A 131,120-nucleotide genomic window follows, 5' to 3' on the forward strand; every position below is an offset into this window, starting at 1 on the left:
GTGTTATTCCCAGGTCGTGAAATCCCGATGCTTTGGATTGGTAGTCAAACTGAACCACCAACCTAAAGCGTATTTGACGACCTGGAAAGTGGGCTTAACAATCTACTGTCTTTTTCCAGAGTGATGCTCAGCACTTTAATGGCAATCAAACTGCTGAAACACTTACACATTTCCTTAATGTTTTGCCAAGTTTTAACAAGAGAACTTTCAAAGCCCATCCACTACAAATTGTGTTTTGCTTGGATGTTTGTGCAGAGTTTGATAGAAGAAAAGTAGAAGTTTTCACATTAATTTGCTGAAAGGGTAATTCTTTGTCCTCATTTTCAAGCAGAAATTTAGTTTCTTTAAATAAGCGTGATTTTGTGACATTACAAGAAGTCAGTCGTTATCCATCATTCAACAAACAAATTGTGATGTGGAAACTTGAGTCAATTAAGTTGGAACTACAAAGTTAGGTTTAGTTGGGCTTACCTACTGTTTAATTTACATTTATACAAGTAAGTTAAGTCAGCATAATGAAATGTCCTTGTTGGCATTAATCAACACAGTTCAGTAAGATGAAAAAGACTGAATTCTGCTGTGTTAATGATGTTCAGTTTAGTCAGCTGAGCACTGGCCAATTAATTCAATCCAGGTCGACCAGGTGATGTTGGAATTGCTTAACAAAAGTCATTTTAGTTGCGTGTAAGTCAGTTATTGTCATCTATATAATAAAATTATTAAGTCAAATCCAACACAACTTGGTGGTTATTGTTGTTGTATCTGGATTAAGTAAATACAACGTTTTATGGTTGTTTTTTTTTGGGGGGGGGGGGGGTGCGCATTCATTGATAGTGCACTTTTTGTTAAGTACCACACATATTGTGTCCAGAAGTTAAACTTTTTAAACAAATTATGTTTGCACATCTGTATTGTCCGGATTTTCCTATAAGGTAGAAAGAATATATGTTATTCCAGGAACTTATAACAATGTAATATCAATATTGTTATGGGAAAAAAATGATCACACATATTATTACTCACCAAAGAGCGTTTTTATATCTAAAACATATCTGGGAGAGATCGTTAATCAGTCTTATCAAATGTATGTGAAAGTTGGTTTCATATTTAGGTCACTTGATGACAAATCTGCTAAGGAAGCCCATGAGTGGCAGATACAGCTTCAGAAAAAGTTAGTAAGACGACGTGGCCTTATGATTTTTTTTCTTTTTTTGTCATATTAAGTTGTTTCATGCCTAAATTTCACCTTCAGTCAATTATTTCCTGTTGTGTCAAATCTTTTTTTTAAGTGTTAGCAGATCTACTTGTGCTGATCAGACTGCACTTCACTGCAACATGTGTGAATAAAAAAAAAACACACACCATGAAACCAAAACCTGGCCCTCTTAATTCTTAATATCAGCGCTGCCTTCTCATGCTTCTCCATATTTCTTCTTTTGACGGGGGCCGGGGGGGGGGGGGGAGGTGGGTTGGCGGGGCTGCCTCAGCTCTAGACCCTGGCCGTGGTTGGAGCTGTATGCTAAAGCCATGGTCAGGCCCCAGAGATTTCCAGCCTCTTAGATGCCTATAACTCATCCCTAGCCCTGCTTCTGAAGGGAGATTTTCCCCCCCTCAATCCCAGGCCTGAAATATCCTTTCAAAGGCCGCAGACTGGAGACAGATATGTAGGTGTTTTAGATAAGGTAGGAATTGCATTAAAGGATTTTTCCGTTTTAAAGCTGTTGCCATCTTTTTTTGCCCTTTCCCATAGACTTGAGAAGAGTAGTTGAGAAAGGATGGGAAGAGGGGTAAGGGATGTACTTTGGGACGGACTAGTCCGTGCATTTGTGGTCAGTTCACAGCTCATAAAAGACTAGCGCTAACCTCAGTAAAAATTGAATAATGTAGAGTGGCTAGAGGCAGCACAGAACCTTCTCAAGAATACTAAAGTTATTGACCCGAGTTTGGAGGAAAATCCTCCCAGCTCATTGATCTCTTCACCAGCATAATTACAGGGCAGCGAGATGAATCTTCATGCGGAAGAAAATAGAAAATACGGAGTGATGAATTTTCAGAGTGTTAAGGATTCTTGCCAAATGCAACCGTTAAATTAAAAGCTCTTTCCCCGAAACCTCAGCACGGGATAATTTTGTTTTGCAGCGTAGAGTGTGGCCAAAAAGAGACTCTGTAAAAGTCAACAAAGTCTCACCCGAGCGGCGTGTGAAAGTGAAAAGTCGGTTTAAACAGCAGGTCTGCTAAGGCCCTCGTATGCATGTAGGTATGTGCACGGCATTCCCAACTTCTCCTCTGTTTTATAAGAGCTTACGCGTCGCCTTGGCATTTACTTTAAAACTTTATAATTATGTGGCCTCCTTTTTCGCCCCAGCCGACTGTGTTTACATTTGCCAGCTTAACATGCACACGGTCCAGTCCACACACAGTCCACATGTCGTTCTGCGGCAGTGTTTGTTGGACCGGGCTACACAGAGATTAGTCGCCTCGTTCCCTCTGGTGCCTCGGCATAATGCTCCTCACCCAAAGGGCCTGGCTGCTCACTTTCCAATAGGACCTCGAAGCTGGAAATTGTCCCTTATTTTGAAATTAGCATATATTTTCCCTTTGCAAAGCATTTTTTAAAAATTCTCTTATAATGCTGTTATCAGTCACTGCCATCATTTATTTTAATTAACTGTAAAAACCTGATGATGTTTTACATTCAAATTTTAAGATTTTTTTTAACTTTTAATTGAGAGAAAACAACTGTATGAACAATTACAGTAAAAAAAAAGTGAAATAGGACAGGCAAAGCTGGCTCTTTTTATCAATACAACATTAAAGTAAGTTACCTGTTAAGATAAATTCATGAAAAGAAAGCATCCCTGAGTATTTAAAGTTTGTTTGTTTGTTTTTTTTTACTTTTTATAAACAGGAAAAAAAACCTGTATGAAGAATTACAGTAAAAAAGTGTGAGAAAGGACAGCTCAAACTGCTTTATTTTGGTATCACAAGATTAAATTAAGTTACCTGGTAAATGTACCTCATGACAAGATAAAGTGATCCAGAGTATTTTAGGAGAACCTTTTACTTTTAATGAACAGGAAAAAAACTGAATAAAAAATTACAGTAAAAAGGTGTGAAAAGGGACAGGTAAAATTGCCTTCTTTTGGTACCACAAAATTAAATTAAACTATTGTAATTACCTAACTTGGAAACAACAGTGGAAAATAGGGGTGGTAATTTTTGTTTGGCAGATTAAAATAAAACAGGGATTAAAGTTTTCACCTGCTAAGTTTACCTTAAGACAAAGTGTCCCTGAGTATTTTCAGACATATTTTTACTTGTATGTACTGTAAATATACCAGTGGTTATGATACAAAAACATCCAGTCATAAATCAAAGTATGCCGCTGAACGGAGCCTAGATATTTGCTGAAATAATATATCACATATCTCATATTGAGAAAATTACAGACAAGCACACGCAGTCTAGGGAAGGGCGCTAGACAAGACAGGGACTAGGACCCACATGGTCAAAACCCACACATGAGTGGATTCGAAACGGCATGGGAGAGAAAAATAAGAGAGACGGGGTGTAGGGAAACTTGCTGAAATGCTTGTGGCGATGGCACAAATCGAGGACTAAAATTCGCAGACAGCAAAGATGAAGATGTTTTGATTATGAGGCAAAAAGTGTCGCTACATCTTCCTTCACTTAGAGTCTGTAAACCAGGACGGCTGTTTTAAAGATCTCCAAGGTAAGACTCATTTCTATTCTTTGCCACTCAGCTGTTTTTTTCTTTCTACTCCAGCCCAGCTCATTGGCTCATTTGTTGTTTGGTGGTGTACATTTTACTTATTGAGCAGTGGAGTTTTGTACAGCCTAGGCAGAGATTAAGACAAATTCTGATAAGGACTGGAAGTTGACTCTCAGCATTAAGGAGGATTAATGTTTAGCTCTGTGTGGCAGGGGCCTTCTCAGTGGCTGTGTTTACGCAGTGTTGCAGACCCCGCATTAATCCGAAATTAGTATAAAAGATCAGCTGTGGCCACTGAGGCGAACCTTCACAGGGCTTAGGCCAGTAATCAAGTCTCACTTTGGGACAATGAGCGCCTGGAAGGTCAATGAGAGGCCTGGGGTTGAAGGGACGAGGAGATTGAGGCGGGGGGGGTGGGAAGAGTGGTGGTGAGGGACTTTTGAGTGACCACATGGTTTAATTTAGGTGAGATCCACACACACACACACACACACACACACACATGGTTTGCCCCCACAGTATGTGCCGTCTCCTGTTGGGCGTTCATGATTTGTTTTTGCTGCAGAGGCAGAGGACATATATAATTTAACACTTAAAAGACATTTCTTCCTTTTTCTTGCAGCCCGTCTGAAATCGTATACATGTATTTGATGTCATACGAGTTTACATTTCGGCGCACTAAGTATTAGCTCTGTCACATAATTATAATGTGTGCTGAGGGATTATAACAATAAATAGTATAAGACTATCTGTAGCGTAAAACAACATCTCCTGTTCCAATGCAAACCAACACTGAGCAGAGCTGGTAGGAGAGTCACGGGAGATGTCTCGGCTCCAGGATTGTCTCTTATGCAAGACAGTTGAACTGTGTCAAATTGAAAACAAGCAGTATAAAAATCTGAAGTAAATTTTCCACTGCCAAACTGGCTGGTGCGATACAAGAGGCAGCACCACTGAATTCAGTTAGGAAAATAAAATAAAGGAAATATAGCTCAGCATAAACCGCAGCCCTCGGATGGTGCAAAACTGTTGATATCTGCATTATTTTGTACTTTTAAACCGCTCAAACTGTGAGCGGCCGCATTCAAACCTGCTTCCAAAAGGAGACAATTTTATTGGCATTTTAAATAAGCCTCACCATAGAGTACATGCAGCATTATAATGTGGCTACATTCATGTCTCTGCTGTTGCAAAAAGGGTCCGAGGAACTTGCCCTTGGAAATACTTTCCAAACGACATCCATAAAGTTCTTAAATTATTCATTTATAGGGATTTTATAGCGCCTGGGCAAATTACAGTGCCCTTGAAAAAGAAACAGAAAATCATCTCCTCAATCAACTATTCTTGGCACGTGCTACACTTCATCCTGCACTAACTTTTCCACAGTAGTCCCCACCATGTCTGTCTTTTGTGCACACATGTTAACAACAGACAAACTACAAATGAAAGGGTAAGGGCACAAAAAAACAACAGCAACACAGCCAAGCGGTAATTTGGGGCATTTGCACCACATTGTGGTGGAAGCAGCTCTCTTCAAGTGCCAGCAGGGTACCAGCGAACCCCCCACCCCCAGCCACCCACTGCTCCTGCTAAGATTAGACAAATTAAACACTATTATTCACGTCACTCCCGCAGCTGGCCTTTAAAGTGGTTCTACGTTAACTATCATAATGGTTTGCTTTGAAAGCCACAGTCTTCTCCTTAATTTACAATATGAAAAAGCACTTTTGGCCGAGTCTCGGAGGGTTTTTTTCTTCTCTTCTGCCTCATGTTGCAGAGGAAAAATGGGTTTTCTTTACACTGCAAATTCTAGTAGTATGCATGAATTTATATTGTAAAACATTTTATACTCATATCCACAACTTAGTCTAAAAAAGAATATTGATAGGACTTTAACTGAATTTAAAACGTGAATGTTTTCCATTTTTTTATCATCAAACATTTATTTCCAAAAGTCCTGTATATTATGTTTGGTTAAAAGTCAGCCTGGAGTCTTGTATGCAGCTTCAATTACTCATCCCTATACACTATTTGAAAATTTACAAGCAGACATTCCTGACTTTGTGTCCTTTCAGTGTCGACTATAGTGGTTCTGCCAGACTCTCACATCTGTCCATACGTTTTTAATGTAGCCTCCTGTTGGGAAAAAGCCCTTTTATTTTCCCTGTTGTATCCCCATAACCTGATAATGGATGTGGTATTGGCCAGGGGCCCGTGGACTGAGGACGGCCGGTGATGGATAACCTAGTTTCAGACCCATCATCACCATACAGCATGTGCCTTGTATCTGTAGTGAAATGCCCCCCACCCACACTGAGCGCGCTCCAGATGCCGATTGAGGGAAGTGACAAAATAAGTGACGTCCTGTTAGCTGCCTCATGATTCCAACTTCTATCACTGACACAAACTCATAACAGAAAACTCAGTTATCAAACCACATTAGTATAGGATGGACAACATAATGGAAACAACACATAAACACCAACTTTATAATGCAGAAGCAGGTAAAAGGGCCAAAACTTTTGCCTGCTGGTAATGTATGAGCTTTGAAATAGGTAAGCAGGTTACCACATTATTATGGATATTTATGCAAACAGCAAAAGACTACTGAAACAGGAGCAAAAAATGTCAAGAAGTTAAAAAAAAGCAGAATAATTAACTGTGGTAGTCATGACAAGACAGACACATTCAGACTTCAGAAAGGATCAGTGGTCAAATGTCACAGCTCAACAACAGAGACAGTGGACTTGGCTGCAAAATGTCACTAAACTACAGCTACAAAAAGTTTGATTTAAAATTAAATCAAAGTTAAAAGTTAACTTAAATTAAAAATAAACACATTTAAAAATAGTCAGCAAAAATTGTATTGTGAGTTATAGTAGGCTTTGAAACCCATTAATATGCAATATCTATACTTCTACCATTCAGTAATCAGCCATCCAGCCTGTCTTCTTTATTATATTTCAACTTTATAACTGCTTACTTATTACATTGCTGTGCTTTTTTTTTACCGCTTTCTTATTATTATATTGCTTTGTGTTTTTGCGGTTTATGTATTATGTCTGTGTAGACATGTACACTTACTTTTATATTGCCTTGTGTGTTTTTTACTGGTGTCTCCTGTTTGCACTGTTGTTGTAATGTTGGAAATTTCCCCTCTGTGGCACAAGTAAAGGATTTTCTAATACTTAAATGGGCACTCCACTGTTTGTACACATTAAAGGTGGAGCATGCTCAATTTCAAGATTCATACATGTTATTCCTATGGTCTAAAACAGTCCAAAAAATCTTTAAATGTGAAGAACTCTGTTAAAAATCCAAAACTATAGTGGTAAAACTCAAATTTGTGATGTCAACAGGTATAAGTCTGGCGCTGCTTCATTGACAATGAATAGTGAAAGATATTGCACTGAGAGCACCCGTGCGGATGTTCTTAGTATATGGGCACATTTTCAGAAATGAAAATTGAAGAAATCCATTACAATTGAATAAAGCTCACTTAAGTATGAAAGTTGAAAAAAATTCTGTTGGTCCTCAAATTCAGGCTCCCACTTGGGGGGCTTTGTATGAAATTTCTTGTTAACATGCTATTTAGAAGACTAAAATAGTATGTGAGATTTTTTACTGTGTCCGAAACTTTAGTATGAAACCAATAGTACATGGATTGCATGCTTTTTCTGGTGAAAAATTACATTGTGTAAACTCTTGACACTATTTCAGCACAAATATCCCACAATGCAAGGCGGCAGTGACAATAAAGTTTATATCAGACAGTGACCACCAAGGCAGCTCTGTAATGTCAAGCAACTCTAGTGAATGACTTTGGCCATGCAACACACAAATATTGATTGAACTTTCCTTGGCTATAGAAATAACATACTCGAATTCTTAATTTCAGTTGTGTTCCCCTTTAATGTCAGTTCACTTGCCATTGGGAGTCCTACTCTGCCTGTTATATCAGTCCTTTACGTCATCTAATGCAGCTCTGGAGGGAGTTTTCCAAAGTCTCAGAGGATAACCCAGAAGATGTCATGAGGGTTATCTTGGCTTGGCTTCAGACTTGAGGTCGCCACACCACAAACTTGAGGTGTGGGGTTAGAATAAGTGGCCATTTAGGAGGCAGGGATGGTCTAATGAAAGACACTATTAAGTTGTGTAATGGGACATGTAGAATCCCCTTACTGTCGGGACTAAAGAGTCTTCTGCTGCTTAACCATTTCACCCAGTTTTATGAAAGTGCAATCAATAATTACTTGAGTTGCCCTGTAGGGTATATTGTACCAAACTGAGCAAGGATTTTTTTAAAAAAAAGCACTGACCTGATCTATGAGCAACATAAAATGCTGTGATGAGTCGGTCATTACTCATCCCATTTCTCCAAATAAATTGGTGTACAAACAGGCAGTCAGAGGGCGGGTGACCATTCACCCTCAAATTTGTAAGGAATAAAAACAAAATGTAACATGGAACAATGTAGCCCCAAATCAAAAATACACAGCCTAGGTTTCTTCTTATCTGTGTAGCTATTTATCAAACTAGATTGTTTTGGTGCTAGTTTTCGAGTGTTGGAGATACCAGCAGTAGATTGCATTGACTTCACTCTCTTTTGTATGGTTGGACAACAGCAATGTCTCTTTTTAAAAAATCATGACCTGGTTACTCAAGTAAATGTTTTACAGTTTTAATGTAGGAACAATTTTCTTTGTACTGAATTTCACCCGCCAACTCCGGCAACATCTTGGGCTGAGATATAACGTACTAGCTCCATCGTGCTAGGTGAGCTAGCAGAAGTTGCAGCTTCTTTCAGTGCAATGGTGCGTTCGGCAGGTGTAGTTCGGTAAAAAGAAAATAGTTCCTTCATGAAACTTCTCAAAACAAGGTCTATGGATTTTCAGATGTGTTTTTTTTTTTTTTTTTTTGCGCTTTGAGCACCACAAGCCAAGTGCTATTTAGTTCCATAACACTGGAGAGAAGGTGGACATCTCTACAGCCGATATCTCCGACACTCAGCGAGTCACACCAAAACAATCTACACTGATAAACAGCACTACAGGTAAGAGGAAAAATATGTCGTTTTGATTTTGGTGTGAACTGTGCCTTTAAAGTGTCTTGACATACAGAATAGAGTAAAAAATGCACAATATGTCAAAGTTTGATGAGCCAGTTATGGAGTAAAAGTACAGACATTACCACCAAACAAAGTCAGCAGTGATTTCATGGTAATAAAGTCAGTCCAAATTCCTTTCCCTTCCAAGACATCAAAGTTAGTTGCATATCTTAAACTTTCATGCAGGAGCATGAATGACATTTATATTCAGGTCATACCTCTGAAGAGGTCTTATAGAAGAAGGTCTAATATCCCACTGCACATCGAGCAGGACTTGAATGACATCACAGCCCTAATCGTAGTAGTAGTCAGATATTGTTATGTGTCTATTATTTCGGGCCACATCTGGAAAGGTTTTCTCACAAATGTTGGTCATAAACGAAATACTACTAATAACAAATACAACTAAATATAGTGTACACTGGTGTTCTTTCTGAAATATGAGTTGCATCAGTGAGACCACAGAACACAGTTTTTTGTTACATGATCACGCTGTTATGACTTGAGTCTGCGTGTTCTCCCTGAAACCGACTCTTTGGAAAACGTATCCACAGTTGGAGCCAGTTTCTGGTGTCATAACCAACACCATCGCTGCGGGAGCCAGGGGAGCACAGAAACGCAGCCTTCTCCCACTCGTCTGCTGCCCACATTATTACCTACGATGACTCTTGCATATCAACTTCAACGCCAGCAGAACTGGGGAGCTGCACTTCACCAGCAGGTTGAGATTGGTTGAGATTGCACGTCTATAAAAATAGTGACAGAATCGCTCATGCCTCGGTGAAACACGATCACTTTGTCTACAAGCTGCACACTTAAGCTGCAGCTCACTAAAACACCCTTTAGTTTGAGTTTCAGATTTACTGGTGGATTATTACTCTAATGCAAGCAGAGAACTAATGATTTTTGCACTTGCAGATCTTGTATTCACTCTAGAATGAGAAAATTTTACTTTTTTTATGCAGTTTTTACTACTACTATAATAAGCAGTTAAGAACATAAAAAATAATTCTATTAAATTGTTTAGATGGGCATTTCTGGGGACATACTTTTCACACTAAACAGTATTTTTTTTCCCATAAACATGGATGAATTGTGGTTTGCGTTAATCATTTCTAAATTATGAATCAGTCCTTTTTTGTTGGTGGGAGCCGCAGCGCTGCAGGAGGTAATTAGTCCAAGCAGGGTTAAAGCTGTGACACACAATTTGAAAACAGCTGTACGACTCACCATACAGCATGTTTGTCCCCGAGTGTCTCGAGGAGCTGCGGGCGGCTGGTTCTCATCCTCGCTGTGATGATTTATGCCTGACACATCTTAGTACAGTAAAAAGAGAAGGGGAGGGAAAAAAAAGAGATGCTCTTCACATTCACATGTTTTGCATTTCTGCCTGCATGGGCGAGGATGACATTTCATTTCTTACCCCAAGTCATCTCAAAAGGGCTAATTCAATTTGCACTCAAAGCTGTTTCTAATCCTCTCCCCCTTCTCAATTTTTCACTCCGTCGTCTGAATACCAGAACATTTGCCGTTTGATTGCCTTTTAATGGTAAATGTGGGGCATTTTGACACAGTTGTTGGTAAAGAGGGAGAAGAAAAGTTTGCCAAATGTGTCCCAATACCCCTGTAGTGGGGTGATTGAGTTATTCAATGATATTTACTGTATACTGTGCAGTTTAGCAGGTTTATCAGTTCACATTTCTTTGGTTAGTTGGGACAGTTTGCTAAGCGCTTTGAATACTCTTTAGAAGGCTGTTTGTCTGGTGGAAATACCAGAAGGTTTTACTAGAAAGATGTACACTTTACTGAAGAGTACACGACCCAATTTAATATGCAGTTGGTGTATGATACTAACACTGTCTGAACTGGGTTTATTAGTTTGCCAATTACAAGATAGATAAACTAGTCAGCTGTATTTAAGCAAAACATTAACATCCATTTCTTGTTATGGTACCACAAGGGGTTAAAGGTGGCCTGAATGATTCAGAACAGGGCTCCAGACCCTTCAGTTAATAATTAAATGAATCTTATTGGACAGCTTTATACATGATAATGTCAGGCAAGTAATTTACTCGTGTGCATCAGCCCATTGTTTTTTACAGCTGATGCCAGTAAGACACTCACTAAACAAATAAGCTAATAATGTCACCCCACTGTCCCGCCTCCACACACATCGCACATCCTTTTTCCATTCTCAACACTTCCCATCAGCGGGTTCATGCGTACAAATGTCTATAAATTTGCAGTTGCTGCACTGTCAGGCCATCTGCCAATTAGTCAATCAGGAGCGAGAATGTGTTGCAATTAGCATCTACAGAAGGAGAACAAGCGTAAACAGAGTTGCGTTTTTCTGAAGTGGTAAAGTGGTGAGTAATTATTATTTCTTTAAGATTATATTTTTGGCTTTTGCCTTTATGGTATAGGAAAGCTTACGCTTGAAAAGTAAAGAGGGAGGGGGCGACACGCAGCAAACAGCCACAAGCTGGAGTTGAACCCGCAGCCGCTGTGGTGAGAACACAGCCTCTGTCAAAGTGAGCTCAAGAACTATCACCAAAAACAGACTTTTTTATGTGCAACCTTGCTATCAGTTTTGTTAACTTATGGTACGATTGTGTGTCAAGTAGCCAATGGATCTGCCATTAAGAGGTGATATGCTTAGCATAGAGACTGCAAGCAAGTCTCTGGTCCACAAATACATATTAACAGCGTGTAAGTAATAACTGGAGGCCGACATTACTGTCTTCAAGAGGCTCCGGATCCACATTTAATCTAGTGCAAAGACAGAGGTATCTTTTGAAACTACTAGGTTGTGAAACCTAAGGCATCTGTTGGTACCAACAATGCCATGAAATCACTGCTGAAAATGGTTCTCTGGGTACCCACAAGTCCATGAAATCACTGCTGACAACTTGAGGAGGTTTGTTCCCAGAAAATGTTTTGTTTCTTACAATAAATATACTACTTCAAATTAAAGCTGTATATTTATCTTTTTAAGGAAAAAAACAACCAGCCTATTTTCAAGAACAATAAAATGCCTAACACACATTTAAACAGGATTATTTGCAGAACTCAAAATGTTAACTGTGCTAAAATTAGTCTATGTGCATCAGGTGATAAGTAACATTAGATATAAAATAAACTAAAGTACATCAGAATGTGCCGCCTTAATTCTCTATATGACATGGTTTTTTACTCATCTGTAAACTTCATCATAATCGAATCGCTGAAATTCAGTTATGGCTTTTGGTTTTCTTGTGCCACCACAAGATTTTCAGTTGCCCAATCTGGCAAACCCTTTGAAAAAACTCTGGGGGCGCCACTAGTGACTTCCAAAAAAATTACAAACGTAACATTTATGCTTGTGTACAGATTAAATAAGTGAAGTATGTCTGAGCTTTGAAGGGGGGTATTTTCGTAAACTTTAGCCAGCCGCGCTAGCTGTGCCCCCTGCTTTTAGTTTTAACGCTGAGCTACTGACTCTGGCTTGAAACTGATTCTGATGTGTATAATCCATGGAGAGCCTTTCAACATGCTGCTGAATTGAATGATTGCTCTTTTTTAATGAATGTGTACATAAAACATGTTATTATTTAGGCCTTCTTGTAATCACAAAAATACTTTTGCAACAAGACGCACCATCAGCTAGTGCCAGAATAGTTGCAGTTTTGCTGCATGTGCTTCTATATTTAAGTGATGTGGTCATGCATGATCCATTGTGGGCTCAGAAAGGCACTCATGCCAGGCTTCAGTATCAAACAACTGGCGCTGACTGTTGCCATGAGCTCCACACTGGCCTTTCTGCACTGCACCCGCCGCTAACAGCTCTGGCAAGGTAATCCTCACCCACGTATGTGCAGCGTGTGAAACTAATTTTCTCATCTGCTCATCAAATTAGTCAGTGTATTTCAAAAATGTGATTTTTTTAGAAACAGCAAAAATGGGTTGTTTAAAATAGTCGTACAAGATAAAAATTAACGGCCATTTCTGCATTTTTCTTGTGGAGAGTGTTAATTTCTAACATTTCTCCAGTAATCAGGTGACTTTTGAGGGTTGTGGTGATTATGTTCAGTAAAGACCCGCTTTGTGACGCTGTAAAGGTGGTATCTGAAATCAACATTAGTTTTTGGCATGTAACACTAAGTCACATCAACAGGCCACAAAAGTGAAAGTAAGAAGGGAAATACTGTACATTTCTGAAGATCTCAAGGGTCTCAAAGGGAAACACTCACATGTGCAGCATGTAAATAGATAACACAGAAATATCTAAGTTTCCATCCACTGCCAAGTCACATAACACGAGGCATAAGAGCAGAGATAAACTGAGAGTTCGGGCTACCCTGGCAGTCCTGCAGGTTATGGGAGAAGTTTCTCTTTACCAGCCCTGCACACCATGTCCCCGCACTGCATTTCTATCCATTAACACATCCACTGTGTACGCACTCAATTTAGGGAGTGTAATAAGAGGCAGATGAGTCTCGCAGCCGCTCTCCTCGCAGTCGGCAGAGACCCTGTAGGAGGGAAAATTTGTCCAACTAAAATCGCCCCAACAGGGGGGAGCTCTTAGGTCAGAAGCCCTTAAGTTGAGGCGAGCAGACACTCCTATGAGTTTGTGATGAAAACTGTGTGATCCATCATCGCCGCCGCGTTCGTCTGTTAGAGGACTGTAAGCATGCTGAGAGCTCCCACGGGCCTCCACTTGATCACAGTTAAGCTGAGCTACATGGGGCACCAAAGCTATCACTCATTATGAAAATGGAGGGAAGCTTTCACATTAAATAATTAAAGCAGAGCCTCGTAGGGACTGGCTGAAGCAGATATGTAAGAAGTTAGATAATAACTTATCCATTTATTCTCAATTTTTTCAAGAGATTTTGTTTATTTTGTGTGGCACTGGTGAGGCATTATCGCTGAAAATACTATCAGTGATTTTGATATAAATATAAACTCAAAAGTGTAGGTTTATTTATTGATTTATTCCTCAGTATTTCAAAACATGCATTTGTCCCACCCAACAAAAAAATTAAAGTAGCAGAAGACTTTTATTTTGATAAAATTAAAGATATTCACACCATAAATTGACGCAGGAAAGGCACAGATTGATGAATTAATAAATAAAAATCACCAGATCGCAGTAAATTAAGTGTTTGATGCTCAAAGGTTTATGGGAAAGGACCTAAAACTCCCTGTTTTATATGTGTGTCCCACAACATTAAAACAAAATCAATGCCTATACTGTATATAATATGATATGCCACATGTATGCAGTATATGCAATGCAAGGTACTGTGTTCCATCATTGCAGATTATCAAGATATGCTTGTCGTGTGTAACCCAAAACGTCTACAGCTCCTTTAGTTAAACTTTTTAATTGCATTGATTGATTATGTGCAGAGAATATTTATCTTTTGAAGGTACTGTTCTCGGGAGATACTTCGGAAATTGAGGATATTTTGAGTCGTGATGACAAATACAATACAATATCTATAAGCAAAATATTCATGCAAAATATATATGCAATGTTTTTTAAGCATCACTTAATTGATATGAGTTAACCATTCATTAAAAATAAATAAAGTCACGATTTAGTTGAAAAAAAAAGGTCAATCAAGACCATTTATTGTCATTTTTATTGTTAGGTGGTTATTTGGGCTTATTCTCCGTCCACTGCAATGGACAGGAAACCCATTGTTTAAAATGTGATTAATTTATTTGTCATCATAAAAATATCTTGACCTACAGACCTAAATGCCAAAGTATATTTGAGTGCTCCACTTCAGGCCGGGCATTAATATGTTGTTGGCTTTTACTGGGTCTTTCCCATGTTTAAAGAAGCACAACTAAGTTTTATGAGTTGTATAAAAACAATCATCCATGATCTCTCTCTCCTCCGAATCCTCCTCCAAACGAAGGCTATTCTGAACAGTGGTACCACCTTGTCTTACACCAGTGCTAATGTGACCCCCCGCTTGCCCCACTAGGTAGCAACATCTCTGCGTCTCGGAGCCCAGACGAGTCTGGCTCTGATTACCCTGGGAGCTACCGCCTCTGCCTGAGAAAAAATGCTGCTGCTTTAAAATAAATGTTATTGTTTGTCACAGGAAACCAATCTGATTACTGTTTCTTCTCTCATGCGCACACTTAACGCCGCGCACCAGGCTCTATTTACGCATGTGGTTTTCATCGGGCCTCCCCAGCGAGGGGGGAAAACGGACACCTCGCGTTTTCATCTTTATTAAGTCACACTTTGGGAGAAGGTTAAAATGGGGGTTGTTTACACAAAGTATTTGGCAATCTTTGGAAGACAATCTGTCTGTCCACATCAAACAATAGATTGAGTTTCTCTGCAGCAAAGCGGCAGCGGTGTCTCAGAAATGGGCAGGAGGGGAGAGGGAAAGGGACGACTCCTCTGATAGTCGTGACGTCTGTGTTTGCTCAACTTGACAGCGAAAGTGAGGAGTTGTTAAAGTGTGGTGTAAAGCTATTTTGGGTTCGGCAGGAATTGGACATTATGATGCTATCATTTCACTTTAGCTATGCGTACAATTGTGTACGTACATGTGGTAGTGTGTCTCTAAATGTGGCATTTAACTGATTGAAAATAGCGTTTAAGGAGAGCTTTACCTCACTGTGCCTTGTATCTTTGTTTCTCCCTCTGAGTGTATCCCTCAGGGGATTTATGAAACACACACACACACACACTGAAAGAAGCGCAAAAAAAGAGAGTGCCAGTAAAAAACAGAATAAAGGGCTTAAAAGGCATCTGGGAGGAAAGCTGAGAAACCAAGGGACCCGTCAGCAGGGTCTGCCAAGGCTTAGAAGTCAGACTGTTTGTTTTGCTTCATATGTCGACACGGCCGCTCTCTTTCTCCCAGTGTGGTTCTGCCCTGCCGTGATTCTCCGCCAGGCTGCTTTTCATAAACTATACCTCCATAGGACACCTCGACTTGACACCCAGAAAACCAACAACACCCACCTCCCAGAGTAAAAAAAAAAAAAAGAAAAAAAGATATGTAAATGTTGTGAAAGGAGCCAATTAGGAAATGTATCTTGTTTGAAAGGGCCCGTAATAGTTTAATTCCAAAAACATGTTTTCTGCCTCCCTGGTAATGTGTCACATGTGAGGCTGTGGCTTTCTGGAGAGCGGGGGTGGGCGGGGGTGAAAGGCGGACGAGGGGAGGGGGGGGGGGGGGGGGGGGGGGGATTTGAACGTGCTTGGTGGCAAACATTTGTTTATGTTTTCCTCCTGGTGCATCATTTCAAAGGGCAGCATGCATGTCCCATCACGGGTGCCGATTGGAAACACATTGCAACGCACTCTGAATGGTGAAACGTCAAACCGACAGTCATGTCATGTATGAGAGAGGGAGCATTATGTGACGCACTTTTTAAAGAAACAATAACTTACGCATTTAATCAGGGACACATCGACTCATTTGGTTTCACTTAAATCCACAAGGCCCTCCTGATGTGCAGAAATAGATTGTTTTCTGGGACCCCCCACTCCCAGAGACAGCATTTAAACTGCTGTGTGTGTGTGTGTGTGTGTGTGTGTGTGTGTGTGTGTGTGTGTGTGTAGTGTGTGCATTCAGAGTTAGTGTCAAAAAGAAACTAAATTAAGGTATTGTAGGTATTTCTGCCCGCCTTTCACTCGATTTGGAAGAGAAAAATGTCTGTATATGTGAATTAAGGAGGCCATGTGTTTCCTGCTCCTCTTTATTTTCCACTTCCACTCTGCTAAGCCTCATGGTTAACAAGACTTTGCTTTTTAATTGCTCCCATCACACAGCTGAGGCAGACTACCAAAGCAGTGCCCTTGAATGGACCACCAACCCAAAAACCTACAAGAAACTTTTAATTTCTTTTTAATTTTCCTCCCAAGTAGCCTCCGCAACCAATTTCACTTCTTATTTAACATACATGAAAATCACATCTGTTCTCATTTTGATTGAATTCTTTAAAAAAAAATCAGTCTTTTGACATTTCATTTGTTAATGTCTCTTTCCTCTCCTCTAAATGGAATGCTGTCAGGTTTAACACATTTTTTAAATTAAATTAGGATTTTTGCACTCACAGGGAATGACATTTATCCAAGTCCTAAAAAAATGGTCACGGACAAGGTTTTTATTAAAACAGTAGAAAAGTAATTTTGCTGCCGGGAAGATGGAAATATACAAGCAGCACACATTGGATTTATTTCTCCCTATCAGGATAAGTTCTCCATATTAGGGCTCATTTAAAAAAGGATGACAAAAATGCAAACACTGTAATTTGAGAGCACATCCGTCTTAAAGTAATTACAACTTAGGAAAGGTAACTATATTTGTGTCTAATATATTTAGGAAATTTACAGCATTAACTGCAGTATGCAGACAAAGTACTTCTTTTGGATGTAATAGTGCTGCATTCACAAGCTCTTTCAAAGGTCACATTTCCCAAGTTGGGAAGTAATTCTTTTGATTTTATTGTCTTCATGAGCTATTATTCACGACTTGTTTTTTACTCAGAGCATTTAAGCAACACACTGCTAACACGTTAACATCCACACAATGTGAATACTAACATCGTTAGACATTTCAATATCATCAACCTGATTACTTTCGAACCAAAATTTAATGGCTCTCTGTGAGAGTTCAACTTTTTTTGAACACCATATTGACTTCCAGTGTCCACTAGATTTATTTTACAAAGTGAGTTTGTCCCCAAACTTGTTGCTGCACCAATGCATTCCCTAAAACTAGAATATTACTTTATCTGACCAACGCTAATTCACTCAGCAGCTATCAGTGATACCCTATTACCAAGAAAAAACTTTTTTGTTTAAGTAGTTTTTCACTATTGACCAAACATTTACTTTTGTCTGCCATATTTCTAGATATATGTCTTCAACTCAGCAACTCATGCACTCTAATTTTCAGCAACTTTCCAAATTCCAACTTGACTGGCTTTCAAGTAAATTTTCCCCAATTGGGAACTCATTTTTTAGATTATTCCGACACCACATGAATGCAGGGGAAAACACTGACTTATCTGTCTTTTACAACATATAACACTGAAAAAAAACCAACTTATGACTAATAAAAGGTTAGTGTAGACCTTGTTACTCATAAAAGTAAAATTTCCCATTTTTTGGCAAGCAATTTCTGATATTTTTATTATGATTTTGTTTCATAGACCTATATGGAGTTTTATTTAAGAGGTTAAAGTGACAAAAAGAAAAGCATCAACTTGTTTTACAACAAAACTTTACTACTAAAACTGAAATAGCAAATAATTCCATTTCTTATCACTGAAAATTGTAATTATGTTATTGTAGTATATAAAAGGAGTACCTCCTTACACTGTTAACAACATGAGTTTACTTTTTACTTCACCTTAACAAGTTAAAACACATGCATAGACATGTAAACACAGAGCTATTCTCGTTTATATGCAAGATATTAGTGAGCCTTCATTTAGCCAACTGCAAATTGATGACAGTTGTTGTAAAACCAATTAATTTATATTTTAAATTTTTAATGATACACATAGTGTAACAAGAAAATAACCTAAATTTGATTTGTCTATTACTCACGAAATCCCCATAATGAATGTTAACATTTATCATATTTTTCTGCCATATTACCTTTAGTTTGTGTATAAAATGCGTGCAGACATTGAATATGAGACTGACCAGGTGTCATCTGTGTGAGTGTCTGGGAGCCGACAGCAGTGAGGCGGCGGGCAGCACAGGGTGAACACGGTGCTGGGCAGGGTAAGGCCTTATCGCCGCTTTAATTTTTCTCCCCAAGGTGAGCTGGGAAGAGATCAGTGGCACTAAACCCTGGGAATTACCCTAGATATTGGCCCCCTGTGCTCTGCAAATGAAATCCTGCCGTCGGCAGGAAGAACATGGTGGTTAACACTCTGAAAATCAGTTTTTGTGCAGACCACAGCTGGCGTGAAGGGGCAAGGGAAAGTAGTGGAGAAAGGAGGAGAAGGAAAGGGGGAGGAAAGAGGAGGGGGAAGGGCGCTTTAAAAAAAAAAATCGACATTACTCATAAAGAGAAAAAGACAGATGGAGAAGCCTTTGCTCTTGGCCTCTCAGTTCTTTTTTCTACTTACAGACTATGTGCACATTGCTGTGTAACAAGTGTCATAATCATTCGACAAGTATAAAGTTACGTCTGTGTAGTGGCATTTTAGGCAGAGTTATAGAGACATGAGACATCGACAACCGACAAGTGCAAAATACGTGACAACACACTGCCGTTAGTCGTTGTGTTGACCAAACTAGCAGTGAAACCGGAACCAGGGTCCAGCTGTCTGGGGGTCTGACAGAGGTCTCGGGGCCGCGGTGAGAGGGTGAATGCTGAGATAGAAATCATACACTGTGATCATAACCTTCGCAGTCCTGAACCTGACCAGCTGTCAGGCCTGTGTCCGCCTGCACCCACTTTAAGCACTGTGGGTAACAAGAGTGCTCACATTAACTCTTTTTGGTAACATAAATGAGCAAAACACAAATAAACAATTTAAAATTTGATTTTGATGTTTATTTCAATCAGATTAATAAACAAGTCCAATCTAGATAAGAATCATAGGCCTGTATGTAGATGTTTGTTTTAATGTGTTCTGCCACCAGCAGTTGGTTTCAGTTGACATATCGGTTGCTAATAGCAACTCCTACACGCAAAGCTCCATAACAGTTTGTTACATCCATCATTTTGAGAGATTTATTGCTGCCTTTACGCGCTCTTTGATATATTGTAATTACTGTATTACAAGCACATGAACAGCCATCCAAAGTCATAAATTGATGATACCCGAGTTGCCTGGTTGGGACGTTTGTGTGACATTTCAGGGCAGCAAAAATGGTAGAAAGCAACAGTGTTAACAACTGATGGCAAAAAATTAGATATTTTGTTATTTTGTTCACAGCAGCTATACTTTACTTTACTACTAGCTGTAGCAAGCAAGCAAACTTTTAACTATAAAGCATGTCAGACGAGTATACCAACACTGATAACAACGTTATTTTATAACAAGAGTTGCGGACCTTACTTCATAAATGTATAAACATGGTGGGCAAAAGTCAATGTTTGGTCAATGGTAAGAAACTCTTTTATTTATTCACTTACTAAATATAAATTTTTGATCACATGTAAAGTTAGGGTTAACATTACTGTGGTTTAAATGTATTATGCTATGTTCACAATACGAGCAAAATAGTCACAAAAGGGCCAACTGTGGTCAGCTATTATATATATTATTGTAGGGTTGCTGTTTGCAGTAAGTGCACAGCAGAAATAAACAAGTTTGGCGATTTTACATATTTCTGCAATCCAGATCAATTGACAGTTGTCTACCAATTCAAAAATGCAAATGGCAGATATAAAAGGCTCATTATGTGGTAACAAAGACTTAATGACTTTTCTTGTCAGGTGATTAGAAACTAAAGAAAACTGTTTGTAATATACCATACCATTCTACCAGTAGATGCACCTAAATTCTTGACACTGGACCTTTAACAAAGTAGCTAATGACCTAGAAAATTTGCCATCAACAATTCTTTCCACCACCAAACTGAAACCGCACGAGAGGAAACTGGATACGCTGTTATATTTCATCACTCATTTGTCAGTCTCAGTTTCCCTGCCTCACATACACATACACAAATACACACCCATACACACAGCATGCATATATATACAGTATATATATATACACACACATACCACGTACATACACATACCCCCTGTTTCCCCAAACACACACACAGTCACTCACTATTTATAGTTTCTAATCATGGTGTAAAACAAGACCCATCTCTCTTTAGAACACCCCTCACCGTATTCTCCCAAAAATAGCAGGTGCCCATCCAGCGAGCCGCGGTGGGAGGATTCAGAGCTTCAAAATAAATGGAAGGATGTTTACTCTTCGCCAGAATGAAAACAGTGCTAATCTCCAATCAAGTCCAAAAGGCAGATAGTTAGCAAGGAGAAGCTAAAAATAGCCCGGAGGGTAACACATTCCTGCTACGACCGAGCTTAACTTTGATCTTACTATACGCAGGCCCTCGTGCACTGAAAATGATTAGCACTTCTGTACAGTGATTTAGGACGTGCTATAAATAGATGAACTTAAAGGACATAATATGATGAGAGCGGAGTATTAGTGCGTGCTCCACGGTTCAGGGGGATGGAAAATGCAGAGCGGTGGGGGTGTTTGGAAAACTGTTGGAAAGCTTGGTTGGAAAACATAGTTAACTGACTGATGACCTTGGCGATGAGGTGGTTAGGTTTCTATATCAAGACAAAAATGTATTAATTGTGTGTGAAAGTTGTAAAGGATAAAATTTGTTCACTGAATTTTACGTAATACATGGATTTATTTGTGAAGAATAAACACAATATGCACTTCTAAAGTAACAGATTGAATTCATTTGTCAAGTGCAGACTGTTTAATCAAAAGTGAGTCGAAATCGTCAGTCACGATGACACATTAATACAATCAGGCATGCTTTTGAGAAGTGCTAAATGCTTTGGCTCGCTTCAGAAAGAGATAAAATACAAATGGATGTTTGTGTTCCAGTGAGTGAATCACAAGAGCTCTCTCAGGCTGCTGCAATGAAATATGTGTGTGCAACGCCACAAGTATCAAATGGACGATTACAACTGAAATATGGCTTCCATAATTGTTCAGCTTTTTAATGACATGTAAGCGCAGTGTGAGTGTTACTGTGTTGAAAGGGCGTGTTTTATTTTCCTTTGGGTTTCAGTGCTGGAGTTTGCGTTGGCCCCGTTTCTGTGTTATGGAGAGCAGCACTCCCTCCAGCTGCAAAATTATCCTCCAAAATTTACCTTCATGTTCTACTGTTTTGCATTAGCAGTTTAGGGATTAGGGATTAAGAATGATCTTGTGCCAGAGCTGAAAAATGTCCACGAAAATGGTGATAACATGAAATGATTTGATGCAAAAAGAGTAACAACCCATAAATTTTCTCCTTTTTTTCAGTATTTCTCATTTGAATATGAAGGCCTAGTAACTTAAAAGTCCAGTGTGTAGGGTTTAGGGGGATATATTGGCAGAAATTCACTATAACATAATAATAAGTGTGTCTTTAGTGTATATTAACCTGAAAATAAGTATAATCTTGTTTTCATTACCTTAAAATGTGCTGTTTATATTTACATAGGGAGCGGGTCCTCGTCTACTGAGTCCACCATTTTGCACCACCATGTTTCTACAGTGGCCCAGAACGAACAAACCAAATACCGGCTACAGATGCAGCCATTCACGTGTTTGCTTTGGCCACCATAAGCTGGACACTGATATGAACGTCGGAAAACACTAATTTTTCAACATGAAACAGCTTTATTTAGTGTTTTAACTAGTTTAAATCGATGTGTTGGAAAGGAAGAGACCTCCTCAGATAATTAAATCCATTCTCATTCTGAAGTCGTCAAATACCGCCACTTTTGCAATGATTTCAGCTTAAAATCCCAACGTCAAAAGCCATCTTTCTGTATGATATGCCGCCAGGTGGCCGTCAAGTGAGAGTGGAGCCGGACAGAACCTGTTGACGTCCTAGCATTGGTTGCCCTATGTTTTTGCTGCCTAAACATAAGCATGTACTTTTGTAGCGTATTCCCGCCATGTGCTTTTGTTTACATTCCAGCATCGGCAGGGAATCCCTGAACGTCAACAACAGACACAGAAGGATACCTAGAGCATAATATGTAGATGCGGAAGTCCACTGCAAAGCGGCAATATGTGACAAATTGGGATGAGAACATGTTGGACTGATTGGCCCCTATTAAAAACCTCCTGAGCGTCTGGATCAGAAATACGGTGAGAACACATTAGCAGTTGCTGGACCAGCAGCTGATCTCAGACATGCCAAACATCATAGGAGAAACTCTGATTTTTAACATGAAAAGGCTTTATTCATTTTTTTACCAGTTTAAATCACTGGTCTGTTTGTTTTAGGCTCCCATGAACCTCCTGAAGAAAAGATTCTAACCTGAAGAAGTTTCAGCAAGTTTTAATCTCCAATCCTCACCAATAGATGCCTCTAAATCTGCCCAAATCCTTTAAAACCCCAAATGTAACTTAAACTTAAGTTGATTTACCAGCAAAAAAAGGAGAGAGTAACAGTTCTCAGTTCATCTTCATCTTCACCAAATAATTTGCATTTCAGTGTTCATGCCGATTCCATGTATTTGTAGGACTTTGTTGTTTTGATGACACTGAAGAAGGAGCAAATTCAACACGTACGCTCTGAGCATTAAGTAACATGAATGTGGATCCTGAGACTAAAAAGTGTCACAGTAGACGCAGGGCTGCAGTGCAAATAACTCCTTGCTATTCTGCAGATTAACAGTCACTTTAAACTTATTAGCTGAAGAACTGAGCATATGTAGCAAGGCATGCAGTGGTTGATATTTGAATGTGTGTGGAGTGGAAATACAGCGCTATTTTCCAAGTGGTTTGGAGCGGGGTTACCTGCACTTTGGCTGTGCAGTGAAGCGTTCCATGTCTCCTGCAGTGTGGTCGACTGTGAGTAGTGTGTGTGTGTGTGTGTGTGCCTGTGGCAAGTAACCAAAGTGGTTTACTTTTAGGTAAAGTAGTGGTAGGTAAATGGCACCTTTAATGGAAATGTTCAGTTCATAAAATCTTAAAATGTCATAAAACCCATAAAATAAAACCTGCTTTGCACTAATTAATTCAAAAGAGGGTGATCTTTGATTGTGAAAAATGTCCCTGCAACCCAAATTAAACACACTTCCCTCAACATCCAGCAAATCAATAAACAACAACTCAGAAAGTAATGAGTTGTGTAGCAGACTTTGAGGCACCAAAACCATGTTTTTCTGCACTAGTTTTAAGACTACCTTACAGCAGCTAGCCACCTCTCCTGTATGCAGAAGACATATTTTAATAATCCATTTGTAAACAGGCTCCTCTCCATCCACAGTGGCCGAGAAAAGGAGAAAATATGCAATATACCATTTTAAACAGTGTGATTCATTTATTCAGTGATTGGTGGCCCAAGTCTAAAACTCCCAGCTGAAATATTGCTACACTGTAGCTCCCACTATTATAATATGCTGTAAGTGAACTCAGTTTTGCTGGTGTCTTCAGACTTGTTCATCTTTTGTCCATATAACTTTTTTTTTATTGAGAACAAGCATCTTTTTTCTGATTGTTCCCAATATGGACAGAATGTAAGTAAGCATCTTTTTTCAGGGTGCTGCGACTTTTTTTTTGCAGCGGCTCCAAAAGCTTCTGGCTGAAAATCTCTGCACTCTTTAGAAAGACCCTGGTGTTGTTACTGTTTTTGCCACACAGACAAACTGGGGCATTGAGAATATAGCAGCTGGGAAGTTTCCGGGTCTTTCTGGCTGCCCTCAGCCGCTGCAGTTTCATCATCTATTCACTCTGACTACTTCAAAGTTCACATGAGGGCAAGCATCCTCCAGTTGGTGCCCGTGGTGAAAAAAAAACTATGTCAAACACACAGCAGCCCAAATCAGAAATAAAAAGCTCCTCGCTGCCCTGCTGGCACCGTTCTGACGGTTACAAAAATATTATATGGACACGCCATAAGAAAACTCTTTTCTCAGTGATAAGTATTACTACTATTAGTGCATAGTAGGCCAATAAGTAGGTTTCTGTATAGCCTTGCTGTCACCCTGAGGTTGCCAGGCAACCATCTGGGACTCCAGGAAGCTACTGCATGTGTCATGCCTTTTATCTTCGTTATGTTATTTTTTCCATCTCCTTCTCTTGCATGTACAAAACAAAACATGTGAAGAAGGAAAATTAAATAAACTAGATAAACTAAACACAAAAGAAACAATCAAATTTAAATCAAAAAACTGCTCACACGGTAATCTACCAAACATTTGCAGGTTATCGCAACAAAGAGCCCTCTTACTTTTCTCCCAGGCTTTCTTCAGATAACTGGCTGATTTGTATCTCACAAATGTGAACAAATATATTTGTAAAATTGTCCAACTATCCAAATCTATTTTATATTACTAAACAATCAATTGCCAGGTTCACAATAAAAAGGAAATTAAAACAAAATTGAACAAATTTTTATATTTTTTAGGCAGTACATTGGACAAATCCACTTCCCAAACAACAAAAATTCAAGTACTAATTAGTGAGCATTGAAAGGTGCTGCTTGGTAGATTTTTTTTAACCTTCGGAGAGTGCCAGGCTCACTGTTTTCACCTTTTTCCGGTCTTTAAGCTACGTTAACTGACTGTTGCTTCATGTTTACTGTACAAACTTGGGAGTGGCACTAATCTTCTAACCAAACTCTACATTTCCCCACATGTTTCATAATCAGTCAATACTGTCATATTATTTTCCTTCGATTTTTTCTTGATTAACATTTAGTTTTTGCTCTCAACTTTGTCTTGTCAGCTGCGGTGGCTGTTGACAGTCTCCTGTTTATTGCAAACAAATAGTTATTTCAGGTGCCTTAAAAAAAAGACCTTAACTTTCAACTATGTGAAAAAAACTATTTAGAGAAGCATGTTGCAAATGCTAAACCTTTACCAAACTGTGCTGCATCATCACTACGTTCTCTAGATTGGCAAAACTTGGCCGCTATTTATATAAGAATAATAATGACACATACAGAATATTTAAATGAAGCTTCACACTGAGACATGAACATCTAATATTTTAAAAAAGTATAGTTTTTCAAGCCTGTCTTTCTTTCTTTCTAGAAGGAAATTCTGACATCTCATGTTGCTCGCTTTGAAAAGTCCACACGGAGAGGGCAGACATCATAAAAAAAAAATAAATAAAAAAAAGTGCCTATCCACCTGTTGTTCTGCCATTGGGGGAGCATTTGAACCCCACCTGCAATACTTTGGTCTGGCAGACTGTGATGTGTGTGTGCGTGAATGCATGCATGTGTGAGCGAGTGCGTCCCCCCATAAACAGGTGGGGTTCCCCGCCACAGATATCGAGTTCCCCTCTTTGATAACGCATTACAGACTTCATTAATTTCACTCACTCCAGCCACGCACTTGCCATCTGACAGTCTCGCTGAGGAATTTTTGTATGAGCACACCTCCTTGGAGCTTGTGTAACTTTTACAAGCAGAGATTAACATGTGTGAAAACAAATGTAATTTAATCCTTTATTGTTTTAGGAGGTTGAAGCAGACATGCCTGGTGTTAAAAAAGCTGTCTGTATCAGGCACTGAGGGACTACCCCTGATGACTTCCTGACCAAAATGTTCCTCTAATTTGGGAAAAGAAAAAAAAACATATATTAAAGCAAATTTTTAAAATAAATACATTTTTAAAAAATACAAGGAAAAACTACAAAAAAATTCAAGAAAAAAATGAAACACAACAAAACAAACAAAAAATGAAAAAAGAAAGAAAAACTAGGCAAACAAGACTTTGAAAAAGTGCTTAAAATGATAAAAAAAAATTGGTAATTCTGTAGCATAAATTGAAATATGTCATTATAAAATATTTCTGAAATTTGTAGTTTTTTTCTTTTTCCCCTCGGATTTTTTTTTTTTTTTTTTTTTAAATAATTTTCCAAATCTACTAATTTCTTGCATTTGTGGAACTTTTCTCAGCAAGTTGCTCACTGCCTTTTTCCAATATTTCTGAAAGAAATTGCACCAATTTGCTCAGGGTCCAAAGGTTTCAATGCTTGTGAAAGGCGTCTAAAAGCAGCAAACTAAAAGTGATGTCGCTCCAGGTTCCAAAGGATTAAAGAAAGACAGAGAGGAAATAAAAAAGAAAATCTGAGGTAGTGACAATTCATCTTTTACAATTATGTTAATAGCTCTCAGGAGCCTGCACACATTTCTTTCTTGAGCTCTTTTGAGCCAGGAAACACACATACATCTCACGTGTCCAGTTGTGCGAGGCTAATTTGAGCTTTACTTTGTTTTCTTGACATTGATTGGTTATTCTCGAGCACATGTGACACCCGACACCGCAACCCCCTCGATTCCAGTTGTGCAGTGAGTCATCTCCGTGTCCGGCAGATGACACAGTGATGTGAGGTGAACTTGGACTGGACCGTCCACACTGAAGCTTTTAGCGCTATGCCTCCAAAAACATGTCTCGCATTGCTCCCAACTAACAGAACAATGCCGGGGATTAGGCAGTGGGCTAAATTTAAAGTCGCAGAAGAATGTGTGCAAAAACAAAATGACCCCACAAAGCAATTACTTTTTTATTTTCTTCTCTTTTTTGTGAAATTAACTTACAAAATTGCCAAGGAAATCTTTGAGCATGCTTGTTAAAAACATATTCCTCCAAGATTGTGTTTGTGTCTTCTGGGGTAGGGTGGGGTCATTTAGGGGCAAGCTTCAAAAATGAATTTAAACCAAACATTTTATGACAGCTGCTTTCAAACATTTCCAAGTTAACAGTTTGATTTGTCATTAAATAAGGCAATAATTTATGTGAGAACCCAAGACTGTTTGTGACAGTCTCACAAAATTTAGTGTAATAGGCATTAAGTTTACAAGTATGTGGCAACACACATTCATGAGACATTCAAAATAACTTTTCTAAATTTGTTTTTACTATAATGAAACATATTTTTGGGGAACGTGGATCATACATAAAACCTGTTTTATATATCACCTGTTGTCAGTCTGAAATGTGCCGCTTTGCATGAAGCTGTCGTTTTGGCCGTAAAACATCTGCTGTAAACATTAGCAGTATAGTGCCAGTGCCCTGTAAGTACCGTCTTCCTGTTAAATGCTCCGTGTGCCCAGACACAAGCTCGACCTTGACACTTTAAAACAGACAGCTCACCAAGACGGCGACAAGTATGGGGCATGAACTTGACCCACTGAGGGGGGGGCGGACAGAGTTAATAATGTCCTTGTGTTGGGACAAAAACAGACAAACTTTGGGTTTAAATTACAGCCTCTTTGTTGATAGTGGGAAATTGGATAAGACTTCCAATAGTTACATGTAGTTAAATTAAAGAATAAGTGTAAATGTTTACAGTTACAGAAGAAAAATGTTATTAAATTACAGTTACTAATCAAAATGTTTGTGATGAAGGGATGACATCCCAAAATATTCTTACCAGTAAAAAGTTTATATGTAGAATATAAAATTCATTATTTTTAGGTTTTCCCACATATTTGCGGCAGCCCGCCATGATAACAACATCTATTTCAGCATACTGATTTATCTTCTTTTGTAGCAGGTCTGACCATTAGGAGCCCTGCTGGAAGATAGCTTTTGGTTATTCCCACCACACTCTTGGAACGCAGAACGTACACTGGTCACAGACGGAGCAGCAGAAACCCAGGCACATGAAAGTGAAACTACACCATTCATTGCATTGTTTGCTTTCACTCCCACTGTAGCAGCTGCTCCTATCATCCATCAGTCTGACCAGCTATGATCATATCAACTGATAAATTATCAATCATGAGACCCATCTCCACAAACTACTGCTGAGAAGAAAAAGAACCCAGGAAAAGATCTGCAGTCTGTTCATGGATCCACAATTCTGTGGGAAATACTGTTGTTGCTTTGCATCTTTTCGCTGTGAAGGACTGTCTGCTTTTGGCATAGACTATTTCCTGACATTTTTCAGCTTTATTGCCCAGTTTAAAACATTTGTTAGGAAAGTAATCAAGAAGTTCTTTGGGACCTCCAAGCTTCAATGATAACTACCTGCAAATATTCAAAGATTTGATGAGATGCAAGGGGAATGTTTCTATTACTTATAAATAACTCTGAAAGCCGCAGCTCAGGCCGCATCATGTTTCACCACTTCCATTTCCTCATCAGAGAGCCAACTTTACTGCTTGAAGCAGGAGTCAAAGACTTTGCTGACAACACTGGCCTTATTCATGTCTGATATTTGCCTCCTCCTTTCACTTCCCTCCAAAAGTTAACTGATGGAAAAACAAACAAAAAAAGCATTTGAATACTGATTTGGATGTTGATTACCATGGCAATGATTGAGGTTTCTAAGTATTGGGGTCAGCACTAAATCAAATGTTATAAATCACATGACTTTGATGAAGTTGCTAAAATAGATACATTACTTATTTCATGTTTAATCGTGTAACTAGTAGTCTGTAACCTGTTACATTTCAAAAGTAACCTTCCAAGTGCTTACCATTTGCCCTGAGAACATACAGTAGTTTCAGGTATTCGATTATATCTTTTTTTTTAATCGTCCAAGTGACTTTCTGTTTAATTTATTGTATTTCTTGTTTTGTTTTTTTACTGAAATCCAATTCCTCTGCTGAGTGTTGGTGAAAGAAACTGGACTTGACAATCATTGATGGGAGAATGAAACCTCCTCTGATCAGCAGGCAAATAGGAGCCACTTGTGGAACATTGTTTAAAGGATATCCATGTCATTTATTTTTAGAAAGCTATACCAACTGTTTAAAAAGGTCCTCATAATGCAGATACACAGGTCACTGCTGTCATTTTTTTGTCGTGTTGTTCATAAGTGGGGCAGCATCTGTTGGGACCTTTAACTCTCCATATTGTTGTGGCTAACATTCTGATCAGACAAGAGTCTTGATTTAAATACGAGAACAAAGTTTTGTGGAAAAAGCTGAGGTATTTTTGGCCGCCACGGCAGATACAGAGCATGCGAACGCTTGATTTCAAGATGATTTACAACACAGAGGCATCCATAGTGTTGAAAAGAGAGACAAACATACCACAGTAGCCACTGAACAGTGGGAGTGGGAAGTTGTGGATAGAAAACCAAACAAAACTGTTTCATCAAGCAATTTTTGATCTTCCTCTCAGCCGGATATTGATTCTTGTGGTTCAAACTTTGTGTGTAATCTTTAACAGTTCAATGCCATGCAATAGTGGCTGTTCTCATTTAATTAAGGTCAATCGTTACCTCAAACAGAGCCATATCTTTGCACCTGTGTGTGTTATGGAGCTGATATTAAAGACTAAATATGAGAAAAAAGAGAGAAAAAGACTTCCCCCACAGTCAGTCAGTTCTGAGTTTGCTGCAAACAGACAGCGGGAATTACTGTTATGTTGTTTGATTCAAAATCATATTGATCTCTGCTCCTTTTGATTCGCATTTTCCCCACTCACAGCCAAATCCTCCCACACAGGCTTTGCCTTTCTGAAAGATCGCTTTCAGGCAGCCGCACGCCGAAAAATTATTCTCGGAGAATATTACTTTAAAATACGTATTGATTCCGCTCGCATAAACGAGGCATTATGTGGGTGTTGAGTGGAGCGGTGGAGAGATACGGCGGTGAAAAATGACACTGCGTCACGAGCTATCAGTTTCAGTGGCTCAAAGAGAAACATCTGGTTGGACTCGGCTCCAAAGAACACAAACCCCAGCTAAGGAGACTGCATGAGTTGGGAGCAGACAGCCTTCAAAACAAACGCCACCAGCTTTGTTGGCTTCTGACACAATTTGCTCAAGTTCTTATTTAGTTTCTGAGTCTTACAATGATCTCCATGTGCAGAGGAAACTTACTGCAAATGTGGCGGGTCGACATAAAAAAGAAAAGGTGAAAAAAGGTGAAGTTACTGTGCATGATAGCAGATACCCATCCTATGAATACATTACATTGTTACCCCTTTGGACACTGTACATAGTTTGGCTTTAGAGTAATCCATCAACCTAAGGTGAGAAATAGCCTTCTATATTTGGCCGCTACATCTTTAGCTTGTTCTCTCAGTGGGTACAGGGGCAGCTGAGGAGACAACCCTCTCCATCAGTCATAACTGCTGGCTCGGGGCCCAGAGTTCCTGTCACTAAGAGGCTTAGACCAAAGAATCTTCCCCTCATTCGTATTAAAGCCAAGCAGGTCAAAAGGTTCTGAAATGATTTGCATAGCCAATGAGGTACTGACTTTATGACTATAGTCCACTATGAGTCGTAATACTCTCTGAGGGCTAATTTCCACTTTTCTGTTCTTACAATCATTGCAGCATACATTTCTAATAGCACTAAAGAGCCCGTCTGAGAATTTACTACCATCATCACCTCAGAAAAACCAACAAGCAGCACTCCTGATCAACCTGGATCCAGTTCATTTCAGTCTCCTTCATCAGCCCAATTTAAGGCATTAAACACCACCATGAGCCACAGAATACGAGCCCTATAAACTGCAAGTGTAAGAGCGGCCATAGGAAAACATTTGGGGAAAGGAGCCGAAACTGGGAATTACTTCTGTAACGCTGCCGCGTGACCACAAAAATCTGTCTGTGAACCACGTCAAGACTGTGATCATTATTTCACTCTTTTCTCCGGCTTTTCGTCTGCGTTCGTTTACCACCGCATCAGCATTTTTCCTCCAAATGAAATCTAAAGGCATTCCTTCCCTTTTCCGCACCCTTTTCAGAGCCCTCGTCAAACCCAATATGGCTTTATACGCTACAAGACATGTCCCTCAGGAACTAATGTTGTAGAATTACTGTACGCTTTTTAGTCCAATTACATATCTCTACAACTCAGACCGACTGAGTGAAGAATTTAACATGACAGATAGGATTGATGGAGAAACTGGAAGTTAAGGATGGCTGTATGTGGTTTCTTTTATTACAAGAAATCCTTACCAATGAACTGATCTTCGTGATTGCCAGTATCTCAGACCTTTATCTATTTATTTATTTATGTATTTTTATTTCTATTTTTTAGTTCTGTGACCCTTAAAATGTTATCTGCAAGCTTACTGTGTGTTCATTTGTGTGAAACTCAAAGTGATTCACAGGTGGATACTCCTTTAAAGCTGGAGTAGGCAGTTTAATTTTGGTTTCATTGGGCAAAAATCCCATAATAAACTTTCAATGGAACTGAGAGAAACTGGACTTCTGTACCTCCTCATGGCTGAGTTTTCAGGCTTTAGAAAGTCAGGCCCGTGACGGGAGACTTTAGCTAATCACAGGTCATTTCAGAGAGAGGACATTTCTATTGGCTGTTCTACAAATGCAGATGCGTGTGCTCGTCCCTTCGCAGACAGCCTGATTCAATGACAGAGAGTCCTGCAGAGAAAGTTGCTATTCTAGCATTGCCAACAACTGCCTACGCTGAAAAGCAACCACAAAGAAGATGATGGACTTTTCAAAAAGAGTCTAAAAGAGAGTCTGACAATAAATGCAATAAAACACGAGTCAATATCGGCAATGCATTTCAGAGATGGAGAGAAAATGTTGCCAGTTAATTTAAAGTTTAAAATAAAGTCAGCATTAATAATTACAGTATGTCCCCACTCCCGGGTCACCACAGACCACCTCACAGGGGGGAGCTTGGTCAACAGCTCCAGGGACAGACCCCAAGTCAGCGGCTTGAGAAACACGCATCCAGCCAGCACAAACCCCAGCTACAAGAACCGGACAGCCCCGAGTCCCTGCTGAATTAGCAAACTTTCTGTTGCTGCAGTTACACAGGTTAGACATGGTGCGGCTGTTGGCCACCAGCCTGCTGTGACATCCAGTGCTGGGGGACTTGTGATGGCTGAATTTGAGCCATTTCAGCCGCCGGCTGAAGGTCCGTCCCCTAAGCTGCTGTCTGCTCTGCTCAAGGCAGTGGATAGCAAGGTGGAGGGGTGGCTAGCTTGCTAATTCTTGAATTTTCTGTAGTCTGATAACCAGAGAGAAAAAGAGTGTGGTGAATGAATGCACTGTGTGCACCTCTACAATGAAATCACAACAAATAAATCAATGTATGAGAAACTGTATGAAGCGTGTGCATATACCCATGGTTGTTTTCGTGGGAGGGGTTTAGGACATTAAGAGTAAAGCTCAGGAAGAGGGTGTATTTTTCCAATTCTGCAGTTTGTTTATTTGTCTCCCCCAGCTTAAATGGACCCACACTTTTTATTTCAGAAGTGGATTATGGATTATAAATGTTGGATTTGATGCATGAACAACTGCCATTACAACTAATTTATGTTCCATACAGTGTTTGTGGCTAAAATAAAGATGTGGCTCTGTTTATTTAGCTAGAATTTAATCATTTAATTTTCTAAGTCTTAACCATACAGTCTACTTTTGTTTTTTTCTCAAACAAGTTTTGACTGGTATCAATCTGATGTGAAATTGGTTAATTTCTCTAAAAGACATGACCAGTACTTAAATGATCCATTGGTTATTGTTCTGTGCTACATGATCATATCATTTACTCTTATTTGACTCCAAGTATGTGCACAATGCCGACTGTAATGTTCCTGGATGTTTGAGATCTGCTGCACATAGTGAGGCAATTTCTAAGCTGGAACATAAATATGCACTGGCAAAGGCTGATATCTTGTGGTTACAGAACTTATCCCACAGAACTACTCATGGCTGAAATGATTGACATATTAAGTTTAAATAATGGTGTAGCCATCCCATGCTGTCTTCAAAGTGCAAGTCGTGCAATTTCTGAAATGTTTAGAAGTATTAAACTCTGGGTCTGTACTATGAGTTGGGGCAGGATCTAAAAAATTGAATGTTGCAGGATGGTTTCAGAGTGTACGCTTTTATCCAGTTTAGAATCCAAACTTCTGTCGAATTGCTGTACTGTGTGCAGTTCACACATAAACTCAGGCAAGAAATAAGTCTGTTGTAATTTCTCACTGAAACATTTGTCAATGTAGAGGATTCCCAATAAAAGCAGGCATATACACCAAAACGCTCTCACTCCAAACTTGTCAACTATGGCAGCTTGGTCAGTGACCCTACGCTTCAAACTATGAGGCTCTAGGAACACCTCAAGCCTCCATTTTTCGATACTCAAGGATGGCATGTCACTTTCTGCTCAATAAATGCATAGTGTCTTTTCAAAATAAACTAAGATGTTCACTTCTTCTTATGTCTAGAAAAAAGTATATTGGCTTGGGTTAAAATATTAACAAGTATATCACATGACATTACATACAAGCAGCAACCGGATGGAGCTGTAAAACTAAGTGAACACGGAGGTGCCAAAAACTGCAGTTCCTTGAATGGCCTCTTGAAGGTGGCTCCAGAAACAATTCAATGCCTACAGAGCTCCATGTTAAAATGCCCAACTTTACAGCAGAAATAAACATGTTCACAGCCTGGTACAAAAAGAAAATGTAATTTTAACGTTTTTATATAACTCCCCTGTTTACATTTTATTAGAGCTTAAAGTTATGCTGAATTAAGGCCGGGGCTGCTTTGAGAGGCTGTTTGTGAGGTGTCACCATAGTCTGAGTCATATCCACCCCTCACGCCTCCACAGCTCCAACATCTAATCCAAATATGGTCACTTTTGGTTCCAAAAAACTAAGATGGCGACCAATGGGTGATGTAACAGTAGCTATGTCCATTATTTCATAAAGTCTTGGTTATGTAGTCGTTGTTTTCACATTGGAAACAAACAGCAGTCTCTTGAGCAAAAGTCCGAAGGTTTTTTTTTTATTTTTTTTTTTTTAACTGTCCAACACCCCGCCCATGGATGGGTTACAGTGGAGTAAGTTGAAAGCCAGATGTGTCTCATAAAGACGCTAAAGGGTGGCTTGTGGAATCACGTGCAGACAGGAACATGTAGTAGAAGTAGCTCTTCGATCTAGCAAACTGGTCACTAGAGGGATCATTTGTTCACCAAGTTAATTCCTGAACTTGCTGTTCCATAACCAACACATATTTAGTCCTCTTTTGTGACTTTATGCTCTATCAAAGATGCAATATGCAAATAGATGGTGCAACAGAGCCAATAAGCTATGAAATGTTCCTCTGTTTTGGTTCCTTGCCATTTTGCCATTAGTTAACAGTGCAAAGTCTTGTGTCAAAGTTCACTAAAGTTAAACTTAACAGGGAAAGATGGGAATCAGCTTTGCTTCTGTGAACCAGTAAAGGAAAGATGACCATAACCGCTCTTTGTGGGACTTTGGGAAGTCTTTTAAAGGTTTCAGAGGATATGTTAGTAATAATCTGTCATGGTTCGAAATTTCCTTTGTGATTGGAGGTTATATTTATATCAAAAAGTCACAAAATGACTTCCTTATGTCCCAGCCGTTGGCTTTCTCGAGATAATATTTCTGTATAATATAACCATTCAGTCGCCACAGTCATTTCTGTCTTAAGAGAGCAAAAAAACAAAGAGGCTATACATTTAAAATCTACTTGGAGTGTCTGATAATGTTATCCTCCTGTTGCATCTTCTGCACTACTTGCAGCAGACAGCACTTGTGACTCAAGAGTCCTCATTCTCCGCTTGAGTTGACCACCACCCAAGCCAAGAGAGGCGGTATGAAGTCATCACAAAAGTCAAGAGCTACTGTGCCACAGAGACCGATGTTCAAGGAGGGAAGAAAAGTTGGCAGAAAATCAGTGTTGTGTCACTGGAAAGGATTTGCAAGTGGGAGGAGGGAGAACGAGGGGAAGTAAGGAGGGAGGGATCGAGAGGGGAACTCGGGCCAGAGCGGAAGAGGGATGCTTTGGAGTGAGTGAAGGAGGGTGAGGGGGGGGAAAGGTTGGATGGATAAAGTAAAATGAAGAGATAAAAGAAAAGTTATAGGGAGTGGAAGAAGGTGAAAGAGACTTGTGGTTGTGGTGGGGAGAGAATGGCGGTGTTGATAGAGGAGGTGAAAGACATTTTCTCTGGCTCCAGGCCCAGCTGGTGTCTACGCTGGACCGCTGCGGGTGTCAGATCTTTATTCCAACCCTGGAGACAGCTGGAGGTGTCAACGCCGCGCCAGCCTGAGTTATACCTCCCCACAAAACTCCGCCATGTGTTTACGCACCCAGCGGCCCCACTGTCACAACAAGCAGATATCATATTGACGCAAGTTCTCCCTCATCTTTTGTCTTGTTCAGTACCCCTGAATCAACTTTTTTTTGTTATTTGACCTCTTCAACAAATTATCTTTAAATTAATAAAACTTTTAAAACTATAAAATGGCTACTTGAAAACCAGAGGTCACTTGCAGGATTTATAATCGAGCGTGACAAGACCCAAAAGAAAAGTTATAGAGGGGCTTTCATGCCCCATTTACATTGAAACAATCACTCACTACTGAGGTTTCAAATTCTCAAGAACCACGGACAGACATTTGAGGGGTTAACCCTCTAACTACAAATCAAACTGGTAGGAAGGCATTTTATACATTTCTTAATGGGTTCCAGAGGGGATGGCTCTCGATCACGTGTGCGTCTCTGAAACTCCCATGTCGCCTTTAAAGTGTTTCAGCTTCATGCAAGGAGAGGGCAAATTCAATTCACATTCGAAAGGACGAGAGGAACTGATTTCTGTTCCTGTTTAGCTTAACCCTTCAAAACCTGGATGGACATCAGTTTATCTTGTGCTGCATTTAGACACTTTTCACAAGTATTTCAACTTTTGAAACTGGAAAAAAAAGATTTAATTCTCTTCAAAAATGAGGGAAAAGGCAATGAATAAATTGTAAGATATTGGTAAAAAGTGACAAGGACACAACGTTGAAATTAATGTTACTAAAATGGAGAGAGAGAGAGAGAGAGAGGGAGAGAGATTAGAAAATTATTTTTAAAAATGGGGAAAATGTCCAGAAACAACATTTATGATTATTATAATTATATATTAAAAATATGCTACAGAATATTTCAATATTGGTACATTTTCTCAAGTAATTTCCTTGTTTGTTTTTGTCTATATATTCAAATTGTTTTGCTAATTTTCAGATTTATTGCAACTTTTTACATTTAAAATTTTTCAGTCATTTCTTTCCAAGTTGCCATTCTCAAGTTGTCATTGCATTCCTCCAATGCTATTGAAAGAAATCAAGCCGAATTGCTAAGGTTTCAAAGGGTTAATGTAGCCTATTTTTGTCCAACTGGGTCCAAAAAGTAGCATATCCTGCCACTGAGATATATTGTAGAGAGGAAGAGGCTGCAGTGTATGAGTAAGACACATTCCTCTGTAATGAGGTTAGTTCTGGTCTGATAGGTGAACCAGGATGATATGACGCTCTCTGCAGGAATCTGGTAATACCATCTGGTAACAGCAACATCGGCTACAAAATGGTTTAATTCCAAAATAATATTCAAATTTTTTGTTGAAAAAGAAAAAATCAGACAACATGAATTATGTCCTTAATAGTAATCTACAGCTACTTTTTGAAGAAAAACAGGTAACATCTGTCCTTTGTTGGACTGGAACTCTTCCAGTTGAGATTTGACAGATCACTCCACACTCAGCTGCAGTCAAAATAATGTGTCCACTTCAGGGGGGGAAACATTTACTGTCTATAAATCAAGCAGGATCAAGGGACTGAAATACTTAGAGTGATCATTTTGTAAGAGTATGCTTCACTTTTGAATGTGGTGAAAGTCCCAAAGAAACTCAGAACACTCATTACAAAAACTGATTTAAAGGGGTAGAATGTGGGGTTTAGGGGGATCTGTTGCAAGAAGTTGAATATAATATTCACAATTATGATTTCAATTGTGTATAATCTGCAAACAGCAACTTCCAGGGCTGAATAATGAAGTATACGTGGGTTTACAAAAAACTGCAGTTCCTCAAATGGCCACTTGAGGCTGACTCCAGAGCGAGTCAATCCCCACAGACACCCATGTTAAAAAGCCTAATTTTACAGCAAATGAACATATTCACCACCTGGTACAAAAAAAAAATTAAAATTTTTAGAACTCACCCTTTTACAACTAATTAATACTTTAAGTTTCACAAAATTAAGGCCACTTTGAGGGACAAGCCATCTTTGAGGCCTCACCACAGTCTATGAGTCAGTTTGTCCATTATTTTTAGGGTTGGGTATCATTTGAGGGTTGATTTTTCAGCAGTATCAGTGCCTAAATTGTGCTAAAATTATATATTTTTAATAAAACAAAGCTTAAAAATATGTTAATGACATTAAATAACATGAGTTTTCTTTATTGCAAAGACATTTTTTTAACAATATATTAACTCAGTTAAGGTTTAAAGTATACTTAAAGGGATACTTCGCCAATTTTAAAACAGCTTTGTATCAAAACAATGTGGATTTTTATGTGTAAATGAACTGTTGTAAACTTTCCTCCATCTAAACAATACCCAGATACCCCTCACCTGCCCAAGGTGAAACTCTGTTGGATGACGCAAACTGATTCAAAACATAATATCCAGCAGAGTGTCACTGGCTCTCTGGGTTGCTGCTCAAACTACAGGCTGTACTTCCTCATTTTCGTATTGCCCGCCACCAATGCCGTCACCGCAGAAGCAGATCAAGAGTTCAGTTCTCCGGTGTGCTTGGAAAGGGAGCTAGAGGGCAGGGGAATTCAGTTGGTTTGAATCTTAAACCTTGCGGCTATATGCCATTAAGTCCTACACACTTGTCCTTTAAGAGGTTTAGTTCAAAAGTTTGCAAATAACTGTGACTAAATACCACACTGTCCACAATACTGCATTCATTTATAAGATGAAAAGATGTCATAAATGGCAAAAAGAAAGAAAAATGGAAAACTGAATCCTCCTTCAAAGATGCATTCAGCACAATTTGTTTTATTGTGTTCCCAAGCAAACAGCTCTGAAAAACTTTACATATTGCTGCATGGCCTGCATCAAACTCAGAGAGCAGATGTGTTTATGGGAAATGGGATGCCTAATAAATATTTGGCATAATGTTATTGAATTAGTTGGGACTTAGGACCAGATACCATATTAAATCCTGTCTTTTCCAGTTCACTGCTTTTGATAGCGATATATTAGAGTCCCACATGATATACTTGCGCATCCGCCATCGTTTTTCATCACCTCTAGTGAGGCACTGGCGAGGGGGTGACGATGAATAATAAATGAGTCTGAATTTTCTGATGGAATTTCCATTTACGCTGCGAACAATTTTCAGGAAAGAGGATTTACACTTAATACCTTGCGGTGCCCCCTCCAACAGTTGCTGTTTGTAGCACAGATTAACGGTGAGATCTCCATCTCTTCCATGGCAGGATGTGATATTTGCTGCCATTTAAAAGATATTTATTAGTCTGAGGACTCAAATCTTAGATGTTCAAGCTGAATTAAAGTGGCTATCCTAGAAATAAATATTGGTAAAGCATTAAATCTGCTAATGTACAGCAAAAAAACACGTTATACCCTAATGTTACATCTTCACGATTCTTATGATGTCTTATTTTCAATAGTCTGTGTGGCTGGTTTCATAAGATGTACTTTTAATTTTGCTTACAGCAATAAAATTGTTAGTAAAAGGCTGTGAGGAACAACTATGAAATTAATATATCTATGACACTATCATCAAATAGATGAATTCTGACGTAAATTATTATAGACTAAAAATTACATGCTGAAAATGCCATGCAGTCAAGATTAAACCATCTTTAAATTTACCTCAAATGCAGTAAAAAGCATGTTACTTAGTGATTACTGTAGACACACAACACCAATTAATTGTTTACTTAAATCTATATGTTACTCTGAGGAGCAACAACATGTGACACAACAAAGTCTTTTGCAGGTATTCAGTCAATAACCAAAATATTGAACAAACTAAAATCCTGACTTGAGGGTGGCACTATGAAAAGTCAGAGAATCACGAAAATGATTGCAACAGAGAGAGATATAAACCAGATTTAATCCAGGGGTGGAACCTGACATTGCAGACATTCAGAGCTAAAACAGAATATTGACTCAATTAAATTAGATTTCTTTAGGGAATAGCGATTCAGGGCTTTTGAGAAAACATTTGGGGCTGGAGGAAAGTGGTGGACCATCCAGACAACAAACTCCCTACAGCCATGCAAATACGATAGCTAAAAATTCAGACAATGCCCAGCTCTATTTTTGAATCATGGGTATGTTTTTGAATCCAAAAGGTGCAAATATTACATGCATATGGCACATTGTTATAGATTTTATGATTAGTAGTCAGTGCTGGTCAGTCAGTTCAGTCCCACAGTGACTTCTCATCACCTGACATGTCAACAATAATCCCAGACTCTCTCCTGTCGTAAACGTCTCTCATGCATCACCTCCGCACTCTGACCTCTCCTCTCCTTACAATGTTTGCAATGCAGGAAGTTCATCCCACTTTTCCTCTGGATGAAAGCACAAGCTAAATACCTTACAAGTAAACATAAACAAGCTCACGCACCCTCACATGTCATCTTTCCTTTCTTCCCAACATGGCTGGTAATCGGATGCCTGGATGCCCCTTGCCATCCCTCATTACCCAGCATTCCTCAGGGCTACATGCCGAGGGCGCGGCAGAGAGACTGGTGTGAGGCTGGCGCGGGGCAATGTCACAGTGATTGATCGAAGTATGATTGATGGCTACAGCTGATACACCAGCTCTGTTTCCAATTGTTGTTGGATTTGGCACTTCTCACCTTGTAAAAGTGCTTTAAGTGGAGCTTTGGGATGAATGCGGGTCAGTGTTGGAAGTCGAGGATAGCGAGTGCAAAGAGTGATATAACATGAAATGATGAACTGAACATTGTCATATTTCAATGCCATCAGAAAGAGAAAATGTGGCTGCTGTGGAAGTTTGATAACACTTTTTTTCCTTTTTTTTTGTTTCTTTTATGAGACCAAGAATTGCCATGCCGATAACTGAATGTGCAGCCAAATGGTATCAGTCTCTGATGTACCAGAATCAAATGTTGTTCCTACAACTTCAGTCCCCGTCAATAGGCTTGTTTGGACTGGGCAAAAGCTTGGCCTACACTATTGCAGGTTAAACCTTTCTTAAGAACCGCTCTTCTAATCAACTTCACACTTGACACTTGTGCTTCCTTTGGTCCTGAACAACACACCTGCCATTTATTAAGTGCATCCCCGAGCAATGCTGACATATACGCACCGTTTGCAAACAGCTAACTATTTAGGACACCATTAATTCGGAAAGTTTGCCACAATGTAACATCTCTGGTCTCCCCTTGGAGTGATGGAGAGGGAGCTGTACTCAGTGGTATTAACAGTTAATAGATTGGGGTAGTGGGTAGTATGAGCGCCCCATGTGCAAAAGGCAATGTTCTTGCCGCAGCAGCTGTAGGTTCACTTCCAGCCCGTGGCCCTTTGCTGCATGTCATCCCCTCTCTCCCCCTTTCATGATTACTCTGTCCTGTCAAATAAAGGCAAAATACGCCAAAAAAAAAGATGTCTTTAAGAAAAGAAATAAATTGACACCCAAACAATCATCACTGTTTTCCTATTGGCATTTTAGTGCCCAACCATGGGTCTTCTTTTGTGACTCGCCTCTGTTTTTCCACCATTGACAGTGCCAGAAAAAGTGGTTGTTTTTTACTGAGATTTCACTGCATTTCCTGGCAAGTTTGTCAAGTTTTTTTTTAACAAAATAATTCTGCATTTGGGATTATGACACCAAAACCAAGTATTTTAAGTCAAAACATGATCTTTTTCTTTCTGTAGACAAGTTTTTTTTATGCCCAGACCTAACCACATTAACCACAGCATTGTCGAAATGTAAAGAAATTTAAATTTCCAGCATATCCACTACACAATAACATGCAAACGTAAAGTATTTATTGGTTTTTAGACATGCACAATGCTAATATTTTTTTCTGGCAATTGGCTGCCAATACATATCCTGACTTCTCCTCCAATAACTTTCACCATAGTGTTATACTCATGATTTCGAAAGCCGCTTCCTGTAAGTTGACGAGATTAGTTCTTTAGGTTTGTGATGTAACAAACCCTTGAATCTATGTTTGTTTAGACTGCCATTAGTCCACTGAGGTTCAGAGGTGAAAATGCTCAGCCATGATGCTGACTGCTTATTTCATTCATGATGTCATGTCAAGTTTTCATCTATATGTTTTTGATTTTCTCTGCTAATTCTTTTGCTTGTCCTACACTCAGTGTAGAACAGGTGGTGATTTTGCAGAGACATTGTGCTGGCAGTAATGGGTGTTTTAAAAGCCACTGGTGTAAATCCCAAACCCATCGGTGTGGCCATGTTGTCCTGCAAGGGCAGTAAAAATCATAATTGTTTCCGTGTTAAATGGAAATACCCGTTCTTTCCTCCGAAGTGCTGTAGGTTAAATGTTTGTCTGGGGGTGAACAGGTGGCACCATCATTCCTCCACCCCGCTACCCCATTTCACAGCTCCACTGTTCCTGCTGGGAGCTGCATAGCTGACTCCTTGGCTTCCTGAGTTCCTGCTTCGCAGCCAGGACAGGACAGAGCAGCTTTGTGTCTCAGCAGGGAGGCAAACTATCAGCAGAGCTCTGCTGTTCCACAGCATGCCGACAGAGTAAGGGAAGACATAAAAGCCTCATCCGTGACCTTCGGAGACACCAATAGCTATCTGCCCTTTACTGCACTGCTACAGTCCTATGTTGCATCAATAGAAACAAGGAAAGTAAGCAGTAAACCAATTTCACTCCCAAAGCTTAAGTATCATGCAATTCAACTTATTGTATGATAAAACTAACATAATCTAAAGGTGGAGGCAGAAGTTGACATTGTTTGCTGTAAAACTGACATGATAAATTTGGTGTAAATATAAAATATAGACAGATTTAAAGACTTTTTTTTTCCACTGAGGGATTGTCATGGTGGGTGGGTGCCTTCTCAGCCTCCAACCTGACATTTTTACCAAAGCCTCTGATATTATACTTGCTGAAAAATGACTGCGTCTTCTCATGTAGTGTACCAGAAGACATTATTGAACTAGGGTTGAGGAGTCTGTTCTGATTCCAACTCATTCTTTGATTTGGCGGCTCTGGTTCAAAAGCTGAAAGGGATCTGTGGCTTGTATGCTGAGATAATTGGACTGATACCTAATTGGGTGTCAGGAGAGAAAGGAGCAGGTGGGCACACTAAAAAATTTCACTTGTTTGTTAGTGGAAAGAAAAAGGAGACAATTCCTTTTCTGCTTTTTTTATGTTTGACATCAATTGTGCAATTTCTTAGAATTTAAATAAATGTGAAAATCATTTATGAAATCTCAAAAAGGTGTTCACTCCCTTGCCAAACCAAACGGACCTGGTGATTTAAACTGATCAAAACCTGAAAAAAGCTGTTTCAGTTTAAACATCAATGTATTTTCGAAGCACATTGGCATGTCGCTGCGGGCTGCTAATCCAAAACATGCTAATGTGAAGTCACATTTTTCTCCAGTAACTTCAGATCCAGACGTTCAGGAGGTTTTAGCTGAAAGCTGAATAAGCCACAATTGAATTTCGCATTTTTACGTTACAAACGGTTGACCTCTGGCACTGCTCATTGCAGTTGGGCCTTTTTTACTACAGTGACCGATGCGAAAATGCAAATGTCCATAACTGGAGTCAGTGTTTGGTTTGACCCTTCTGGGCTAATGTAGAAACATGGTGGTGCAGCATGTATATCTAGATACAAAAGGCTCATTCTAAGGTAAGGAGAACAAAGGGGTTCTTATTTCCAGGTGATTATACACTCAAAAAATGTATTGTATTATATTCCACTTTGCCAATATATCCCCCTAAATCTTGCATCCCGTCCTTTAATATCATTTCAACCTTATTCTTTAAATCACTGCTTGGGCTACACCAAAAAGAGAAATGAAAATATCTTCTTTATGGTGTCTTTCTTTTCTGCAGCCAGTTATGGAGTCAGGAGTTGATCGATTTGTTTCCCCTAAAGATCCTTGAAAGTTGAGTGGGATTGGTGACAAAGCCTTGGTTCTGTTAATATGGGCCCCCGATGACCTGGTGGTATTTGAACTGCCCTTCAGGTCCAGTGATCAGCATGCTCTGTGTTATAACCGTGAGTACCATAGAAGGGGTTAAGACTCAGTCGGTCCGCAAGGGCCAAGCCTTCAACATACCAGAGGATCTGCAGTTCTCTTTGCGAGGATCATGGACCTACAACCTGTCAACCTCGGCTGAATTCATGTCTCACCGGCCAATGGAAAATATCAATCAATCATTACCTGAAGCCCTCCATTCAATGGCAGCAAATCCAGTCTGTAAACATTTTATCGTCTTGGCAAACATCAACTATCCTTTAAAAACACTCAGTTTTTCTATAAATCATTTTCTCAAAGAAGATAAGCTAGAATTACTCTAAAGATCTCAATCTCTGCACTCTAGACTTCTCCAAACTTCCCAATCAAGTTTTTTGGCCTGTATCCTAATCTGAATCTGGCAATATTGGGTACCTCAAATTTGATCAGTTTTAATCAGAACATCTCTATTTACAACTTTATTTAATTGCTGTATTCAAGGACATTTTCTCAGTTACTAGTGTGTCTATAACGACTTGTGAATTATTGTGTGAGGGAAGTATGAGAAACCTTCAAAATAATCTCCTTTCAGATTCCAAGCTGTGGCCTTGCATGCAGTCAAAACCAGAGACGTCTGCAATACGTTAAATATAAAATGTTTCAACTCTTTAAGTGTCTGCTCGGATTACATTTAAAGAGCGATGGTATGAGTTTGCATGTCAGATGTGTCAGGCCATGTTTACATGTATGTCTATATCAAGTTCAATTTCACAACTGCAGTGTCCTCAAACTGTGGAGTGTTGTCCAGACTTGTGCCTTGATAACAACATTTATATCGTGAAACAATAACATGGCATCAATTACATTTTGGAATAACGCCACGGAGGAAAAGTAGAAGAAAAAGAGGTTTCGTTGCATCACTTTAGGGCAATTTTAGGTGATTTCCATTTAGTCTGCCAATCAGAGCGCAGTTCAATGAATGCTCCTATAATCAATCTGTCTCTTAGAAATAGGAAAAGAACCACAATTTTCCTTTAAAGACATATAAGATATTCTACTCTAAACCACTGTTGCTTGATGTAGGATCTATGCACTTTTGAGATTTCATATAATGTTTTTTCTCAGAAACCTCTCAGGTCCTATTTATCAGTCACATAACCTCCCTGTGTTTGGCCTAAATAATCACACTTTATATATTCTTGACTGTGAATTTCAGATAGCTCTGTCAAGATACAAGCTGAGTTCAAAGGGTCCAACGTAGCTGAATCTCACAAAAATGGAATGTGATCTAATAACACACCGATTAATTTTCATAATCAAATTTTGCTTGCGCTGTGTTTATTAAAGTAACATATGAGAATACGCTGCAAAAAAAGCAATGAGGGAGACTTAAAATTGCCTGGAGTGAATGTTTGTCCCACCACACATGCAAAATGAAGTCATGTGCACCACCAGGGATGCACAGCGTTTGCGTGATCCATCACACCAGGCATTATCAGTCATATAATGAAGGCTTTGGTTCCACTCCCATGCTTTCCTTTCTCTCACACTCCTCAGACGTTTTTTCCCCAAATAATAAACTATCTCATCCCTTTTTCATTACACAAGTATTCCGACGCTGGAGTAGCCTGAAGGTTAGAGAAGCTTTCTTGTGACCGGAAGGTCATATAGTCTGAACCTGCCAGATTTGCTATGAAAACCTGAGTGGGGGAACTGAATGAATACATGAAGACCTCCATCAAAGCACCCTTGAGCAACACAGAGTCAGTGGTGGAATGTAACTAATTACTGTACTTAATTACAAATTTGAGGCACTTTACTTGATTATTTTCTTGTCTTGTCACTTTACACTTTATGCCGCTACATTTTAGAGGGAAATATTGTACTTTTTATTCCTCTAGATTTATGTGACAGATTAACTTACTTTACAAATTAGGATTTTTGCATAAAAAATATAACAAGAAATGTGCTGTTTTCTAATAAATTAAATGACCAAAACTGTTTATACAAGTACAGCTACAACAATTAGCAACAATTAGTTTGTATTTTTATACATAATTTTATTTATTTTTCTTTTTTTATAATTTCAGGTTTTTTTTCTATTTTTTATAATTTAAAATCTTAAGGATTTTTTTTCTTCTTTTTTTTCCAGAGTGATTTGGAGGGTTTTAGGACTTACTTAAAGTATATTTTCCTGATTATATTTACTTACTTTTACTCTCTCTGGCTCCGGTGCAGCTGCTCAGGACAGTGTACAATCCAGTTCACCTGTAGTTACTACCACAAATCTTTTGAAATAAACTAATAAACATTTACACTTCATGTTTTCAGGGTTCTTTTTTAAATAAATGTGCCCCACAACAACTGATAACTCTATGGTCCTTAAAATAAAACCTGTTTGAGAGTGGAGGGAGTCAGAGGGAGGGGATGCAGTTGTGTGAAACGATCTGGAACGAGATTTAACACTTCTAATTACATCTATCAACAATCGGGGCTTTCACGTCAAAGCCAATGTGTTTCCTGTTAGCAGAACACAGTTCGTGACAGCCCTGCAATTAATTGAAACATTAGAGAGAGGTGGGAATGCTCAGGGGCTCATGTGGCCTTGGCTGACGCGTCGCATGCATTGCAGCCCCCAAAAGACACGGAAAGCACGAGCTATCCAGCGGGAGCTTAGGCTAGCCCCAGTGTCAGCAGGCTAGCTTTCCTCCCAGTCAGGGGGAACCAGATGTAACTTTGTACTCAGCATTAGCACTTGTATCATGAAAAGGCAGCCGGCGCGGACACGTCCCTTTCGTGACGAGGTTATTGCTCTGCTGTGTATTATTTTGGAACGCTGCTCCTCAGAAAGCATTAGACATGAAAGAACCGAAATGGAAGCGTGTCGTCTCTGGTGCTCATATGATTCATTATATGGAGCTATGGAGATATTCTGCAGTCTGGACAGTGGGAACACAGTGAGGAGTGGCAGGATGACGTGTCACCAGAGAGAGACCGTCCTGAAGCCAAAAGATGAGGGATTACACCCTTATGCTAACTAGAACCATATACCGTTTTTCAGCTTATCCCCACAGGAGAACCCATTTTTCATAGGGTCCTATTTAGAACCCAACATAAAGGGTTACACCCAAAACCATCTGTGAAAGATTCCAACCAGACCCAGTGTGAGAGGTTCAACAGAGAACCCATCTATGGTGCAATGGAGCCACCCAGAACCCTCTCTGGGGTTCTACCTAGAAACCTTCATCTACTTATTTTTAGATTTTTGTTTTGGGGTTTTCCCTGTGTTTGATAGACAGATATATTAGTGTGAAAAGGGAGAGGAAAAGGGCCGAAGATGGAATCAAACCTGCAGCTGCAGCAACAAGGACATAATCTTTTGTACATGGGGTGCCCGCTCAGGTGAGCTACTGGGCAAAACTTTTTCACCCTCTATGGGTGCTAACAAGAACCCACGCAAAGGGGTTCGACCTAAAACCAAATATAAGGGGTTATACCTAGAGCCATTTGTGAATTGTTCCCCTGCAGAGAACCCATCTTTTCTGCAATGCCAAGCCTCTCAAGGGGTTATATATAGAACCTTTTCACCTTGCAAGGGTGCCATCAAGAACCCACTCAGGGAGTTCTAGCAAGAGCCCCTTTATATTCCAAGGTTTTCATCTAGAAGTGACCAAGGGGTTTCCATTCCAAGGATATCATGTAAAATCCACCAAGAACCCTTTTGTAAGATTTTCTTAGAAGGGATTCTTAATGGAACCCTTACACTCCGAAAGAACCGTTTTAGAATGCTTTCTTTAAAATGAGTTGTTCAAAAGCAAATAGTTCTGTGTAGAACTTTGGGCGTCAGGGAGAACCCTTTTGGAACTTTTCTGTCTAAGAGTGTAAATTGTCGCTTCGGCTTTTCGTCAACAAAATGGTATTCATTTGCATCATTTAATATTTAAAATGGTCAAACAATTGCAAACTTAACAATAATATCTTTTGTTTTTATCATTTAGCAATAAAATAATAGTTTAATAATATTATAGGCTAGTAGAAGTGTTAAGTGATCTATTTTAAAATTTTTGGTCAAACAAAACAAAACAAACAATTGTAAGCGGTCCTCTGGTTTCTTGGGTAATTTTTCATTACTTTCTGGCATTTCATCCAGTAAAAAAAAAAATCACCAAAGAATGAAAATAGAGACAACAGATTAAGCTTGAATGAAAGCTATTGTCAGTTGCAGCCTTAATCGTATCCTTGCGGGACATTTCAATCAAAACAAATGTTTGACCTAGTTTGTCACAGCTTTTTTTTTTGTTGTTTTAATCAAATCATGATTTGTCGTTTTTTACTTCTAATGTTTTGAAACTAGATAATCGAAAGCATTTGCTGTAATAAGAGTAGATCAATTTGCTTCTTGACTTGAAATTTTATTTTCCCCAAGTGTATCCATCTGTGCTGGCATTTTTCTCATTACTCTCTCTACAGTTATCCTGTGTGCATGTGTGTCTGTGAATCTGTTGTGACGACTGGCTGAAGTGTTGTGTGTCCGTTTTGGAAAAAAAAAAAAAAACAAAAAGCTCAGATCACTTATGGGGCATTTCTATGAAACTGAAGAAGTGTTTTTACTTTGACACTGACAAACTGCCACTAATCTAACTTTGTACCAATGTTTGTAAGACTTGTTTTTCTGTTGGAAAAGTCATTTAGAAATGAAAGTCATGTCTTTGTGTGTCTGGTCATTACAATGGAAACTGTTGTGTGACATTCACAACATGCCAGGGGTCAGCAGCGCCAGCCTGAGGCAAACTGTTGTGTCAGTCAAAAGAAGTACTTGGAAACAATCTTAAGCATTATTTATGAGGCTGGCAACTGCCATTACAATGAACTATGACATCACCTAAGCTCAGCCCATTAAGCATTTATTTGCAGCAATGTGGCACCTCACACATCAAAGCTGTCCGTCCGGTATTCCCTGCGCCTCCGACAGCCTGCAGCTAATTACATGATCTGATGGTTACACAAGGAAGGTTGTGACTGGATGGTCGCTGCTGGGACAGTAAATGTGCTCACCACCACCTCAACAACAACAGCTGCTGTGCCCTTGAGCAAAGTGCTAAACCCACAACCGACCCAGTAGCTGCTCATTGGCCAACAGTGTGTAAACTGGGCAGCTCCCACATATTAACCGAATCTTTTGAAATGGAGGGCTGCCAAAATAAAACATTAAAGGTGAGTCATCTATTAAAAACTGAGCACCGGAATATTTAGTAATGTTACACTGATATGACACTGATCTTGGACTGTACCGACATTTGTCAAAATAATGATAGATTGAGTGAAAGATTAGTATTTTGTTAGTTACCTATCTAAAGGAAAACAAAGGAATTCTGCATAACTTTAATTTTTGTGTCCATCTTGACAAGGGTCAGCAGCAAAGTTCACTCTCGTCTCTTGTGTTGCGTCTGGTGATAATTTAAACAGTGTGCTTCAGCTCTCAACTCACAACAAGTAACACTGCGTGCATTAAAAGAGACTTTTTAGCTCCAACCATGCAGAGCATCTGCAAACATCTGTTTGGCAAATGTGTGATGAATATGCCGGCAGTCATGATAGGGAATTCTGTGCTATGTTTACCAAAGCAAGACCAATTTAAGAAATATTAAAAGGTTTATTATGCAGAAGTATAAAGTCACACAAAAGTAATCCCACTTAATCATCATTTATGACCCACTAGAGGTATGGGGCCAGACCGCAAACAGCACGCATTCAAAAGGAAGCTATGAAAATTGCAAAAACAGCACCAAAAAAATGCTAATATAGCGAAGCAAAACACCAAGCTCATCAGCCAGTGGAACTTTTTAAAATGTCCAACAAGAACCTTTCTGAGGGCCACATTCGGTCCACAGGCCAAACTTTGTGAAGCCCTGCACCAGATTGTTCCTGTCAGTCATCTATAAAGTAAATAGAAATACACTACAATAATTTTTAGGAGCATAAAAACATCATCAGATATCACACTTTCACTCAATTCCTACATTTGCCCTCTGGGATCAATACAGTTCATCTTTTCTAATCAAGCTGTCACTTTGATCTCCAGAGACAAAGTAGGTAAAAGCTTTGATTAGTTGTCTTGTTCTGAAATCCCGCCGCAAGGTGAGCTCACTATTAAATGGGAGAGGAAGCGATCCTGGAGCGATCCAGCTCCTTTCACACCCTGACAAGAACAAACAAGATTCCTGATCAACAGAAAAAGGAAGTGCATGAGCAGGTGGCTTTTAAAGAAATGTTTTTAGGTTATTTATCCAGCTACTGTGCCAGGAGGTATCGCCACCTGTAGCCTCTGAGAGGTTTGAGCTGAGGTGCTTCTTTTACCACATTAAAAGGCTTTGCAGTTTTGTACTTTTAGTGTAATAAATGATACAAATTAAATATCAGATCATTCATTGTTCTTTTATTTCACTTAAAAAATTACTAAATCATTTACAGACAGCCCCAAAGCTACAAGGTTTTGCTGTGCTGCTGTAAGTTGGCAGCTTAACTGACACAATGTCTGTAGTTTCGCATTTTCCTCTCCAGTAAAATTTCTCATATCAGTTACACAAAGGCCACATTAAAGAGCATAGCCATCTTGTGAAATTGAATAATTTGAATGACTTTTCACTTAAAATAATAGTTTGAAAAGGATAAGTGTTCTTTTTTTATAGGTTTTTTAAATGGACATGATAAGGTTACAATGTTTTATTGTTGCCTCAAGCATATAAAGACACCTGCATATAAAAAACAGGGTTTCCCACACATTCATATATTTGTGTCGGGCTGTTACAATAAAATCATCTGCTGTCACAAATAGATTTTTTAGCGCTACTGAAACATATATATCGTGCGGATATTAATTGCACCAAACACTCAGGGTACAGAACGTACTATTATCGCTGCCGGAGCAGCAGGACACAAGGTGCAGTGAGAGTTTAAGTTAACCATTCATTCTGCTGGGTCTAAAAGTTTGCTTTCACTCACTCTGCACTCTGCTTCTCCTCTGACTTGTATTAAAAAAAAAGTATAGCCAATCACTACTTTGAAGATATAGCTTCCATTCCAGTCAAAAAAAACAAAACTCAATACCATAAATTAAAAATATAAACATCATGCACTGCCCATCATTTTTCAGAAACGTATTTTATTCTGTTGCCAATCTGTATAAAAATCATACTCAAATGTAAATCTCAATCCACCTTCACGCCAGTGGCCTTTATTTTGCATCTCCGTCGTGTTGACAGAAATCAAAACTGGTGGCGGAGAGAGAAATAGTGAATACATATACCTTTAATCCCCCTTATCCTGCTGTTAGGCCAGGGTGTGTCCCTCGGTCTGCTATAATAGTCTGCAATGAGAAGCTTGAGTAAACACAATCAATGGAAGATACTAGCATATGCACCGCCGAGACTTCCGAAGTCTCCCCCCACTTTTTATTCACCCCTCCACGTATTCGATTACACACCCCTACCTTTGTGGATTCCAGGCAAATTACAACCTGAGACAAAAGGTATTGATGCAATATTACATATGGGCAGCAACAATGTTATTGGCAGGATTGGAAGAAAAAAATTCTAGCAGAGGGGTGCCCTCAGTGTGTGTGTGTGTGTGTGTGTGTGTGTGTGTGTGTGTGTGTGTGTGTGTGGTGCTCCTCCATGCTCTCTTACTCCTGGATTACAATCTCTTCATCCATTATTAATGAAGTTAAACTACTAGTGGCATGCTGAATGTGCTGCATGGGAGATTTGTAGCTAATCCAGCGCAAAACAGCCCCAGTCACATAATGAAGGGAAAAAAAGCACAAATGTCAACAGTTTCACACTGGGACTGGATTAGACACCCCCACCTCACCCTCCTCGTTCACACACGGCCTCGCTCGCTCGCTCTTTCTCTCTTACAACGCACAGAAACACACACACACACACACACACACACACTGACTGAATCACACAGCAGATCTTACATCGGGCATGAAGAGTTATGAGTGCACAAACATCACCTTTCCTGTGATGTTTCCCCGCAAACAGATTAGTGAATCTGAAGTACTGATTTGAAGGGAAAAGGCCAAAGGGGCTGCCGAGGTCTATATGTGAAATCGTTCAACGCAGTCTGCCAAGGAGTAACAGTTGTGATGCTGTTTCTCAAAATCAGCCACATATGACACAGAGATGTACGACATATGCTTACAGTACGAGTGGATGTTGACCCGCGTCATCCGTGAGGTTCTCATGTGTCACTTGTCTAGTGATAGCACGGGGGTTGGTCGTTGTGTTGTGGTGAAGCACTCTGCTCTCATGTACAGTTCAGCCAGGCGATGTGGCTCCATGAAAAGCAGAGACGAGCATGAAACGCTGGAACTAATCAGAACACAGGACATGGGACTAGCATCCTGATTTCAGATTAGCCACCCTCCCTCCCTCCCTCCCTCCGTTTCTCTGCCTCTGTCTTCATGTCTTCTTTGTCATCCTTTAGCTACCTTATGGAAGTGATCTTTTTGATTTGCATCTTGTGCTTATTTAACGCATCTGCTATATTCTCTCCTAATGCTTTATTTTTTCTTAAATGTTTGCATATCCATTACTTTCTTTACCTTTAACGTCTATTCTCTTTGCTCTTATCCCTCTGAAATTCTCTGTTCAAACGCCCAAAAGACAGAAAAAAAAAAGGTTTTAATTGCCAGTCTGAATTGCTTTTTCATTGTCACTTTATTAGTTCATCTGACATTAAGTTAATGTTGGCAGTTTTCTATTTGGTTGAGTGTTTTTTCATCCAAACCAAACTTTCGGTCAACAAAGAAGCAGTTAGACGTAGCAGTTAAGTTAACACTTGTCATGTCAAATCATTTTTAGTACCACCTACAAAACTCAATTTGTCTTAATTCTCCAATCAGGGATACATTGGTCATTAAAGCCTTGTTCATCACATTGGAGAGACTCTGATAACCAGTTTCAGACATTAATTACAAGTCAACTTCCAAGTGATATGGCTGGGAAACTTAAAATTTTCTGCAATGGAAGTGTTTGAAAACTAAGCCAGTATTTACGTTATAGGTTAGCTAAAGCCTGTTGTCAAGTGTAATAAAACCAAAACTGTTTCTCAGGAAGTACAGTGGACATGTAATTGCTGTTCACTAATCAGAGAGTCAGGTTGGGTTGTTTTTTATCTGATGAGCAGGTAGCACCTTGTATAGCAGCCTTTTCACCAGTATATGAATGTGTGTGTGAATGGTGCTTGTGTTGTAATGCACTCTGAGCGGTCACCAAGACTGAAATAGTGCTGTACATACGCAGCGCATTTACAGTACATTGTCAGTGCAAAAAGTTTTAATCGTCACATAACCAACTCTTTGTAGTAGTAGTAGTAGTAGTAGTACAAGTAGTAGTAGTTGTAGAAGTAGTAGTAGTAGTAGTAACATAGTGATCCATCCAATGTCACATGAAACCATGAAGAGCTCAGCACCCGAATTACTTGACTCAAAGATGTGTGCAGTAATTCAGGGGCCTGTAACTAGGCTACAGCTTTAAACCAGTTTTACACACTTCCTTCTAAACAGCTGTCTATCATGTTTCAAGTGTTATTTAGTTATTTTCTGTTTGCACACCAACAGAGTCAGCAAGGCAGGGCTACCAAAAAGGGTCACATGACAATCACACTTACCACATAGTAGTGATGCAATTGTGTTTTTAAAAAGCTTGGTTTTCTCCACCACCATTGAAGTGCACGACTGCCAATTTACAAAAGTATCCATTTTGGAGATTTAAAAATAAGAATAATAAAAACAGCTTAGTTACCAGTGGAAAAGAAAATGTTGTGACTGTATGTTTCTGCAAACCACAGATATGTTCCATTAGTATGTTTCATACGTATCATATCAAGGTTTCCAAAGTGACATAGTATATCAGCTAACTTTGTACTCAGGTGGTAGAGGGTTTGTCAAACTCGGTTGGTTTTTTTGTGGGTCATCACTACATTACCAGTGAGTTTTTAGCCACCAGATACATTTTTGTTTTTTTAAGCAACCCGCCACTGTGTTTCCAACGGGGACGGTGTTACAAAAAGCAGTAGTTTTTCACCAAGGCATTGTTGCATTTTCAGATGTGATTGTGCCCCCAAAAGCAGGTATTTTAACCAACAAAAATCTCTTCCTAACCATAACAAAGTGTTTTTAGTGCCTAAACCTTAAAACGTACGTAAACGTAAGTTTCAATGTATTAATAACAAACATTTGTCACATATCCATGGTTTGCAGAAATGGACAATGCCAACATTTACTCTGGCGATTAAGCAATAAAAAAAAAGTCAAAGCTCCAGAAAAGCAAGTGGACTCTAACCCTTCCTGAATTACTTCTTTTGCACTTACCCCTTACATATACTATATATTTTCTTGAAACACATATACTGATGATGGTTTATTTTGCACATATCACCCAGCCTACACTCCACCGTCTCCATCTGCCTCTGTATCTCTCTGCTCCTTCCCTTCCTCCTCCTCGTGCCCGCTCTCTCTGCCACAGTAGACCAATTAGGACTAAGCTGATTCCAGTTGTGACCTTTGGGTCCACCTCAGGTCTGCTGACAGGAGAGTTAACATGTAGCCGAACTGTTTTACATGTTATCGACGGGGTGGGAGGCATCATAGTCATTTTATCACACCAATTTCATTCTTGGCCGATTTCCCCTTAGGCAGGTTAGTGGCAGCTTCCCATTGATTTTTCATGTAATTGATCAGAGACCTGCTTGAGCAATTTATTGGCCCGCTCGCACCTGTGATTAAGGCTGAGGCCGCCATGTGTTTATGCATGCACCGACTATTACTTTCCCCAAGATCAACCATAAAAGCGCTGCTGTGCTGCCTGTCTGCGGTCGTCAATGTAATGAATGTCGCCCAAGTCTCGGGGACACTTTTAATCATGCTTGACCAGAGCCATGTCATGTCCAAAGTCAAGAGGAACGGAGACGGGCTCGTCTGACTGACCGGCAATGACAGGAGTTAATGTGTTCACATGAAAACATGGACCAGAGTTTAATTCAAAGTAATCCTCGTTCATTTGAAGCCGCTTCATGCATGGGATTAATATTAGAGCAGTCGGGGGGCCAAAACCACAATGACATCAGCTGAGCATTTTCTTTGGAAGCCGAGGAGAGGATAATTACAGAAGAAGACAAAGACGAAGAGCTGAGTACTTTTTAAATATACACCATGTTAGCCGGGCATGTCGGGAGAAGTGAGGGTAGCCTATCATGTAAGTCATTTACTGGCCTGGCATATAACGTTCGAAACCACAAGCGCATGTTGCTGAGTTGGAGTGCTTAGCGTTGGTGTAGCTCGTCTCCCTTTGGTACTGTGACAGAGCTGGAATAGTAAGGATCAGGCATAAAGCCGCTCAACAAGCTCAAGAGCCATCAAAGAGCCACCCTTTTAATTTGCTTAATTTACAGGCAGCTTTTTCGCTAATAACGCTCTTGGAGTGATACTTGACAAATTGAAATACACACAGGATATTTCTGTCTCAAAGGAGAAAGACTAATCTAATGTTTTTGTCTCTCTTTCCCCTCCTCTTCTCTACCTTCCTCTCTCTTTCTCTCCATATTCATCCCCCCATCGAGAAGTCACACCCCACAATAAAACTCAATTCCCAGCCATTACTTTATTTCTAACATATTAGCAGTACATAAACTGATTTGTTTAAAGATTTGTGGCTTTGGAAACACCAATTTGACTCCAAATTTTATTACATGGCCGCAGAGTGTTGGCCAGACAGAACGCTAGGCGACAATCGCATGTGGTTTGAGGCTAAAAACTGAGAGAGAGAGAGAGAAAAAAAGAAGAAAATCAGGCTGCAGTAAAAGAGCACCCTTTGAATAATGGAACCTCTTCACATCTGCATTACTCAAGCTTCCCGCTGCAACAGCACGATGACAGGACTTGTACATTTCAGTGAATGCTGAGGGGAGAAAGGTTTACATTCACTTTTAATGACAGCCTCCAGGAATTAATTCAAAAGTCACGGTGTGAAGTGAGGGGAGACATTTAAGAATTTAGTTTGTTTGATTTAACTGGAATTTAATAGATTGTTTATTGCATGAGCATGATGCAAAGGCTGCAGAGACAGATCTTTCAAAATAAACAGTTTATTCTATTTGACTTTTGATATAAATTGGGCCTTCATTTCTCAATAAGACTAATAAGCTTGCGTAAGATGCTATTTGGTGCACAATGAAACGTAAAAAATACAAGTATTACAATGTTTCAACACACATGGATATAAAAGGCCTTATTCTGCAGAGTGTGCATGTCAGTTTATGATGCATTTTTCAGAATACTGTTTTGGCTTTAAAACTGCATATTTATTCACTTTGCATAATCAGGCCTTGCAAATCTAGAACAGAGGAAAGGAGGACAGACTGGAGACAGGAGAAACCAAGAATGAGGATCATTTTTTGTTTATTGTCACGTCTATGAAGACCTAAAGGATGCTCTTTCCAGTAAAATGACCTCCATTATTGTTGATTTCTTTTGGGGGCTTGACCATGAAAAAACTGAGTCATGTTTTAGAAAGGGAACTGCTTTTAAGTCACAATTTGTTTGAAAGGCCTGGGACAGAAGGCAGAATATTTTGTTAGGAGAATGCGCAAGAAAATACCATTGATCACGCAATGTCATTGTAATGTTGTCTTGTAAACCCATGAGAGTTGGGCATATGTTTGTGCACATGACACAAAATAAAGAATTAATCAATAAATCAATTTAGATACTGGTTTGGAATATGTTGTGTTTTATGCCTTGTAGATGATCTGAATTCTGCACTGATTTGAAGCTTAAGAGCCATAATCAGTCAGAGTGAAAATGTGTAAAAAAGGCAGATAATTCCTTCAAACTAAAACTTTAAAATTAGAAATTCACACACTTTTTTAAGGTGCCAAACTACAATGGCCTACGTTACAGATTGTGTGTGTTGTGGCTGACTTGTTGGCCAGTCAATCATCTGCCCTCTTTAAAGTGGAGGCTTGGATGCGTGCTGATACACATGGAAAGCCGGAAAGAGTGTTTAAAGTCCTCTCTAGTATGCAGGGGAAAAGGGGGGTGTAAAGTTGAAATGTCCAACTGTACTGACGCTGGGATGGCTGATGTGCTCGTTAAGAATCAGGAGAGAGCATCAGCAGAGCAGGTCACCCTGTTTCTCACATCACAGCCCCATCAGAAATTCTTTCAAGTGTCCTTCTGCGTCGCCAAAGATGACAACGGCGAATCGATAAGCGCTTGAAATGAAAAGAAGCCGCCGGTTTGCCCCCGAGGCGAAAGATTTCATACCCGCCAGTCTTCTCTGAACTTCAGGCATTCCTCTGCACCTTTTCTGCGTGAGAAAGAGGAGGCTCTTGACTGATTTTTTTTTCTTCTTCTTCTTCTTCTTTGTATAAGAAGGTAAGAGGAGAATATAGCCGAACCATCATGCCTCTCCAGACGCCTCTTTTTCTCCCCCGCGTGCAGGCGGGGCGTGATTTGATGTGCATGATGCCGGGTTGATGTCTTTACACGAGCTGTGGGGTCGTTTACTTGCATTTTGTGCGTGTGCGTGCGCGTTTACGCTTTTACGGGTGCCATATCGCATTTAATATTAAAGCGCAAGGGTCAAATTTTGAAAAACAAAGCGAGCTGTGTTGGCAAATATGCACATTTTTATTTATTTTTCATATATTGGTTTGCATTTGACCCAAACCGCTCTGTCTGCACGTGTGTTTGCGCGAGTGGAAAATTAATAAAATATGGCCTTCTTGGGCCTTCGTAGAAGACTGAAAGGAATTTGCCTGTGCTAAAATCTGACTTAAATTAATGTCTACAACCCTGACAAAATAAACTAGATCTAATCAGCTGTTAAAAATGACACTGACTTTTTATAATTTCTCCTTTTAAGTCTATATAAGGCTGCAGAAAACATTTATTACATGTGTTTGGGATACCCAATTTTTGATCTCGGGATGGAGGGGTTGGATGATGCGCTTGTTTTGCTCCAGTGTCCCCTATTGCCTGGAAATTCCCGTGTGGACGTGCGCATTAATTACCGGTTTAATGGGAGTATGACTAAAAATGTAAAAGACGGATTAGGCGCGGGGAACGCGGGGCCTACGTCCGGTCTGCTCGCTTCACTTAAGATGCTGAATGGAAAATCAGTCTGTATCTAACGAAACGGATCTATAAAGGAACATTTGCATCCGAGCCAGCTGTTCACTTCATCTGCACATAAATCCGCAACACGATAGGGCTCTGTCTGGCCCTGAAGGAGCCTTAATACAGCCTTTTAAATACGTTTGTTTTCCTCTAAATACTGCCTTTTTAAAAATGTGTTGAATTATTTTATAATATCCCTCCAGTGTTCAAACAATGCGCTTAAATATGTGTTAATTAATTTGCTGATTACATAACAGGCTGCTATGTGTGACTGTAAATACAATATTTCTTTCAATTAACTGCCAGTAAGTGGGTTTAGTCATGAATCCGTGGTTAGGAGTGTTGTTTATTTTACGCACGCGGAGTTTAGATAATAAGCAGCTGCGTTGTTTATTGTAAATTGCAGATTTAGGCAAATTAACATTAAATGTTTTGCATGCCTGCACCTCAGATGGTGCAATGTTACAGTAAACGCGCCGGGGCGGGCCCAACAGGAACATCTTTTTTTTTTTTTTTTTTTTTAACGTGCGCGCTTTTTAAAGATCGTGATTTTTTTGTGTTTGATTGTTGTTGAAAGTTGAGAGGCTCCAAGTTTGCCCTCTGCTAGACTACACAGGCACAGGCGCGTATATACACAAACACACCCCTTTAAAAGGCACACACACACACTCACACACACGGGGTCCCTCTCCGAGCTCAAAAGAAGGAGGCAAAAAAAATGCGCCACTCTTGGAGCGTCTTTCAAGGGGAAAAAAGTTGAGGAAGACAGAAGAGGACGAACCAAGGGGAGACTCGGATGAAAGCGCCTCCTTCGCTATTTCTCCTCGCACTGTAAATAGATGGTTATTTATGCGCATAAATGAAACTATCCTAAAAGGTTTCGCTGCGTCTTTCGCTTTTTTTTGGATAACGTAGCCGGGGAGCCACATCCATGCAACGCGCACATTTCTGGACAGAAACTTAACACTTCTGGACTTTTGAAGTTGCCTGATTTTCTCGATACAAGCGCAACTTCTGGTGTCCGAGCGTGTTTGGACGGTGGGATTTATCTCTTCGCTTTAGAATCAAACGCCGACGGCTGGGAGAGTCAAACCCCACCGGTGTCTACAACTGGTAAGTGCAGCAGAGGAGAGAAAGAAATAAAAAGTGAGATGTGAGTTCAGGCAAGTGGAGGAATTTGTTACACTTCGTGTTTGTGCGTTTCTCGTGAATTTCAAAGCCGTGGCTTGGACATAAAGGAGCATGAAGTGATGTGAGGGCAGGGTTCGCCTTACAGGTCGGCGGATGATAATGATGTATCATCACCGATGATGGAGTGCGAAGAAGGGGGGTAAAGCGCACTGTACTGTCCTGTAGCTTGTGATAATTGCGTAAAAACAGTTAAATGTTGACTACAGTATCAGTTAATGACACATCTGCGCTTTTTAGTATCACATCCTGCAACACCATCCTCCTTGGAGCTCTAAAATGATTTAATGTAACGCGAATTGCAACAAAACGCGTAAAATTGTGCGTAAATCTAAAAAACAAAGCTTATAAACTCCGAAAGCTAAAATAAAATTGTGCGTAAACGCTCCAAAGCAAACTATAAATAACCCTGTTAATCTAAAAAAGAATAGTAACGTGAGTTCAGATTTATTTTACCGTCCTCTGCATTCTTTAGTAATGTAAGTTAACAGAAAAAAATGGGGGAAATAAAGGCGACGTTCACGGTCTCACGCCTTTAATTAATACGGGACCATATGGTGGAGGTTAGTCGATTCATCTCCCGGTAAAGGCTGCAGTCTCATGCTCTACTGTGTTAATTTCAGAAGTAAAGCCAGTGTGAGCCAATGCCAGCTTTCTGTCTGCACTGGGCCTCGTGCCACGTGAGTCACTGGTTCGTATCAACTGTTGGTGGTGAGAGCAGAGAGTGAGGTGAGAATGAATGGATGAGCGGGATTAATATAAATAATCTGAATATTAATGCAGCGAGAGTTTTAAACCGCTCCAACACTGTGGCAAATGGTAGGGAAAAAAAGGAAATAAAAAAAAACTTATATTGCCTGTTATCAGGGTTAATTTCCACCAAAACACCATTACAACATGAGCAGAAATTATTATTATTATTATATTAGTGATAGTGTTGTACGTGTTAAATGTATTGTGTTATGCAAAGTTGTCTATTTCAGATTAAATATCGTTTTTTTTGTTTCTGCCTAAAACGTAAATTTATACACATTTTTTACATTTATGTTAAGTATTTTTTCTGGGGTTTTTTTCTTTTTAATTTTACTGTAATGCATGTCTTTCATTTTAATTTTCCGCCAAAAATTGGATAAGATTAAATTCTTCGATTTTGCAATTATGTCCCGATTTTTTCCCACAAGAAAATAAAATAGAGTAAAATAATAAATAAATTGTGACTTCGGGGGCCGCGGAGCAGCCAGGCAGGCTGAAATATTGGAGGGACCCCTCATTAAATCTCACTGATTAGATAACACTGAGCCGCATGCAATAACCTTACACCTTACAGTCTGACCCCCACTATTTCATTTTGCAGCGGGGATATAGAGGAGCGATGAGAAGAAAGGTTGCGCAGGTACACGCCGTAAAACTTAACCTCCAATATCTGCATCTTTTGAATTAGAAAAGAAGAAGAAGAAGAAGAAGAGAAAAAAGCCTCCTCACAGATGATGTAGAGCAGGTGAAGAGAAGAGCTGAGGAAAATGGTTAACAGCATGACTGCATGCAAATTCCCCCCGACTTGAATTATCATAAGCAAACAGTGTGAGCCTGGACTAATAAAACCCCATCTGTGTAACTTCATATCGAGGTAGTATGAGGGCTGCGATAATGAATTTTGTAATATCCCACCGACAGACATCTCAATCAGACTCTAATCCCGTGATTTTACTACGGAATCACTCCCACTTCCAACTGCTGCAGCCTGCACCAAAACACAAGAACCGGCTCGTGCACAACACGGCGGGTTTTTATAATATTCACGCTGCACAAAAATACATCTTACGCTGCCAAAAAAATACAATACATGACGTCAACACACTAATTAGTCTCAAATTGTGTAAAAAAAAAAAAGCGTCATAATGATCAGTTCTTTCATTTTTCTCTCACGCAAATCACCTTTTTTCTATTATTTTTTCATACCAGAGACGTTTTTGTGTAATTGTCCACTGTTACTCAGTTAATAGACAGTTATTTCCTGACACAGATCAAATAAGTTGACGCATTTCATTGATTTATTATTAATTTTTTTTTTTTTTTTTTACAAAAAAATTACTTTTGAATCAGACTTACAAAAATGCGCATTTTTGCAGCCAGTATATTTAGAGTGCACCGACCAACTGTCTTCCATTTACTTTATTGCAACATCAGCACTGCGCCTGCTTTTCCACCTTAAATGTCTAAATTTGAATTTTGCATCAATTTGAAATATTTTCCCCCAGACCACCAGCATTTTTCTTGTAATCTAACACTCATCCTTTGAGCACAGCACTATTCTTTTCAGTCTTATGTTGACTCCAATAATTATTGGCTGCAGAAGCCGAATTGGATGTCAGTGAACACCACAGCGGGGTTGTTTACCGGACTTACAGGCTAATTATGGCTCTTTTGTCTGTTTTTGCAGAAGCGGTTTCCCTTAAATTGCCATAATGGACTCCCACTGCCGCAAACTGGCCACCACCTGCGCGCAAATAGGTGAGTATCTGTTACCTCAGCAATACAGTACACTTTTCACAAAGAACAGATATAATGAAACTGGTTTTTATAATTTAATTTAACTAATTTGTTCCTTTAATTGTATACATAAAACATTGCGTTTATCTAGGCCTAATGTATATTATTTTATTAACATAAAAACGACACTCTTGACAATTACACAAGTGTTTATGCTGTGTCTTGCTTTCCAAAAAGGCAAGCCTATTTATTAATTACACCTAATGTCTTATTTTTATTTACTTCAATTTTCAATTAAAATGTGGCCCAAACACTGGTGTCTTCATCTTAAATGTAATTTAGTTTTATTATTATCATTTTTGTTTTAGTAAGTAAATGAACAGTTGTGATTCTACTTAATGAGCTGTTTACAATTTACAGTTTTTTGTTGGTTATTTTTTTCAAATAGGCTTCACATCTTTACTTAAAAGGCAGAATAACGTCGATTTCTCACAATATAAGTTCTCTTCACCATTTCAACTCGCACTTTAAGAATCTTTGATCTTAAATTTAATGCAAAAAAAGCTGCTTACGTTGGATTTTGTAGTGGATGTTTCTGGTTTGCTCCAAAATATTGAGCCATTTTGGCCTTTTTGCTCGTCAGTGTGGAGAGAAGTTGACGGTGAATGAAAGTTGTTTGCTGTCTTAGAGGGACACCTGGTGGTCGGATGTGGATGTGCAGCTGCAGAGCATCATCAGGGTTTGATCAGGATGAGCTGCTGCAGCGATGATACTTGTTATAATTACAAGATGGACATTTATGACCACTGACATATTATTACACTCTTTAATTTACTGCCGTTTGGCGCAGTAACACGTTGCTGCAAAGCGACTTAACATTTATTTTAATGCGGTTTTACAGGCTATTTAAATTTTATTCGCATTAACGGCGACATGTTGTCCTTAAATAGCATCTAAACCCAACAAGAGACTAAACAAAATCTCCCTTGCTCGACAAACTCCGGGATTTATTAATTATTCTCCAATATGCTGTGGAAATGGCATCAGATCTTGTTAGAGTCTTAAACGAATAACCGATAACTCTCATTCTGCTCCATTTAGCCGACATTGACAGGGCTATGTGTGGCAGAGGGCAGGCTGTTCATAGCTTCACAGCTGCACAGTGTGAACGACCATTGATTAAGCATAATAGGATAACTAAAATAAAAACTGGATTGCACGCAGAGGGGGTGAGCCGGAGGGATGCTTGCAAATATAGACACACACCAGCGCCAACTGTTTTGCTCTAATATATGCAGCGCTTGTTGGATTGACTCCGGGGAAAACTAAATGTATAATGAAAGCCTATTCGTGAGGAGGAATATACTAATGGAGGAATCTGATGTCTCCTTAATCCTATGTAAAAAGCCTTGTCGTCTCCCCTATATTGACTGAATTGCTAATTAATGGCCCTCAATGGCGGAGGCCTATTGCGCGCAGTAATCCGCAGAAGAGAGATAAAGCATTCAGAAGGTAGAAATGAAGAGGAAACCGATAATCCACTTCAAGTTTAGTATTACAATACGGCTGCAGGGGAAAGGAGCAACAGACTGGTCGCTGATTGGCATAAAACATTATTATTAATTGTTTAAAAAAAGCCATATTTTGAAATAGAAAACTCCTTATTTTTAGAATAATGCAAACCAATATATGAAACTGGTGTAATAGTTTTTTTCTATGCATTTCCCCTAAAAATCTACGGTGGGACTAAACAAAGGCCTAATACCATATTACCATATTATCACGATATTTTAAGCACCATGCAATATTGTTAAACGTTTTGCAATATGCTACTATTGCTGAAACATTTATTAAGATATTTTGTAATGAATTACCTTTTTTAAAATTATAAATTATCTACTCAAAAGAATATATAGATTTTATTGTTCTACTAGACTACCAAAATTTCAATTTGTACTTGCTATCTTGTTGAATTTTATAATAATTAAAAAAAGATACTTGGCCTTTGAGTAATGACAATATTGCCGCACAAAATATCACGACACTGCGCTGTATCGTTTTCCCCTGCACCACTATTAAAAACTGCCTTTTAGTTTGAAAATGTGGGTGCATGTTTGCATTGTTTACTGTTAAAATATATATAACAGTGACAACAAATCCATTATTATTAAATGACGTATGATTTAAAATGTGCATCATGTAAATATAATTAGTCAGAGAGCATCCAAACAAGGTTTTATTGCTCTGCACGAGGGGCAATTGGCTCCCTGTGCTTTAATAAAAAGTCTCTTCAGGGTGCGCGCGCCTCTCTCTCTCTCTGTGTGTGTGTTGTAGTCTATGGTCTGCTGGTATTTATATATCAGGGGCTTTCACGGGATTAGCCTAGTAACTTCTTAACAGCTCAAAGTCCAAATGTACTGGCTGAATGGGTGTCCGCTTGGCCACGTGGAGATGGATAGTGTGATTTTTGATGATAATGATGATAAAGAATCACTTGTGTGAGAGCATTAAAAATGTCCATCATATAAACAATCAAATAAAAGGCACTAATTGCATTGTCCTCCCAGTCAGCCCATCACTTCATCACCTGTTACCCAGCTGACACCCCCCCACCCCCACCTTGAAAATTAAACTTGTTTGATTAGACGTGTTTGCTTTGCCTTAACGCGTCACAATCTTTAGGGAGTTATAGGTTAAAAAAAAATTGCTGGCATATCATCTCAAACTCATTAAAAGTCCTCCTTCAGAAATTCTTAGGCAAATGAGAGTCTTATCAGATTAAAAAAAAACACTACAGGAGTGCTGCTGGCTGAGGGAGTCCAATCTCAAAGTGAGGAGAGAGATCCAGTTAAGCACCCAGATAAAGTAATCCGTCGTCAACAAACCCGAGTCTGCGTGGTTAACTGTGGCTCTGCTATGATTTAATGGATATTTGAACCTCAACTCTGGGGAGGTCAAGAGGATCGTCTCATTTGGCAACTCGGATGACTGACAATGCTTTTCCAGAGCATGTGCAGGGATGGAGTGGAGAGTAAAGCACTTTAGCTCAGTTGGACTTCATATCCAAGTGTGACGCTGGATGTGGATTAGAATAAAAATGCGTAATTTTGTTGCTTTTTTGTCTTTTAGTGCCACTTTATAAATTCACTGCTTTTGCTGAATACGTGATAGTAAAATGCATCCCCTGTAGGAGCTGCACCAGCTTTAACATCCTCTACATGTCTGCATCAGTGCGCGCACAGTTTTGGCGCAGTCTGGCAGAACCCACCTTTTAAAATTCCGTGTATTTTCCCCTCTAACCGCGTGTCATTTCACCGGATCACTCTGCTGTAGCAGGCCGCCGTGTTTGATATTCACTGTGCATCTTTTTTTCATACGGCTTTCAATACAATCCGCTCGGTGGCTCGCTTTATCCACATTGAGTCCCTGAGTAAACTGCGGTGGCAGAGCCCTGCGAGCAAGGCGGCTCAGCTTTGGGTATCAATAGAACTGCGTCGTTTTACTGGGCCACTGGACCCATCTCATAAAATGAGGCCAAACTGTGTTATTTTCATTTTTATTTGGTCTTGGGCTGCTGCGCAACGGCGACGGAGCGCCGCGGGTACACCGTGCGTCCCATCTCTCTTTACATGCTTTTATTTGGAAGAGGGAAAAATAAAAAGCGCCAGCCCCGGCATAAACACATTGGCACACAGATCTCGTTTCTGCGCGCTCCGGTTGGCTGGGCACGCCGTCATATCCACATGGATGTGCCTGTCAGAGAGAATATGGGCGGGCGCAAAATGGTGACGTGGAGGTCTGGAGAGGGGCGCAGTTGGATAGGCAGTGCGCAGGCAACAGCTGAAATGAAGAGAGTGGTGGAGTGTGTGTATGCGTCTGGATCTAATATCACCTACCTGTCCTTGTCACTCTGATAGTCAGCCGAGGTGTTTACCGCCGATGCTAGTATGGCAGCGCCTCTTTTAAAGCATTTTCCACTTTAAACAAAGAGGTTTCATCTCATCAGGAGCTGCTCTGCTGCGCGTATTTTGGAAAACTGAACACATTCCGCAGACGGACTTTCCGCTTTCCTCGCCGCACTAAAAGGGACTTATCTGCTTTTGACAGCCAGCTTTTGCGATCTTCTACTCATGAACTCTATGAGGGATCCATTAAACATAGACCATCACCACCTTACAGGGAATAAACTTGCCTCCGCGCACCACACGGCTCTGGCGATGGCCTCCACTTTACAGCCGCTGCAGCGGTCTGTGGACTCTAAACACCGGCTAGAGGTGCACACGGTGTCGGACACATCCAGTCCGGAGTCAGTCGGTAAGAACCGCCCGGGGTGCAGATGTTCTCAGCAAGGCGCCGCAGATGTCATCAAAAACATCCAGTTAAGCGACGTAAAGGGAGCTTCGCGTGCATGCAAATAGGCGATTATAGCTGTCATTTTATTCACACATAATTAGTTTGGCGTGTGTGGCGTGGTGAAAAGTTTCTGTGTTGTGTAAAGGAAAGACAGCATGTCTTGTGTCAACTAAAATTAGTCAGGCATTTAGTCAAGTACTTAGTGTTTGGATTAAATCAAAAGAGGCAATTATAATCTTTAAAACTGAATGGAAATGCCAAATTAAAAAATAATAATTGGGTTTATTTGATGAATCAGAGCATTCCTTCCTCTGTGAAGCCAGAACAGCTCATCCATTTCCCAGCACTGTCATGGATTCAGGATTTTTTTTCCCCTCAAAAGCACACAGGCCTTAATCCCCCTCGACCCTGTCTGAACCAACTTCTCTCCTCCTGACAGAAAAAGAAAAGAACCAAAATAAAAACGACGACTCGTCAGACGACCCCTCGAAAAAGAAGCGGCAGCGGCGGCAGAGGACTCACTTCACCAGCCAGCAGCTGCAGGAACTGGAGGCCACTTTCCAGCGGAATCGCTACCCGGACATGAGCACGAGGGAGGAGATAGCCGTGTGGACCAACCTCACAGAGGCCCGGGTCAGGGTGAGTGTTCCCCTGGGTGCAAACAAAAACAACTCGTGTGTATAGTTCCGGGTAATTTGTGCCAATTGCCCGGTTAACCTACAAATACTCTGCACCATGATATTTTTACGCACGCACAGCAAACTTTACGCACGGCTGAAATTTCCTTAAAGTAATGTAGGTCACGGTTTTTAACTGGAATACTAATAATCACAGGTTTGTTTTTTTTCAATATACTGTTGCTTCATGTTCAATTTAATTACACTGCATATGTTTGTCTAATAGGCTAAATATAATCCCAAACTTCTGTAAACAATGCAAAATAATCAGTTTTTTAGCGCAATTTGGCACACTTTAATTTGCTCAGCAATTTCACAATAAAATAAATGACATAGATATTTGTTATTTCCCTATTAAGTGCAATAATTACCCATTATTACGTTGTTAACGGTTGAAGCTGTTGACGTGTGTTGGTGGCAGATACCAGTCGTGTTCTCCTGTTCGTGTGAAAGAGGTGCAAAGCTTGTATTTTGCGATTGTCGCCCTGGTGCTGTATGATTAAGGTCAGCGTGTTTGTGGACGCCTGCAGAGGAATACACATCCTCTCCACTTTAAGATTGTGCAGTGACAGCACGGTGTGTATTGTGCTCTGATAAAGACGGAATCAACGCGTGCACAGAAAAATAAATATTAAGAAAAAGCGTTTGGGTTTGGTAGAATTTTTATTGTTGCCTGTAATTTAAATTTAACGTAAAATACAAAAATAAAGGTTTTTGTATGGTTTAAAAATGGGGAAAAAAACACTGCAATAAATAGAGGCTATAAAATAGTGTGTAAAATTCAGAGATTGTTTCTAACCTTCTCTAACGTCCTTTGCTCTAGGTTTGGTTCAAGAACCGGCGAGCCAAGTGGAGGAAACGGGAACGGAACCAACAAGCCGAGCTCTGCAAAAACGGCTTCGGCCCGCAGTTCAACGGACTCATGCAGCCCTACGACGACATGTACCCCAGCTATACGTACAACAACTGGGCCGCCAAGGGCCTCACGTCGGCCTCTTTATCCACCAAAAGCTTCCCCTTCTTCAACTCCATGAACGTCAACCCCTTGTCTTCGCAGACCATGTTCTCGCCGCCCAACTCCATATCCTCCATGACTTCCAGCATGGTGCCGTCGGCGGTGACCGGCGTGCCGGGCTCCAGCCTCAACAGCCTCAATAACTTGAACAACCTCAGTAACCCGTCTCTTAACTCCGGGGTGCCCTCCTCGGCGTGCCCCTACGCTCCTCCGACCCCTCCTTATGTGTACAGGGACACTTGTAACTCCAGTCTGGCCAGCCTGAGACTGAAAGCCAAGCAGCACTCGAGTTTTGGATACGCCAGTGTGCAAAATCCGGCCACTAATCTGAGCGCTTGCCAATATGCCGTGGACAGACCAGTCTAATACCTACCTGCACTGCAAAAAATAACCACCTTAGCAAGTCATTATAGGCTGGTGGTGACGCGTAAAGTGGTAGTGAGGGAATCTGGCAGAGATAATTACGCCTTTGGGGGAATTTTCTTGATAATTTGGCATTTTCTTGACACAAGTTGGACATTATTCTGACTTTTTCCTTCAAGATATTGCCATATATTCCTTGAAAATCCCCAACCAATGTGAGAATATTCCATCCATTTATTTTCTTTGGGAGGGGGGAACTTGATTTTTAGGGCAAGTGATTTGCCATGATGGTCATTTTTTGCAGTGTGTGGGTAATCACAAACAGCCGGCCACAGGAACAAGAGACTACTACAACTACTTTTTTTTTTTTCCAAAAAGGGCACTAGAAGACTGAACCACTGAAACAAGCTCAACTCCACGTCGGAGTCAAAAAACTGAAACGGGAGATTTTAGGTTTTATTCCCCCTTTTTGATGAGTCCAGGCCTGCTTCACACTGCGCCACAGTAAAACTAAAAAAAGGCCTGTTTTATTTTTCATATCTCGTCATGAGGGTTTTTTTTTTCTGGTGGATTTTTTGGACGTTAATTGTTGACTGAAAAAAAAGGTTGTATATATTTGAATTATCATCTCCTGTTTTGTCGAGGCGAATGCGCTATAACCCTCCAGGTTCAATTTATCAACGCATGTGGAAGAAGAAAAAAAAAGAAAAACCCTAAAAAGGAATCATGTTTTGCTTGCAAACAAAAAGGGAATGTACATACTAAAAAACGCACCAGTTGTGTGTTTCTAACATATTATAAATTTATTATTAATGTCTGTGTGAATATCGATTTAGAATAGCAATTCTGGATTTAAAAAGAAAAAAAGAAGAAGCATCAAAAATGTTCCTGCGACAAATTATTTGGTTTTTGCTCTGTGTATACTATTTGGTACGGAATTATGTTTTTTTTTTTTTTCAACATCCAAAAAACTATTGTGTTTTATTTAATGGAAGTAAATATATTGTTCAAAAACATTCTGATTTTTATTGAATCCTTGTGTTAGTCTGTTAGTGGAGTGTAAAGCAATGACAGTGTGTCTATAGCCTTTCGATTATGTGAGCTGCTTGTGCGGCTAATCTATAGAGGAAAACAATGGGCCGCTCCAATACACATAGCGGCGAGATGCTCCGTCAGATTAACTGCTGAATACATGTCTGCACTGCTCAGTCAAGAGCCTCGGCGGGTCCACTGGTGCTTGAAATAACACGGGAATCAACAAACAGGAGTTGGACCACACAACAGTGACAACAGTCCATTAGGGTTTGTTTTTGTGTCCCTGTGTTTGAACTCAGGAGGGAATCTCTAAAGAAGATTATTTGGAGAGAAAAAAAAAACATTTAAATAAGGATTTTATAAAATGCAATTGTCTAAATTCACATTTTATTGTCCATAAATTGCAATTTTGAGATTTAAATTAACCTTTTTTTTTTTTTCCAGAGTTTATACTCATATTTTTATGCAAGTCTTGAATGTTTTGCTCCACAAATTTAAATTATCTTCATGCACCTTACCTGATTCGCACATGCATCTGTTTGCTTTTGCATTATAGTTTTCTTTTGCACCCTGGTACTTTTTTTAAGTCACGCTTTGTAGCGCGCAAATGCGCCAAAGCAAAACAAAGCTACGGTCTGGGGGGAAACTATGATTCACAAGCTTGAGCAAACAAGCAGAGCGCACTCAGAGAGAGACAGAGGGAGAGATACGGAGGTATGTGGGGCCGAAGCTGAGTGCAGGAGGCGGGGGGACGAGTGCAGCTTCGTGGCTGCAGGCAGAGCGCGCACACCGGGCAGGAAACACTGCTAAACTCCCTGCAGAAAAGAGGAAAATAAATGGTGCAACTTTGGTTTTGCAGTGACATGAGATCAGTTTCCAACCTCATAATACTGATCGTGTGAGTTGTTTGTGTTTGTATTCTTTTAAATTACTCACCACTATACAAATTAACTAAAATATTAAAGAAAATGTAAGCGCTTTGGTAAAAGGAGCTGATTTAGGATCTGATGTCATGCAACAAGAGGCCTTAGGTCATGTCTCGAGGGGGCGTTATTATGAGGAGAAATAAATCGCAGCTAATCCAAATGTTGTTTTTACCAAAAAACTGCTAAACAACAAACACAAGAGGAGCATTCTTCTCCTTTCACATCTCTGATTTCCCGAGCTGCAGTGCGCGCCCTGCATCCTGCGGCCTGAACTCCCGAACTCGTCCTCCAAAATTAGATTCTTATTTAAAAAAAAAACAAAAAAAAAAAACGTGCATGCCCTTTTGTTGCACGAGTGTCACCTTTTGATGGAGTCGGTAACGCAGAGCAATAATCAGCTGACAGGGGGGGATAAGCCTCGGCTGCTGCAGAGGCCGAATACGCAAGTCTGCGAGTCTCAATACACATCGACACAATCACCACGGGATGACCTGAAGAGAGGAGGCTGCAGGGAAATGTTCATTTGGCTGAAACGGCGCTCAGGACTGCAGACCTTTAGCCTCTGCTCTGCTCTCCAGCCTGCGTGAAGGTAAGAACTTACTCAAGTTTTGATAGAAAACAGCACGCGTGCATTCTAACTGCTGTGGCTGCATGTTGTCTCGTGTTTAATTACAGAGAAATATCACAAAATAAGCTTGTTTTGTACTATAGCTAATTATATTCTGCTCACGTTTTTAGCTGAAATTAATATTCGCTGCAGTCATTTATGAGTCAAACCGATTTTGAATTAGGAAACCTACATGCTTCCCACGCTTAATAACACCTGATAAATACACATAACAAACTTTACAAACACGTAGCTCGTGTTCCAACAAAGATACAATCACAAATCTCTGTTTAAACCAAAATCGTATTTGTCTTGCCTCGTTTTCGGACACACACACACTACTACATCTTAATGTGAGATTTGTTCCGCCAGATGATTAAAAAAAAATCCAATGTGGAGTATAACACACTGAGCCGACACACACTGTCACCTCCTCTCCTCTGGGAATTCAAACAGAAAGCGAGCAAGTGCAAATATCCAAACATGTAGCGTTACACCTCCAATCTAAATAATTAACAATCTCTCAATATTCATGCAGCGGCGGGTTTGGAGGAGACTCGGGGCGGTTTGGGGTAATAACGCTGCATGTTGATATAGCAGAGAGCATGTTTTTTTAATTACACGCTAATAAGGCCTGAAATTTAACCATGGCATTTTTATGTAAAAATACAAGTTTTTGCACAAGTTGCCTGACATGTACGAAAAAAATGAGAAAATGAGAGCGAATTACGATTTTTAACAACGTATGTATGGCATTTTAGCCATGTAGGAGGAAACGTGTAATTTATTGCATGTAATTAACAGATATGGCAACAAATAAAGCTTCAAAGATAAAAACATAATTTAGAATGGATATTAATTATGACTGTGGCCATATCACAACCTTTTTTTCACATGTGCCTTGTCTTCAAAACTATAAAATTCATGCTGCCCTCTCTGGACCACAGAGGATATAAAACCAGCATTTTATTTAAATCAGTGCAGTTTTAAGTTGTGTTGTATTTGCTAAGATGCAACAGAAAGAGTGGAAGCCGAGGGTTATGGGCTAAGGAAATGAACACAGATTTTAGATGTTTTAGAGCATGCTGAGTGATTCTGATCAATAACTTATTTTAAGGAGGCTGATGAGGAGGTGATGCAACAGGCCAAAATTAAATCACTGCAGGACACTGGTGCTAAAAGCAAGGAGCTTTTAAAAACTCAAAGATCACGACTTTAAATGAAAGGGGAAATTCAATCATTTTCAGGTTGTTTAAGACACATTTTTTCTATAAAGAGAGTTGGTGTTTATGCAGGGGTTAAATGTTTTGTCACAATTTGCACATGTGCGTGTCTCAAGAGAAGCATACAAATGCTGCATAATACTAATTGTATACACCTTTCTTGCATCTTCAAATACTTGCAAATGTGCACTCATGCTCACATTTACACACACATATATGAAGCTCTCTGCAAGTAATTTTATTTAGGGCCACTATGGTATAAGAGACAAACTCCTTGCATATGTGCAGCAGGATAAATGTAGGATAACGGCCACAGTCTACCTACAAACACACAACTACTCTGAGCACTTTGCCCGATGCATAAGTGCAGCGGTCAGGCAGCAGAGAGGGCTGCTGTGTCTGGGGGGAGGTGGGTGGGTGGTTGAGGGTTTGGGGGTTTTGGCTCTGAACCAATGGCGGCCCAGCGGCTTCAGCTAAAGGTCACATGGTGTGACCTCACACATTCTCACCCTCACCTAAGGCCCGAGAAGTTCTCCATAACAAGATGCACAACCGTCCATCTCAGCTCGACTCTAAACACCTCAGAGTAACTTTAGAATTATCCAACCTGTTCAGCTTTTTTCAGCAAAGTAATGCAACATTAATTGGAAAATTGGCTGTTGATTCACTGCAACAACATTAATTCTGTTTGCACACTGCAAAACTGATAAATGTATACATCTTTACCTCTGACTTTGATTTAAAGGTGTGCTTTGTGTGAAAATATTGACTTGCTATCTGAACAAAGACTGCTGGTGTCGGCTGCATGTATGTTGCCTGTATGTTGTGTATGTGGATCTGCATGTGTATCTGTATGAATGTGTGTCAGCCCCTCTCACAGTGCAGGCTCGGTGCTGTTTGAGGGCAGGCGGCTGGCCAGAGCGTGTGAAAGCAGATAACCAGGGCGAATTTCATGACGCACACACTTCCTGCTCTCTGAAGTTCTATTAAAGAAGGATGAAAACAAAACACACATCTGAGATGTTTTCTCTCCAAATCAATTTCTACACATTAAGCATGCTGAAAAGATCAGTAGCACGGCTCTTGTGGACCTTGAAATAGTCGAGGGAGAAAAAAAATGATCCATCGGGAGAGACACGTGAATTTATTTGATGGAGGAAACGTATTGTGTATTGGTTAAAAAAATGTTTAAAAATGTACCTGCTGGCTGGCTTGTTGTAGATATCACTACTGAACCTTTTACATCAGCCAGTCATAATCCGGAGCTAAAATGTAAATGTTTTAGGTGTCTCGAAGCCATTTTGCTCCTTAACTGGACAAAATTAAACATTAAAAACAAAAACAAGAGCAGTGAAAAGGCACTCAGCACCCAATCAATCCAAAAAAAGCTCTCTGATGTGTCTGTGTTTGTGTGAGGCGAGCTACTGCAGGAGAAGAGCATGCTCAAACTGTCTGGATAAAAATGCCACTCAAGAGGTATTATTTAGCATTAAGGCTAGCTGTAGTAGACCCACCAAGCTGCAAGAAACTCCTCCAAGCCTGCATGTAGGCCACATGAAACACATGCATTAGACTCTTAATACAAGCACAGTTGCATTTTCTAATGATCCTAAACATGCAAAGAAAATACAAATAACGCATAAACAGGCAGCCTGCAGGCACACCGGCAGCTACCTAAAGTCGTCTTCATGCCTCTTCATGTTAACCTGACAAGTCTAAAGCTGCTAACATTTTAGCCATATCTGCAGCATCGTGTTCAGACACCTTCAGTTTACACAGTCTGCCCCAGATGGCATCTCTCAGCTCTGTTTTCTTTAGGCCTGTCATCTACTGTAACGTCTTAATTGACGTTTACCTCTGTTCGCCGCTGTCAGCCACCCGGAGTCTGTGTCTGACGAGCAGCCTGGCAGGATAGTTTCCCAGGCTCCGACTTCAGATAGAAAATTACACCTTTTGTTTGTTTTAGTTTTCTTTTTTTTTCTTCTCATTTCGTGTCGTACAATTCTCCCTTCACACGCAGGGTGAATTACAAAATGCTGTGGAAATTGTCAAAGTGTCTACCTCGCGCTCTCGTCACTTCATGCTGGTTTAGTGGCCCGAGTAAAATCCTGGCCGTCCATCCTGTCTTATCTGGAGCATCACAGATCGGATAACAGCCAGTTTTGCCCTAACAGAAGCAAAAAGGTTTCCAACTGAATCTAAGCTGCATGCATGAACACTTTTCTTGATAGCAATGACCCTAAATTGCTTAAGTAAGATTTCAGATAGGACCTCAAATCATGCATAACATACAAAAAGTAGACACTTAAATGCGTCACAGTTTTAGGTGGCCTCAGTAGAGACAAAACCTCAAACGCTTGCAGAGTAAATGTCGTACTTTACACGCTGATCTGCTCTCCAGCTGTACAAACATGGCATCTTTGGGCATGAAATGCACAATATTATGGAGAGGACCACTTAGGGAGAAGCTTTCCATCATTTATCCCCTTAATGCCACGTTCAGTTCAAAGCTAGAAGTCAGGAATTAGAGTTTCCTCAATAAAACCTCGGTGCTTTCATGTGGTCCAGTTATTGGGGGGAAAGGGGAGAATTATGGACACACACAAGATCTATACTATACAATGAAGAATAATGTCTCTTACATAACAGGTAAATGTTACGTCAAAAATAAAGGGTGGAGGTTTTGTTTTAAACATTTTGGGGGCATATATGAAACTATGGATTTGGTGGTCCTCAATCAGAACATTTTGAGTATTAAACACTTCATTTCTTGAACTCTGCAGAGTATTTATGCACCAAATTGTGTATATTCTGCCTCTATTATGATGGAAATATCTTCTACTTTCCTGTAGTTATTGGAGGGGCAGCAAATGTATAAACATGGAGGGGAAAGTGTCCCCACACTCTCTCCAAAATCTACACCTCTGCCAAAAATATCTGGTAAATACCAGACTAAAATATGTTTTAATTATAAAGCACAAGCAATCATGTGTTGCATTTTCATTCTCTAAGTACAATACAGTGCAACAGCATTATATTTGCAGAAAAAGAATAACTCACCAGAGTCATAGCTCAACTTTAACTGTAGTTAACTAAAGATATATTGGGTTTAAAACTCAGTTTGGGTTGGGTTTAAAATTATTTCCACTCGTCATTTCCTGACCGCGACTGTTTCTGTACAAAATAGTTCTGGTATATATGAAAAATCCTGAAAGGTAAATAGTAGCTATTACCCATTAACTATAACTACTGTCAAACTACTTTTACACATTCCACATGAGGGCTTTTTGACATTTTTTTAAACATGTTAAAAAAGACAAAAACAAAACTTTGGCAACAATTTAGCAAAGTTTTTTCGAGTTGAAATTTGGCTTACTTTGCACGCAGCCAAATATTAACGCGTCATTATCCTTACCCATATGTCCTTTTGTGTAACATCTCGGGGATAAGCTCAAGAAATATCTTTTAAAAAATCTGTCTTAAAAAAATCTAATTTAAAATAAATACTGCAGAATACTGAAGAAACACAACCTTTGAGTTTAAAAATTTTAATCTTGCTTTGTGTCTAAAATTAGTATTACATATACTTAATTGCTTTTTCTTTCCGACGTTCATAAGTATATAATATTCTAGGTTTTCTAATAATTCTCTGTTTCCTTTTGTCACAATGCTTTTGCGCAGTCTGCTGCAGTGTTCTGTTAATTGTCACTTAACTTCATACTTAAAATTTGGCAAAAAGTAACTAAAAACTGTGAATCACTGTGGATGTTTGCACTATCACACTATGCTGTTGTGGGCTGCAGACAAAAATAGCAACATTCAGGTTTAAAATTGTACATTGTGCCTGACAAATAAATCAAATAATGACTCCCAATCAGGTGACTTTGTGTTGAATAAAAGTCAGAGTGAGCTGAGTGACATCTAGCAGAAGTTAAATCCAACCTGACTATTAATAAACTATTGGTCGTTGTTTTTATTGCCTAGAAGTAGGTCGTTTCTCACATGAATAAATTTCGATTTGCTGCATTTTCCTTCTTACATTATAAATGGTGAAATCATCAAGTTTTTGTCTGCTGCTTCCAGGCCTGTTTGTCTCCAACCTGCCTGCAGCAGCTTGTGGTTACGAGCCTGCGACTCTCAACAACCAAAGCATCCATCGACAGCAAAACTTACAAGCTCTACCCGTCCACTCACAGTATGTCACTCTGGCGTTGGCTGATTTATAAAACGTTTACTCCTCATAAAAACATTTATTTGGATTGCCCTCTTATTTAAGCCAGATGTTGCGAGTTCCACTTTTCCCTGGTGCAAATATGAAGCCATTTTTTCTACTTTAATATCTGGCAGCAGCTTTTTCATCTCTGCACAAACCCAATGGTCAACAGCTCTGCAGGTTTATTCCTCTGTTGATGAGCAGCTGTTTAAAACAAGCAACCATTATATACAGACAGATGTAAACTACAAATGTCTGTAGCTCCATTGTTTGAGGTAACAACATAAATATTGCTTGCTATCTTCATTTCTGCACACATTTATGTTTTGCTTTTTTGTGACTTTCCATTTTTGTGTGAGATGTTATTGTTTTATCCTGCTTCATGATCATATCATTAGGCCATTTATCAAGTTAGAGTTGAAATATTTTCACATTTTTTTCAATCATGTTTGTGATTGTTCAAGTTTTTTTTTAAATAGTGTAATTCCTGTATTTATTAAGTTTTTTTATAATCATCATAATCATCATCATCATCATCATCATCATCATCATCATCATCATCATCATCATCATCCTTTATTATCCATTATCATTAATTCAAGGTGAATACCTGAAAATACTCCATATTCTCCATACTCCATAAAAAATTAAACTAACGTACTCAGACACTATTTTTTTTTAAACATGGAAGGGAGTGGCACAGTTAAATAGAATGTCACTTTGGCAAATACACTTATTCGCTGTCTTGCAGAGAGTTATACGAGAAATGTGAAGTTACAGCCAGTTAGCGTAGCTTAGCACAGAGACTGGAAACAGGGGGGAACAGCTAGCCTGGCTATGTCTGAAGCTAACAAAAAGTCCACCTACAAACACATTTTGTTCACGTCACGTCACATTACGTCACGTCACTTTAGTATGTACAAAACTCTGATTGTAAAAAATGACACATTATGGGTTTTAGGGGGGTGATGTGCCAGACTTTTCAGGTGCAGTAACTTACAGGAGTCCCTGCTGGTTGCCTGTCAACCTCATCGTGGTGACCAGACTCCAGGAAGTTGCTGCGCCCAGCAAAGAATCTGCTATTAGAGTCTGAAACAACAAAATTTGATGTTTTCACACTTTTGTTTTTAGAAGGATGGGGGAACTCTTTGAGCTCTATTAAAACATTTTTATTATTGTTCTTTCCTTTTTACATCTTGCTATGTTTATCTGCATATGTGTCAGATAAGATTAAAGATAAATAAATGTGATCTTTCTGGAGGGACCACAGCAAACAATAAAACATTAACAGGTAAAAAAAAAGAAAAAAAAAGTGCACACTCCACCTGGTGTACCTGGTGGCTCCACTTGTCCACCTCTCCCAGCTTTTCCAACCCAACAAGAACAGACGGTGCGGGGAGCGATTTATTGGATTGGATCCCACCCAGCAGTGACTTATACGCTCAACCTATATGTCACAGATGGTAGGATTTCAGTGTGGTTGATATAGGAAATCCACTAAGGAGTATTGATCTTTCTAAGATCTGCTCTCTCTGCCTGATCTCCACAGGATCTGAACATCCGCAGAGACCCGGAGGGGAGCGGAGCCGCTGGAATCTCAGCCTACCTTTAAACGGTAAAAGTAAAGGTAATACTATGGAACAATTTCAGTAAACAATCTATATATTCTGTAGTACAATAACGATTCAAATAAACTGCATTGAGCAGTTATCGTAACTAGCTTTAACCTCCATCTGAACAGAGTAAAGAAAGAAGTCCGCCTACACCAACTAAAACTGTAACATCAGAAAATCCAAGGAAACTCAGTGTTGACTCACTGTTTGCTTGCCAACGGATCTCTAGGTAGATTAAGTCCACAACCACAACAGTAATAATCAGTTTGCATCAAAGACGTCACCAAAAAGAAAAACAAGAACCTTGCAGATTACTACCTGAAGATAAAAAAGGTACAATTGTGAGATTTCGTTGTTAAGTGCCTCCATGTGTTTCATCAACAAGCATTCTGCAACTAGACAACAGTAAGCTGCCAGTTGTTTTCACAATTAATCAAAGTCTATGAAAATTAAAAAATGTTAAAAATGCTCATCAGTTTTTTCCAGAACCCTAAAGTGACGTCTTCAAAATGCTTTTTTTGTCCAACCAACAGTCCAAAAGCCAAACAATTATATTATATTACCTTTAATATATTATATTATAGCGAATGTTTGACATTTTTGTTTAAAAAATGAAACTTTTTATCGATTGTCCAAATAGTTTGCAATTAATTTTTTCCTGATCGACTTATCGATTCATCGACTAAACTCTGCAGCAAGCACAAATGCATATAAACAATGAAACATAACATCCTGCATTGTACCTTTTGGCCAACCAACAGTTCAAAACCAAAAGGCTCTTCATATGATCATAACTGACAAAAAAAAAAAAATCAAATTCTAACAATCTGCAATCTAAATAGTTGGTGATTAATTTTCTTTTGATCGAATTATTGATTATTGCAGCTCTACAATGCACCCATACATACGACCATGAAAATCTTAAACATTTTCAGTGATGAGCAACATCCCACATGTCTTTTGATATAAAAGCTTACACTATATTGATGATGAATGGCACCTTTATTTTGATAAATCTGGAATGTACCTACTTCCTCCTCTGTAACCTACTCCTAGTACACCCTACTCATCAACGACCACATACACCACTGAGTGTACAGACTTATTTATCACAAAACCAGGATAACTAAATCTGGTGCACATTTTCTCTGCACCTGTCAAAGCAATATTCAATCTGATGGTGTATCTGTGTGTGGCTGTGAAAAACAATACCCGATTATCATCTTGTTAATAAAGAACTTCATTAATGTGTTTACCCCTGCTATTTTGTCTTGATATCTGCACGAATTCCTGTCATGTTTCGTTGATTGACAGACCCTGAGCCAAGAAGCAATTTTGGTCCACATCTCAAATATCTGAAAATAAAAATGTTGGTTTGTTTTTCTACATAAAACTACAAAATTGATTCCACTGTGCATCCTAAGGTGCATGTTTTCATTCTCCAAGTGCCCTCTAGCTGCACAGATTTGACACCTGAAAAACAGCCCATTTTTTCATAGTTTTTGTTTAATTTTTGGACTATTAGCCAGTGGTCTCATGTAAAATTGCACAAGCAGGTTGATGGAACAAGTGCATAAAGCCTACTAGCCCCCTCTCTCTCTCTCTCTCTCTCCGTCTCTGCCTCCCTCAGACAGTTTTAATCTCTAGTAAGACAGTCACGTCCGTGATTTGTCATCTGCCGTGTAAACTCCGGTGGAAAGCGACCCGCCGCCTGCGCCTCCAGTCTCCACAGTCTCTCCTTCATTACTGCGCACGGTGGGAGAGCCAGAGCGCATGGTGTGGTAATCCCTGCTGGAGGGTGTCACCATATACTGTCATTAATGAAACGGAAGACACATATATGTAACCTACACACACATATGCATGTACACACCCGGTCAGGACTGGCTGAGAGATGAATGGCTGCAGCTGCAGCATCTTGTAGACTACACACACAGGTTTATATCTCTCTGCAGGAGATGTTCTGTTGGCTCAGATTTATCCTCTGTAGTCAGTTATAGGCATGGACTACTCCCATTTGTTGTTGTTGATGTCCTTTATACAGTATATGGTACACTGCTGTGAGATCTAATGCTGTTTGCCTAGTTCTGTGTAATGCTATTGTCTGCAAAAATGTTGTTTAATAAAAAATCCTGGGGAGATTCAGTAGTGAATGTCACCTTAGCAGACTTTTTGCATTTCTTATGGCATCTTACAGCAGTAGTTTCCAACTGTTTGTTCAAGTCATGACATCTCATAACAGGTTATGAGTAATTTACCGTAATTTATCCTCTAATTCACAGGGGGAAAAACAAAGATTTAAGGCAAATGTTCAATGCTAATGATTTTAAGGTATTTTCTGAAATCTCTCTTCCACAAAAGAACAGCTTTGAAAGTTGTGATGTGATATCCATGACACACATTGAATGACAATATATTCACAAATGAGCGAGCTATTGAAATCACTACCTTGATATGTGCATATTTAAAGAAAGCCTGAAAAATGTAACGCCTGTTTGTGTTGCAGAAATGTTTTTGTTTATGTGTCCCTGTTGTGTTCATCTCATAAGCAGTTTATCTTGTGCAGCAGCTCTGAAAGATTTTCCCAAAATGTACCCCCTTTAAAATATTATTTTTTCAGCCAAGTACCCCCTGACCAGTGCAAAACAATCGATGTCAAAACTGGCTTCCAGGTCACAGTGAACAATCTTAAACATGAGTGCGGCTGCGGTTGTTGTGGCAGTTTACAATATACGTCAGTTAACGACTGCATTGAAAATAGGAATATTGAATAGAAATTGTGGTTTATTAAACTAACATTTCTATTTTGTTAATTAACTTATTATAGTATAATTATTTTAGGAATTATGCATGATTGATTAACTTCTCATATAACCCTGCAGCTCCAAAGTACCCCTCCGGGTACCTGTACCCTGATTTAAGAAACACTGATCATGTGAATCTGAAGTTAGATTGTGACCTTGTGACCTTTAACAGAGATATTTGTGCATTTTATCAAACTACTGATTATACAATATAATAGGGTTTGACAGAAAGAGTTTGAGAACCACTGGACTAATGAGAAGTGTTTGTACAGCGGCTCCTGTTTTAGGCCTATTTGATAACATGATGTGCAACAGTACAGTTTTTATTAATAAAAAAAGACAACAACAAATTGAATTTCTTCTTTTTATACGTTTGCTGTTGCTGTAGAGGAATTGCTTTGATTTTGCCTAATTTAGTTCTTTGTATCATTCTGTATTTCATAAAAGTATTATAGCTCCTTTATTATAAGCTTTAAGCTGTACTATGTCACCAGTTACTTAAAAGGCTAAGAGGTGACTCCAAGGGCTGATTAATAAAGTGTGACAGTTACAACTTTTCAGTGATTTATTCTTCATATTTCCTTTTTGGCTGGTCATTAAGTGCACATCAGCTGACAAGCTCTGATTCATGTGTAACACCCCAACAACCAGTAGAGGGCGCCAGAGATAATTCAACCTATTGAAACAGCAGATAGTCTTGTTTTGAATATTTGCATAAGCTTAAATACAGAAGACTCAATATTCAACAGTTTTTTGCATCACTGACAAAAATTATATTTGTATGATATTCTCTATGTGCCTTTTTTTCTACCCTGATTTTATATTTATAGTAGGCTACTTTATGCGTATTTTCAATTTTCTATTATTAAATATTCTTAAAATATTTTATAGCTTCTTATAGGATTTAAGAATAGGCTACATCATTATATATGTGTAAACTACTCTAATGTATTCAACAGTGGACCATTACTGTTCTGATATGTCCTTTTTAACATTATGATCATTTAATATTACACATCTACAAGGTCACAAACACGCTCATAGAAAATAACCAGACAGTCTGAGTTCAAGATCCAGTGAGAGAAAAATGGAGAGAAGGAGAAAAAAACCTGCAGCTTGCCTCTGTCGTGACACCAGCACTGTATTCTCCGCAATTTATGAGGTATTATGGCGGGTAATGAAGCGGAAAGGTCAGGGGGAATGTGTTTTTATCCGCTCTAAACCAATAGGTCAGATTTCCACTTTCCACGCCACAACTCTGTGACTGCAGCTGGTGCCCTTTCGCTTAAAACAATACATTCACCTCAGCCACTCATACATCATATCACCAATTCTCCATCTTATTGGCAATGTCACACAGAGGGCTGGGAGATATTACTGAATAGATTTACTGCACAGGTTCGTCCACAGCCTCAGATATGATATAAACGGCGTGTAATGTAAGCCATACATTATGAATCCAATTTGTTTGGCCGAGATCACAAAATAGATCTGCTGGATAGAAATACACACTAAGACCACTAGATGGCAGCATGCTGGTGAATATGGAGCCGATTACCCCAATATACTCCACATGAGAAAGTTTTTATAGAGATTTACTTAAAGGATCTCTAAGAAAGATATTCCCATGAAGCAAGGGTACAGACTTTAATCTTAAAACGATTAATGTTTCTACAAAAAATCTCTGCATGATTAGACCTTAATGTTGAAATATCGTAATATCATAGTAATCCCATTTAAAAAAAAAAGTAGATAGATGGATAGCTTGCTGTGATTGGCTGCAAGCAAAACCAAACAAATATTCTTTTTTTCTATAAGTGGGTACAACATGGAGTAAATGTGGGCATTGTTTGACTGGCAACATTAAAACCACTTGGTACTGGCTAATTTCCGTCAATACCTTAAAGGTATCAAATACCAATATCCAACAAATTACTTGTAGTTAAAGAAGCACGTCCAATAAAGTTCACAGTTCAATACAAACTTCCAAAAAAATCACAAAAAATACTTTGGGGGAGCTGTTGCTTGTGTCCAGTCACAAGCAACAGCAGTGCACTCAAAATAAAACCCAACACAAAAAAAAAAGAAAAGTGGGAAAAGTACAAAATGGTCCAAAACCCCAAAGTATTCAAATTACTCTGCAATAATATAACAGAGAAAAACTGCAAATTCTCACACTGGAGAAACTGTCATTTCAATTATCAGTTTTGTTATCACTCAGCTAATTGTGTCAGCACTTTTATCGAGTATATGTTTCACTGTGATGCAACCATCAGGGGGAACCACACACACACACACACACACACACACACACACACACACACACACACACACACACACACACACACACACACACACACGCTATACAACTACAACTTAATGTACCACAGTGTGAGCACCTCAGTGCATCCAGATGGCCTACAGAAAGAAATGTGTTAACAAACTTCGTGTTTCAGAACAGATGTGCTTTTGCCTGAAGGACACAATGTATTTAAAACACGCAGAGCAAAACAGCAGGAACGAGGTGTTATGTCAGGAAGTGCTGATTCTACAAAGGCACAGGTTGGACATATGAGGGAGGCGTAAATACGTTTAAATGTTTATGTATGATTCTTCATCGGTGGTGCTGGTCATAGAAAAACAGTTCTCTTCCTTTTGCGGAAATCACTATGGTAGATAAGACAACACATAACATTAAAAAGGGGAAATCCATTCTCTAACTGCATTTCTACACAGATACACATCAGCAATGTTCAGTACAAAGTGCAGAACAGAGAAGAGGTTGTTTCATGGTCACAGCTGAGAGATTACTGTAACTGTTGTCTCTGCGTTTCTGTGATGACATCTCCCTGATCTAAAGTGAAACAGAAGCTCTTTGTTGTCATCACACACATATATTTTATATTTCTAATTTTACATACCTGTTTATACATTGCATTGTAGCTTAAGGTACAAGTTCTTTAAAATACATTTTTATACACTTTACACACCCAGCACATAATGCATATTTATCATTTTAAATATTCACATACTTGTTTCTTATTATTACTGTATTTATAAACTTTACTCAGCACATTATACATACTTATAATTTTTAAATATCTGCAAACTAGCGGTGATTGTTTCTTTTATAAAAGTATTTATATTTTATATTTTTACACACCTTACATACTCAGCACATTATACATATATATTTAATATTCAAATACTAGTGTTAATTGTTTTATTTATTACCGTATTTCTATAATATCTTTAATATCTGTATTATTATAATACATTATATATTTCTTTGTACTGATATGTATGTCTACTTTATATAATTGTCTATGTTTGGCATCAGAGTGCCTGTAATATACGGCAATATCCACTTAGAGATTAATAAAGCCTTTCTGATTCTGGTTGTTTTGTGGTTTCAAACTAAAACTTGGTAGCTAATTATTGCTGTAGATAGATATGTGGTTCTGTATTGATGGGATTAACAACAAAAACTATGGTGTTTTTGTTATATAACTGAAATGGCACATGCAGTCTTGGGTCAGTTAAATGACATCCTTATAGCAAGTTCACTCAGTTTGGAGGGGCATTTAGGTTGAAGGGTCCCTGTAGATTGTACATACTTTTATTTTCAGCATCAAAAACAGTATCAGGGGAGAAAAAGTTGGTGCGCTGCATGCCTTCTCATCTAGAGTTGGCCAGTTATCCACAAGAGACCCAGAAGCCAGAGGGAGCGTGAGTCAGAGTGTAACAGCAGTACAGTGTGAAGACTTCATCAAACATGAAAATCCGTCAGGCTCAAAGTCACAACAGAGGAACGAAAAACTACAAATCTGTAATTTTTGATACTCTGCAGCAGTTTGCCACTCTGTTTTTCTTTCACTCTTTCCCTGAATGTCTTACTGTCTTGTATTTTAAGATAGAGTTTACCCCAAAAATCATCATATATTTTTCCTCTCTTGTGTATGTGTATTTATGGAGATTATTTTGGTGTGAATGCAGAATGGAGGTATCAGCCGTTGCGATGTCCACCCTCTCTACAATATAATTAAACTAGATGGCAGTCGATTTGTGATGCTCAAAATGCCAAAAGCTCATCCGCCAATTGTATCACCGTGCAGAAGGAAGCATGCATCTACTCATGAACTCGTGTTCGTGACAGAGCGAGATGTAAACATTAATGGCATCCTCCTCAGCTGAGCTGTAATGTTAGCTGGCTCAGGTGAGCTAGCAGAAGATGCATGCCTCCCTCTGCACTGTGACACAGTTGGCAGGTGTAGTTTGGTAGAAAGAAAATGGTCCCAGCATGAAAGTGCTTTAACAAGGCCTGTGGATTAGCTTGAGTAACCGAGTCATGACTTCTGAAAATAGTCACTGCTGTTGAGTTTTTCAAATGTCCCTTTTTTTGCATTTTATATACATAATGAATGACTTGTTTGGTCAGTAAAAGAAAAAAAGTCTGAAAACTTCTTTCCAGTCTGACCATCACTCCAAAAACTTAAGTGAATAATTTACAATGGTGCAAAATGAAAAAGAGCGAGCAAAGAGAAAAGACGCAAGTGCTCACTTGGGAGGAACTGAAGCAAAATAATAGTTGCAGTTTTTACTCCATAAGCTATTTCAAACAAAATGTCAGTAGTTAAAAACGTAGCCGAAGTGTTTTCTCGATTGACTGGTTGTTTCCAGCACAAAAACATATCTTCATTATTCCAACAACAGGAACAAAAGCACTGTTACTTTTAACATGTTCTGCCTCCAGGCATCTCCTCTTGAAACCTCAACACCAGTCTCCATCACACACACACACACACACACACACACACGCGCTCACACACATTCCCTCGCAAAATTCACATGAGTGACTTCCTGGATTACAAAAGGACATAACTCATGAATGCATGAACTCTTTGTACTCTGACGAGCTACACTCCAGATGCCTGACATGCCTTCAAAACTTCACCCTCAAGGCCAAAATCCACTGCACAGGTGCCTCACTAACACACAAAACACAACAGACGTGTAGGTAAGCACGTATGCAGACACAAAAACATTTACACAGCTTTTATATGCTTCCCTAACAATACTTGAGATTTATTTGATGTGGAGAGAATGAACTGGGATGATGAAATCCCAGCTGGTGCTGTTGTACAGCCGGCCTCAGCGGCACATGCTCCGCTGGGAGACTTTAAGATGATATGTTTAGACAGACAGGTGAGAGGTCACACCTTTCAGTCCTGAAGGCAGAATAATACTCGAGAGACTCGTGGGAAACTAATGATGCCATGATGAAATCTAAAAGCGGGATATTTTGGGAGGCGTAATTAGGTAGCAGGGGAGAAAAAGAGCAAGAGAGTAAAGGTGTAGGAGCATGAGTGCAGCTCAGTCGGCCGGCTCAGGTGGAGCAGATTTATTTATGTGAATACAGAGTTGATATTTGCCGTCTAGTCTCTGACCTCCTTTGTTCCTCCATATGCCTATAGCTCTGCACAGGAGCAACTGTGGAGTGACAATAATTAACTACTGCTGTCCAAACAGTCCATTATAAATAAAGTCTGGTGCTGGTCATCTTGTGGAATCATAATATTTGTAAGCAGACGGCAGCTATCTAAAAGTATTGCAGGGAAAGTTTTGTTTAGTTGGTCTAGTTTATTTCAGATCTTTATTTTAAACATGACAAATAAAATGGGAGAATAAAATAAAACATAAGAAAAATAACACCATCGGACATATTCAGTAAACAACGTCAGTATATCATGACTGAAAAGGAGTAGGAGGAAGTAAATAATTATTAAATCCTACCTCGATTTTTACATTTTACCAAAATAATAATTTTAACCATAAAAACTCCTAGTTTCTGCCCCAATATTCACCATACAAAACTAAAGTGAACTGAGATGACCTGAACACAGCAAACCACGTGACATGCAGCAGCAGGCCAGGACATGGCAGCTACGGGCAACAGACTATTATTTACTTGCATTCATATTAATATCACTGACATTTATAATTGCAGTAAACACTATAAAACACCATGTAGCATTATAGTCCGCATCATCCATCTTGGATATAAGCATAAGGCTGGCAATGAATCTGGCTGAGTGCAGCAGCAGCAGCACAAACCACAGGAGCTGAGCAGTTAAGATGTAATTACGATAATGATGACAAACAACATGACACAAGACGCCATTACGTCAGAGCTGAGCTGTTTCTCTCGTGTTGAGCTGAATATGAAGAGTGAACAGACAATATGTACAAGACGAGCTATCGTGTCATAATGAAGCCAACGTTGAATGTTTTGAAGGGTCTGGATTTTTGTCATTAGGGGCCACAATCAGCCCCCTGGGACAGATCTTAAATGGCTCGTGGCTTGTCTTTCAAAATATACTACATGTGGCCCGCCACACAATATGTGTAATCAAGCAAAGTCACTTTGCATTTATTCCGTTTTTCCACTCATGGCAACGATAATACAGTTTTGGATATGCACCAAGTAAGAACTACGCAGACAACTAGTGTTTATTTTTTTTTAAAAAAGGGACGATAAACAAGAAAACAAATGAAGAAAATAGCATAACAGCTTCGACAGCAAGGGCTACCGCTCTCAGGAGCGATGGAAAGTTTAATACTTTTTCAACAGAAGATGAAACAGCTGCGTTTGTCTTATCTGTTAGTGATTTTTTTAAAAACCTATCAGACGCAAGAAGTAACTGGCCCTCAAGTTTTTTCTCATTATCTAATCTTGCATTATCTAATATTCCACGTCTGGTAGGCCATCTTTGACCTGTTACAGACTGAGTCACTGGTATTTGTTCATTTATGAAGTCATACTGGGTAAAATCCCCTCATACATTTGCATTTTGACCCTAGCAAATAGTCGTCTCAAGATTTAGTTTTGTTGTTTGTTTCTCATACACGGACTGAGCTGGGAAGGAAAGCTTTTCTGTGCTCTGCTCCCCTCACTGAGTAGCCTTCAAAAAGAAGAATTCATCCATCCGCCTGATTTTTCAAAGCTCACTTAAGTATAAAGGGGGAATTTATCAGTGGTTAGCTTTCATTGTGTAAATGTGTTTTCATATTTCTACATTTTAATGTATATTTGCTATGTTTTGTGCTTTTTGTCTGTAACTTTTTTAATGCTGTTGAATATGGATCTCAAAAGGACTTACCTTGTTTAAAAATGGGTTAACTTAAAAAAAAAGAAAAGGAAAAAAACAGACAGAGATAATTGTGTGTGGGCAGTACGCAAGACGACTACGTATTTGACCCCAGTGTAAATCAGCAACATTCAAGCATCATAATGCATCCAGCAAACAAGCAAAAGCCACAACAAGAAAGTAATTAAAGCAACACTTAAAGCAGTTATTATACAGGAGCAGAAAATTGGCTAATAGTCTCCAAGAGAGTGACAACAAGCAGATACAACCAGCAATATGCATGTGCAATGAGACAGCATCATTAATTATGATCTTCATGACAATTCATGGCAGGACAGTTGTATTAGAGCGCACTAATTTTAGCTATAGGTGTTTCTAACAAACTGGTAACTATGTGCATACCCCCCTCTACACAAGCCCTGGTTTGCAGTGAGCTTATAGCAAACCCCCAAAACTTGTAACTCTCTGTAGAGGGAAATATTGCAGCCGAATCAATTCAACCCATAACAAAAAAAATGACACTTCAACAACAATAATAGGCCTACTCAAACTTATTTTACCTTCGTGTAAATCACCCACATGAAAGCATCATGATGCCATACAATAAAAAACAAGCAAAAGCAATAACGAGAAAGCACTTAACAATTAACACTTAAATTGCACAGGAAGATAGGAAGAAAGCAGCAACGTCAGAGCACAAAAGGCCAACAGCTATCAGCCTCCAAGACAGTCCAGATAAGCAGATACAACCACAATCAGTGATATGAATGTGCAGTGTGTAAGAGGGCAATATCAGTATTTATAAAAAGCTGAACTACGTCTTTCAAAATTATCAGAGTGGCAACTAAGTGCATAACCACAGATACTGTAACCTAATCAGTTCAAACAGTAACACAGAGAGATGACACTCCAACAATGACACTCAAACCTCAAGTCATATATGTGACCTGAGTGTAAAACAGCAACATTAAAGGATCATAATGCATCCAGCAAACAACAAGCAAAAGCCACAAAACACAAAAAAGCAACTGACAATCATAAACAGTTAGACCACACAAGAAGATAAGAAGAAAGCAGAATCATCAGAGCAGAAAAGTTTGCAGCCTCCAAGACAGTGACAACAAGCAGATACAACCACAAACAGCAATATTTAGCCTATGGACAGTGTGCAAGAAGGCAAAATTAATAAATTATATTGATATAATCTATAAAAAGTTGAATACATCTTCCAAAATGATCATAAAGTTGAATCAACAAATATTGAATAATATAGACTTCATGATAATTCATAGCAGGACTGTTATATTAGACTGCATTAGTTTTAGCTCCTGGTGTTCCTAATAAATTGGCAACTACTTGTAAATACAACCAGCCCTGGTTAGCAGTAAACCGACAGCAACCCCCGAAATAATTCTAACTTTCTACAGAGGGAAATGTTGCAATCAATTCAGCCCATAACACATAAAAAATGCACTCCAACAACAATGATACTCAAGTAATATTTGACCTTAGTGTAAATCAGCAGCATGAAAGCATTAAAATGCATCCACCAAACAACAAGAAAGACATTCACAATCAAAATTTAAATTGCACAGGAAGACAGGGAGAAAGCAGCAGCATCAGAGCAGAAAACAGGCTAAAGGCTCGCAGCCTCCTACAGAGTGACAACAAGCAGATACAACCATTATCATCAGTAACCAAACACACAAACCAACTGCACAGAGCTCAAACATTAACTCACAATATAAATGTAAGCAGCAAAACTTACTTGGTGGTGTGTAAAGATGCAGAATCCTGTAAAACAATCAGAAAGTTAAATTAACAAAAACTGAACACTATAACCTTCAGGATAATTCAAAGCAGGACTGTCGGATTAGGGTGCATTAGTTTAAGCTCTTTTTTGTTCTTAATTAACTGGCGATTATCAAGCTGATAGCAACTCTCCAAATAACTAACTTTACATACAGGGAAATATTGCAATAAATTCAGCCCATAACACATAAAAAAGGCACTCCAACAACAATGATACTTAAACATGAGTCACATTTGATCCTAATGTAAATCAGCAGCATAAAAAACATCATAATGCATCCACCAAACAAAACACAAAAGCCACAATTAGAGAGTCATTAATGATCAACACTTAAATTGCAGCAGCAAGATACGAAAAAAGCAGCAGAGCAGAAAACAGACAAGCATCCTCCAAGACAGTGACAACAAGCAGCAACATTAGCAACCAAACACACAAACCAACTGCACAAACATCATACATTAACGCACAATATAAACGTAAGCAGAAAAACTCACTTGGTGGTGTGTGTTGATGTGTTTCAGTAAACTCCGGGTCCGGGCTTGAAGTGCGCATACAGGCCACGGTGACAGTCGTCACTGGGGGAGCACCAGCTGATAGTACCACACAATTATTTCATCCAAAAAAGTCCTTCTGAAACTTCTTTAGGGCTGTTAACAGCCCGCATAGGTTATGAAATACGTTAGCAGCTAAAGCTTAAGTCGACCGAGATGTTACAGCAGCATCAGGAGCGCGAGCTGATACTCCCAAACAATTATTTCCTCCGTGAAGTCCTTCTGAAGCCACGTTAGGATTTTTAAAAGGCGAACTCAGTTATTAAACGTTTTTAATCACGAGATATTAAATACGTTAACAGCTAAAGCTAAAGTCGAGCGAAATATCATGGTGCAGTTAGCTTAAACAGAGACCAGAGCGGCGCTGCCAGTTTAAATGTCCCGCGTTGCTGCAGGTGTGGAATGTCACGTGAGGGTCTCGCGCCGTTTAAAGGGATAGTCGCATATGTGACAACAGGTGAGTTCAGGATCTGTAATAAACAGCCAGTTCACTCGCGCTAATCGTGATTGCCTGTTATTGTCGCTCTACAACCTTTAATATTTATTATTGTTTAGAAGTTAAAAACTCTAAAACTCAGTCCCTTTTCATTCATGTTGCAGATGTGGGACAACATATCAACTCATAGAAAATTCAACACGTCAGCATTCAGATAGAACAGTTTAAAAAGTGTTATATATATATATATAAGGGCTACTACACTATCTAAACTATATATATATATATATATATATATATATAAATATATATATATATATATATATATATATATATATATATATAAAACAGTATATTGTATATTACATATATGTATCATTTACATATTTAGACTGTGGAAATTTTTGGTATTATTTGCCTAATATATGTGGCAATTTACAGTTGGATAATGTTGTAGCCTAATATAGATGCAAATTCTAAAAATCAATAATGATTTGAAATTTTGACAACCTCAACCATATGATCAACTAGTGTCTTCAACATTACAACAGATCAGATTTAACATCTTGGACCAATTCATTCATCTAGTAGACTGCTTAACTAAGATATTTCTGATATAGTGAATTAAAAATATTCAAAAAAGTATCCGACTTGACCTTTAAAACACTGTTCTAATTTGGCAAACAAATCCAACAAATGTGGGACAATGTACCAACCATAGTGTATATAAACATGAACGACATGATAGCGTCTCCGAAGTGAGGTTATTTACTCTCGATCGCCCCCTGGTGTCTGACTGCAGCACAGGTCCTAAGACCCGCCCCTCCATGTTAGTGAATGGTCATAGGCTGAACTAAAAAGTCAAAGTACACGCCAAATAACTTTTTCCTAAAGATGGTTTATGTCACTGAAGTATCTCTCATCACCCTGATGTTTGTTCAAGTGTTTGTTTTCATGACATTTTCGGTTTTAATGAGTTATTAAATTATACAAAAGGGGGCTTTTCCGCCATGATTGACAGCTGTGACAGCCAATCCGTGCGCTAATATTCAGTGGAGCTACTCACTATTGGTCGGACGGGTGTTTGGGCGGGAACTACCTCACCGCGGATATTGTTACTGCGCAGATGCGGGGCTTTCCATGACATCACCCTCGCAAGATGGCAGCGCTCGTACCCGAGATATTTTAACCTCACTTCAGTTTAGCGGGGGTAAGTGGGGGCGCGTCGTCCATCTTTCCTTACAGTCTATGGGTCTAAAACTTATGAGTCCAGTTCATTTGCTTGTTCATTTGCTTGTTCGCATGCCAGCCAGTCTCTTTAGGACTTCAACTGTGCCCACACTGATGCAATAAAAGCTACTCTTCATTAACAAATGCTGGTGTGGCAAGATTTGGTTTCCATTAAGTCTGTTGGCAAAAAGGCCATCCTTGAATGTCCCACTTTAGCTGAACCCACCCTTCCAGCCCAGTTATCACAAAAAATGTTGTCATTTCACATTTCTGCGAACCACCGGTATCTAACATTTGTACTTTTTATGTGTATCATACATGTACATAAATACACGTGAGCTGACTTTGTCATCTTGCGGAGAGGTTGGTTGATGGAGTGACACCTTGGCGAGATGCCATCTTAGCTGCAGACTGCTGTTTGAGACCAACAAACAACAAAACTGGTTTTTTTTATATAAATTTGGGGGTTTTTCATTGGATAGGACAGAGAGTAAGTTTGGAAGGGGGAGAGAGAGGACATGAAGCAAAGAGCCAAGGTTGGAGTTGAACTTGCAACCAATGTGGTGAAGACTCAGCCATTGTACATGGAGCAACTGCTCTATGCACTGAGCCACCAATGCCCCCCAAACTGGTTGTTTTTTAGGGAGTCAATCAGGAGGCTTTCAAGCCATCAAACATGGTTGTTTTTTAGCGACCTGTTGCTGTGTTTCCACCAGGGATACTGTTGCAAAAGCAGTTGTTTTTCATAGAGACACTGTTGTGTTTAAAGCCTAAACACAATCACTCATTAACCACAACATTATTGTAACATAAAGAAAAAGAAGACATACTTTATTAATTACTGAGGGGATTTTTTTTTTTTTTGCCCAAGAGGCAAATTGGCATCTTTCCAGCTACCAGTCCAAACCCCATATGTGGTTCACAGAAGGATTTGAACTGGTGATCCTCCAGTTACAAAGCCATGCCCCTATTGACTAAGCTACTGCTGCCTCAAGAAATGGAAATTTTTAATGTATCCCCTCCATAATAACGTATAAATGTAGCATATTTGTGGTTTGCAGATAAGTATAAAGTCAATGTTTATTCTGGTGAACGGGTTGACCCTACACACTGTCAGTGTCAGATTTGTTGTTGGTCCCTGAGATTCAAAAGCAGTGTCTCTCTATTTTTTGGTAGACTCAGTAGACCACAATGCAATCCGAAACAACATTTTGCATTTAGAGTAAAGTATTCAGCGGATGAGTATAAACTCCAGTTAATTTGCACAAATACACAGATGTCTGTCATACAAAAAAGAAAAACATTTATTTTTATGTACAATAATACATACTGCAATGGATGTGATTTCACCTGGAGTGACTTTTAATTTAAATCTCACTGTTCATTTATTTATTTTTTTGCTTTTCACCTTTATTTGACAGGATACTTTGAGAGTGAAAGGTGGAAGAGAGAGGGGATGATATGCAGCAAAGGGCCGGAGCTGGAATCAAACCCACGGCTGCTGCAACAAGGACAAAGCCTCTGTGCATGGGACACCCGCTCCACCAGGTAAGCTATTAGGCACCTTATAAATCTCACTTAACAAAAAAAATAATAAATAGGCAAAGTCCACATATTGAATAAATAGGAGTATGACTTAAGTATTGTGGTTTTGTGGGGAATCCTGTAAAGGCTTCAGCATGTAACAGAGCAACAGGTTTAGTGACACTGGTCCCTGTTTCTGCATGTTTCTGCAACGATAGTATGTTTGGCATTTTTGCTCTACAGCTACTGTTCCCACAGTTGGTACATCAGTCAGTTTAGGGGCAAATATGGCTAGACTGGTGGTTGTTGTGGGTAAATTTAATGACCTACCTTTAGATGTGAGTGCAGAGATAATTTGTTCTGATGCTCTGGAAACCTCATTTTGTCAGAGTATTGTGGTTTCGCCATGCCAAAGTCATACATTTTCTATAAATGTCAGCGTATTGCTTGCATCAAAGAACCCATGACAAACAGTTTAAGATATGGGGAAATCTTTTATTCATATGGTTGTGCTGATAATGAGATACCCCGTTACAATGTCATAAGAATTAATCTATCCATCAGCTACATTGTTTCTCCATGTTTGGATTTTGGCCCTGTGTTTGAGTATGACATCAAATGTGCTGAAAGTCCAAGGCAAGTTGCAATATATTCAGATATCATCGGCCCGCCAGCCAAAGGTAAATCTGCCAGACAGACAGTACTTTCAGTGCTTAAATTGTATAACATGCAAACAAATCTGGAGGAAACAACACTGTGTGTTCGTGTACGCATGTGTCTGTGTTTGCCTGCAGCCCTGTCGTCACTATCCAGGTAAAAGTTCACTCAGGCGTTGTCGAAAGGGCTCACCCCACCTATTTGTCTTTTCGCCAGATTAAGAAATAGTTCCCACCTGTTTAAGTTCATAAAACAGTCATTACATCAGTCTTTTAAAACACTGGGAAATGGCTAATGATTGAGCAACAAAGTGGTCAAGCTACCTGATTGTAATACTGAACATCTCTGGTGTATATCTAATTTAAAAAATGTATTTAGTAGTTTGAAAATTTTAAATTTTTGAAAATTCAAACAACAAAAGTGACATTCATGTTTTAAACTGAAACAAATACATGTTCACATGATCTGACAACCATTAACCATGTCTCGTCTCTCAAGCAATGTGCTGGTAAAAAACTGCATTTGAACATCCAGTAGTTCCCAATTGGCATTGCTTTTCTTAACAAATGTTATATAAAACACCACAGAGATTTTACCAAAAAAATAATCAAATGAGTGCACTGTCAAATTATTCAGCTATTAAATGTTTGTTTTCTATATTTAGTAAGTAAAAGATATGACACACAGAGAAAGATTTTAACATAATGCTAAGTCCATTTTTAAACTAAAAATGCAAATAGTTAAATGGTTACAACTTCAAAAGCACATACATGTTTTATTTGTCTTCATGGAGAAAATTAATTTTCACAGCAGATGCATATGTAGCACAAACAAGTATAACATACAGACACAAAAGACATACAAAATTAGTACAAAAATGTGCCTATCTTGGTATTTCATCGTAAAGACTGATTTCAGGATAACATTTCTTCTTTAGAAAATTTCAACGACGCATCACTGTAGTCGTGGTAACACCTGTAGTAGCCTGCTGGCAATGCAGTTCACGTTTATGTGTTCATCAGTGAAAGATCATCACAGTCAGAACATTCAACATCAATGATGGATATAGAGAAAAGTTAATATGGAGACCATCAGAGTAACAGAAAATGAAAAGGCAAACATCATCCAGGGCGTATCGCACCAAAAAAAAAATAGAAAAAGATAACATTTGCTAAATTGCACATACCATATTCTTTTGTTTGTTATACATTAAGCTGGCTCAGGCAGCCAAATGTACAAGGTCCAGCACTGGGGTAAAATGCATTGAACACGGATTGATTACTGAACAGTGCCAAAGTGTCAGGGGCCACCTGGCCTTCACTTGCAAGACTGAAATTAAAATGTACCGACCAGGGTGAGACTCAAGACACAAAAAGACCACAAAGAGATGGAAAACTCTCTGTTGCCATCAGGGCATTGTTATGCATTATCTGCTTGCAACACTAACAGGCATCCTAAATCTTTTAACCCTTGGGCAATCGGACTTATAAATTCCCTGTAGGTGTCATACACGTGTATACAGTGTGGTCTATACCGTGTTGTTAAATTGTGCATATTATCAACTACTGGCACATACTATTTTCTATGTTCCTTGGCTCCTGGTGCACTTGCCTTGTTGAATATTGCAAATATGTTATGCATTTGTTTCATAGTCTTGACATGCTGCTCTTAACTAATTGCCCCTGGTGGGATTAATAAAGTTGTATGACTTGAATTGAGTTGAACTAATCTGAATTGAATTGAAAACAACCGCAAGGATACACAAACTGACCACAAAGCAACTGAAAACAACCAAAAAAACCCACAAAACAACCATATATGACACAAAATTATCTCAGAAACCCAAATAATTACAAAAATACATTAAACAACCATAAGGAGACATATAATGATGACAAAAAGACACAAAACCACCATAAAGTCTCTGTCTTGCTCCTGTGTAGGAGAGGTGGTGGGGCTATTTGTATATCAGTGTCGATGCATTGTTTTATAGTCTGCTTATGCGACTAAACTGAATTGAATGATAATCTAGTCAGATTATCTATAGACAATTTATATGCATTGCTTCTTGTTCTTTTTTTATTTTTTAAAACTTGTATTGTACTGAGCTGAATTTCAAAGGCACTACAATGACAAAGAAGAAGAGCCAGGGCGGCATTAGGACCCAGAGTCCACCGTCCTGAGGAAGAGGGCGTAGGCTCTGACAGCCGGTAGAGGAGGAAGGTGCCGCCACTGCCTAGCTGCTCGCGCACAACCGCGAGGTCCAGACAGCAGCGCGAGCGATGCGAGTCGAGGGTTGCGAGGAAACAGCCTAACTAAACAGAAACACCTCGAGTTTCGTCTTGTCTCAGCGGCGTGAACAAGCAACACAGCGCGGTGAGCATGTCGGTGCTAGCTCTGCAAGAGTACGAGTTCGAGCGACAGTTCAACGAGGACGAAGCCATCCGATGGATGCAGGAGAACTGGTAAGGCTACACTGCTGCCGCGCAACGGTAGCGCCTCGATTTTTAATCCCACGTTTCATTTTTTTCCTCCGCAAATTGAACGCGATGTGTGTACGTGCTGCGTGTGTATCGGAGGCTGTGACCGTGCACATGCATCCGCCTCGCTCACCGGGATTAAACCTCGCCGTATCCTGTTATATCAAGCTCTCTGTCATCACCCGCATATTGCTGCTTTCGTGCTCCGTGAAATGAACAAATTCACGCAGGCCTGCAGCCTCGTGCGGATGCGATGCTCTGCCACACTTCAAGCCTGCACGACCGCACCGGACGCTACATGGCACCCCGTGGATGCTTTGTGCATCTTTAACGGGCAGGATTTGTCCTTGATTTCCCCGTGATTTATTCTCCCGGCATCAGTTACCGCGATAGTATTGTAAAGGTCATCCATGGCTCCAGCTGCCTCATCCATGTAGACAGTCCTTGGCCCAATGGCACATTTAACCAAAGCCTCAGTCATGCCATGGTTATCACCTTCAGAGGAGATCTTAGTTATTTCAGTGAAAGGAGGCTAACGTTTCTGTGCAGGCATTTTTAAAGACTATAGATGTCACAGTAATTGTATAGAACATATACAACAGAGCAATAAAATATAAAACATAATTATAGATAGATTTACAATAAAAGAGATGATATACAAGGTAAATTACTTACTAAATGATTTTTTTTTTGAAAAATAAAAATCAGTAAAATAGCATAAGAGCAGACAGAGAGGTGCAAAGATAAAATTAAAAAAAAAGATTTAAAATCAAATTTAAGAATACATTTGTAGTCATGGTAGGGTCAATCTACAACAATCTGCAACCATTTTCCTTATAAATTCATCTGACTATAAGGGACTGTTCTTTATTTATCATAGGAGTGGGTGGCTGAGGTGTGACATTGTTTCATGTTTTTTTTTTTAGTTTATTTTTGGCCAAATTTGAGTGAAATAAAGTGATTTTGATGAAAAATCACTATTTTAAGCTTATATTTAGCAAAAAAGAAATTAAGATAGAAGCTTTTGTTACACATAATATGTTCAAAGACTGTCAGAAATGTGAAAATACAATGCTAATTTCTGCTATTTACACTTTCTTGCTATGATTACTGGAATAATTTTGGCATTTTTTTGAGAAAACATTGCTCCCAAATCTGCTTTTGGGATCTGAAGGCATGTTTTCTTTTAAAATTGGCAATAAAATACATTTAAAATACAGCCATTTAGAGTTAAATAGCCCTCCTCTAAACAAAAAAATTTGACAGAAAAGAAAAATTTGTGTGATTTCTTTTTTTTTTTTTTTTGAGACAACATGCCTGTAAAACCCACTTGCAAGTCTGTTTATTTTTTGGGAGGGGGGTCAGAGGGCATTTAAAATAAATATATAAGACAACTGTTTAAAGTTGAATTCCCTCCCCTAAGCCAACTGGGAAAACTTCCTTATTTATCAGAGTAGGGGAGTGGCTGGGGTGTGACGTAATTCCTTTTCTTCATCATGACTTTCCCAAGAGCCACAAATTTTTTTCTTGAGTCTCCCTGAGTGACTGGAAAATACATGATCCTCCCTTTACTATAAATGACCATATTTCACAGTACTAAATGGTGTGATTTTTGAGATTTGTTTTAAAAAAGAAAACACCTTTAGAACCCACTTGCCGGTTTTGGGATTGAAAGTGTGTTTAGAATGACACAAAAACATTTAAAGTTAAATGTCATTCTCTAAGCCAAATTAAAAAGCCTAACTCCCTCTGCAATGCTTAAAAAAATGATCTGAAATGCCTCCGCCGTTTTGCAGCCCCTCCTCTCATAAATAGCAGACAGTCCCTAATGACTTTATTGTGTGCAATCAACAGCCCAGAACTCAAATATTTCATTTGTAATCATATAATACTGAATAAAGTAGAAAATACACACAAAAGAGAAGCCAAATTCAGAGTGTTAGATGGTTTTGCTAAAAAAAGAGTACTGAAATCATTAAAATAGTTTTCAATTTACTGTTGATTTACTTTTGGTTTAATAGATTAGCCTTTAAAACGATACAAGTTATTGTAAAAAGAATGAAATACTTGTAAGTAATGACTAAACAAGCTGCAGCAGAGCTCTCGTAATGCCTGAGGAGTGTGATTTAACATGTCATTCTTGTCTGCAGTGTCATGTTTGCCCAGGGCAGTGTCTGCCAGGCTTTGCACAAACTGCAACATTATCCCAGACTTATGTCAATATTGCTTTGTGGTTGTTGTGTGCATTGATGCATTTCATATGTAGGTCATGTGCTGGCCCATCCAACCATCCTTTGCATGAACTCACTCACTGCGAGGTCATTATTGTCCAGGTCCGTGCCAGGTTGGGCAGAGAAATGGTTCTTAGCAAAACAAAATGAGTCATGCGTTAAGTTAGCATAGGCTTCATTAAGCATGCAGTGGCAGTTGGTTTGTAAATTGCGGCACACGGTGAGCAGGAGGCTGGCTTCTTGTATCATCTGTTTGGACTGCTTGGAGAAAAGAGTCACTTTTAGAGAATTATTTTGAACACAAATTTGGAGTGAGTGGAGCTCCTGCAGCCAGTCTCAGTTTCACTCTTATTCATTGAAAGGAAATCTGTGTGTGCGTGAGAGACGGCATGGCAGCAGTGTGTAGGAGCTGTCCATACCCTGGTACTGACAACCGACCAATCACGTTAATCTTCTGATGTCGGCTGACAGAGTATTAGCCAATCACGGTGCAGCTGATCTGTGCTGACTTCTCTGCGCTGCTCCTGTAGTGGAGGATGTCAGACTGGACCAGTGCACATGGCTGAGAGAGGCAACGACCACCACAGAAAATGGGATTTGATGGGTTGTTTATAGCGACTGACTAAGCATGACATGTTTTCATGACTTAAGGGGGAGACAGAGAAACAAAGAAACAAACAAGAATAAATTAGTTTGAAAGCAAGCATCATTCAAAATAGAAAAAAAAATAAAGCAGTTGTTTAGTGCTTGTAATAGGGAACTTGTATGTAACTGTAGTGCTTTTTTTTTTTTACCATGCAGTGGCTTAAACTATAGACTTGCACATTTTATTTATTATTTTCTCTTTGCACCTCCCAGTACTGGTTTTCATCATATTTTAACACTTTAAAAGCTGAGCAAAATGGTTTGACCTCTTTCATAATCATGGAAAGTGATGAGCAACTTAAGACGTGGCCCAAAAATTAGCCAGACATTAGTAAAAAATTAATAAAAAGTTGAAGGCACAAGGTATAAGGTAGATTTATTTGTCATTATTCAAAACGTAGTTAATTAACAAAATAAAAGTATATAAAAAGGAAACAAGTGAATGACCTAAAATCAAGTAAAAGAAAAAAAAAAAAGAAAATGGCCTCCAAAAAATCCTTAAAAAAAAAGAAATAAAATAGATGTATACAATAATTACACATAGAGTTTTCTGGATATTTTTCCCAAGAATTTTGAATTTTTTTCTCATTTTTAAAAACTAATTTCCAGTTCATTTTCTTGTCACCTTTTACTAATTTCTCGCCATTTTGCTCATTGCCTTTTTCCTCATATTTTTGAATGAAATCAAACTAATGTGCTTAGCTTTTCAGGGGTTTAATAGCTTGTGAATTCAACACAGCACAAGAAAACTGATGTTGATTCAGGTTATTATGGGGTTAATAAGCAAAATACGGCTGTATTTTCATTATTTTTAGGCTCATATAAATAGATTGGTAATAAATTGCAACACATTTTGTTAATGATTTCTTTCTCTTCTTTTGGCGCTGCTACACAACACAGCTACTGCCCATCCCATTGTAAACAACATACATGTGCACTGATGTAGGCTGAAGTTCAGAGGGTTCAAACTACGATGATGTCACCGTAAGTGTTTTGACTGCTGCTAAAAAAATGCCCGCTGTGACATCACTGATTGAGGTGAGACATGAATGTTTTTAAGTGTGAACCAGTTGCTCACATTCATTGTTGTAAGTGAGCAATTGAACACACCCCCTGAAATCTGACATAAACTTTCAAAAACTTTCTCACTTTTCTTTTTTTTTTTTTTACATTTTTTTTTTTTTTCCCTTATTTTTTTTTAATTCATTTTCCTTTTTTTTTTTTTTTTTACTAATTTTTTGGGCCATTTTTGTTTCTCAATTTGCCTCTCACCCAATTCCCATGTTTTCAAAAGAAATTAAGCCAAATTGCTCAGATTTCAAAGGGTTAACATAAAAAACCCATTTGTCACTATGGAGGCGGAGCTGACCACCAGAGGTGGGGGATCTGTGTTGATAAATTACGCTCAAGAAAAGAAAAGTAAAAGTAAGAATTTATGGTATATTTAAATTTGGATACTTCCAAACAATTATTATTAAAAAGTGGTCAGAATATGAGCCAAGTCGTGGTTGATTTTGGTATTATACTTTTTAGCCAGTAGGCTAGCTGGCTGACGTAATCTGTGGACTACTACAACCCTTACTCACTCAATTTTGCATTTATTTGATCTTATATTATCATTGTTAAAGGAGGAATACATATTTTCCCCAAATTGTTTTTCATAATGATAATTTCAGCTGTTGAATGAGACAGAAATCATTTTGCTTTGTTTAGTCAATAGACCACTTCAGATTATTCTGCTGATGAATCCAAATTATTTACTGTTCTTAGGTCAGCCTGAGGTGCTTTTACTTTTCATCACTCATAGTAGTGATACACGCAAAGTAAGATGTTTGTGTTTTGGAAAGGAATTGTTGGTCCTAAGCTTAAGTAATACATGCGTTTCAGAACAGACACGGTGAGACATCTATACACACTGTTCATGTACTGTGTATTCATGTCATTGTTCTGCGGGGATGAATGGAGACTGGTACACTGATCTGATGTGTTCCCCTGAGACTGGTAGCAGACAGCTCAGCATTGTGAAGCGAGGATGATTAAGCAGCCAGTTTTTAGAAGAGTAGGAAAAGGAAGAGGAAGGAGTGGACATGGACCTTAATGCTGTTGTTGAGCAACATGTCATCCTTTTTCTTTCCATCAACAAACATTATAATAGCAGGACAATATATAAGATATACAGTTTAAAACATGCATAGTGTACACCCTTATTAATCTCCACAGCACAAATGGCATGAGAGCGGTGACAGTTTGTAAATTTTGGCATTGCTTTTGAAATTGTGGGCAGCCAAACCAAAGTAATAAGCAATTGTAATATACATTCAAGGAAAATTGATGCCGCAGACCTAATAAGACAAATTGTTTCTGCATGCAAGATTAGGAGAGTGGACAAAAAGTTTCAGTACGTCAAATATTGCTGTCACCAATGTTTTCCTGTTATTTTAGGAACGTCAGCAGCATCACATAGCACCTGCTGGGACCTGAGAGAGTGCAAAGTGAAGTCGATTACATACCTGGCATCTCAGCAGGGTGATATTTGCCCGCCTGTATTCAACACATATCCTTATTTTAAATTAATTTATATCCTTCTTTGCTTTTTCTCTTATTTACAAAATTGAATATGTTAACTCTTTTTTACACATGCAAACCTGATTTTATCTTGACATTATCTGGAGGAGCTGTATGTAAGAAAATAAGAATAAGTTGGATCGGACATCAGACAGAGTGTACTCTTCCAGCTTCCTCATACAAAGTCCATGTAATGTCCGTTTGAGCCTATGCGTGCATAAAAATGGCAGATTGTCCTGAGAATTCACAGCGAGCTAGTGAGCGTGTTGATTATGTTTCTGTCATGCAGTTCATGCAAAACCAGTAGATAAAGATATCTGAGGGTGATGAAGGAGGTTTATTTACACAAAGACTGCATTAAAAGTGTAGCCAGAGATGATGAGATACAGGAAGTTCTGTCATTAAGACTGAAGCTGAAATCATGTGACGAATTCAAAGAATAGCAAGAGACTCAGTTGTTTGTGACAAAAATCCAAACAGGCTACGTGACCGCGGTGTAATTGGCATCATGTCCTGCCTCCTGCACGCTCTGTCCAGACGCCGCCCCTCATCTAAACCAAACAGAGTGTTTCCAGTATGTGAGAACGCTTCTGACCGAACAGCCTCCTGTTGTGTGCAATGAAAATAAAAATTAGTTGCAGCCCTACTGATAGTAGGACTGCGTCAGTGTTTTATGACCTGGGAATGAGACTCAACAATCAGCTATCTTTCTCCAGAGTAACATACTGAACCTTTAAAGTGCAGCCTTCAGAATATCTCTTTACAAAAAGAACATAAAACAACTGATTGCGTTCAGCTTGTGTGCATTTTTCTGTCCAACTATGCTATAATGTCTGCATTTAGTTGTGTAACTGTTGAAGGTTTAATCTTACATTAGCATGGTGGGAATTTCACAGGATGTTGATGTCTGATTTTGTTCTAGAAAACTATAGGTTTACATAAGTGATTTTACCTTTTCTATTGAAATAAATGGTGTTAAATTACACAGACTAACATCTAGACTTTGGTTACTCTAATTATACTTGTGATACCAAAGAGTTTGGAGAGATGTTGCTCCCAGACAGATTTTTTGGCAATATTTGGACTGTTGCCATTAGAGTTAAAACATCTGGCATGCTGCTTTATAAATATGTTCCTATAACAATGTCGAAAGCTCAGCTGCTTCGCTGCATAGCCGTTTGAAATTCAGAGCACATCAGCCACAGGCAGACTGCACGCTTTATGACATGGTGAAAAATCGTCATGCAAAAGAATCAAATGGAAATGGTCTAATGTAAGACGGCTGTGTAATATACTATTAAGGATTGTGTATGTCAGTCAGAGTGAGCATTTGCATTGTGTAGATGTATTTGAAATTTATTTTTCCCCCCTATAGCAATGCAGTTGATGTGATTCTGTGTGATGGTTACAATCTGCTGCAGTTTAAAAATGGCCAGTTATGTATCCTGTATGGCCAGGATTGTTTTGCAGTGTGGCTTTGCCGTCCAAAAGAGATCTGTTACCGTCTGTTGTACACACATCTCTAACCTGCTGACTCACTCTGTGCTCCCACAGACGTCATCATTCTTCATTACCATGCAGGTTGCTTGGAATCTATGTTCTCTGTTTTGAAAAGCTCCTGGGGTGGACAGCATCCCTACGGATCTGAGTTCTTTTGATGGATCTCTGGTGGTTTTGCTCTGGACTGATAACAAGCGATGCAGAGCTTGAGAATGCTGCAGTGAATATGAACAACAAGATCTTTGTTGCGGTCTGTTTTGTGTATTCTGTTAATGAATCCCACTTTTTATATGATTTGTCCGCTTTATGAGGGGTATAGGGATGTTGCACAGAAGTAATGCAGCTCACTGACGAGTCTTGAAGGTCAGGTTCCTACCTGATGAGTTCAGGAGATAATTCTCTTCCTTCCAAGTCTCATGTTACTTATTCAGTCCAGGAGCAGTGAAGCCTATTGTCCCAGAGATCTTGAGCCCTGCTGTTGGATGGATTAGACCAATAGATACCCTCGTCTTAAATTTGGCATCCGGGTATCATTTCAAAGGTCATTAAATAGCTTTTCTCTTGTTGGTCGAATTATGTTTGTTATTATTTATTTTATTTTTTTAAATCTAAAGAATTTAGCTGTTGTTTTTTTTCTATAGTGGATTACATTTGGAAGAAATAATGAAATAATACATTTCTAGATGTAAGCAGTACAGGCAAGCAACTAACAAAGGATACATAATAGGAATGTCAATGGTTAAACTTTAACTGTTTATTGGCTAACTGCTGTGAGTATATTTAACTGGTTATGCGTCATGATCTATGAATTGTAGGTCTGGCCCTTGAAAGACTGAGGCTTGAATCATCAGTAGGAGATAATCAGTCGACCAAGATTGCATCATGTCAGTCAGTTGTTTTTTCCGTGCAGTACTTCTGGAGACATTTTAATCACCAGATTTTGCTGCGGAGTGAGTGCTCTTACCTTTCACTGCTCTTTGCAGCAGCAGACATGCAGGCAGCGACACAGAGGGAGCGAGAGACCGCATTGTTAAGTGAAAAAGTGGTGAATTTACAGCTCACACCGAGTTACTATGATACAGTCCCTGACTTTTGCTAATATTTAGTGTAAGCGAAAATGTTGTTGAGCATTTACGACCTGTCGTAGCCTCTTCAAACTTTAAAACTTTGTATGGAAACAAAACAAATTGATGAATATTGGTATTGGTATACTGTCTGGTGGGAGCTGGCTCGTGGCACCGCTCATTTTTTGATTACTGCTAATAAGATGGAAGGAAGGATTAGTGGATGAACTTTATTGATCCCAAATAGTGAGATTGCCTTCATGCCAGTTCATGGCATCCCAACTGAACAGCGTTTCTATGGGAACATTGTACCCATCCTTCAGTCTCCCTTGATCGTTCTGTTGAGTAAATGGCTCTATCTTTAAGTGCAAATTCCCTTTAGCGTTGTTAACTCTGTTATCACTGTGAGCAGCGTTAGCAGTGACATCAGGCTTAGTGGTGCTAACATAGCTAACAATACTGAAGGGGGTTTGCGGCATGAAATGAATCTGCTCACAGGGGGTTACCCCAGTGTGGCCACCATGTTTCCAGAAGAACGCTGTCCCACCGCCACTAATTTTCATGATTACTGCTGGTAACGCTGTCCTGAAATCTAAAATCTAAATCCAGTGTGACAATGTGAAAACAAATCACATGAAAGCAAATAGCATCTATTATTTTGCTATATGAAGAGAAAATAGATGAATGAGTTAAATTAATTTCCCAGTGCAATTCTAGAGGTTCCTCCTGATGGTCATACAGTTGAATTTACAAGGCCTTGCTTTTGCATGCTGCTGCCATTTTAACGCGAGCAGCACATGATGATGCTGATCATTTCTGACCGTGTTAACCCAGAGTCCACCCCAGGCTTGATGTTTGCGAGGCTGCTCTCCTTTTCACGGCTGGTGAGGGCAAAGATGAAGATGTGGGCTGGCTCCTCAGGAATTACAGTCTGCCTGAGGTGTTGCTGCTTCTGGTTTCACTTTCAGATTTCATCAGGCCGTCAAGGAAAAGCTTTGATGCAAACAAGTGAAAGAGCTGTTTGTTGTGCTGTCTGTTTTATTTTGTATGCATTGGCTTACTGCGCATTTTCATTTTTGCATAATTTCTGAAAATATTTTTAAAATCTGTGTTGTTTTCATTTGATACCAGTCTTCATCTTCCCTGAATTATAAGAGCATGGCATCTTTTCTTGGCACATTATCTCCATCAACTTCCAATCAAGTGGAATAGCATTGCTTGCATGCAGTACGTAATTGCATTACTGTCCTCTGCAAATCCAGCAATGTGTATTGTCACCCATGTGTGACTGTGTTGATGTGTGCCATTTTTAGGTGCAAGTAGAGCACAAGATAGAAACAAATTTGTCACTCGCTCATCAAAACATTGGTCCATATACGCCAGTGGTCGTAAACTCTGCTGTGGACCTTTTGTTTGCTGAACAGAGGGAGAGACACAGTATGCATTAACATGTACACGAATAACCTGTTTATAATCAGGTCTTTGGAGTATTTCTGTGTTTGAGCATGTAAACACTTTATTCTGTTTATGGGAAACCTGAAAATGTTTGCTGGAGTGCTCTGGAAAAAAATGCGATGGATACAGTGAATATGATTAACCTGATTTCTCTGTGCTTATGTAGACACCATATCCCGAATATAATAATAACCTAGCTAAGCCCCATAAACGGGTTATTCATGTCCATGTAACTGCAATCCAGAGCCTGTATGTGTAGCCACAGTTTGTAGTGTTTTCCATCTCCATATCTTTTGAAAAGAAGCCTAGCTACTGCCTTTGTCGACTTTAGTGAAACAAGAATTTTCAGCATCTGAATCTGTGTAGAAGTTATATGCCTTTTTTTGTGAGAGGCCACTCACGCTGCCTCCCCTTTTGCCAATTGGCAATAACAGTTAATCAGCTGTTTGGCTCATGGCCAGTCTTTCACAAAATCTTGCGCAAGTCTGTGAATCCATTTGGAAGTTGTTGGTCAAGTGTTGGTTGATGTTGGTCCGTTGGTGAGCATCTGTTGCCCTAGTTTATGTGGTGTCGCCCACCATTGGCACTACTTTGCCCTTGTTGGCAGCTTTGTGGCCTAATCAGCATGTTGAATTTTCATCGGGGACGGCGAAGCCTATCAGTAAGAAAACACACACTGTTTCAGTTCAGCTCAGTGCACGAGAAGAGAAACAGGTGAGGAAAGCAAACAAAGGAATTAAGTCAAAAGGGCTTGATATTTAAAGGAATGTTTTATAAGGTAATATTTTTTTTTCAGCCATCGAGGACTTTAACAGAAACAGTTCATCATTGTTTGTGTTAAATAAATATTTGGTTGTTCAAAGTTAGGTGAGTTGTTAATGTGCTAACTGGCTAAGAAATGTCTGCAGTCTGCCCAGTTCGAGCGGGTTGTGTGTAGTCTTTGTGGTGTGTTTAAATGAAGTTTTTTTGGCCAAGACACAAGCAACGGTAGATGACACAGCAATTGGTTGCTGTCGCCACTCGTTTTTGATGCCCCCTCTTTTAGCCAATTGGCGAGAACACAGACACGCTCCTTCACACACACAACCTTCACGCCAAATTCCAGCTTCACTGGGCAAAAACCGTGGCCGCCAGAGGATGGGGAAATGTTGTGAGACTGACCAACAGAGCTGCTGATTGCAGCAAAAAATAGTTTCAATACAGTGAGTTGACAGTACAGAGATGCAATCAAGGTGCATAGATTTTGGTAAAAAATGTACATTGTGCATATACTGTGGAGTAATATGCAATACAAGCTCCCTCCAAGCCATTGGTCTTGCTGCTCAAAATAAGCATGACTCAAGATGTTCTTAAGCACTTAACAGGCTGAAATAATTACCACTCAACTAATGAACTCTTCAGATTCCTGAATAGAGAAATTGCCCCCTCATGTGGGCCAGCAGATGCAGAAAAAACTAAACCAAAGCATGAATGCATTTTGAAAGTCTGGTTACTTTACATTGGAAATTGCATGCAGTAACTGGGTCTGATGGGTGTGTTACTAACTGGACTAAAGATGGGTTCTCCCTGGTTGACAGACTTTTCTGTAATAGCATGATTTTACTTACAGCACCTCTTGGTATTATTTAGTGGTTTGCTGCTCGTCCTACACTTTGGCAGAGTATCTCTGCCAAAGTGAGATACTTTGAGATACCCCGCCCCCCGGGAACTGACACGAGTGACTGTGTGTGTTTGTGCACACATGCATACTTTAGTTGTACATACAGCTTCATGTGCATACGTGACACTGTAAACACAACCGTTGGTGAGACAGTTAGACACCAGCTCACTGGCCCAGGCGTGCAGACTCATCCTCAGACTGCAAACTCAGGATTACGTAACGGGTGAAATCTCCTGGACCAGCTAATACAGATCCAAGTTTCACAGCAGGTTATCCAGCAGCTTTATACAACACTGCGAGTGGGGGAGGGGAGGAGAGGAGAGGGGAGGGGCTGCACGAGCAACATCCTTATTATATTACCAACAGCACTACACAGGCTACGAGTACATACACAGACCACCTGAAACCTACATGATATAGAATACACCTTTATTGTGATTTACTGTTACAGTACTTTAAGATGATTTCTGCCAGTTTTCTGTACAATTGTGTGCCTTTTCTCTGATGCAGCTGTCTGGATATCTTTAAAAATAAGAGTAACAAGCCCTGGCAGTCTGCTAAATGACATGTTAAGTGGAACCCTCATTAACTGTGTTTGTTAAGGACCCTCTTTTGTTGGTCTCAAGTGGCACAGGCATCAGTGGAGTTTTGGTTTGTTGGCTTTAAATGTTCTTTACTCTGTCAGATGTGAACACTTTTTTTCCCCCTAATATTTTCAGCATGATTTGGTTATGGTGCAGACTGGACCAACACCCAGAGTCTCATATTTCAGAGAAAGAGAGGCCTGCTCTTGTGATACTTTTAATTTCTGTTGTATATTATTATGGTTACACATATTGATCGTGGTCTTTTCAGTTGGTGGTTTTATTATAAACTGATATTTTACTCATTACATTGGTTATCAAAATAAGGAGTATATAATACTGTCTTCTGTCAAGCTGTTATCATGCAGTATTTGTACATATACCTTTAAAAAGTACCTGAATTTGTATTTAACCCATGTAGTCATAAGCCAGCAACTTGTTTAACACCCACAGAATTGGAAAGGCTGTGATCACTTGATCAATGTGCTGACGGGAGTAAAGAATGAAGATGTGAAAAAAGGGGGAAAGTCTGCATAAGAAGGCAGGTTGGGATGGTGGATAGATCAAACAATCCCAGGACTTCCTCCAGGAGACTTGTTTGTGTTTAAGTTACTTTCAGATACATTGTCACCACGTTTCTTTTCCCTAAACCTAACCTTCTTAACCTTACTTTCCTAAACCTATTTTACTTAACCTGCCTAAACCTAAAATCAGTAACTTTACTTGCCTAAACATAACCCATATAATGTTCAGTACGTAACATGATGACCCCATTCGTGGGCTAATTCATTATATATCACAGGGATGTTGTAAGAATGTTTTTGTAGGATATCTTACAAATGATTGCAAGAGGATATGTTAGATTGAAAATTATGTTTTGATCCTTTACCCTCCGAACCACAGAAATGTGTAATTTCAAAATGTGTCAAGATTTTGCTGCGCAAAAGCATTCATGTAAATACTTTGAGCATATGGAAGTGATGCAGCGGATCTGGGACACTTAGACTTTACTAAAATGATGCTGCTGCTACTTACTGGTATCTGGAGGAAATCTCAGCAGGAGGGGAAACAGCTGGTTTCCAACCTTAGTTGCAGCAAGCAAGAAATCTCTGCTGATTCTGTCACTGCTTCATGCTGATCCTTCCCAAAAAGAGCTCTGACGTTGTAGTTTTTCATTTGTGCTGCCTCGGCCCACTCTGACAAACAGCAGAGTCAAACCTCTCTCTTCTCTCTATTATATATTGTCCTGTGTGGACAGAAGACAGGTTTAGTAGTGCCAGTTGCAATGTATTTTTGTATGAGTCAAGTTTTGTTTTTCTTTTGTTTGTTGCGATTATTAGTTTTGTCACTGAAATTTTGTTATTGGTACAAGATTTTATAAGCTTCTTCCATCTTATGTCACAACTTAAAGTCAATAGATCAGCTTGTTTTACCTCAAGTTTTTGCTTTGTTATTTGTTTCTAGGTTGTAGAAATTATTTGAAAAGAGAATTTAAGGAAGATGGGAGTCATAAATGATGAAACTGTCATAGATTTTAAGCCTCTGACCCTCAAAATACACACTGTAAATCCTGACTACAGCCAGTTACAAGAATAACTACTCTTCAAAAACCTTCATGATAAGTTAAAAAACAAATCTCATGACCTTGGCATTTTTGGACACTTTCTTTGTTAAAGTTTTTATCTTAAACAAAGAAGACATGGAGTTGTCATTTAGTAGTCCAATATGCACAACTGATACAGCAGTTAACATGTCATCTAAACTTACTAAAAAAACAGATCGAATACCCCTCGCCTCCCAACATTTAAGAAAGCAAGAAAGTAAAAACAAAATGCAAAAAGTTTGTCAGAACAGTGATGACACTTCTTTGACGCTTGGATCAGAAGAAAATCATCATAAATACATGTATGTTGGCTTTTATTTTTTTAAGTGCAGCTTGTTTCAAGTGCAAGAAAATCCAGTTGAAAGTAGAACTTCTTTGGGTGAATCTGCATACTGATGGTCAGAGAGTAGAGCTGCTGCGGCATTGGGGAGCATGAAGGGATGATGTGAATTCACACTGATGTCTCAAATACATTCCCGTGACTGCCGACATAACTTGGCTGCAGCTGGCACTTCAGAGCCGTTGCAAAGACAACAGCAGCACCTCCCCCACCACCCTCGACCAGCTTGTCAGCTTTGACCGTGCCCTTGGGTTTCTTTACCCTTTATTATTTTTTCTGACAGTGTAATCCATCTTCTAAACATAACACAGTAGGCTCTGCACATCTTAACCTTTGGCTTAGTGTACTTGTACAAGAAGATGATAAAACGCAGAACAAGACAGGAACATCCCTTCATACCTTTGTCCTATGGCTGAATCATTATATATACAGTATATATTACAACAGTCATTGGGATGCTTTTTGATACTGATATCATCTTAATTCTGATATTGGCTTTACATGGATAAAATATGAAAAAACAAATACATAATAAGGGTAAATGGTATTCCAAAATAATAATAGTAAGAAAAGTCTTTGGTCAGTTCAGACAGCACTTTCAATGAAAAGATATAGTTCAGATGGTTGTGAAAAAGCATTTTTGGTGGATGTTAATAGCTAGAGCCCAATGTGAGTCAGTTTTCATCTAATTTCAACATTTCGTTAATTAATTTATTTAGTTAACTATTGTTAAGCATTGTAGGGTAATGCACATATTTTTGCATTTTTCCATACTTTTTATTTCTACTTTCTTATAATTCTCTATTCTTTACATCAGAGCAGCTGTTAACATATCACAATGTCTCCCCGGGGATCAATGAAATATTCCTGATTCCTGTTCTGATACATCATCCTCTTTATTGTCAAGTATACTCTAGATGGGACCATAATTAACAAACTGATCATCATGTCATTAATTGATTGTCCTTGTTGAATGGATGTGTGATGCATGTGTTGGGCGTACATGATTCACCTGCTGTTTTGACTAAGTCTCGAATGTCTAGATCTGCTCCATCTGCATTCTTCTCATGCACTATATCTGCAGTATAGGTCCTTGTCCTTTTATCCATTGATCCATGACACTATTAAGACCAATATCACAAATCACAGTTTGCCTCAGAGGGCTTTACAGCATATGACATCCCTCTGTCCTTGGACCCTTTTATGGACAAAAATGAAAATTATTTTGCCATTGATACATTTTTATCATTTGATTTGAACCATTTTAAAAGGCTACTTCACACTAGCTCATTAAACTTTTCATTAAAAATTGGCCACAAGTTGACAGTTGCAGGATAATAGTAAAAACATTTTAAAAAGGACAGCAGACTGACTCAGTGACAACCTTCATACAACAAACTTTATCCAAACTTTTCGAGTATCAGCCAACATTAGCCATTCCTGAACAAGCATTGCTGTAGCAGCAGAACTGCTGAGCGTACTGAACTGAGAAAGTGTGTTTTGTCACTTATAATTTAAAGTTTTCACTTTTAAAGAGGAAGAATCTGTCATTTTCTTCAAGAGGTGTCATAGTCTTGCTTCAAATGATTAATCGGTTGTAAACATTTTTTTTGAAAAACATTCTGTGACTGATGATGAGGTGACTGATTTGAACATCGTATTAGGGCTGTGCGATGTGACAAAATATATCAGCTGATGAAAAAAAGTCTGTTTAATATTATGCCATATCATTTTTTTTTATTTACAGAATCTGATAATGCTTTGCGCTTTGATTTATTTAATTGTAACAATACTTTAACTTTACTATAACAGTACTCTAACTGGATACTTACACATTATAACAATATTTTAGTAATCTTTCATCAGTAATTAAATTTAACAGTATCCCATATAACTACTTGTAACTGTATTAATTGATTGAAAGTGATTGATTGACATTATTCTGACCTTTGACCTTTCAGCTTTGACGGCAGTACACTTAGGGGGGAATGCTGAGATTGTTGCTCCTCTTCGGTCTAACCAGCCTCGCTACAGTATGTAGGCCACTGTGTGTTGTGTGTTGCTCTGTTCTCCCCTCCTTCGTGTGTAGTTGAGAAACAGTGATGTCATTCTGCAGTCCGACCCTGTTGTCATTCTGTGAAAGCTGCTCCTTTCGACTTTGACTGGACTGCTTTGTCCTTTGTTCTGTGGAGGTGGCCTAAATCAGTTTGTGGGCTTCCTGCAAGAACAGAAAAGTGGCATCTTTCATTCTTGGCATACTGACGCACAATAAAGTCCATTATGTTAAACAGCTGACGCTGTTATTGTTATTGTGATAGCAATAGCTTAAGCTGCACGCTCTGGACATAATTTTCTTTTCAGCGAGGAGAGGCAAAGAAACATTGGGAGTTGATACTCACTGTGATAGTGATGAAAGTTTTTACTTATCATGCTTTTCCTCATTTTCTGTCTTATATGTGATATTATAGTGATGGAGGTTCATATAAAAAATGGCTAAAATTTTAAATATTGAGGTAAACATATGTAGACGTTACAAAAACCACAGGTTTCGTAGTGTTCCAAATACTCGGTTTTCAGCTGTTTTTTCTAATTTGGCTATAAGGTGATGTCAGATGGTGACAGATTTCTCTATGTGGTCCTCTGTTCCTGGCACTGCTACTACCATTAGGGAAACATGTGCACATGGTTGCTGATATTGTACATTTCTTTGTGATTTTGGACCATATTCCTTTTAGAAAATGTTATATCTTTAGAAGCTTTCACTTGTGATTTTTAATTAAATAAAGTGTTGCTGGTCTCCATTACAGTGTTTCCCTGGGTTGCAAGTAAGCTGCTGTAGCTACATGCTAACATCAGGGAAACCTCAAATCTTAGTAACCAGTGTTGTTAATTTCTCCCTGATTTCACTGTCATATTCCTGCTGGAACATGTCAATTTGTGCTCAGAAGCTTTTACTGGTGATTTTTCACCACAAAAAGTGCTGCTAATCTGTGTTATGGTCATTGCCCAGCTGCAAGTACACTGCTACATGTAGCTACATGCTAACATCAGGGAAATGTGTAATCTTGGTCGCCGATGTTGTTGATTTTTTTCCACACTTTGAGTTCATATTCCTGTTGGAACATCTTCAGGCGTGATAATTTTGGTTTTAAAGCTATTATCGGTGATTTTTCACCATAGAAAGTGCTGCTATTCTCTGTTACAACCATTCCCCAGCTGCAAGTTCACTTTTACATGAAGCTACATGCTAACGTCAGGAAGAAATGTAATTTTGGTTGCTGATGTTGCGCATTTTTCCCAGTTTCAGATCGTATTCCTACTGGGACACATCTGGATGTGAAGATTTTGGTGTAGAAGCTTGTATTGGTGATTGTCATGGTAGAAACTTCCGCTGTTCTTTGTTACAGTCACTCCTGATTGCAGTGGCGATGCAGCGATGCCTAGATGTGGATAACCTTGAAATGCTGGCCAATCAGAGCAGACCATGTTTTTTCGGGAGGGGGCTTAAAGAGACAGGCGCTAAATGGAGCTTCTCAGTTAGCGGGTGAATACAGTTGTCCCAACACAGATGGTGTGAACTTTCTTTTCTTCTTTTTTTTTTTTATTTTTTAATAAAAGCATGTAAACATGTAGAAACTCAAAATACAAGTATGGACCTGAAAACTTGAAGAATAGTGCCTATTTAAAACATAAACCTGGTCGTATTTGAAATGTGTTTGGAAGACAGGTGGGAAGAAAGGATGCTCAAAGTCAATCTGCAGCTTTGGTATCAAGCTGATCTTGACATTTTTAAGCAGTTGGTGACATCACTGCTAACTGATAATCGGCATAACATGGCTGACTGTTTTATAAGGCTGCCACAACAACAAAATTACAAATTAGATCTTCCAAAATGACCCTTAGGTTGCATAACAGTTTCTGTGACACACTTGACAAAAACTAATGAAAGGATTTTCTGTTATATATTCTCCACTCCCTGCTTATCACACAGCCACGTTTGTCTCTCTTTTTTTAAGGTGGCTTAGCAAAATGCACTCTTTTCCCTCTTTCTTGCCTAGCTACACACCTGATCAGCAAAACTATGTGCTGTCGCTGCTGCACCCCGCTGACGCTGCAGAAAAGAACAGGATGGATTGCTGTTTACAGGTTGCAGATGTCACGCTTCCGTGACAAATGTTTGCGTTAGTGATGTGAGTTGTGCACAGACCATTTCACCAGCATACCAGCGTGCTTCTGTACTGTATATTACAAAGACAGTTGACCTTGAATAGATTGTCCTATACAGAAGTTCAACTTGCCTTTTGTAAAGTGCAATTCTACATATGTAAAGCTTTAAATAGAATACTTAATTTCCACTCAGTAATTAATTTTAGGTTGGTGATTAAAGTTTTAATCATGTTCTCTTTGTGTAACCGCCAAAAAAGCAGCATGAAAACAGCCTGACTCCTGGGCCTTGTTATACAAAACTCATCATCCCAGAGGCTGTTGGTCCCAGAACTCAGAGTGTCTCATTCCTGCGGTCTGTGCGCTGTCCTCTGAGAGCAAACCTGTTTTCATTTATTCATAAATTTCAACCAAGGATTTTACAGTACATACTTACAGTTAACACACGTTTCCACATCTGGCCAGTGAACCTACTGACACCTGCAACCTTAACATCATCAGTGTTCGGGAGTATGTAGTTACATGTAACTAGTTACAGTAATTAAAGTACAAAATAGATGTAATTGCTATTAGTTACTGTAAGTGAGAAAAAATATGTAATTAAATGACAGTTTCTTATTAAGATGTTGGTGATTTCACAGAGGTTACATATGAAAATAAATATTTTCAGTAAAATGATTATATGTTTAATTAAACATCCATTCTATTTCTTTTTGACTTTCTTCGGCATATCTTTGTCTTTGGCTTATCTTCACCTAAGCTGGCATCCAACAAAGGGGCTACCCTTGTCGGTTTGATGTGGTTTTGGTATTAGAAGTCACACTAGTAATCTGTAACCTATTACAATTCAAAAGTAACCCCCCTAACACTGACCGTCATACGTTTATCTTTTCCTAACTTTTTTTTTAGGCTAATCCTGCTCCAATATCACTCCGCTCCCTGTCCAAAAGACCAAACAGCCTTTTCCGGCAAAGCTGGTCTGGTTTTAGGCAGCATGCCCCCAATCTTCTGCCTGTCCCACTCAGCATCCAGTCTGTCAACTCAGACCACCTGCGCTTTGTAATTGTGCTGAGCTCTGGGAAATGCTTTCCTTCAGATGCAGTTGGGCCAGGTGGTGCTTCAGCACAAGCCTCCACTTCTTGTGGCGCAGCAGTGATCCCTGACAACTCAATTAGGGCAAACAGGCGTCACAGGATGGAAGTGAATAGAAGCAATAACAGTAAACTGACAGCTAAGCATTTAGTGACTGTTGGAGCTGGACTCCAATCTTTAAATCATTACTTTAGGCGTTGCTTGTGAAGTCAGTACAGCTATTGCTTGTGCTCTGTATGTTGTAGTTATCATAGTGGCGCTGCTGGAAATGGAGCAGTGAGAGAAGCAGATTTTAGGTCGCATACATTAATTTTTTAAACCTGGAAATTTGGGGTTTCTAATGGCATTAAATGACACTACTCTCTTTGTAACTACTGTCAAAATGCTTTTAACTGAAATCTATATAGGAAAAGTCCCCTGTAATTTGTGTGTAGTTACATGGCTGAAGGAATGCAGTGTTCATGGTGTACAGCTGTGTGTAGTTTTAGGGTGGATTTCTTACTGATTGCTGTTTGTTGCTCACGTATCATTGTGCTAGGACTTATTTTGGTGTCTTCTTTTATATTTATTAATCTTGCACTATTTTTTATTTTTACGTTTATGCAATTTTATCTTGTTGACTCCTCACGTTTGTTGCAAGAGGTCTGTTAAGCAGCTTGTGATTGTATGAATATTAAGCAGAGCATTGCTGAAAGAGACCAAACATCATCAGCACATTAAAGAGGAGCTTTGGTATTTTTTGACATGGACTCTTTTTTCTTATGTTTGTGTGTCTAATGGGAAAAACAATTTTTAAAATTGATCCAGTATGTAGAGAGAGTGCTGCAGCAGGCAGCGGCGAAACAGGCTTAATGAAACCACTCGGGACAGGTGTGCATTGTCAGTTTAGGTCCACTAAAAGTGCTTGTTTTTCAGATTGTTACTATGAGTGTCTTACAATATTACAGAAAGGACCTCACAGAGAACTGAAACGAGGACTGTTTCCAATTCAGAATTATGCCAGTCGAGTCAGATTTGGCTGTTCAGGACAAATATTTGACTATTCATTCCTTTTTTCCCCATATGTATATGCTGTGGGCTGTAAATTCACCACTTCTAAGCAGAAGCAAATAGATAGTGTCATTTTGGAGCCTTGTGGTGCAAAGTCTGTCATCCTTCGGGCAGCTGCCTCTGTGTCCTCAGCTTCCTGTACCAAAGAGCAATATTAAAGTGAAGAGTGCTCACTCTGCAGCTAAAATTGTGGACATAAATATCCTCAGAAGTACCCTGCACTGCCCACTGACTTGCAAAAAGGTCTGTTCTGTTTCCAAGTCTCGCCAAAGGAGAGATCTTGTTCCGCAATCTTTCCCTTTTTCACATTTACCAAATCAGCTACATATTCAGCCATGGCACTTAAAATTTTTTCAATAAGAATAAGATCTCTCCAATTTTCACTTGCGTTTACACCATTTTCTTCGTTACCTTTCTTGAGATATCAGAATGAGACTCATCGTTTAAATAAATACCAAATTATCCCTTTATGCTGTGTCGGTCAAGACAATGAAAAGTTGAAAAAAAATTATCTTTGGTCTTTTTGTGTGTTTACAGGAAGAAGTCATTTCTCTTCTCTGCGCTCTACGTTGCCTTTATCCTCGGGGGCCGCCATGTTATGAAACAGAGGGAGAAGTTTGAGTTGAGGAAACCACTGGTGCTATGGTCGCTCACGCTTGCCCTTTTCAGGTGAGAAAACGCCAACATTATTAATGCCGGTATATAAAAATCAATTTTTTTATCAAGAAGAGTAACCTTTATTATGTAAAATAAGGGCCAGCAATTTATCCATGGCATAATTAAATGGCATTGTCTGATCAGTGGCCATTCATGGCATTCATAAACATTTCTTTATGTGTACTTTTCACAAATAAATATAATGTGTAATTACTCTGAAAAGATAAAGATTTGAAACCTCTTGTTGTTCTCTTGTCTGAGTAGTTTGCCATTTCTATCCATAGTGTAGAGTTCATCTGTCACAGGAGGCATATATATGATGTGATATTATGGAGCCAAAGCACCTCTTTACAGATCAAGTACATGGTAAATAAATCACTTAGTGGATTGATTTTAACCTTTTGAATCCCGAGAAAATTGGTTTGATTTCTTTTAAAAAAAACAAGTAGAGAAGGCATGAGCAAATTGATAAGACATGGTCAAAAAATACCAGAAAGTTATGAAAAGATTACCTGAAAATAAGCAAAAATTAAAAAAAAAAACAAAGTAAAAAGAAAAAAACCTACAAAAAGTGCTAAAATGAGGGAAAATGTGTTTACTTTATGATGTATTTTTTTGTAACAAATTTCTTAATTTAAAATTATTATGATTTTACATATAATTTTCTGGACATTTCCCCTATTTTTTAAATTATTTTGTAATTATCTTCCCCTCTTTTGTAAGACTTTTTTTTTGTAACTTTCTTGTCACCTTTCACTAATTTCATGAAATTTGTGGGACATTTCTGGCCAAGTTGGACATTGCCTTTTTCCACCTTGTTTTCAAATGAAATCAAACCAATTTGCTCGGGTTTCAAAGGTTCAAATAGCCCGTGAGAGGCATTTAAACGCATCACAAGAAAAGTGATACTGATCCAGGTTTCAAAGTGTTATAAAAGGATGCACTGGGATTTATTTCAAACCAACAAAAAATGTGGTTTAATTGACATGGGATTCTGTACAGGCTCCCAAAAAGAATAGATGGTTTGTATTAAATAAAAATTATACGTACTTTCACACATCATTGAAGCTCCAGCCATCAGTAATGAAATAACCACACATTTTCCCACTTTAACAATTTCTTACGTCTGTTTTGTCTCTCTGTCCTTGTAGTATATTTGGTGCCATCCGTACTGGGAGTTACATGATGTACATCCTGATGACAAAAGGGCTTAAACAGTCAGTTTGTGACCAGAGCTTTTACAACGGGCCTGTCAGCAAGTTCTGGGCATACGCCTTTGTACTTAGTAAAGCACCAGAACTCGGTAAGTCTTATTGCATGTCTCATATGGTGTGTTGCATAGACTGTATATAGATATGTATATGTATGTATCTTTATATACAGTCTATGTTCTGTTCACTGGGTACGATGTGCTTTTAGACAGTTCAGATGTAATAATGCCAAACTGAAATATATAGTGTCACTGAACTGCAATTACAATTATTGAGTCATCCAGTGTTCTGTTGTTAGTCGAAGTGTGTCCCGGTGTTAGAGTTAACACATACACATTAGTAATTTCATACAGTTACTGCTGTAACAAATTGGAGGAGTGACAGTAAATTTTGGCATCATAGATAAAATTTGGCATTAAAAAAAGGAGACACTGGCACTGGACAAAGCTCCACTGAAAACTAAATCGCAGGCATTACAAATTGTTTAATTTTTTGCAGTCTGATGTGTATTTTTGATGATAGTCTTAAGATTTTTTCCTTCATGTCACTCTTCACTTCACTTGGTCGGTTTCATTTTCATGCTGACAGTTTCTTTTTTCTTTTTTTTTCTTCAGTTTAAACTTTCTGTCAGTGTTTTGGTATGGAGGGGGAAGACTTGGAGAAAAGTGTGATTTACATATAATTTGTATATGACTCACTGTCCGCCCCAGGGCCTGTAATCGCCACACATCTAGCATACAGCATTTTCTTCCATGAGTTCACCTGCAACTCCCAAACGGCAAATATGTTAAGTCTGTTTCCCTCTGCCCCCGTATGTGACAGACGATGCCAGAGAGAAACAAACTTACTGGCAGTTTGAGCGTTCCAGGTGAACTCATGAAAGCCGTTCCTGCAGATGTACAGTAAAGCCAGATGTGTACTGCATTTAAAGAACTTATACTATACTGTTTGCTGTGGTCAAGCCAGCTGCAGTTTGGATTTCGTTTATTTTTTAACTACAGTGAACATGCTTAATACGCTACTGTTTGGCAAGTCACATTCTGGCCAAAAATGTGAACTGAGCTGCTGATTTTGCCCTGATATGCATCAAGAGGAGTATCGTGTTTAGCGTATTGAGTGATATTCTGACAGAATTTAGCACGATTAACAAGTTAGTTTATGGAGTTTAATTTGGTTGCAGTAGTCATGAAATGTATGTAGAAATGGGATTTAAATTGCACATTTTTTCTCCCCCTTTATTTAATTATTGTTTGAGGATGGAGCTTTGAAAGACAAAGGGGTTTCAGAATGTGTATAATGTTGATAATTGTTCTTGTTAATGTAATGTGTTATTTCTGTGTTGGACCCCAGGAGGACGAGCTAATGAGACAGCATTAGCTAATGGGGATCCTAATAAATAAATATAAATAGTAATAAATAACTGATTAACTGATAAACGTCCTCTGTCATACCTGCAGGTGACACTCTGTTCATCGTCCTGAGGAAACAGAAGCTGATCTTCCTCCACTGGTACCACCACATCACCGTGCTGCTCTACTCCTGGTACTCCTACAAAGACATGGTGGCTGGCGGCGGGTGGTTCATGACCATGAACTACTTGGTCCACGCCGTCATGTACTCTTATTACGCCCTGCGGGCGGCCGGCTTCAAGGTGTCGCGCAAGTTCGCCATGTTCATCACACTGACCCAGATCACCCAGATGCTGATGGGCTGTGTGGTCAACTACCTGGTGTACTCGTGGATGCAGCAGGGCCAGGAGTGTCCATCCCACATGCAGAACATTGTGTGGTCTTCCCTCATGTACCTCAGCTACTTTGTGCTCTTTGTTCAGTTCTTCTTCGAGGCCTACGTCGGCAAGTCCAAGCTAGCAGCCATGGCTGTCGCCAAGAAGAGCGAGTAAACAAATGCCATATGTTTGGGAAGAAGGGAGATAATGAAGAAAAAGGGAGTTGGAGATGGAGAGCAGGGACCAGTGACTTGAGATAATCTGTTAGGGGTTAAGGGTTGTTGGAAAGAATGATGGGTGATGCAGAGGTGGCGTGGAGGCTCGGGGAGTGGGTTTGGGGTGGGGGAGGGAGGGTCGTGAGGATGGCGGGTGTTTGTGCTTGAGCATTACTAATGTGCAGATCTAAAATGCCTCAATGGACGTCTCCGTTGAGGGATGCTGAGGAAGCAGCGCCGCCATGATCAGAAGCCATTGCGAGTTGTCCACCTGAAGTTCAAAAGCCCTTTTTTTTTAATTCATCATGAATAGTTTTTAAAACCTAAGATGTAACAAAAGTATAAAATCACCATATTTAATAAATACATCTGCCACGAGCATATGTTTACGTGATATTAAAAAAAATAAAATAAATTGGTACATATGAAGATGGATGGAGTCAACATTAACTTGAGCCATCGGAGTATGTTTTTGTCCGTCTGTTGTCAGTGTTTGTTGTTTTGTTTCGATCTGTCAAAGAAGAAGTTTGAAACACTGGTGAGTGTTGGTGGTTGATGTGAACTGATTGGGTGAACGGCACTGTATCTTCTGTGTCTTACATTGCAAAATGCGATATTTTCTCAGGTCTTAGGTTATCTCTTTCTTAATATAATATGCATATCAAGACAACGTAGACATGTTTAACATCAGCACCGGTTTACAGTATGGCTAAAATTCATCCAGTATGGCCACACAGTGTGAAAAAAAAAAGTATGAATGAAGCCGATTGGACTGACTGACTCAGATGATCACACCGCTCCTGGGCATGATGGGGAAACAGATGCTGACAGTGCCCTGCTTCACCACTTGTCATGACCTTGCAAGAAGTTGCCGACCACACTTGGAAAATGACTTGCCATTGATTTCCAAACGCCTCTCTGTCGAAGGGTCCCTACCAGTGAAGAAAAACTTGTCTGATGGACACAAAAGGCTTAAATGGAGGACAAACATATTTATGTTTAGTAAAAGAAAAAAAAACATCAAACATGCAAATTGTCAAAATCTGCTGTATTGACTTTGAAAAATAGTATGTATCCTTAATGGTGTCTGTTGTGCTATTGTGCATTTGCACTGTATCAATGTCAAAAAAACAATTGTTGCTGAAAACCTTAATGTATGAACAAAGAGTGCAAAAATGTCACACGTGCCTGTGTTGTGTATTTCTTTTGTCTCATCTCAGCATTGCACATACTTAATCCTTTTTTGCTGCTGAAACTGAAGAGCCATTTTAGGGACTGTGTGGCAGATTTTAAAAGGTTAGAGGGTTATTGTAACTTCCAGATATCTAGTATATGTTGACTAGACTGTACTCTTGCATGCACAACAAAGTTGATTTATAGGATTTTATGTAGCAGACGGTAAGTACAACCAGTTGAGTTGCATACCTGCTATGAGCTCTTAAGAGTGCCAAGCAAGACACACTGGTTTCTGCATTGAAAAGTGTTGACATTGATTTTACCTGACCTCCCCCTAGAGGTGCAATTGTGCAAGAAAGCTTAATCACTGACACTAACTACAGTTGTGCAAAATGACTAGATAAGGTAGATAGATAAGGTTCTCTGCTTTCTTCTGTTCATTATTTTGGTACCTTAAGTATCTAACAGATTTTTTTTTTTATTATTTCCTGTGAGTAACTGTTGGAGACAAGGTAAGTACTCCTAAAATTAAACCTTTCTTGATGGATTTATAACAAAGGTTCCCCTTAGAGTGAAACGTTTTAATCAAATAAAGAGAAAGTCTTTCTTTGAATAATATAATCAATTTTATTCATTTGTAGCGTACAAGATAAATTATTGTAAGTTAAGCCGAGTCAGGATTCAGGATATCAATGTTATCCTAGAGGGGCTATTTGTTGTGTAGTCAGTGGTATCGTACATGCATAAAATAGTAATAGTAATAATAATGATAATAATAATAATAAACAATAGATACAAAAAAGACATCACACTGAATTAGTTCAAAAGAAAACTATAAAAAAATATATATATATATATCACATCAAATGGTCATGTGAGGATATTTAAGAAATCAATGGATCTTGGGACAGACTTTTTTTTTAATTTTTTGCCTACTTGTCGTAAAAGTCCAAAGCAAAGCAGAGCAAAAGGCAAAACAGAAAAAATAATAATTAAAAAAATAAAGTAAAATAAAGTAGAAAGAGAAACATAGAAACATAAATAAGTAGGAAGAGAAACATAGTAGCCGGAAGTGGCCGTCCGTCTCCCCACGCCTTTTGTGGTACTACAAATATACGTCACTTCCGACTACCGGCTTTTTTTTTGCATTTTCAAATTTCAAAAACGTTCAACTAGTGACTAAGTGAAAACTAAGTTTTTGTATCGCAGACTGAATATTATTTTATTCGGCTGCATAAAGGAGTCTTTGAGGAACTAGACACTTTGAAGTGTCTACAAAAACGTCGGTAAGTGTTGTGAAACGACCGGCGGTGATTTTTAAAAGTTTTATTTATCACATGTTTCAGAAACGTTAGCTTGCTAATGGCGGGCGCACCTGCGGCTGATAAGCCTAATAGATCCCCAACAAATATTTCAATGTGTAGCCCTAACACACGGCTAAAACTCAATTAAACGTGGCCCAATTTTATATTTTCTCCATTTTTTTGTAAAAGGCGACACTGTGTGACCGGCTCAGGCGTTGCTAATGCTAAACGGTAGCTAACGTTAGCTCTGTGGCGCCATTATGCCGGTTACAGACCGAACTTTCTTGTTGGTAAATATTTACCTGAATATCACGCATCAACAACATTAGGTGAGCACAGTATGGCAATTTAGGAAAAACAGATTCTGAAAATACATTAGTGCTATAGATATATACTACAGGTAATCTCAAGTAACTCCAGCCAACCACAAGTTATCACTTGTATTACACTAGTATTATGCGCAAACGTCCTGTTTTCCTTGAGAAACTGCATGAATGATGCAGTACTTTTAAACTAGCAGCAACAACAGGCGACTCTTCAAGGCACACACTTTAATTTGCCACAGCAGGTGTAACACAGGTGTGTCTAATGACAGTGATGGCTGCTTACATCACCAAGAGCCCCTGGAAGTGCCAGCCCAAACTCAGTGCAACCAAAATTAATGATACACCTGTGCTTCTCCAGCTGTGACAACTCAGAATGTCTGCTATGTAAACATGTCTCTTGTCATAGATGTGTGAGTGTGTTGCAATGACATAAGCCACTATATTTACCCTAGTAGATATGCAGTACTGTGCACAAGTCTTAGGCCACCTTAAACTTTATTATTTTGGTAAGGTTATAATGATCATACATCAGGGTAGGGAATTAGCACCAGCCACCAGCCAAATGCTGGTAAAATATGCAAGTGCTAGATTTGTTCCACTCACCAGCCAACAAAACAATGGTAACCTACTGAGTGGCTCTTGGGTTTTTTGAATCCACTAGCCACAGTTAATTTCCGACCCTGCCATACATATTTAATAATTAGTAGTTTCTTTACTGAAAGATAACCAAAACATACAAGAAATACATACAGTATTAAAAATGCAAATGTTTCAGAATAAAATAACTAACGCATGACAAAGTTGAAAGTATTTAGTGTTACTTCCCTTTTCCACTCAGCATGTCTTGAACTTTGTGGACTGTCTCTCACTTTTTTGGTGTTTTAATGCATTGTGCATGTTCTATGTAATATTGTATCTTACATAGGGACATTGCAAAGACAACGAGCAGTTTTAAATAACTGCACCAGAGTTAGCTAGCATCTTTTGTCCCTGGGCAGGTAGACATAAAAACAAAGCAGCAAATACAACACAGAGGACAGCATAATACATACAAGTCCATCAGCAGGGATGGAAATGAGCCCCAGCCACAGGGCAAATGCTGGTTAAAAATGCAAGTGGCTGCTAGATTTGCTTCGCCCACCAGCCAAAAATAAGGTACTCTATTGACTGGCAGGTAGTATTTGTAATCTACCTCCCACAGAGATGGGGAGACAAAAAAGTCACTTTCCAATCCTGCATCAGTGTAAATTGATAAATATTAGGTGTTGAAGTCTTTCCATCATCCATATGTAATATGGATATATAATCTATCCATAGATTTTTGTTCAAGTTCCAATGTAATCAAGCCTTTTTTCTGGGCATTTCATATAGTAATATTTAACATGGCTGTAATTATGTCAGAATTGAAAATACAGTTTGGCACTGTTGAACAGGATGATTGATTGGACTGTTAACAGATCTCCTGTCTTACCTGTTTGTCACCTATCATCGTAGTTAATGTTGTCATTGAGGGCTTAGTGACGTAACAGCAGGTCGTTGTACATTCTGTTCATTCTCAGTCGACTTCTTAAAATTGTGGTGTACACATGCACACACATACATACACACATGGTGAGGCATGTTGTTTTGACCCAGTAGAAACTGTTCTCCTAGAGGCTTGTGAAATGATGTCAGTATCTTATGTGAAAGAGGTTGTGAACTATTGGAACTACAGACGATTGGGGACATATTTCTTATGCTGATTTCAAGCAGCTTTTGCACAATTTACACCCAGTTGGTTTATTCAATGCAGGCTATATTATCATAATTTTAATCTTTAGCAAAAAAATCTTTGTTATTGATTTTTATTTTTCATACAGTAACTAATCGTGGCATGTTGCTAGATTAGATTTAGACTGTCAGACTGACTTCACAAAGTTGTTTTTGTGACAGTGGTTTGAATTTAATTTGATTTACATCTAATTCTTTTTTCACTTTCCTGTAGACACCCATAATAACATCTGATCTATGCCTCAGTGGTGTTAAAGCCCCGGTAATCCCATCCAATATAGACGGCTGTAGTCTAGCTTATTGTGCTGACATACATGTGCAGCACAGCCAATAGGAACATTACTTTCCTGTGTGTTCCCATCTGACCTGAGTAGATCAGAAGTGACTAATTTCACTTTTTTGTCGTCGTTTAACAGGTTCACTCCTGTCAGATGTGATCTGTTTGTTTATAAAAAGCCAAAGCAGGCACCTGTTTTTTGTCTCAGAATTTGTCTCATGAAAAAAGAATTAACCTGTGAATTACTGACCAAGAAATGTTTTTTTGATATTTAAAACTGATTAAATTGCTGCTGTTACTAACACTAGTAACATCAGTTTCTCAAGGTGGACTTTGAATGAAGTGGTTTTGCTTGTACACTCTCGCCATCTGCTGGATCAAAACTGCCATGACAAACGTGTTCACCAAGTTACCCTTTCAGCTGCACTTATTCTGATGATGAGCTCCTATAATTCTGATGTTTGTCTTTTCTCTGTGTTTTTGTGTGTCCTGGCTGCAAGTAGGTCTGCTGTTATTACAGAGTGATGGCACTCTCACCAGGACGAACAAAATCAGACTCTGTGGTGTTTCTTTAATCATTGTCATTTATTAATTTTATTTTACACATTTTTGTCAGTGTATAATCACCTGAAAATGTCATATAGTTGGGTTTTTGTTACCTTAGAATAATATGTTTATATGTACATAGGAAGCAGATACAGATCAAACACTGACCAGGGTCATTTGCATTTCCGAGTTGGCCACCTTAGTAAGCAGCTCCTCCATGATTAGAATATTGAAAAACACATTTTTTTTTTTTTTTTAAGGGAAACTATTCAGTATTTTTACCAGTTTAAATCAGTAGGCCTTTTAATTTGGAAAAGAAGATACCTTTGGGGATATTTTAGTGGCCAGTAAAAACCTCCTGAATGTCTGGATTTTAAGTTATCAAAGAAAAAAGTGAGCTCACATTAGCAGATGCTCGGACTGTGGCACATCTCTGACATGCCAAACAGCATTAGAGACACTGATTTGTAACATGAAACTGCTTTACTCAGTGTTTTTATCTGTTTAAATCCCCAGGTCAGTTTGTTTTGGAAAAAAAAGGAGATCTGTATCTGAAAAATTGGTCTTACATTTTTTTCTAAGTGGTATTAAAGAAAGTCTTGACAAAAGTTTAAATCTAACTTTCCTTAAGCTGAAGGAACCCTGTTCTCTGGAGAGGAAAAATGCACAAATTCATGCTCTGATATTTTGGAAAGGCTCCAAACATTTTTGAATTTTTATGTTGGAGTAAGGATATCCTTCACTGACGTACATTCAGTTGGGATTGTCTGCCACTTAAAGGACACCATATTTTAGGCATTAAATGTTCCCTCCAACTGGCCCTCGGGAGACCAAACTACTAAGGGACCTCCCAGGTTTGGGATTTTCTCTCCTCCGTGGAGCACCCATAGATTCTGGCTCATGTGTCCGTGTCCAATACATGCATTAGACCCCCTCCCCTTTTGATTTTAAATCTGCCCAAATCCTTGCAAACTAGTGTTACTCTGTCCTGCTCAAGAGCTGGAGGGACCAAATACTGACCTGAAGGATCAGAGCAAAGCCTTTGAGTGGGTAGCTAATTCCCTCTTTAGCCCTCATCAGCTGTCCTGCGGGCTGGGATGGAGGCGTGAGTGATAAAGCAAAGCTTGCCCCATCTGGCAGAAAAATACAAAATTAGCTAATAGAGAAGGAATGAAACTTGACTACTGAAGTTAGTTGGATCGTCTTTTATGCTGTAAAAAAACACACACACAAAAACACAATTTTCTCCTATTCTTTTCTCATTTAAACACATCCATTTATTTCGTTCGACAAACTTTGGCTTACTTTGTATTGTTTTTTCTTTGCTGTTTATCTGCGATTATACATTGACACATTCAACCCCTCACAACACCCTTTTATTTGATTTTTAAAGTATTCAACATCTGGAGCCAGAACTCAAACATAAAGCTCTTATAGAAATGGCTTGGGCAGAACATTGTGTGAAGGTGGTGATTATGAAACTATGATATCTATTATTAATGCTCTTTCTTTTCGGAAATTTACACTGAATTATATACAAACTTCAAACTTAAACTTGGCTCATTTGTCTGCTGACAGTAGAAAATGGATACTTTTGCTGGTTAATAGTAATAATACCAATTAATCCAGATACTTAATTTAGTGCATTGAAAATATTTGCTTATTGGCTGGCAAATCAGTAATTGTATTAGTAACAGTACTGTCTAGTGGTACAAGTAGAATAAACTTGGTGAATGTGAGCTAAAATTGACATGAAGCGATAGCTAAAGAGAAGACCAGTCACTCTGTTGGAGTTGTTTAGGCTGCAAAAAATGCTAATTTGTGTTACAAAGTGATGCTTCTTTAACTCCATAAATAATATTTGGCTGAGCACAGACAGCGGCTGCAGAGAGCACACAAACCTCTAAAGATAGATGTGCTTTTTTACTGCTTATCAAACAGTAAACGAAATAGAAAACTCGTCAAGCACCTGACCAAACAGGTTGGGTGTAAGAGGGAAATTAAATTCTGGTAGACTTCAACAATTCCTCAGACAATTCATATTTAGTATACAGTTGAATGCTGTAAATGTTAAATAGTAAAAAACACATAAATAAATAATTGACATAATGCATAAAAATAATAAGAACTAATAACAACGTAAAAAAAAATCTAAAGAGATTTCTTTTCTTTTTTTTTCTTCTTTTTTAAACAGGAGCAAAGACCCTTACAGATGTATTTACAAATGGATCACCATGTGCCTTTCCTCGCCATGTTGCTATGTGGAGCTGACTTGAGACCAGCCTTCAGGCTATCTAGGAACAGCATCGACATGCTGGTCCAGATGCTGTCCCGGCAAAACGCCCATGGATGGAGCCATGAAATTGTGGTGCTCGTCACGGTCAACTGGCTTGCCTGTGAAACCTCCTGCAGAGTAGCCTAACTGCAGACATCTTTGCCATGCCACTGGCTACAGTTTGCAGGACCGACCACAAGGTTGTGGAGGAATGACCATCCTTCACAGAGTTATTCATTTCCCCAAACCAGAGGAGACGGAGGAGGTGGGGGTCGACTTTTGTTCGCCATGCTGGCCGTGAGGCATTCTACTGTATTATGTGGGATTGATGGGTGCCACATCAGGGCTCCTCCTCCTGCAGAGCCACAAAAGAAATATTGCATAAACAGAAAACTTTTTGCAGTGCTACTGCAGGGCCTCAGGGATTCTCTGGGCCATTTCTGGAAGTGCACACAATGCATTTGTGCTACGGTGACCACCCATGTACCAACAAACCCTGTATCCACCAGCTGGGTGCTGTCTATTAGGAGATGGAGGATACTCGTGCCTGCGGCATCCTATTGCTAATACAACACCATACTGCCAGCCTGTAGCAAGTAAGAACACACTCTTTCACATTAAACACACACACACACACACACACACACACACACAGAAAAGACACAGGAAATTGTTAGTAGCCTGGTACAACAGGCACTGTTGAAGTTTGACGGTATTTAAAACATTTAGATGGTATTATAACACTGCATTTATCTTACAGCTTCAGTTATTCTTTTACAAAAAACACATTCTATGCTTTTATATATGACGCAGTGTTATACCAAATAATCTACCTAGCGATATGCAAAGTATTTAAAATTGGTGGCAACAGAGACAACTACAACATTAAAATGCTCATACATGAACACTCACAGGAACACAGATCGAGAAAAACCCAATATTTCAAATTCACACAGTCTAATTTTCACTCGCATATCAAGCTTACGTTTGCAGTGTCGAGCCTGGCAGTTATTAAGAAGAGCAGCACTGCAACAATAAAGTACAGCAAAGAAACAATTGAATTTAAATGTAGCCGATACCGTTCCATTAAAAAAATGCCCAGCTTGGACCTGATGCAGATCATTACTCACAGGGAGCTTACAGTTTAAAATCAAAAAAATGTTTTTTTTTCTGGTGTGTTTAGATTGTTAGCTAGTGCTTAAGAAAGAGGTAGGAGTAATAGAATATCTAAAACTAATTCAGCACAATAAATACCACCTTCACCATGCTATAATGTTCAGTTTTTGCTGAAATTGTTTTAGAGCAGTGTTGATTAAATGTCATCATTTTGGAGAATATTGTGTGTATAACATTTTACAGGAAGATGTTTTTATTATTTTTTTGCGCCCCATTTATATCAGTGAGGGTACGCCAAATGACAAACTCCTTTCTGTCTGATAATAATAATAATCCAGGACTGTTTTATTAGACTGCATTCATTTTAGCTGGGTGTAGCCAAATCAGCAACTGAGTAAATATTTATAATAGTATTTAAAACAACGGAATCTACAAAAAAAGAAGATAACACTACTGAGGCCCCTGTTACTTACAGTGTCTGTGACTCTATTGCCCCCTGTTGCCCCAATTGAAGAGTAATACAAGATAAATTGACACTGGGCCCAATTTCATCTTTACTTGAGGGCTGAACTGCTGCTGTTTAGAGTGGTGCCCTAACCTATCTGTTAGACCTAATGGAGGCCAATATATAGATAAGTGTGTCTTGCCAGGAAAATCAATATCGATGTGGCCCCTGATGGTTTTTGAGTTAAAGTGCTTTGTTTTCTGCCATTGCCTCGAAACAAAGAGGCTGCGGGCCCTTCTAATAACAATTCCCAGTCAACCTTGAGACGGAGTTGGAGACAGAGTCAGAGATAGAAATAGAAATAGACAGATGGGGGAGTGGTGGTGGTGGAGGGTTGCAGTTGCATCACTAGAGCGTTAGATTTGGTGGAGGATAGAAAAGCATCATCAATGGAGCAAGGGCAAGAGCCCTGGAGAAGAGTGTGATGGTGTGTAACGAGACGGAGTCAGGCTATGAATGGCCAAAATAATCTTTCAATTATATGAAAATTATGAAAAGAAATTATGAGAAGAAAACAGTTTAACAAAGACTAAAAGACAATATTTTGTGAGGGTAGCCCTGTCGCCATAGGAAAATATTGGCAATACAAATATTGCTATCAAAAATAAGGTGCATTTGTACGTTTCATACATTGTGTATCAGTATTTATAAAGTGACAGAGTATAAGAGCTGGAAATTTACTCTGAATTATATCCAAACTTCAAACTTATAAATGGCTAATATGTCTGTTGACTAATGAAAACTGATTGCTAATAATTAATACTGATTAATCTAGACACTTAAGTTAGCGCATAGAAGATATTTGCTTATTGGTTGGCAAATCAGTAATTGAATAGTAGTAGAATAAAAGTCAAACCAGGTGAATGTGTTGCTAAATATCTAAAGATAAGACATCAATCTGGAGTTGTTAAAACTACAGAAACTGTTCAGCTGCCACAGCCACTGTTTGTACTTAGCCAAATATTGTTTATAGCTTGAAAAAAATGTATTTTGAAAAGAAAACAGTTGAATAAAAAAGAACAGCAAAAGTTTGTTAAGGTAGTCCCGTCTCCAGAGGAAAATACTGGCAATATATGTTCATGCAAATCACAAATATAGTACATTTGAACTTTTCATACGAAGCGTGTAAACATTAATAAAATGACGTAGTATATGAGCTGACTCTGTCGGATGGTGTGTGGCATCTGCCAAGTTGCCTTCCACTGCAGACCATTGTTCAAGACCAACAAACAACAAAACCAGCTGTGTTGTGGCAGGTTTTCTTGAGTCTTGATTCTTGGTCATCGCTTTTTTTTTTTTTTTTAAACAATAGATAGTGCCACAAGAAGTGGTTGTTTTTACAGAGACTTCACTGCTTTTGCAGCTGGCATTGGGCCCCCTAAACTGGTATTTCAAGCCAAAACATATTATTTTCCTAATTAAAATCAAGCATTTTTTTGTGCCTAAACCTAACCACATGTTCGCAGCATTGTTGATAAGTTTTTTTTAACATATCAGCTACATGATAACATAAAAACTAAGGTATTTGTACAGAAATGTACAATGCCTACATTTTTTCTGTCGACCGGGTTAGTTTTTGTGCATCCAGTGAACTTAGGTGGATGCCAAATATGTTTCAAATATTGACAAAGCACATGTTTTATGAATATACTTTAATTGATGAAAATAAAAACAAGCCTCATCTTGCAATTTTGTAATTTCAGTTATAGTACACCAGGCCTGAAAAGAATACATAATCCGAGTTGAATACAGTGTAAATAAAAATGTTGCGTTTCCACAATAAGTATAACCTTTATTTTGATCATCTGGATATAAAAACTCATACTGCAGAGAAATGAAGCAAAATACCCTCCCTTTCCAAACTTAGCTCTCCTATTCAGTTAGTCATCAATCAACTATCAATCAATCAGCAACCCAGCTCAGTGTACATTCACCTTATCTCAAAGCACAAGTAAACAAAGATCTTTTGTATAAAAATAAATGTACAAGTGATTAACAATATCACAGGTTAGTTGAGTTAGCAGAGTTGAGTTAATGCACTGATGTACTGATGCTCGGTTAAATATTATCATTTAGATGCATG

At 39.0% G+C, this 131,120-nt stretch overlaps 2 protein-coding genes across 5 annotated transcripts; both read left to right on the plus strand.

Annotated features, from left to right (window-relative positions):
- Window positions 1-3,670: 3,670 nt before the first annotated feature.
- Window positions 3,671-68,645, plus strand: pitx2 (paired-like homeodomain 2). Of its 3 annotated transcripts, none has more exons than XM_042493233.1 (4): window positions 3,671-3,733; window positions 61,263-61,333; window positions 66,105-66,304; window positions 67,166-68,645. In XM_042493233.1, exons 2-4 carry the CDS (start codon window positions 61,288-61,290, stop codon window positions 67,721-67,723), a joined length of 804 nt encoding a protein of 267 aa, XP_042349167.1. In that variant the 5' UTR covers window positions 3,671-3,733; window positions 61,263-61,287; the 3' UTR covers window positions 67,724-68,645. The 3 variants fall into 3 exon arrangements, with proteins under 3 accessions (XP_042349167.1, XP_042349166.1, XP_042349165.1); XM_042493232.1 differs by lacking the exon at window positions 3,671-3,733 and adding an exon at window positions 58,364-58,747; XM_042493231.1 differs by lacking the exons at window positions 3,671-3,733; window positions 61,263-61,333 and adding an exon at window positions 65,188-65,626.
- A 24,118-nt stretch (window positions 68,646-92,763) lies between these two features.
- elovl6 (ELOVL fatty acid elongase 6) lies at window positions 92,764-119,837 on the plus strand. Of its 2 annotated transcripts, none has more exons than XM_042493331.1 (4): window positions 92,764-92,867; window positions 116,471-116,602; window positions 117,742-117,893; window positions 119,259-119,837. In XM_042493331.1, exons 1-4 carry the CDS (start codon window positions 92,776-92,778, stop codon window positions 119,699-119,701), a joined length of 819 nt encoding a protein of 272 aa, XP_042349265.1. In that variant the 5' UTR covers window positions 92,764-92,775; the 3' UTR covers window positions 119,702-119,837. The 2 variants fall into 2 exon arrangements, with proteins under 2 accessions (XP_042349265.1, XP_042349266.1); XM_042493332.1 differs by lacking the exon at window positions 92,764-92,867 and adding an exon at window positions 95,732-95,965.
- The last annotated feature ends 11,283 nt before the right edge of the window (window positions 119,838-131,120 follow it).

Source organism: Plectropomus leopardus, chromosome 9 (genome assembly GCF_008729295.1).
Source record: "Plectropomus leopardus isolate mb chromosome 9, YSFRI_Pleo_2.0, whole genome shotgun sequence".
NCBI lineage: Eukaryota > Metazoa > Chordata > Actinopteri > Perciformes > Serranidae > Plectropomus > Plectropomus leopardus.

Excerpts from the sequence above, each read along its gene's own strand:
- pitx2 (XM_042493231.1), top strand. The coding sequence starts at position 65,443 with ATGAACTCTATGAGGGATCCATTAAACATAGACCATCACCACCTTACA. Across the intron at positions 65,627-66,104 it reads ATCCAGTCCGGAGTCAGTCG|AAAAAGAAAAGAACCAAAAT; the intron begins GTAAGAACCGCC and ends TCCTCCTGACAG. Across the intron at positions 66,305-67,165 it reads TCACAGAGGCCCGGGTCAGG|GTTTGGTTCAAGAACCGGCG; the intron begins GTGAGTGTTCCC and ends CCTTTGCTCTAG.
- elovl6 (XM_042493331.1), top strand. The coding sequence starts at position 92,776 with ATGATATGCAGCAAAGGGCCGGAGCTGGAATCAAACCCACGGCTGCTG. Across the intron at positions 92,868-116,470 it reads TGGGACACCCGCTCCACCAG|GAAGAAGTCATTTCTCTTCT; the intron begins GTAAGCTATTAG and ends GTGTGTTTACAG. Across the intron at positions 116,603-117,741 it reads CTCACGCTTGCCCTTTTCAG|TATATTTGGTGCCATCCGTA; the intron begins GTGAGAAAACGC and ends CTGTCCTTGTAG.